General features: G+C 65.1%; 12 protein-coding genes across 25 annotated transcripts in view; 4 read left to right on the top strand and 8 right to left on the bottom strand.

Annotated features, from left to right (window-relative positions):
* TTC31 (tetratricopeptide repeat domain 31) overlaps window positions 1-1,305 on the top strand; it is a gene marked incomplete at its 5' end in the record, with an annotated part of 4,669 nt that extends 3,364 nt beyond the window's left edge. The window contains 5 exons of one of the 4 annotated variants that reach the window (XR_013958807.1): window positions 1-54; window positions 199-283; window positions 367-441; window positions 543-743; window positions 1,009-1,055. The exon at window positions 1-54 is cut by the window's left edge and continues 43 nt beyond it. Coding sequence is in view for 3 of the 4 variants with exons in the window: in XM_080638221.1 (XP_080494347.1) it covers window positions 1-54; window positions 199-743; window positions 1,009-1,116 (707 nt within the window). Of the gene's footprint in view, window positions 55-198; window positions 744-1,008 lie in introns of those variants that run through there. The other 3 variants (XM_080638222.1, XM_080638221.1, XM_080638223.1) reach the window with 3 other exon arrangements.
* Window positions 1,306-2,709: 1,404 nt separating this feature from the next.
* Window positions 2,710-6,122, bottom strand: LBX2 (ladybird homeobox 2; the record flags this gene model as incomplete). The annotated part of the gene is made up of 2 exons (XM_080616442.1): window positions 2,710-3,098; window positions 5,804-6,122. The coding sequence occupies 2 exons, from the start codon at window positions 6,120-6,122 to the stop codon at window positions 2,710-2,712; spliced, it is 708 nt and encodes a 235-aa protein (XP_080472568.1).
* Window positions 6,123-15,881: 9,759 nt separating this feature from the next.
* On the bottom strand, window positions 15,882-18,693 carry PCGF1 (polycomb group ring finger 1). Of its 3 annotated transcripts, XM_080624689.1 has the most exons (9): window positions 18,560-18,693; window positions 17,832-17,937; window positions 17,591-17,743; window positions 17,188-17,259; window positions 16,977-17,085; window positions 16,743-16,776; window positions 16,565-16,651; window positions 16,193-16,273; window positions 15,882-16,030 (listed from the first exon to the last, which is right to left on the bottom strand). In XM_080624689.1, exons 1-9 carry the CDS (start codon window positions 18,653-18,655, stop codon window positions 15,983-15,985), a joined length of 786 nt encoding a protein of 261 aa, XP_080480815.1. In that variant the 5' UTR covers window positions 18,656-18,693; the 3' UTR covers window positions 15,882-15,982. The 3 variants fall into 3 exon arrangements, 1 of the variants encoding a protein (XP_080480815.1); XR_013957522.1 differs by lacking the exon at window positions 15,882-16,030 and having other exon boundaries at window positions 16,214-16,273; window positions 17,188-17,333; window positions 18,560-18,667; XR_013957521.1 differs by lacking the exon at window positions 15,882-16,030 and having other exon boundaries at window positions 16,214-16,273; window positions 16,977-17,333; window positions 18,560-18,667.
* Window positions 18,694-25,848: 7,155 nt separating this feature from the next.
* On the top strand, window positions 25,849-29,437 carry TLX2 (T cell leukemia homeobox 2; the record flags this gene model as incomplete). The annotated part of the gene is made up of 3 exons (XM_080620409.1): window positions 25,849-26,230; window positions 28,502-28,739; window positions 29,221-29,437. The coding sequence occupies 3 exons, from the start codon at window positions 25,849-25,851 to the stop codon at window positions 29,435-29,437; spliced, it is 837 nt and encodes a 278-aa protein (XP_080476535.1).
* Window positions 29,438-32,648: 3,211 nt separating this feature from the next.
* LOC308227905 (interleukin-12 subunit beta-like) lies at window positions 32,649-34,810 on the bottom strand (the record flags this gene model as incomplete). The annotated part of the gene is made up of 6 exons (XM_080630838.1): window positions 32,649-32,810; window positions 33,174-33,322; window positions 33,411-33,592; window positions 33,672-33,808; window positions 34,073-34,281; window positions 34,702-34,810. The coding sequence occupies 6 exons, from the start codon at window positions 34,808-34,810 to the stop codon at window positions 32,649-32,651; spliced, it is 948 nt and encodes a 315-aa protein (XP_080486964.1).
* Window positions 34,811-37,642: 2,832 nt separating this feature from the next.
* DQX1 (DEAQ-box RNA dependent ATPase 1) lies at window positions 37,643-44,209 on the bottom strand. The gene is made up of 12 exons (XM_080624446.1): window positions 44,199-44,209; window positions 43,424-43,729; window positions 41,513-41,706; window positions 40,941-41,316; window positions 40,240-40,479; window positions 39,904-40,003; window positions 39,655-39,813; window positions 39,316-39,507; window positions 39,099-39,224; window positions 38,498-38,688; window positions 38,226-38,416; window positions 37,643-38,139 (listed from the first exon to the last, which is right to left on the bottom strand). Exons 2-12 carry the CDS (start codon window positions 43,706-43,708, stop codon window positions 37,947-37,949), a joined length of 2,247 nt encoding a protein of 748 aa, XP_080480572.1. The 5' UTR covers window positions 43,709-43,729; window positions 44,199-44,209; the 3' UTR covers window positions 37,643-37,946.
* Window positions 44,210-46,361: 2,152 nt separating this feature from the next.
* Window positions 46,362-94,931, top strand: LOC308227902 (dedicator of cytokinesis protein 2-like). The gene is made up of 53 exons (XM_080630825.1): window positions 46,362-46,454; window positions 48,092-48,175; window positions 48,253-48,293; window positions 48,485-48,540; window positions 48,633-48,729; window positions 48,797-48,945; window positions 49,225-49,360; window positions 49,439-49,593; window positions 49,855-49,936; window positions 50,822-50,957; window positions 51,352-51,427; window positions 51,561-51,640; window positions 51,901-52,026; window positions 52,867-52,991; window positions 53,706-53,804; window positions 54,121-54,193; window positions 54,457-54,560; window positions 56,604-56,793; window positions 57,519-57,616; window positions 57,714-57,803; window positions 58,352-58,452; window positions 58,640-58,774; window positions 61,536-61,647; window positions 63,957-64,027; window positions 64,308-64,414; window positions 65,567-65,694; window positions 66,300-66,356; window positions 66,981-67,202; window positions 85,392-85,490; window positions 85,761-85,855; window positions 86,216-86,294; window positions 86,390-86,490; window positions 86,690-86,748; window positions 87,152-87,300; window positions 87,495-87,580; window positions 87,979-88,135; window positions 88,391-88,431; window positions 88,564-88,654; window positions 88,725-88,844; window positions 89,493-89,582; window positions 89,660-89,764; window positions 90,357-90,498; window positions 90,989-91,070; window positions 91,168-91,252; window positions 91,437-91,523; window positions 92,496-92,672; window positions 92,755-92,838; window positions 92,923-93,060; window positions 93,263-93,357; window positions 93,678-93,816; window positions 94,065-94,158; window positions 94,545-94,675; window positions 94,758-94,931. The coding sequence occupies exons 1-53, from the start codon at window positions 46,412-46,414 to the stop codon at window positions 94,845-94,847; spliced, it is 5,589 nt and encodes a 1,862-aa protein (XP_080486951.1). The 5' UTR covers window positions 46,362-46,411; the 3' UTR covers window positions 94,848-94,931.
* On the bottom strand, window positions 68,543-75,334 carry LOC308222476 (uncharacterized protein; the record flags this gene model as incomplete). Its single annotated transcript, XM_080620545.1, has 3 exons — window positions 68,543-68,741; window positions 71,294-71,368; window positions 73,818-75,334. 3 exons carry the CDS (start codon window positions 75,332-75,334, stop codon window positions 68,543-68,545), a joined length of 1,791 nt encoding a protein of 596 aa, XP_080476671.1.
* Window positions 94,932-95,584: 653 nt separating the features above from the next.
* Window positions 95,585-97,333, bottom strand: LOC308218530 (BCL2/adenovirus E1B 19 kDa protein-interacting protein 3-like). Its single transcript, XM_080612713.1, has 5 exons — window positions 96,985-97,333; window positions 96,775-96,904; window positions 96,560-96,654; window positions 96,299-96,448; window positions 95,585-96,081 (listed from the first exon to the last, which is right to left on the bottom strand). The coding sequence occupies exons 1-5, from the start codon at window positions 97,179-97,181 to the stop codon at window positions 96,033-96,035; spliced, it is 621 nt and encodes a 206-aa protein (XP_080468839.1). The 5' UTR covers window positions 97,182-97,333; the 3' UTR covers window positions 95,585-96,032.
* Window positions 97,334-98,079: 746 nt separating this feature from the next.
* Window positions 98,080-107,648, bottom strand: AUP1 (AUP1 lipid droplet regulating VLDL assembly factor). Of its 3 annotated transcripts, XM_080612685.1 has the most exons (12): window positions 107,344-107,648; window positions 106,994-107,131; window positions 106,373-106,523; window positions 105,317-105,504; window positions 105,162-105,234; window positions 102,507-102,580; window positions 101,683-101,749; window positions 101,045-101,150; window positions 100,607-100,750; window positions 100,272-100,435; window positions 99,991-100,079; window positions 98,080-98,244 (listed from the first exon to the last, which is right to left on the bottom strand). In XM_080612685.1, exons 1-12 carry the CDS (start codon window positions 107,595-107,597, stop codon window positions 98,199-98,201), a joined length of 1,494 nt encoding a protein of 497 aa, XP_080468811.1. In that variant the 5' UTR covers window positions 107,598-107,648; the 3' UTR covers window positions 98,080-98,198. The 3 variants fall into 3 exon arrangements, with proteins under 3 accessions (XP_080468811.1, XP_080468812.1, XP_080468813.1); XM_080612686.1 differs by lacking the exon at window positions 101,683-101,749 and having other exon boundaries at window positions 102,512-102,580; XM_080612687.1 differs by lacking the exons at window positions 101,683-101,749; window positions 102,507-102,580.
* A 118-nt stretch (window positions 107,649-107,766) lies between these two features.
* On the top strand, window positions 107,767-113,898 carry HTRA2 (HtrA serine peptidase 2). 6 transcript variants are annotated; one of them, XM_080626804.1, is made up of 8 exons: window positions 107,767-108,176; window positions 109,164-109,368; window positions 109,438-109,632; window positions 109,890-109,922; window positions 110,352-110,460; window positions 110,958-111,027; window positions 113,272-113,367; window positions 113,589-113,898. In XM_080626804.1, exons 1-8 carry the CDS (start codon window positions 107,779-107,781, stop codon window positions 113,752-113,754), a joined length of 1,272 nt encoding a protein of 423 aa, XP_080482930.1. In that variant the 5' UTR covers window positions 107,767-107,778; the 3' UTR covers window positions 113,755-113,898. The 6 variants fall into 6 exon arrangements, 5 of the variants coding, with proteins under 5 accessions (XP_080482930.1, XP_080482928.1, XP_080482929.1 ...); XM_080626802.1 differs by having other exon boundaries at window positions 109,164-109,632; XM_080626803.1 differs by having other exon boundaries at window positions 109,164-109,632; window positions 113,501-113,746.
* A 1,779-nt stretch (window positions 113,899-115,677) lies between these two features.
* Window positions 115,678-125,582, bottom strand: LOXL3 (lysyl oxidase like 3; the record flags this gene model as incomplete). Of its 2 annotated transcripts, XM_080629264.1 has the most annotated exons (14): window positions 115,678-115,751; window positions 115,894-116,005; window positions 116,401-116,537; window positions 116,662-116,777; window positions 117,034-117,277; window positions 117,532-117,694; window positions 118,230-118,403; window positions 119,150-119,304; window positions 119,540-119,720; window positions 120,424-120,652; window positions 120,836-120,895; window positions 123,831-124,042; window positions 124,479-124,642; window positions 125,294-125,582. In XM_080629264.1, 14 exons carry the CDS (start codon window positions 125,580-125,582, stop codon window positions 115,678-115,680), a joined length of 2,310 nt encoding a protein of 769 aa, XP_080485390.1. The 2 variants fall into 2 exon arrangements, with proteins under 2 accessions (XP_080485390.1, XP_080485391.1); XM_080629265.1 differs by lacking the exon at window positions 120,836-120,895 and having other exon boundaries at window positions 120,433-120,652.
* Between the last annotated feature and the right edge of the window lie 4,713 nt (window positions 125,583-130,295).

The following is a 130,295-nucleotide window of genomic DNA, read 5'->3' as shown; positions in this document are numbered from 1 at the left end:
TGTCACCCCTGTCCCTGCTGGAGGCTGTGAAGCCGGCGCTGCCCCTCCAGTCTGGTAAGAGACCCTGGTTTGGTTTGAGGCGGGGGGGGGGGCAAAGGGCTGTGGTCTCGGGTCTGGGGGGTCTCAGGGGGCTATTGGGGCTGGGTTTGATTCATGGTGGGTGCTGTGGTGGTCCCTGAGCCCCTGCTGGTGTCACAGGGAGCAGCCAGGACAAGGGCATGGGCATGAGTGGCTTCACCACCATCGTGAGCTCCAGGATCCAGGCCCAGTGCCAGCCTCCCAGGTACAGCCAAGAATGGGGGGGCACAGCCCCGGGGCCTGGAACTGAGCCCAAAGTCCCCCCAGTGACCAGCGGTGCCTCGGCAGGGGCTGCTTCCCGCTCTGGGTGGGCAACGTTACCTCCCGCATCAGCAGGAGTGTGCTACAGCGCTGCTTCGGACAGTGAGCACAGCCCCGTGCGGGCCCCCTGTGCCTCCCCAGACCTCCTGTGTTTCCCTTGTGCACCCCCAGATCCTGTGTCCTTCTCTCTGTGTTCCCCCCAGACCTCTTTTCCCCCCTACCCCGACCCCTTGTGCACCCCTAGACCGGGGGTCCCCAATGCTTCCCCGTGGAGCTGGGGGTCCCTAACACGGCCCGCCAGGTTTGGGGAGATTCAGTCCATCCGGATGTTGCCTGAGCGCCGCTGCGCCTTCCTCAACTACACCTGCAAGGAGGCGGCTGAAGCAGCCTTTGAGGCCATGAAGGTGAGCAAGGGGGGGCCGCGACTCCCTCGAGGCTGTTGTGGGTCTGGGCATGGGCTTGGCCCTACCCTGGGGATGGTGCTGACACTTCGCCCCCTTTCTCTTTACACCCCCCTTTTCATCCCCCCCGTTTATCACCCCGTTTTCATACCTCTTCTTTTCATACCTCTCCTTTTCCTGCACCTCCTTTGTTCTCCCCCATTCCTATCCCCCCTTAATCTCTCCTTTTTTATCTTCCCCCCTTCATTCCCCCCCTGCTTCCCCCCAGGACTCCCCGGTGGAAGGCACCCTCCTGGCCTTGCAGCTCAAGCACCCATCTCACGCCACCCCCCGCCCGCGCTGGTACCCGCAGCCGTGCCCGGGGGCGCCCCTGTAACCGGGGGCACCCCCCAGCTCCCGGTGCCTCCTGCCCGCACCCAGCCTGTGCCTTCTCCCCTCGCGGGCAGCAGGACCGGCCCCCCCCGCCACCTCCCGGTACCGGGTGCACCGGGAGGGGGGGGCCGGTTCCCCCGCCCCCCCTCAGGGACTTGCCCCCTTTGGGGGTTTTAATAAACCCGAGCCCCAGCGTCGCGTCCGTCCCGGTACCGGCGCCCCGGGGGGGGGGCGCTGGGAGGGGATTTGATTACTATGCAAATGAGGCGCGGAGCGGCCGCAATTAATCACTCGTTAGAAGCAATGAAGAGCCGCGGCGGGAGGCGGCGGCGCCGTCAGCCGGAAAATTGGGAGCGGAGGGAAGCGAGGAGGGGAACGCGGAGGGGGGGGGGGCGCGGCATCAGGAGCCGCCCCAAGGCCCCGGTGATGGGCACCAACCCCTCCAGGGATCGGGGGGTCCACGGCCAGGGCTGGAGGTCAATGGGGAACTGGGGAGGGTGGCGGTTGGGGGGACCCATTGAGCTATTGTGGGAGCTGTGGGGTAACAGCCCGGAGGCCACGGGAAGGGTGAATGGGGGGGATTCGGTGTCTCAGTGCTGAGGGGGGACGCGAAGGTTCTTGGGCTGGTTTAGGCGGGGGACACGGTCGAGGGTGACAGCCATGGGGTGACAGGGACGTGTTGTGGGGTGATGCATGCACGGGGTGACATGGGAAAGGGAGGGGGAGCAGGATGGGACCCCCGGGGATCTCTCACCCCCCCTCTCCCCGCCTTCCCCCGTCCTTGTCAGCCCCGTCCCGGTCCTGTCACATCAAACGCGCTCCCCCGGGACGTTCCCAGGCGTTTCTAGAGGCGGAATCTCATTTCTTGCCTCCCCCCGCGGGCGGCTGCGGTTCGACAATGGCAAAACGGGGGGGGTATTGGGAGGGGGCTGTGGGGGCTCGGGGGTGTTTAGGAGGGATTGGGGGGGTCGCTGCCGCCGTCCATCCACGAGGCTCCTGGGGGGGCTGCGGGGCTGGAGCCAAGAAGCGTGTCCGGGACCTCCCCCCACTCGGGGGCCTCCCCCCCAACCCGTCCCCGCGGCCTCCGGGCTGCTCCCGCGCAGAGTGACGTCACCGCTCCGCTCGGTGACGTCACCGGGGTGGCATGGACGAGGAAGCAGTGTCCCGGTGACACCCCCCAACCCGAGGGGACCCCGGTACTGCCGGTAGCGGGGCCACGGGGATAGGCGCAACCGGGCCCGGGGGCACTCCGGTGGCCGGTGTGTGTCCGTCCCTTCACCCCGGTGACGGGCACCCCCCGGTGTCCGCCCGAGCCCCTCCGCGCTCCTTAATAACGTGTCGCCTTTATTCCGATTGTTTATACCGGGGTCGCGCCCCTCCCCCCCCCGAGCCTCCCTCCCACCGTTGCCCCCCGGGACAGAGACGTCAGAAAATCAAATTAAAAAGAGAATTAAATGGAAGCAAATGAAAAACGGACCCAAAATTGCACCAAGTCCCGCCGGGACCGGGGGCTCGCTCAGTCTCGGTGCCGGCCCGGGACCCCCCCGGTGTGTGCGTGTGACCCCCCGGGGTGTCTGTGACACCCCCCGGTGCCGCTTCAGTCCCCCACGTCGATCTCCTCCTCCGAGAGCTCCGCGGGCGGCGGCGCGGGGCCGATGCCCGGGGCGGGGGGCGGCGGCGGGTCCGGGATGGCGGCGAGGTGCCGGAGGGCGGCGGGGGGCAGCGCCTGCAGCGAGGCCACGTCCGCCCGCAGCTCCTCCAGGTCCCGCTTGAGCTTCGCGCGGCGGTTCTGGAACCAGGTGATGACCTGGGCCGTGCTGAGCGCCAGCCGCGCCGCCAGCCGGTCCCGGTCCACCGGGGACAGGTACTTCTGCCGCAGGAACCGCTGCTCCAGCTCCCGCAGCTGCTGCGCCGTGAACGCCGTCCGCGACTTGCGACGCTTCTTGCAGGGAGGGCGAGACCCCGGAACGGCCAAAGGCTCCCGACCTGCGGGGACAGCGGCACGGTACGGAACGGGAAGGGGAACGGGAACGGCTCCCGAGCTTCGGGTTCAGCGGGCAAGGAATAGAACGGGAACGGGTATAGCAGCGGGAAAGGCACGGCAGCGGTGTCGCAGGACCAGCCCGGGAACGGCACAGTACCGACGCCGTACGGCACGGCACGGCCCAGCGTGGCACCGGCACGGTACAGTACGGCACGGCCCGCCACCGGCAACCGTACCGGCTACAAGCACCCGCACTGGCGCGGCACAGGCACAGCACGGTACGGTACGGCACTGGTAACGGTACCGGCACCCGCATAGGCAACGGCATCGGCACCAGGACGGCACCAGCACGGTACGATACGGCACAGTACGGTAGTCTCAGCGCCGATCTTGTCCCTGCTGTGAAGCGCCGAACCCGGTAAAACCGGCTCCGCCGGGTCAAGCCGGCCCCAGCTCCGTCGTTCAAAACAAACCGATCCCGGGCCCGGTGCCGAGAGCCGAGAACCGTTCGTCCCGTCCCGCAGGAGCCCGTGTCCCCCAGGCTGTCCCGGGGCTCCAGCCAGGTTCCTCCCCGCCGCGGCTCGCCCCGACCCCGGCACCGGATCGGTCAGTGAGCGCGAGCTGCGGGGCCCGCACCGGCACCTGGGAAGAGCCAAGACCGGGAGCGGAGTCGTCAGCACGGATCGGCCAGTTCGGCGGTTTGCTGAAGCCCCGGGGTCGGTGGTTTTCGGCCGCCACTCCCGGCACGACCGAGCCGCAGCCCCGAGGCCCCGACCCGGGCGCTCTGCTGCCGGTGGAGCAGAGGAGAAATCTCCGGTAAGACGCGGATCCGGTGTTTATCCGCGGCATCGGTACCGGTTCCATACCGGCGGCAGGGTCCCGGTGCCTGTCGCGGTGCCGGTGCCGGCCCGTTATAGCCTCCCTGGTGCCGAGGGGACGATCCGCTGCTCGGTAAAGTGGCTCCCGAGGCGCCGGCCAGTCTCTGCTTTCCCCCTTACCGGCTCCAGCTCCCTCTGCCGCGGCGGGGCACCGGGGCTGCTCTGCCCGTGACCTGTCGGTGGTTCCGACTGTTACTGGAGACCTGGGATGTCTCGGCGGTGTCCGTGGGTCCGCCGGGGTGATGGGGTTTCGTGTGAGCGCTGATCGCTCCTGGTTTTGTCCGTCGCTGCGAGAAGGTATTGGACGTTTTTTCCGTTCATCCCGCAGCCCAGGCTCTGCCCGCTGGTAACGGGGGCATCGGAATGACGGGAACGTCGAGCTTTCTGTCTGTCCGCCCGTTGGTCCCGGTTCACTTCGCCGTTAGCGGCGGCCGGGAAGGCTCCTTTCGGGGCCGCGCTCGGCCCCGCCGTGTTCCTCTGTCCGGGCGGTAACGGGGATTTATCTCCGCTCCCAGAGCCCGGCGCTGCCCGTTTCTGTTCGTCTATCAGGCCGGTAACGGATTTTATTTCGTTCCCCGCGGCCATGTCCTTCTGTCCGGCCGATAACGGCTCTTTTCGTTCATTATCGCGGCCTCGCTGCCCGGCCGTGTCCGTCCGTCCGTTCGTAACGAGTTTTTTACCTTATTCCGCTGTCTCGTTTCTCTCCGTTTTTCCGTCCATGCTACGCCGTTTATTTGCGTTCATTAACGGCCGCTGACCCTTGTCCGTCTGTCCGGCGGGTTAACGTTGCTTTGGTTTTCGTTAATCCCGGGCCCCCGCTCTGCCCGTGTCCGGGTGCCCTCCGGGTGAGGCCGGATCGGTAATTCCCGCAGCCCGGCCGCGGCGGCGAATTTCATTTTCGTTCATTCCCGGAGCGCGGCTCTGTCCGTGTCCGTCGGTCCGGCCGCGGAACGTCACTTTCGTTAATAACGGAGCCCGGCTCGATCTGCCCATGTCCTCCCGTCCCGGTGAGGGTGTTTTTTCGCTAACGGCGGGAGCCCCTCTGGGCCTGTCCGTGTGTCCGCTCTTCTTAGCGAGTTTTCGTTAATCTCGATCTCCTGTGTCCGTCTGTCCTTCCCGGTGAGGGGGGTTTCGTTATCGGTGGGGCTGCGCTCCGCCTGCCCTTGTCCGTTTGCTCGCTCGAGGGAGGATTTGCAGCAGGATCCCTGGACCGTTCGCCCGGTGGGGCCGATTCTTTCCCTCTGGGTCTTCTTGTGCCCGGTGCCCCAAGGGAGCCGCCGACGGTGCCGAGCCGCCCGCGGTCGACGTCCGTGAGCGGGGATCGGCCGCCGGCACCCTCGGTAACGGGTTTCTGCGGACGGAGAGGCCCCGGAGCCCGCCGAGGGTCTGGGAAGTCGCCGCCGGTGCCGGTAACGGGGTTTTCGCTGACAAAGGGCCTGATCCGCAGCTCCTTTCCTGCACTCGGTCACGGTCACGGTCACGGCTCTGAGGGGCCAGAGGCCGCCGCTTTCGCGGTGAAGCCCGATCGCCACCGCGGGACCGATCCACCGGCCATTGCCGCTCCCAGAGCCGGGCCAGTGCCCGCGGCCCCCGGTAAAGCTGCCGGGCCGGATCCCGCGGGTCCATCCGCGATTCCGCGCTCCCGAACCGGGCCCTCGGCCGCGAGGTGCCCCGGGCGGGCTGAGGGCGAGCATCGGCCCCGTCTCGGGGTCTCTCGGCTGACAAAACTTCCCTGGCTTGGGGTGAGAAGGACCCCGGTTCCCCGGCACCTGCCCCGTCCCCACGTCCGCCCCCCCCCCCGGAGTCCCGATCTCCCCCGGTCCCGGTACCTTCCGCCGCCTGCAGCAGGCCCAGCTCCAGCCCCTGGAAGGTTTTGCTGGCGAGTTCCTCCAGCGCGCAGAGCGGCGAGGACGGGGCGATGCCGCCGCCGCGGGGCCCCGCCGCCTTCTCCGGGAGCTGGGCGGGGGTAGCGGCTGTCCCGGGGCCGGAGCCGGTGCCGGGGGGGCTCCCGCCGCGGGGTCGCCCCAGGATGTCCTCGATGCCGAAGGGGGTCAGCGGCTTGTTGGAGCTGGCGGGCGGCGGGAGCTGGTCCAGGGCGCTCCGCCGGCAACCGGGAGGAGAACCGGCTGCCTCCCGCGCCGAGGTCATGGCGCGTCCCCTCTCCCGACTCAGCACCGCGCCCGCCTCATCCCGCCACCGCCGTCCCGCAGCGGCCGCAGCCCGCCCCTTCGGCAGGGGCCCGGTAACGGCGGCGAGGAAGGCTCGATCTCCCGTTACCGGGAGCCGCTCTGCTTATCCCTCGCTCCCCTCCAACTCCCGGTATCGGGAGCAGGTCCGCGCCCCCCCCGCCCACCACCACTCCCGGTCCCGCAGCCTTAAAGAGCCGGGGCCGGGGCGGCAAATTGGGCACCGGGAGGAGGAGGAGCCACGGACGTGGGATGAGATCGGGGGGGCACCGCTCCCGGGATGCCGCGCCTCCCCCTTCCACATCCATTTCCCACTCAAACGGGGGGCTTGGGTGCGTTTTGCCCCCCCCCAATTAAACCCTCAGCGGGGCTTTTACCGTCAGCACTAAATTTATTAGCTCCCCTGCTCTAAAATGCACCATAAAAGCGCAGGGGCCGCCGCGTCTGGGAGTGATTAAAGTCGCTTAGGGTGGGTTTTGGGTTTCAGAGCGTGGCCAGGCCATAAATTCCCCCCCCTCCCCAATTCCCTACTGCCCCCAAATTCCCGGTACAAATAGCTCCGGGAGCCCGAGTGCTCATAAAAAAGGCTTGGGATGGCCGCACACGGAGGTGAGACGACACCGGGGTCGTGTTTTCCAGCGGGATGGGGACCGGGAGATGGCGAATCACTCCCCGAAGGGAGCAATTCCGCGTCCCCCCGTCCCCATCCCACCCCGTTCTCCCCAAGGGTCTGCTTCTGGGATGCTCCAGGCCTGCCAATGGGACACAGGGGTCAATGCGGTTAATGAGAGCAAATGAACCTGCGTGCAGTGGGGGGGGGATGTTGCTGGATTTGGGGGGAGCAGGTGCAGGGGGACCCCCAGGAGGGATTTGGGGTCTTCTCATCTTGCTGACAAAGCAAAACGCGATCCCCGGGGCGGGGAATATGAGTTCAGACAAATTCAAGCTTGAAATTTCCCAGCAGCCGGAGCAATTAAAAAGAAGCCGGGACGAGGAGGAGGTGGGTTGGGAAGGGGGGGGTGGAGCGGGAAGGGGGACTCTGGCAGCTTGGGATCCGATTTGGGAGAAGCGTTGCAGGCTGCTCCCGGCCTGCGGCGGCTGCGCCGCTGCATCGCATGCGGCTTTTGTCCTCACCGGAGGGCCGGGATGTGCCGCCATCTCCCGCTGCTTAACCGGGAATGGGGCATGTCCTGGGTCTGCAGAGGAGCTGCATCTCCCCAGTCCTGGCCCCCAATCCCCCTGCTCATCATCCTGCCCCATGGCCACCGCCACTTCCCCATCACCCTGCCCATACCCTGCCCTCACCTCCTGCCCATCACCGTGCCCATCACCCTGCCCTCAGGCCTGCTCCCGGCTCGTTGCCAGGCGGGGAAAGCGTCAGCTCCAGCTGACGGGAACACAGGATGGGAAAAGTCTTTTCACCCCACATCAGGACGCGGGTGGAAACCAGCCCGAGCCCGCTGGATTCCTGCAGGAACAGTGGAGCTTCCTGCGGGGCAGAGCCCGGTGCTGGCCGGGCGCCCGCTGCCCGAGGGCACGCAGATGGGCAGCGCTGCTGGTGCGGCACCAGGGCACCGTGATCCCGCTCCCAGAGCTCTGTACCGGGGCCGGGGCCGGCGGCTGCACCGGGGCTGAACCCATGTCGCCCGTTCCCGGCAGCTGGGCCAGGCCCTGCACCCCGAGCACCCAGCACATGGCCGTGAGAGGGTTTGGGTGAATGTGGGGACGCGTGTGCATGTGTGAGGAAGTGCGTGTGCACGAGGGGTGCGCGCATGCACGGGTGCGCATTCACAAGTGTGTGTGCGAGGTTCTGTGCCCGTGTGTCCCGGTGTGTACATGTACGAGGGCGTGTGCACCCGCGCCTGCTCCACAGCCCCTTCATACCCGTGTCTGGGGCTGCGCTGCCCCCTCCCCGGACACCCGTCCCTGCTGCAGTGGCACCCACAGGTCCCAGCACTGGGTGCCCCTGCTTATGGGAAACCAGGGCTGATGCTCAGGGCCCCCCCGCCGCAGCCGGTGCTGGTGCTGGTACTGGTTCTGGTGCCGGTACTGGTTCTGGTGCCATGATACCGCGATGGGGGGTGTCACGGAGCCCGGTGACACTCTCGGTTCCGGCGCCGCGCTCAGCCCCTCATCTCATCCATAATGTAAGGGCTCCAGGCGAGGCGATGCCGGTAACTCGATTAGGGACGCTCCCGGAGCCGCAGTTTGCACATGGAAATTGCTGGCAAATGAATTTTCCTTTAATAAGGGGGTGGCTGGTGCGGGATGAAGGCGGCGGAGCCGAGGCGAGCACCGGGAGCCGCCGCGTCACCGGGGACGGGACCTGGCCAATTATAGGCAATAAATCCTGACCCCGCTCACGGTGCCGGCGCCGCGGGTGGAACCGGGACTAACGGGATTACACCTACCCGGGGAGCGGGATTAATGTGCCGGGAGCCGCGGGATGCCGGGATCCCTATGGGGCTGCCGGCAAAGCACCAATTCAGTAACACAGCGTCTGTGCCGTGGAGGGGTGGGATTGGATGAGGATAGGGATGGGGATAGGGATGGGGATGGAATGGAGATGGGGATGGGGATGCGAATGGGGATGGGATGGAGATAGGAAGGGGATGGGGATGGGAACGGAATGGAGATGGGGATGGGGATGGGGATGGGATGGGGACAGGGACCAGTAACACTGGGGCCTCACTACACACGGGGCACACGTCTGTGTGCAGGTGGGGTCCCACTCGTGTGCACAACCGCTCCAGCAGCCACCCCGGACACGCGTGTGGGGGCACAGCCATGTTCAACCGTGCCGGAGGTGCTCCTGGAGCACCCACAGGCGTGTGCGGGCGCACACACACACACACGTGTCCCACGTGTCCGTGCTGCACTGGGGCAGCGCTGGGGGCTCAGGAGGTCCCACCGGCCCCGGCCCCATCTGCCGCCCCCCAGGACCAGCCTCCCCGGCCAGGGGCCTCCAGATGGGCAGGGGCCAAACTCCCGCCAAATGGCCGGGGGTGGGGGGGTGCAGTTGTTGCATTTCAAAGCCTCCGGCTGGAGCAAACGCCGCGGCCCCCCCGCGGGGCCGTCACCGAGCCCTGACCCCAGCACGGTCCCGGACCAGGGCACGGGGACACCTCAGACCCTGCCTCATGAGATGGGGACCCTCCCGGTGCTGTCGGGTGCTCGTGGCTATGGTGGCTGTGGGGGTCTCGTCGACGGCAGCAGATCGGGGCCGTGGGAGCCGTGTTCCGCCGTCGGGGTGAGCCGTGGTGCGGGGCCGGTGCCCGCTGCCGGGAGCTCCCTGGGCACCGGCGCCGTTCCTAGCCCCACGGCAGAGACAACCGGAACGGGGTGGCCGGAGAGTGCTGCCGGAGCCCTCTCCCGCTGTCACTGGGTGCACCGGGGGGTCTGTCCATGGACCTCAGTCAATGTCCCCCCATCGTCCCATGGCCGTGGGGCGCAGGTGCCGGCGCTGCGGTGTGTCCATGCCGACTCAACAGGGCCGGAGCGCGGGGGCTCGGCGGGAAGCAGCTGCTTTAAGCCCGGAGGGACCACTGGGAGCACCGGAGCGACGGGGGGGACACGCGACCCCAGTCCGGGGAACACAGAGAGGCCGGGATGCGTCCCCCACGGCACCATGGGGGGATGCCCCATGTGCACCCCACAGCCATCGCGATGCCCCACAGCCCTCCCAGTGCCCCATGGCCATTCCAATGACCCACAACCACTCTGGTGCCCCATGGCCCTCCCAGAGCCCCACGGCCCTTGTGTGTCCCACAGATGCCCAGTGTCCCACAGCCACCCCGATGCACCAGAGCCATCCTGGTGCCCCAAGGCCCTTGTGTCCTCCCCAGCCCCTGCCGTGCTGTGGCTCCTCCAGGGCTGTAGGGCTGCACTGGGCCGAGGGTCTCCGTCCTGGCACTTATCGGGCTGCAGCGGGTGGGACTCGGGGTCCATTGGGTGCAGTGACAGCCCTGGGGGGAGGCACCCCCCTCATGCCACCAGAGCGGGGGGACGTGTCCGTCGCGGCTGGCGCTGCTGTGCGGATCGATGCTGGCGGGGGTCAGCGCTGCCATTAACCCCGCTCCGCCCCGGGGTTAATTAAAAAGAAACGTGCAATGAAACGTGGCGGCGGCGGAGGTGGGAGGGGGGCACCGGGCACGGCGGGAGCTGTCACACGGGGGGACAGACGGTGGCACCCGGAGTGTCCCTGTTCCATGGGGCTCAGTGTGATGGGGACACCTTCCACTGGAGCAGGTTGTTCCAAGCCCCTGTGTCCAACCTGGCCTTGAACACTGCCAGGGATGGGGCAGCCACAGCTTCTCTGGGCACCCTGTGCCAGCGTGTGCACCGCCATCACTCCATGCATGTGGGTACGGTGCTCGGGGCCGTCCTGGCACGGCGGTGGCCGTGCGGTGGGAGGAAGAGCGCCGTCGCAGAGGAAGCCCCATCCTTCCTCCTCCTCCCGGCCCAGCCCGGCTCTATTCTTAGCCCCGGTCTGTGCCGCATCCTCCCCACCCGGCCGCGCTCCAGCACCGCGCCCAGGGGACCTCGGAGACAGAGAGAAGAGACCCCATGTTGGTGCCTCATCCCACCCTGCAGCCACCACCAGCCACCACCGTAACACCAGACCCGTGCCACACCACCTGACCCACAGACCCCATGGCACGGTATGGGGCAATATGGCACAGCATGGCACGGCATGGCACGGCACGGATCAGCGTGGCACGGCATGGCACGGCATGGTGGTGGGGACCCTCCTGGCCACCCTCACCCAGCCCCACCACTGCTTGGTGTCCCCCAGCCTGTCCCTGTCCCATGGTGAGGCTCAGGGGGGTCTCTGCCCCCCCCGGAATGGGGCTGTGTGGAGGGAGATGAAGCCCCTGGGTTGGTGGTGGGGTCGATGGCACTCACTTGGGAACAGGGACCCCGTGACGGCATCGCTCCCACCACGGTGACGCTGGGATCCCTCCTTCCCGTGCATCCCGGGACGTGTGCCCATGGGTCTGGGTAGCTGGGAATGGGGGGGGGGTTTGGGCACTGGGGACCCCCGGCGGGGCAGGGGCTGAGCCGGCCCCGCTGTGGCCGCAGTGGTGGGGGTAACCCCGGTGCAGCGGGGCTGGGGCAGGCACGGCAGGGTCAGCGCTGCACAGCCGCATTCCAGCTCCCGCAGCGATCCGGTTACCGGCCGCGGCCCCACGATTAATCTTCCCGGGTGCCCTTTGGAATTCGCCGCCCGGGGCCCCGCGGGGTGCAGGGATCCGGCGGGATGCGGGACAGCGGCCAGCCCTGCACGTGAATGGGATGATGGATGGGGACGGGTGAGATCTTCGTGGCACAGGCACCAGCACATGAACTGGAGATGGAGACGGGGATGGGAATGGGATGGGGATGGGATGAGGATGGGAATGAGGATAGGAAGGGATGGGATGAGATGGGGATGGGATGGGGTTGGAATAGGGATGGGGATGCGATGAGAATAGGGTGGGACGGGGATGGAGACGGGGGTGGGGATGGAGCCACCCCACGGTTCCCCCACCAGGCCCCCCCGGCCCCCCCGCTGCACCGGCAGATCCCGGAACCGGGCTGCATACCGGTGGCCCGGGCACGGTGCCGCGGGTCCGGTGCTGCTATGCTCGGGCCTCACGAACTATGAGCCGCCAGACGGGGACGCGGCGTTTCAATAACGCTCCCATTGAGTTAGTGACGGAGGGATGGGCAGAGGAACATCCATCGCCCTTCCCGCTGGGAATGGGGCTCCAGGGACACGCCGGCTCCCATCCCTGGCACAGCCCAGCACAGCCGCGGCCACACGGCGAATTGGTTGCACGTGAGCTGCGGGTGCACTCGGGTCCCAGCACACCCTGATTCCGGCACTGACGTGGGCACAATGGGAACGGCATCAATGTCAGCACGGCCGCAGCAGAGTCAGCCCCGGGTGTGCGCGGTGCAGCCGGGACCCTCGTGCTTGGGTTGAGCCCGGCGATGCCCTGGCAGGGCTGGAGGAGTCCGGCGTGGTCCCACTGCTCTGTCCCACCGGCTGGGTGCTGCCGGTGGGAGCGCTGGCTGGGAACGGCGACGCCGGCGGAGCGGCGGAGCGTGGGCCGGGATCTCGTCCTGCCGGGCCCGGAGCCGGCTCCGCCGGGAGCGAGCGCTTCCTGCGAGGAAGGTGGGACAAGGAGGGGAAGACAATAAACCCCAGGAAACGCTCGGAATAGCGAAGGTGGCCGATGTGCGGAGCCCGAGGCGGCGGGAGAGCAGCGGAAACGAAATGAGGACCGGGCAGGACACTGCGGAGTCCAGCACCGCTCTAGGGACCGGCCCCGGGATCCTTCTGACCCGGCAGGTCCTTGGTGATGGTCCGGCCGCTGCCTCTCACCGTGGCCGCGGGCGCCGCAGCCTCCAGGGCCGGTGATTTATGGCCGGGAAGCGGCGGCGCAGACGGGTCGAGCCATAAAACCAGGGCAGGAAATGGCCCGACTTCAAAGGCAGCAACAATAGGGGGGCTGGAGCACCCACCCCACGGCACCCACCCCATGGAACCCACCCCACGGAACCCATTCCACAGCACTGAACACACGGAGACCACCCCACGATGGAGGCTCTGAGAGCACCCAACTCTTGTAACCCGTGCTCCCCACATGTGCATTCCATGTGCACATCCCATACACATATCCCATGCACATCTCATGCACATCCCATGCACACATCCCATGCACATCTCATGCACATCCCATGCACACATTCCATGCACACACCCCGTCAACATCCTATGCCCATAGTCGGTGTCCATTCCCCTCCGCCGTAGTCCCAGCCGCGGTGCCGGCTGTTGCGCACGGGGGGGCGGTCTCCCGGTGGAGCATTCCCGGTGCCGAGCACACGCAGGAAGGCCGGGGGGGACGCGGGCGGCCGCAGCAGCACAGACAAAGGGCCGGAGGAAACGCCGGCAGCCAAGATAAACCGGGGAGGGTTGGCGGGAGCCCTCCCGCCCCGCTCCCACGGCACCGAAACCCCGCGCACCCGTCCTGCGGGCAGGGGCAGGGCTGGGTGCTGGTGCCGTGGCCAGGGCCGGGCGCCAGGGCTGTTCCATAGCCAGCCTGGACGCTCCCAGCTCTCCATGGGCACCGGTCCCTGGCATGGGGAGCGCTGAGGGGATGCGGGGTCACTGCGCTCGCTGTGTCCGGCGCGGCTTTCCAACTGGCCACGTCCCGCGGGATCAGACCCATCCGCAGGAAGGTTGCCCCATTCCCGCGCTGCCGGAGCCTCCCGGTGCCAGCGCCGGTGCCCACATCCGCGGGAAGGCGACAGGAAGCCGGTGCCGGTGGCGCAGGGCCCGGTGGGTGCCGGCGCTCGTCAGGCGCCGGCGGCGGTTGGAGACCGACAGCGGTGACAGGAACGAAATTGAGTCGGGATTTTCTCATTAGCCGCGTCCCGGCGCGCTCCGCACGGGGCGATGCCCCCGCCGCGATGTGACAGCTCCTTCCCGCAGGACCCCGTGTGCGGCTCCTCTGCCTCGGTGCACAGCGGAGGCTTGAGCCCGATGGGTGCCCCGGGATGCGCTGCGGCGGGGGGAGGCCCCTACCATCCGTACCCCACGGCTGTGGCAGGTCCCGCTGTGCCGCTCCGTTACGCGGTGGTGACGGGCAGCGGGGACCCCACAGCGGGGACCCCACAGTGGGACCCCCCCAGCCCCGGCGCGGCCCCGTCATCCCGGCAATGGGCTGTGAAGGGGGGGCAGGCGCCTGGCTGTCATTTGTCTCTGTCAGCAGCCGGCGGGAGCCGGTGCCACCGGAGTGTGGCGGGGATGGAGCAGCCAGGGGGACTCAGCACCGTCCTGCAGCTCCGTTCGCTCGTGGCAAAGCCGGTGCCAGCACCGTGCCCCGTGCACCATGAACCCTGCACTGCCACAGCCTCAGCCTGCACCGGGAACCGGGAGTGGGGGATGCGGCATCCCCAAGAGCATCCTGTACCCCTGTGTTCATCGTGCACCCTCTGAGACCATCCTGCACCCCCCGAGACCATCCTGCACCCCCCAAGAGCATCTGCACTCCCTGAGCTCCTCCTGCCCCTCGGGCTCCCCCTGTGAACCCGCTGCCCACGGCTGCCTGGCCCCCCCAGCTCCCCGGTTCCCCTTTGAACCCCCCCATCTCCTCCCGCTCCCCCGCACCCGGGAGCTGCCTCCGGCTCCCCCGAGCCCGCCTCGTCGGGGGCTCATTTGCCAACGTCAGCCCCGCAGTTGGTTTGAATTAGGGGCCGGCGCTGATAAGTGACGGGGCGCGGGGCTGGGGGGGGCGCGGGGGGCTCCCGGCCCCGCTCCCGCTTCCTGCTCCGCCGTCTGGAACCGGCTGCCAGAGCCGCTGCTGAAAGACATGGGGGGGACAGCCCCCTCGTGACCCCCGCATCCTGCCATCCCCCCTCCCTCCATCTCCCTCTCCATTCCTCCCTCCTTCCGTCCCTCCCTCCATCCATCCATTCCTCCCTCTGTCCAGCAGCCTGGGACCCCAGCCCGCACTTCTACCCCGCAACCCCACGGGCTCCGGTGGGTGCTGGGGGCACACGGGGTGCCGATGGGTGCCGCTGGGCCCCACACCTCAGGGCTGCCTGGTGGGACCCAGCACGGGGAGGCCCCCCCCGGCCATGGGGTGCTCATGGGGCTGGGGGGGGTCACAGCGTTCCCTGCTCCCCCCGGCCCGGGACCCCCGCCCGGCCCCGGGTCCCGCCGCAGGACGCAGGGTGCCGCTGACCCCGGGTTTCCGCACGTAGCTTCGCGGGGCTCCGAGCGCGGGGCGCGGTGAGGGATGGCCGACAGCTGGGGTAACCGGATCCGCCACCGGCGGCACCGGCGCGGGGGTCCCGGGGTCAGCCCCGCTGCGGGGCCGGGGGGCGGGCCATGGCTCGTGTGTTCCCAGGCGAGGGGACCCGGAGGGGCACGGCCCCTGCAACCGGGGCTGGGGGACACAGAGATGCTTCTCCCACCCCTACCCCCCGATCCCTGCTCCACCGGCACCGGCTCCGGGAGCGCGTGCGGGACCAGAGCTGGGGCGAGAGGAGCGGGACCCGCCCCGCACCGGGGGGCCGGGGGGGAACCCCCACATTGGCCCCCCCCGCGCCGGCAGCTGCCGCCCGCGGTGCCGCGGCCCAGCTGGTGCGGGGCTGCCCGCAATTAGCGGCTCATTGGGGACGCGCTGAGCAGCGGGGGGGGGCCAGGTCCCCCCCCAGCCCCGGGCCGGCGGTGCCAGCGCAGCGCAGTGCGCGCTGCGGGCGGAGGGCGAGGTGGTGACACGGGGAGGGCCGGGACATGCGACGGGACCGTGACGGGGAGGATGCACCCAGGCCCCGCAGGGGGTCTGGGGAGAGGGGAGCGGCTGCACCCCCCGAGCCCCCAGTGCAGGCCCCCGCCGCTGCATCTGCACCCCAGGACCCAACCCCAGCACCCCCCCAAATCCATGGGGTTCACTCAGTCCCTCCAATGCTGCACCCACTGCCTGCAGTAGACCCCCCAAACCCACTGATGGCCCACTGCACCCCACAGTACATCCCCTCCAGTAATGCATCTGCTCCCCAGGACCTCCCCAGCACCCCCATAGTGCACCCCATGGCTCAGCACCCCAAAAACAGCAGCTCCCAGAGGTTGGGGGGCTCAGCAGGGGTTCCTGTTGCCCCCCAATAGCAACCCTCTGTGTGTCCCCCCACTGGAGCAGGGACAAAGGGGAGATTTTCCACAGTTTTATTCCAAAAATAGACTCGAGTGAGGGCTGTTAAATTAGGGGGTGCTGTGGGGTGCGGGGGGGGTGCACAGGGGTGAGCAGCACAGGGCCGTGCCCCCAACCCCTACCTCCTCTTGTCCTTGATGCTGTAGTGCAGCAGGAGGGGTGCAGGCTGCAAGGCAAAAAGGGGAGTCAGGGGGGGGCCTGAGGTGGGGAGCCCCAAGGACCCCCATGGGACACGTCCCTGTCCCACCCCGCTGCTGCAGTGAGCTATGATCAGCACTGGTTCACTGAGCCCCCCCAGCCCCTTGGGGCTCCCCACTGCGGCTCCCACCTTGCCGAACCAGTGCGAGAGCCAGAGCTGCTTCATCGTCATGTGGTCGGGCAGCGCCGTGTTCTCAAACAGGATCTGCACCTACGGACAGGAAGGCTGGGGGGGGCCGGACCCCCAAACCGCGACCCCCACCCAGGGCCCAGAACACCCAACCTGGAGCCCAGGATACCCCACCCAAAGACCTGGGACCCCAATCTGCGGCCTGGGAGCCCCCCTCACACAAGGCCCATGTCCTCCAGTCTGGGATGTGGGACCCCCAACCCAGCGCTCGGGACTCTCAACCTGGAGTCCGAAACCTCAAAATCGGGACCCAAGGCCACCAACCCAGTGATCCCCACCGGGGTCATGGCCCCCCCAAGTGCCCGCACTCACGTGCTGCAGGGGCAGCCCCAGCCGGTGGCACAGGACCCTCCGCAGGTGCCGGATCTGTGCCCGCACCGAGCACCTCACGTACTTGTGCTGTGGGGCACGGTGGGGCTCAGTGGGGGGTGCTGAAGCTCCGGCCCTCCCCGACCCCTCGTGGGGGGGCAGCGCTGTGCCCCCAACTCACCTGCAGCACGGCCTTGCTCTTGTCCTTGCTGGAGCTGAAGACGAGGAGAAGAGGAGGGGGCTGCACGGTGTACCCAGTGGGGGGTACAGGGGGTACCCGGTGGGGGGGGCAGTGGGACCCCTTCAGGACCCCCACCCCACCATGGCCATGGCCACTGCCGTGCCCGGTGCTGCCCCACTGCTGCCCCCGCGCCCTCCAGTGCCGTGCCCGGTGCCCGCCTCGGTGCCCCCTCACCTCTGCTTCTCCAGGCAGAGTGAGACGTGCTCGTCGTACCGGAAGTAGTGCGCCCGTGAGTGGTCGAAGGTGCTATAGGGCAGCCCCATGGGGTCGCCCCCCACCGGGTCTGGGGGCAGAAATGGGAGGGCCCGGGGTCAGCCCGTGCCCGGTGTCTCCCCAGCTCCCCGTACCCCCGGTGCAGGGCTGGGACACCCGGTGCCCCCCGTACCCTCAGTGCAGGGCTGGGACACCCGGTCCAGCCCCCGGGACTGGTAGAACTCCCGGATCCTCTTCTCTTCACCTGTGGGAGAGGCGGGCGCTGCGCAGGGACCCCCCGGGGCTCCATCCCCACTCTCATCCCTGTCCCCATCACTGCTGTGGGGCAGGGCACCAGGTCCCACACTGTTTGCTGTGCCCTCATCCACCACAGCCCCCCACTCCGACCCTTCCAACCCAGCCCCATCCCTGTCACACCTACATTCCATTCCCACAGCACAATCCCCACTTCTCCCCATGCTCCCCACACAGCTCCAGGAGCCACCATGGCCGTGGCAGCAGCCGGTTGAAGCCCCTGACCCACAGACAGACCCCCCAGCCCCATCCCCTTGCCCCGTGCTCCCCTCCCCACGCACTCTCCTGCAGGCCGGGCACCAGCTTGTACACGATGTCCTGCATGACCCGGTCCAGCTTCAGGTTGAGCAGTGGCTGCGTCTCGTGGATCTTGGTGTTGCACATGGGGCAGTACTTGCTGGTCTGCAGGTACTTGACGATGCAGCTCTTGCAGACTGCATGGGGGGGCACGGGGGTCAGTGGGTCTCTGGGGGGTCAGTGGGGCACGGCGGGGGCCCTGTCCCGTGGGGGACCCTGACTCACACGTGTGCAGGCACTCGGTGATGGTCGTGGCGTCGATGAAGTACCCGGCGCAGAGGCAGCACACGATGTGCTCGTTCAGCTCCTTCATCTTCACCTTCACCTCCTCCTGCAGGGGCTGGCACTGTCACTCACCCCTGCCTGCCCCACAGAGCTTGTTCCTGCCCCACAGAGCCTGCCCCTGCCCCATGCTCAGTGGCAGCCCCCAGGGACGGCCCAGCAGGGCACACAGAGCCATGGCAGCTCTCCCTAGTGCAGACGGAGGGACCCCCGGCTGCGGGGAGCAGCCCCTGCGCCTGCCTGTTCTCAGCCTCTCCCCGTGCCCCAGCTCAGCCCTGGGCTCACCCCACGGCTCAGCCTCAGGACCCACAGTGGAGCTGCCACCGCGATGGGGTGGGGGGGCAGTGTTGGGGTGAACACCCGGGTGCAGCTCCCTGACCCACAGAGCCGAGCCCCACTGAGCCCCACGGAGCTCCTGCCCAGCCCCACAGCTCAGCCCCACTGGACCCCACGGTCCCGCCAAGGAGGGGCTTCAACCACATTGGCCCCGCCCCAGCCTCTGGCCCCGCCCCTCACCCGCCCCCCAGAGCGGCGCATGCGCAGTGTGCCCTCACGGCGTCTGCGCGACCCCGCAGCCCCCGATCGCTGTCTGCCCTTCGCTGCCGCTCGCGCATGCGCGGCGCTGTGTCCCCGCTCCCACCGCCCAGGTGCCCCCCGCCGCCGCCGCTCGCCTCGTTGCGGAGCGGGTCCATCTTGTAGACGGCTTGGAGCTGGTTCCGCAGCCGCATGGCGATCGCCATCGGGCCCCCCTGAGGAGGCGACGCCATCTTGAAGCGTCCCCTCCGCCCCCGCGAGCACTTCCGGGTTCTGCGCCGTGACAGCCACGCGCGCCGCGGGGCACGCCGGGAACTGCGTTCACATTAACACCCCCCCAGTGCTGGCCCCGGGGCACAGCGGGGGGGCAGCCTGCACCGGGGGCGGGCGGGGCACGAACCCCGCGCAGGCACCGGTAACCGAGACCCCGGTCCTGCTGCGGCGGAGGGGGGTGCGCGTGTTCGGTTCCAATAGGAGGGCGCGCTCTATTGACAGACAGCATCCTCCGCCAATCAGAGCCAAGCTGAGAGGCCGGGTATGCGCGGACCACCGCCAGGGGGCGACAAAGCACCGGGAGAGACGGGGGGGGGGGGCGCACCGGGAGGTCCCGGGGGGTTGCGGGGGTCCCGGGGGATGCCGGGGTACCCCCTGAGGCCCCGAGGCGCGGGAGCGCGGGGTTCCCGCACGGGGCTCACTGTGGCCGTGACCCCCCCTCCCTGTTCGTCCTCGGAGCCGTTCGGGGCCGCGGGAGCCCCCCCGCCACAGTGCGGGATCCCGGGGCTTCGGGCAGCTCCTGGACACCCTCCCCAGCGGGGCTGCGGGGGCACGAAGAGGTGCCAGGGTAACGGGGGTGCTCGGAGTGCGGGGTCCCCGACGGGGTGCTGGGGGTCCCGAGGGGTACCGGAATGTCGGGTCCTGGATGGGTATCAGGGTGGTGCTGGGATGCTGGATCCCGGCGGAGCCGGGAGTAACGGGATGCAGAGCACCGGGGTACCGGGGAGTGTAGGGTGCCGGGGACAGCGGCTAATATCGGGATGCTGCGTACCGGGGGTACCGACGGGTACCGGGATGCGGGTGCAGAGGGTGCCGGTTCCTGGGAGGTGCCGGGATGCGGGTCCCGGTGGGGCTCTGTGCGCGGGCTGCCGGGATCTGGAGCCGCGCTAATGGGGTGATGGGATCAGGGCTCTGGAGGGGAAGCGCGGCCCCGCTAATGCAAAGCAGAAGCCGCTCGGGGCTGTAATGGCTCGTTACCGTTAACGGTTATTGCTCCAATCCCAGCAGCAAGTGCCGCCTGGGGAGACGGCGGGGCGGCGGCGGGGGCGAGCGGCCGCCGGCACCCACCGGAGCGGGAGGGGGGGCTCTGCCTCCGGGGGGGACCCCGGGACCCGCCGGGCACGTCCCCGCGCGCCCCACTCCCACCGGCCGGGCTTTCGTCCCCACTCCCGGGGCTCCGGGACCCGGCCGCGCGCCCATCACCGAGCGTGTGGGGCCCGGGTGCCTCAGGAAACGGCGCCTGTGGGTGAACCGGCATCGGCACCGGTACCGCCGGCAGCCCCGGGGACACCGGGCAGCTGCTGCGTGTGTTCCCCACGGTTTTGGTGCTCCTGGTCCCGGTCCTGATCCCGGTTTCAGTCCCGGTTCAAGCACCTGTGTTCCAGCCCCATCACCTCAGCTCTTCCAGTCCAAGTCTGACCAGTGCATCCCCAGTCCAGCCGCCCGGTCCATGGCCCCGTGTGGTGCAGTCGGTACCGGGTGAGCCTCGGTGTCCCCCCTGGTGCCAGCAACCGTCCCGCCCCAGCACCCACAGCCCGGGGGGTCCCAGCGAGGGCAGAGCTCGGCCCCTCCCCGGTGCCGGGCCCCGCGGGCAGGGGCGGGCAGGACCGGCCCTCCCCGGTATGACCGGGGCAACCCGCCCGCCCCTCCGGTGCGGCCCCGCCGTGGGGTGAGGGCCGGGGCCGGTGACCCCGCGCCTGGGGCGGGCCCGGCCCTGCTTGTCCTGCCTGGAGCCGTTCCGGGGAGGAGCGGCGGGGTCACAGCCGGGCCAGCGGGCCCCGGGGATGGCGACAGCCTCCTTGCCGGCACCCGTACTAGTACCGAGCATCGGCACCCAGCACCGGGCATCCAGCACTGACACCCGGTACTAGGTATCCAGCACCCTGCATCAGTACCAAGTACCGGGTATCCAGCACCGGGCACCCAGCACTGGCACCAGGCACTGGTACTGAGTATCCAGCACCAGCACCACACCATTTTGACCACTGGGACCAGTAAAGCACTGCACTGAGCATCAGCACCACTCCATATTCATCACCAACACACACCTGCACTGAGCACCACCAGCACTGCACCGTGTTGTCCACTGATGCCAGCATCAGCACCGCACCGAGCACCAGCACCACGCTGTGCTGCCCACCAACACCATCTATCTCCTCACCCCCCCCGCACAGCCCCTGCGCACACCCCATTGCGCACCCTCGTACCCGCAGCCGCGGGTCCCCTCGCGCTGTCACCCGCAGGGACACCCCCAGGTGCCCCCCCCTCGTGCCCTCTCTGCTGCCAACACCAGCGGTGCCGGAGCCCTCCCCGGGGCCGCAGCCGGTGCCCCGAGGCCGTGCTTCCCCCCCATCCCCGGCCCTCGCCCGGCAGCGGCTCCATCTCCCCGTCAATAATTAATGCCAGGGCGGCCCCAGCTCCCACATTCGGCTCCATTTCCGCGCTCCGGGGCCTCCGCGGCTGTTGCCGGTAAACGCCAAACGGGGCCTTCCCGGCCAGAGCCTCACCGTGGCCCAGCGGGGCTGGGGCTGAGGCCGGGCCCACTCGGAACCGCAGTGGGTGCAGGGCAGCGGGCAGAGACCGGGGGGCAGCAGCGGGGACACAGAACCCCAGACACCAGCCCGGGGTCCCGGTGCCCCAGCGTGGTCACACTGCACTGTGGCGGAGCTGGGATCCCGTCCCCGAGACCCTGCATTGGGAGGTACTGGAGCTGGGATCCCGTCCTGGTGTTAGCAGGCTGCAGTCCCAGCCCCACACCAGCCCCCTATGGCAGGTCGCAGCTCCATGGGGGTGCAGGGCTGTGGGGCCATGGCAACTGCTGGTGCCGGTGAGGGCAGGCGCTGCGGTGCACCGGAGTTGGTTATGTACTGAACTCCTGCCTAATGCACCCGAGCGCATTTGCAGAATCCAATTACCTGCCCTTGGCCTTTGATAACGAGGTTCTGAGCGACGGCTCCTGTCAACGGCCCCGCGGCAACCGCGGCCACTGCCACCGGCACCCAACAGCACGGGCAGCCGTAGGCAGGACCCCCGGGGGAGGTGGGAAGGGGATAGGGTATGGGAACGCCTGGGCACGGAGGCTGGAGAACAGGAGAGGATCCCAAGGTGCCTGCCTGTGGATCCGGTGCATTGAGGCTGAAGCTGCCCATCGCTGCCTGCAGCCAAAGGGGATTCATGGCCATGGATGCCCCCTGCTCCCACAGCCCCCCCATCCCACGTTCCATCTCCCACCCTCGTGGCCATGCCATCACCCCATGGAAGGCCTTGGGTGTCATTGGAGCTACCCATGGCAGATGTCCCCCACCCATAGGGCTCCCCACAACCTCCCCACAGGGGCACCTCTGCCTGTACCCCCACAGCCGCCTGCACCCAGCCCAGCCGGGGCTGGCGATGAGTTTGTGCAGGGCTCACACACACAAGGCAGTGGCTGCCCGGACGCCCCCAGGGGCAGCAACTCGGGGCTGGTGTCACCTTGCAGCCACATGCGCGTCCCCATCACAGCCAGCTCCTCCCTGAGGACACCGCGCAACCGCTGATGGCCACCGGGCACCCGGCTGTGGCCCTGCTGGCCCATGGGCTGGCTGATGGGGCAGCATCTCACCATTCCAACCCATCTCAGCCCCATCCCAGCCCCAACCCAGCCCCATCCCAACCCATTCCAGCCCCATCCCAGCCCCATCGCAGTGGGTCCGGGTGCCGAACGAGCCCACCGGCTGGTGCCCACGTCACCCCACGCACCCGGCGGGTGCCGGCGCCCGCGGCAGGGGGCACCGGGAGCGTTTCATGCGGTTAAGAAGTGTCTGATTGAGGCAGGAGGCGCCAGCAGCTCCCCCGGGAGCCGCAAGCCAAGGACTGGAGGACCAAATGCAGGCCAAAGTAATCCAATCTGGGCCGGCTTCATCTAATTAGCCCAGAATTAACCCAGCAGCCGGAGAGGAGCTGACTGTCCCTACAGTTTGCCAGCGGGTTTCGGGGGAAGCGGGAGGAAGAAGGGGACGTCCAGCGCTAATGAGATTACGGGGGGGGTGGGGGGGTGGTGATGCGGGCGGGAGCGGGCCACTCGGCAGTCTCTTGCCGGTGGGAACGTGGGGCCCTGCCAGGCCCCGGCCGCTCGGTGCCACCCGGTGCCGCGCAGGGAGCCGTGCCGATGACTCCGTGACCAGCGGGGAAGGGGACACCAGCATGACCGCACGCGGGGACGGGAAGCTCCTCGGCTGCGGTGGCAGCTCCAAGGGGCCGGTGTTGAGGGAGTTACAGGGGTCCCGGCAGCTCCCTGGGCGGCTGCAGTGACAGGACCCCCACTGCGGACCCCGATGTACCTACCCGTGGCCACAGGCAGTGTTGCGGCCGCAGGCAGTGTTGTGGCCGACGCGTGGAGCTCTGCTCCCTCCTTTCGGCCTTGCCATGGGGTTGTGTCCCCTGTGTCCCCCCGGAGCCCCCCGGGTCCAGCCCCACAGGCAGGAGGGTGACACAAGACAGGGTCCTGGGGCTGAGGGACGAGGAGTGGGTTTATGCGGCTGCGCTGGGTGCTCCCAGTCCTCTCCCTTCTCCTCACTGGGGAGAGGTAGGGGCAGGGACCCGGCCTGACACCCGCTCTGGGGACGCCAGGGGCAGGGAGACTTGGGGGGCACGAGAAGGGAGGGAAGGAGGAGGGGAGACTGGGGTCCCTGGAAGGGGGGGACTCGCAGCACCCGCTCCCTCCCCTCGGTGTGTGCCCGGTGCCGGGGCCGCACCGTGGGGGGGGGTAGGGGTGAGCCCCCCGGCACAGCCGGTGTGCGCAGGCAGGAGCCGTCACCTGCCCCCAATCCATCTCCCGGGAGCGGCAGCATTCCAGCCCCCAGGCACGGCAACATCTGCCGCTGCTCCGGGTTTAATTAACCCGCTGCCGCCTCCTCCCGGCGCCCGCAGCCTGATCCCGCCCGGCCCCGGCGGGCGCTGGGGGCCTGGACCAGCACCAGCACCAACAGCAACAGCAAGACCACCAACACCAGCACCAACACTAACACCAGTTCCGGTGCCAGCCGTGCCTCAGGCCATTGTGAGTCCTTTCGTCGCCGCAGGCCGGGAGCCGGTGGCTCTCTCCAGCCGGGAATGCTGCAGTGGGAGCACGGGGCAGGTTTCTCCCGGCACCTGCCAAGCCAAGAGGAAGAAATGCCGGCAAGCTCCAGGGTCCCAGCCCCGGTCCCGGTGCCGTGGGCCTGGGTTCAGTTTCCCCATCCCTGATGAGGCTCACGGGACCCGCACGCGTGGCACGGGGCTCCCCTGGGGGCAGCAGGGAGCGAAATGCCCTGGCATGGAAAAAGACAGCTCTGAGTCTGGTACTGTGGGATGCCCGGTGATACCGCGGGATGCCCGGTGATACAGTGGGATGTGACCATGGCCAGCCCGGCACGGCACAAGGGTCGGGCAGACCAGCCTGGGCCTGGAGGAACGAACATGCATGTACATGTGTGCGCACATGGGTGCTGCATGTGCTGGCGCAGCTATGCTGTGCCCTGAGGGATGTGTGTGCATGCACTTGTACATCCTTGCAGTGCAGCTTGTCCGTGTGTAGCCATGCCATACACATGCATGTGCCAGAGCTGTGTCATGCACATGTGTGTGCCGGGGCCGTGCCCCTCTGCAGGCGGTGTTTGTGCCGGTGCCCCTGCAAGGCTGTGCCCGTGTCCCCGTGCCCCAGGGTCAGTCACCCCGCACTGCAGCGGGTCCGGCTCACACGGTGCCCCCGGTGCAGCAGCTGCAGCTCCCGGTGCCGCTGTGATTTAGAGGCGCAGGCCCCGGTAATGTCATTTGCCCCAGACCGGTGGCGCCAGGGTGACCGGGAGCCTGCCCCCCCCGCCGCCCGCTGACCCGGAGCCGTGACCCTCAGCCCAGGAACAGTTGGCTCCGACCCCTGGGGCCACCCCACAGGCCGGACCCACCGCTCGCGGCACGGCTGTTGCGATAGTCGCCGTTACCGGGATCTGCGGCCCGGGGCTGAGCCCGTGCAGAAGGCAGTCGGTGGGGCCGCGGCCGGGCCCGGTCCTGCATGCCAGGTACGAGCGTCTCGATGGGGCCGGTTCGGGCTCCGCGTTCGGGGAGAACGGAGGGTCAGGGGTACTGGGGTGCATCACCAGAGAACGGCGGGTGCATGGGACACAGGGTCGGTGCTACCGGGAACGGCGGGTCCCGGGGAAACGGGATCTATGGCGCGGGAAGGAAAGGACGGCACGGCCGGGGTCGGTGTCCCGGGAACGGTGGGCTCGTGGGAATCGGGGGCCGCGCTATCGGCAACGGCGGGTTGGGGGAAGAGGGGTTCCTACCGCCTGACTCCGTGCCCCGGGAGCGGCGGGTCGGGGGAACCAGAATCCGTGTTACCGGGAGCGCAGGACTCTACTACGGGGAAACGCGGGAGGGTCCGGGGCGTGGGAACGGCTGCTCGGGGCAAACCCGGGTCCATGCCCCGGGAGCGGCTGTGGGCGGGCTCGGTAGGATCGGGCTCGGTGCTCTCGGAGAGCGGCGGCTGCGGAGACAGGAGCCTGCGCGCCCCGGGAGCGGCGGGCGCGGTGCCGATCCCTGCGCTCCGAGATCCGGGATAACGGCTCCGTGCTCCCGGGAGGACGCGGGGGGCCGGGCTGGGCTCCCGACGCCGCCGAATCCTCCCGAGGGCACGGAGAGGCTCCGCGCTGCTCCAGGTGCCGCTGCGGCGGCCTCTCCTCCGGGCTCCGCGCCGCCCCCTTCGTTGTCCGGTAGCTGTTCCGGAGGCTGGGAAGCGGCCGGAGAGCGGAGGGGTCGGGCCCGTCCTGAGGAACCGGGCGGTTCGCCAGGCGCTCGGGGCCCGACGGTCCCGTCCCGTCCGTCGCGGGGCGGCGGCGGCGGAGCCGGTGCGCGAGCCCCGAGGGGCGGCGGGCGGGGCGGGGCCCCCCCGGGATGCGCGAGCCCCCGCCCCCCGGGGCCGCGGCTCCGTCAATCACGGGGCGCGGCCGCCAATCAGAGCGCGGGCGTTCGGGATTTTGGCAGGTCCAGATGGAGCGGGGCAGAAAAGCGCGCGCCACCGGGCCCCTGCCCCGCAACCGGCCCCTGCCCCGGGCCCGCTCCGGCCACCCCGCGCCCGCCGCCCCCCGCCGCCCCCCGGCCATGCCCTCGCCCCGCCGGCTCTGAGCGCGGCCGGGGCATGGAGGCGGCGGCGCTGGCGCGGGAGGGCGGCGGCCCGGGCCCCCCGCCCCACGAGCCCATCAGCTTCGGGATCGACCAGATCCTCGGTGGCCCCGAGCCCGCGGGGCCGGCCCGGGCGGCGGAGCCCGACTACGGGCTCTACGGCGGCAGTTACGGCCCCACCTGCTCGCTCGGCTCCTACAACCTCAACATGAGCATGAACGTGAGCGTCAACGTGACCCCCTCGCCCGCCGCGCCGCCCGCCGGGGTCATCCGAGTCCCGGCTCACCGGCCCGCACCCGCCCCGCCGCCCGCAGCTCCCCCGCCGGTGCCGGGGCTCTCGGGGCTCACCTTCCCCTGGATGGAGACTACGCGGCGCATCGCCAAGGACCGGCTCTCAGGTGAGCGCGGCGGGCGGCGATCGACGGCTCCCGACGGCTCTGGCGGCTCCGACGGCTGCCCGTGGCTCCGGCGGTTCAGTCGGCGCGGGGCGGGGACCGGCCGGGGCTCCCTTGTGCTCCGCGGTTCTCGCACCGAGGGGTCCTCGCCCCCCGCCCCTCCCCGCTCCACCGGGCGCCCCGTGGGAAGCGGCCACCGTTGGGGTCAACAGCGAGCGGCTCTCGGTGGCTCCTGGTGGACCAGTGAGGTCCCGCCGTGCTCCAGCCTCGGGCTCTGCTCCGTGTCCAGCCGCTTCCCCCGGCCCGGTGGCACCCGATGCCGACCCCGTCCTACTGCCGCGGGGAGGCTGGTGGGAGCCGGAGTGCGGGGGGGAGGCTCCTCGGGTGTGGGTACCCGCTGTGGCCAGCGGAGGGTTCCTGCGGGGAGACAGGATATGGTGCTGGTGCTGTGGGAGATGCTGGGCTGGTGAGCGCTGGTGAGGTGTTGGGGTGGTGGTGAGAGATCCTGGTATTGCTGATGGGGCCGAGCACCTGGGACAATGGTGCTGGTTGGTGCACCCCAGAGGAGAAGGTGAGGGGTTCAGTGGTTGGGATGCTGTGGTTGCAGTGCTGTTATTGGAATGCCTTGATTAGGGTGCTATGGTTGGGGTGCTGCAGCTGGGATGCCACGGCTGAGGTGCCAAGCTTGGTGTGCTGTAGTTGTCATGCTGTGGTTGGGATGCTGTGGATGTGGCAGCGTGGTTGTGTACTGAGGTTGGGTGCCCTGGTTGGGACACTGTGGTTATAGTGCTGTGACTGTGGTGCCATTTTTGGGGTGCCATGGTTGGGGTGCTGTGTTTGGGGTACTGTGGTTGAGCCGCTGTAGTTGGGGTGCTGTGTTTGGGGTACTGTGGTTGAGCCGCTGTAGTTGGGGTGCTGTGTTTGGGGTACTGTGGCTGGGGTTCTGTTGTTGGGGTGCCATGGTGGGGGTGCTGTGGTTATGGTGCTGTGGATGAGTGCTGGGGAGCCCTGGACTGGCTTCTCTGGCTCATCCTGGCTCCTTCCCAAGATGGCGGTGCTGCCACGTCCGCAGCGCACGGCTCCATGTGGGATGAGGCTGGGGCCGGGGGCTCTGGAGCTGTGCGGGGCGGGAGCCGGAGCCTGTGGGGGCCCAGCCCAGCCCCAGCAGAGCTGGCTCCCCCCCCGGCCCACCCGCCATGGCGGCAGTGACGAGGCGCCAGCCCCGGCTCCCGCCTTGGCGCCGTGGTGGGTGGACAAGGTGGCCCCTCCCGGCGGCCATCACTCGGCACCGGGGCCATGGGGTGGGCCATGAGCTGCTCCCAGCAAGGGGCCCGCAGCCCCTCTGGCTGCACGGCTGCACCAGTGGGCACTGTGGCTGCCCCTGCACCAGCACTGCTGCTTGGAGCATCTCAGGGTGTCCCTGGGCTGCGGTGAGCTCTGCCCCATGTCCCTGTGCCATGATCGGGACCCATGGTGACCCCATGGCCCGGCCATGTGCAGCCCTGCCTATACGGCACTGACACTGGCAAAGGCTTCGCCATGGGCTGCGGGAGCTGCGGGAGCTGGAGCTGCGCCATGCTCCCGCCTTCCTCCACGTTGCTTTGTTGTCCCTATGCTCCCCATGGCTCTGGTTGCAACCGGAGCTGGGATGCTGCACAATGGCCTTACCGACTCACATCATGGCTGTGCAGACACAGCTCCTTTCCCTTCCCTCGGTAGCCGGCAGCTGGCAGTGACCAGGATGGACACTGCCAGCACATGGCTGGAGACACCGGACACCTCCTCATGGCTTCTGGGGCCCTGACCCCTCACCAGCAGAGCCAGGGAGCTCTGGCAGCACCATGGAGTCTCCTCCAGGGCTGTGGCAGGGCTCAGCACCTGGGGAGGGTGGGTTTGTGCTGCCGGGAGCCCCACCAGCCCCTCACTGGCTGTAGAATCAGATCCCACCAGCCCCGGTGCCCTCCTGCCAGGCCGGGGCAGAGACCGGGCATGGTCGTGAGATGGGGACGGGTCCTCCCACCACATCTTGAGCTGCTCCAAGCGTCTCTGGGCCGGGGGAGCCGGTGCGGACAACGCGGGTTCTCGTCCTCCAACTCCCTGCCAGGCAGCACCGGTGGCTCCCCCCAGAGCTCCCCATCCCCATGGCCCCGAGCATCCCCCCGCGGCTGCCGGCTGCTCCCGCCGCTGCCCTGCCCGCGCCGGGGCCGCTCCCGCCCCTGCCCGCTGGGTGCAGCGCTGGGCAGGGGGCGCTGCCCTCACGCCGCTCTCCCGCAGCCGCGCTGGCCCCGTTCGCCGCCACTCGCCGCATCGGGCACCCGTACCAGAACCGGACGCCGCCCAAGCGCAAGAAGCCGCGCACGTCCTTCAGCCGCGGGCAGATCTGCGAGCTCGAGAAGCGCTTCCACCGCCAGAAGTACCTGGCCTCGGCCGAGCGCGCCACCCTGGCCAAGGCCCTGAAGATGACGGACGCTCAGGTCAAGACCTGGTTCCAGAACAGGCGCACCAAGTGGAGGTAACGGGGACGGCACCGGGGCGGCCGCTGCAGCCACCGGGAGCAGGGGACAAGTCTCTATCCCTGTTGCATCCTCTGGGCATGGCTGAGGCACGGCCCTGCCAAGGAAGAGATGGGGCTGTGACAGGTGGCTGTGGGGTATTGATGCACAGTGGTGCCAAGGAAGGGATGGGCTGCAGAGTAGAGGCTTTGGGGCATTGCCACGCTAGCGCGCAGTGGTGCTGGCATCAGGATGCACTGTGGTGGGAGGCTGTGTGGCATTTCCACACCAGCACACAGTGGTGCTGAGAGGGACAGGACTGCAGGGAAGAGGCCATGGGCATTGACACAATAGCACAGAGCAGTGCCGAGGGAAGCTGGGCTGTGGGAGCAGTGGTGGCAGTGGTTGCAGCACTGGTTGCAGCGGTGGCTGTGGCAGTGCTTGCAGCACTGGTTGCAGCAGTGGCTGTGGCAGTGCCGGATGTGCCGTGTGTGCTGGCAGGAGGCAGACGGCGGAGGAGCGCGAGGCAGAGCGCCAGCAGGCCAACCGCCTGATGCTGCACCTCCAGCAAGAGGCCTTCCAGAAGAGCCTGAGCCAGCCGCTGCCCCAGGACCCACTCTGCATGCACAACTCCTCCCTCTACGCCCTGCAGAACCTGCAGCCCTGGGCCGAGGACAACAAGGTGACGTCCGTCTCAGGGGTGGCCTCCGTGGTGTGAGGACCGGAGGTGGGAGCCAGGGGGACTGAGACTGTTGCCTCCAGCCTGCAGCATGGATGGGGCTGCTGCTTTTGGACCCCCAACCATCGGCAGCCCCATCCCCACCATGGCCCCCCCGTAACCACCCCACGGCTCCAGTTGGGGGAGGTGCTGCTGTGCTTTGACTCAAGGCTGTCTGGACCCCCGCTGTGGGACCCCCTGGAGAACCCAGGGCTGGGTCCCCCCCACTCTGCAAGCCCAGACCCCCCCACCAAATGCCCCTGTTCCTCTGGTGGTCCCACTCAGGACCTGCTGCCCACCCATCAGCAGCTCTCATGGTTGGACCAGATCCGGCTCCCCCCAGGGTAGCTGCAGTCCCCATCCCACACCGATTGGGACTCCCCCATTCCGAGTGCTGGGACTCCCTCTGTCCTTGCCAGCAGCCTTGGTGGGTCTGTAGCACCTGCACACCTTTGCCTTATCCCGGTTGGAATTTAGCATCTCTGGACGCTGAGCCTCGGCCCATGGCCCCCAGCAATGGGGCAGACTGATGGACCGGCCTGTGGCCCCCCAGGTGCTCCTGGTTCCCTGCACCCACCAGTTTACAGCCCTGGGCCTGGACGTGCCCCCACAGCACCCTGCAATGGACTCGGGGTGGCCAACCATCGCACCAGCCCCCACTTTGGACCTCCTTCACTCCCCCACACTACCCGATTGTGGGGAGCCAGGGGGTCTCCTGGGGAGTGAACCCCCCCCATTCCTCCACCAAATAGCCCCACCCTTCCCCGGGGACCCCCTGAATGTCCCCCACCTTTACCAGGGACCCTTCCCCTGCCCTGTTCCCCCCCCCAACTTTTCTCGGGACCCCAGCGCCCTCGGGGTCAGCTCCTGGTTGTTGATGGAGGGGAAGGGGGGGGGGGCTATAGCCATGACCTTGACCTTAAACTTGACCTTGACCCCCCCACCCCCACCGACCCCTCGCTGCTGTCCATGGTGCTTCAGCCGCTGCACGGGGCCGGTGGGAGCCCCGGCGGGGGCTGCGGCTGGGGGGCAGGTTCCTACCGCACCCCCCCCATTGCTACTGGGAGGAGGCGGTCAACCGGAGCCGGTTGTCCCGGGATTGGCTGCGGTTCTGTGACGCGGCCCCGTTTTACCGCGGGTGGAACCGTTTCGGCGCCGCCGCAGAATCGCCGGGATGAGCGCGGCCGAGGGCTGTCCCCGGTACCGGCGGGGGGGCGGCGGGGAGGCGGTGCTGCGCGCCCGTGCGGAGGCCGCCGGTTACCGGAGGCTGCTGCGAGCCCGCGCTGCCGAGGTGGAAGCGCTGCGCGGGGCCGTGGGAGCGCTGCACCGGCGGCTGGAGGGGCTGCGGGACCGGCGGAGTGGGGAGGTCGCCAAGTACCAGGTATGGGGGGAACAGGGGGTGTTGGGGCGCGGGACCTGGACACCGGAGGGCTAGGGAGGGGGGGCGGGATGGGGCTTGAGGGGGTACGAGTAGGGCAGAGGCCGGGATGGGGCTGGGGATTCGTATGGGGGGGGTGTCGGGTGGGGCTGGCAGCGGGGTGCAGAGATCGGGTGGGGGCCTGGGGTCGGGCCGGGGTCTATGGGTCTGTCCGGGACTGGGACCAGGGTCCGGGGTCCCGAGGGGTGGAGGGGCGGGCCTGGGGGTCGAATTGGGGTCTGTGGGTCCGGTGGGGGCCGGGACCGGGGGTCGTGTCGGGGTCCGGGTCGTGTCGGGGTGCGGGGTGTTCTCGGGCCGGGGGTCCCCGGCGCTGCTGATGGCTCCGGTGCAGGAGCGGGTGGCGGAGCTGGAGCGGGAGATCAGCGAGGCAGAGGCGGAGATGCTCCGGTGCCTGCGGGAGTATCCGGCACTGCTGCGGCTGCGGATGGCGCTGGAGGCGGAGATCGCCGCGTACCGGTACGCGGGGGGGAGGGATAGGGCGGTCGTGGGGGGAGCGGGGCTCAGCCCGGGCCTGTCTCTCTGCAGGGAGATGCTGGAGGGCGAAGAGCTGCGCCTGGGCGGGCTGGGGCCGCCGTGACCGGAGCTCGGGTCCCCGCCGGGCCCCCGCCCCTGGACTTCTGCACCTCGGGGTCCCCCGAGCCCCCACTCGCCCCTCGGGACCTCTTGGGACCCCCGGAGCCCCGTTCTCTTCCTCCCCCGTGCCGCGGGATCCCCGGGCTCCCGTCCCCTCGCCCTGGGCCCCCCAAGACCCAGCGGGGCCACACATTCACCAGCCTCTCCGGAGCAGCAGCGGGGCTGGGGGGTCCCGGCCGAGGTCAATAAAGCCCCGTGGCATTACCCGGAGCCGGTCCGTCTGTGAGGGGCCTGCACCCCGGGCGCCCCTTGCGCTGTTGCGGTCCAAGGGTGCTGTGGCCGGGTCCCATTGGGCTGCTTGGATGCAGAGTCTTGACCCCATCCTGCCTGGCTGCAGCCCCTCACCCTGGGCTGGGCACCCCATGGGGTGAGGGGGCCTGTGCCCCGGTGGGAGCTGAGGGCTCTCCAGTGCTGGTAGTGGATCCTGACACACCCCAGCATGGCCGCATCCTGCCCTGGGACCCTGCGCTGAGACCATCGCTAAGGCAGGGTCCTGCACCCCAGGACATGGGCATGGGGAGCTGCCTCCCAAACATGCTCCCTTGGTATAGGGCAGCACAGGCTGCCCCTGGGGCTGGGGACATGGCCCCAGCCCAGCCCCTAGAAAGGATCGGGAGGGGGAGGACAGATGAGGTATGGGGGAGTCCAGAGTGTCCATGTGCTCCAGTGGGACAAGGTTCTGGGGACCTTTTCTGGCCAGGGATGGGGATGGCCACTGACATGGGCTGGAACACGTGTGCTCACGTGTGTTACATGCCTGCTTTCAGCCGTGGATACTGATCCTATGGGCGAGCCCAGCACTGGTGGGAGCAGGGACCCTCCAGAAGTTGTGAGGCAGCAGGGGCCTGACACAGGCCTGTGGTCCCCATGGGGCAGGGGCCAGCCTGGGCCCCTTGAGCACAGAAGCCCTGCCTGGGCCATGGGGCCGAGGCACCTAGCACCCCAGACAGAGACCAACGGGGTTTGTGATGGGAAAGCCAAGGCCAGTCTTTAACAGAGGCAGAAACCCTCTTCCAAGAGGCCAGAAGTTGGTGTTGGGTGCTGGTTGCTGCCACCCTGGGGTGCCCACACGCCCCCGGGCACACGGAGGTGCAGTGGGGCAGGGGATGGGTGCAAGGGCTTGGGGTGCCCTCGGTGGGCTCAGAGCGCTCGCAGCCGGCGCTGCTGGGCTGCCCCGGTCCCGTGCCAGGGGCTCCAGGTGCTCCAGGAGGGGCTGGTGTAGGGGTCCCGGCAGCTGATGCGCACCCGCTGAGCGCTGTCCCGCAGCCACGTCTCCTCCTCGCCCTCCACGTATTTGTCTGCCTGCAAGGGGTCAGGATGTGGCCCCGGCGCCCCGACACCAGGGTGGGGGTCACGGGCACCTCCCCGGCCCCAGCGGTGCCACTGCCTCATGTGGGCAGCGCTGGAGGGAGCAGAGGGGACAGCCGGGGGTGACAATTGATCACCCCGAGGAGAGGAGCAGCGCAGTGGGGAGGGAGGCATTGCTGAGGCCCTGCAAGTCCCTGTTCCTAACGGCAAACCTGGGTGGAAGGAAGAGCCCAGGCTGCGGTGGGAATGGGCAGGGTGCGAACGGGTGGAATGGGAAGGGGGAAAGGTGGGCGCAGGATAGCGAGGACAGCGGGGAGCACAAGCAGGGACGCGCCGGCCAGGGCTCCCCGCGGTTACCTGGGTGCCGTTGGGGAGCTCGTACTGCAGCCGGTAGAGGAGGGCGAAGTAGGACCGGGGGAGCGGCCAGGAGGCCGGGGGCGTCCAGGCGAGGTGGAGATGCTCCCCGCGCCGCTGCACGGCCAGCTCCTGCGGCGGGTCGGGCCGCACTGCGGGCACAGCGGGGCTCAGCACCGGGCACAGACACCCCCGGGGCGCCCTCCGTGCCCCTCCGTGCCTCCCCGTGCCCCTACTCACCGATGTCGCGGATGAAGAAGTGGCTGGAGAAGCTGATGTAGGAGGTGTCCGAGAGACCCTCCAGCTGCAGCCGCAGCGGACGCAGCTCCTCGGCGAACGGGCAGAAGAAGGGGTCCACGAAGCTGGCGTTGAACCGGCCACGGCGGCGGGACGCGGGCACCCACTCCCCCAGGGAGCCATCGCTGCGGGGGAGCAGCGTGAGGGCGGGGGACAAAGGAGATGTGGGGACATGGGGCTGGTTGGGGTCCCTGGGACACGCACCTGAGGGTGAGGCGGCCGCGGAACACGGCGGAGCGGGGAGCGGCCCAGGAGCAACGGAAGGAGCCGCGGTAGGACTCAGCCTGGCAGGACACGTTCATCCCCTCCTCGCCTGGCGGGGCCGAGGGGAAGCTCGGGCGCTGCACAGGGTCGGGAGCGCTGCCAGTGCCCCACCCAGCACCCGCGATCCGTGAGCATCTCCTGGTGCCCAGCCTGACCCCGGCTCCCTGCATTCCCCAGCCCCATCGCCCCCATCGCCCTCATTGCCCCCATTGCCCCCATTGCCCTCATCGCCTCCATTACCCCCATTGCCCCCATCACCTCCATCGACCCCATCACCCCCATTGCCCCCATCAACGGCCATTGCCCCCCCCAGCCCGGCCGCACGCACGGGTGCCTCTGACCACCACGTAGGTGGAGTCCAGCAGGACATTCCCAGCCCAGCAGCTGTAGTTGCCTGCGGCAGGCAGGTCCAAGCCGAGGATCGTGAGGGTCCGACCCTCGGCCACCAGCTCTGCCATGGGCTCCGGCTCCCCGTTCTGTGTCCAGGTCACATTCTCCTCTGCGGTGCTGCACTTCACCACCACGTCCCCATTCAGCTTCCCCACCTGAACTGGAGAGGAGAGGCAGAGCCTGAGCTTCGAGGAGGGCTCTGGTAGGGGCAGCCACAATGGGGCTGGTTCCCCCTTGTCCTGATACACCGTGTCAGAGGTCCATCAAGGACCATCCTTCCCCGTGGTCCTCATTCTGCCCCATGACCCCACATCCATCCCCGCCCTGGGACATGCACCCTACATCCATCCCCCGGGCTCATAACCCCACTCCCACCCCCCAGACCTCCCATGCCCACCCTCTAACCCCCCACCACACCAGAAGAGCTGCTCCGACCCAGGCTCCTGTTCCCCCATATCAGAAGGATGTGGGATGCAGAATGTGGGTTCTCCCTGCTCACTCCAGCTGCTGTGTGGGTCCTGCACCCACCCCCCAGGTGTCTCCCTTCCGAGCCCCCCCGTTCCGTCAGGGCGGGACTCACACTTTGGGGGGAAGGTGTTCAGAGAGTCTGCAGGAGCAAGGCACAGCAGCAGCCCCACCAGCACCAGCATCTGCGGCGGGAAAGGAGGGAAGGGGAAGGGCAGCCCCATGCTGGGAGGGTGCAGCCGGACCCCAGGAACCGGCCGAGCTGGGGTGCAGGCAGCAGGACGCCGCGGCCCTGGGGAGCCACTGAGGGAACACCCCAACCCTTCCCACTGCAGCCCCACTGGGTGCCCCCAAGCAAGGGCTGCTTTGTCCCCCCAGGCAGCACCTTCCTTGGTGCCAAAAAACCCTGGGCTCCAGCGCCAGAACCTCCAGCACCTCCAGCATTACCGGTACCCCCGGTACCCCCCCCATCACCCCCAGCAGCCCCAGCACCCGGCGCTGTTCTCACCTCTCCCGCGGCGTGAGCTGCTCCGGCGTCTCAGCCTGGGCCGGGGGCACACGCGGCCGGTTTATAGGGAGCCGGGACCCCGCGGGGCTCCCCAAGGTGCTTCCAAACCGCAGCCCCGGTTCTCAGAAGAGGAGAAAGGAGGAAACCCGCTCCGGGTGGAGCCGCTCCTGGGCCGCTCAGCCCCCGGCCCCTCGCCGGGACTCGCCGCTGGCGCCTGCCAGGGCATCGCGGGGCGTGAGGATGGATCCGCACCGGCAGCCGCCAGGCGCAGGGCAGCGCTGGCACAGGGCTGGTGCCGGAGCCCCGGGGGACCCCAGCTCGCACAGGGAACCCCAGGAGCGAGGGTTTGCCCATCGCCCTGTGCCGCACGGAGCATCCACAGCCCAGCTACAGCAGGAGCAGGGCCTGGACTGTGGGGAAGGGACCACCGAGGTCCAGCAGCCCCTGTCCCAGGGGTCCGGTGCGGAGCAAGGCCCTGGCCGATGGGGCTGCGGTGGGTCCCCAAGGGGAGGAACCGGTCCCTGCAGGGACACGGGGTGTCTCACCCCTTCCCTCCCCTCCCAGGGCAGCTCTGGCCACTTATCCCATGGGATGCTGTTCCAGGACAGGGATGCGGGGACAGAGGAAGCCACAGCCCCCAGTCTCCTCTTTCCTGTCCCCACAAGCCTCCTGCCTGCTCCTCCGCACGGCTGAGGGATGGGGGGGATCTTCGTTCCCCCCGGCGGGGCACCGGGCACTGGCGTGGGGCGAGGGTACGGGACAGCCCCAGTGCGGGGCAGGCACCCCCGGGCAGGGAGGTGTGAGCGGCTCCCGCTGCTCCCGGCCACTCCGGTTCTCTGGTTCCTAGAAAGCGAAGGGGAAGCTCGGGCTCGGAGGAGGCTGCGGGGGAGGGTGACCTTCGAGGCACTGCGGCAGGGACAGGGCTACAGAGCCTCCAGGCCCCTTCCCTGGAACAGCAAAGCCCGATGTGTGGGCTGCGGGGAGGGAAGGAGGGAGACGGGGTGGGGGGGCTGGTGGGATGCAGCACCCATGGCAGTGGGGGTGGTCTGATCCTGGGGCAGGGCTGGAGCTCAGTACCCAGATCACAGCACCCATGACAGGGTCCCAGCCCTCAGGCAGGAGCTCAGCCCTTGGCTCTGGTGATGGGACCCAGGACGGGAATGGAATGCATGGAGCTCAGCCAGGCCAAGGGCAAGGTCCTGCTTCTGGGTCAGCACAACCCCCACATCAAATAGCCTGGGGGAGACTGGATGGAGCAGCCTGAAGGGAAGGACTTGGGTGAGGAGAAGCTCTCCATGACCCGACCTCAGTGTGTGCTTGAGCCCAGAACCCCCCCGTGTGCTGGGCTGCACCCCCAGAGCGTGAGCAGCAGCTCAGGGAGGGGATCCTGCCCCTCTGCTGTGCTCTGGGGAGACCCCCCCTGCAGTCCTGATCCAGCTCTGGGGCAGCAGCACAAGAGGGACGTGGAGCTGTTGGAGCGAGGCCAGAGGAGGCCACGGAGATGCTGCGAGGGCTGGAGCAGCTCTGCTCTGGAGCCAGGCTGAGAGAGCTGGGCTGGGGCAGCCTGGACAAGAGAAGGCTCCTGAAGGGGAGACCTTAGAGCAGCTCCAGCTCCTAAAGGGGCTGCAGGAAACCTGGAGAGGGGCTTGGGACAAGGGCCTGTAGGGACAGGCCAAGGGGAATGGCTTGAACCTGCCAGAGGGGAGACTGAGATGAGCTCTTAGGCAGAAGCTCTTCCCTGTGAGGGTGCTGAGGCGCTGGCCCAGGGTGCCCAGAGAAGCTGTGGCTGCCCCATCCCTGGCATTGTTCAAGGCCAGGTTGGACACAGGGGCTTGGAGCAAGCTGCTCCAGTGGAAGGGGTCCCTGCCTGTTGGGCAGGGGTTGGGAGTGGATGAGCTTTAATTTCCGTTCAACACAAGCCAGTCCAATTCTGTGATTCTGACTGCTGGAAAGCTGAAGGGGACCTTGGGTGGGATGTGGGCTCCTCACTGTGGCGGAGCACCCTCACCCAATCCCAGGGAGCAGGAGCTGGATGCTCACACTGGATGCACACATTGGGTGCAGTCACTGGGTGCTCACACCGGATGCAGTCACCAGGTGTGCACGCTGGATGCTCACACTGGATCCTCAGCACTGGATCCTCAGCACTGGATGCACATGCTGGATTCTCAGCACTGGATCCTCAGCACTGGATGCACACACTGGAAGCTCACACTGGATGCACACACTGGATGCACACACTGGCTGCGCTCACCGGATGCATGCACCGGGCGCACCTCCCACTCCCACCCGCCCGCGGCCGCAGCTTCCCCTCCGTTTCTGCAGAAGAGGCGCGCCCGCGGTGGGGAAGACCCGGGCCAAAGGCCAGGGCTGCCCTCGGCGCGTCAGCGGCCGCGGCGGAGGCGGCAGGAGCAGGGCGCGGGCCCCGCACGGTCAGAAAGCCCCGGGGCGGGCTGCGGGACCCTGCCCCGTGATGCCGGGATGGATACGAGGCCGGCAGCAAAGGTCGCAGAACTTTATACAGGAGAGACCCACGAGCGGCCCCTGGCGCTGCTCCCCCGGTACGGGGGGCACGGGACGGCCCCAGCCCCACGGCAGCCCCCGGAAAACGTGGGCTGATGGAGCCGAGGGTTCCCTGCACGACTCCTCGGCGCCGGCACTCCCCGGCCTGGGCTCTGTTCCGGGGCCGGTCCCGGTGCCCGCGGTGCTGCTGCTGCTGCGGCAGCCGCAGCCCGGCCCGTACCTCCCGGTGATGGATGGGGTCAGCACCGCGGCCCCCCCCGGGGCTCCCTGCTCCCCGGGGTCCCGGCCAAGCGCAGGCAGCCCCGACGCGGGGCTCCGGCGGCTGCGGCTCACTGCAGCACACACACCTCCTTGTCCTCATCCTCATCCTCATCCCCACCACCGGGCGCTGCTCCCAGCGGCGAGGGCACTGCCGGCGCGTCCTCCGCAGCCGCCATCTCCTCCCTCAGCGCCATGAGCAGGTCGCGGCTCTCACTGGGCGGGAGGTTGCTCAGGTAGTACTGGGGTGCCAGCGCCACCAGCCTGCGGGACAGGGACAAGGAGTGACCCGGGGGGGTCCCAGGGCTCTGCCGCACTCCGGGGCCAGCTCCTCATCCCCCGGTGCTCACATTTGGGGCTGGATCTCTGAGACCACGCGCAGGCAGTTGTCCTGCGAGATGGTGAACTCGTGGTAGAGCACCCACGGAGGGAGGCGCCGGGGGGGCTGCCGCAGCAGGTAGCAGCAGGAGGGGGGCAAGTGGGCCACGTGCTTGTGCGTCAGCATCACATAGTTGCCAGAGCCGTCAATGTCCCGGGCTACCTGCGGAGCACATGGGATGGGAGCGGGGATGGAATTACCCCCCACCTGTCCCACAGCCGGACCCGGCAGCCCCTGTCCCACCTTGAGGAAGTATCCGGAGATGAGGGCTCTCTGGATGTTGTGCACATTGGCGTTGGTGCCGAAAGCAGGGGGGGACACGGGCAGCTCGATGCGCTGCATCACCTCCAGCAGCTCCGCGCGCACGATGCTGGCCAGCCGCAGTGCAGCTGCGCTCACCGCGTGCTTGCGGCACCAGCCCTCGTCCGCCTCATCTGCAGGACAGCACCGTGGGGACAGTGAGGGCAGCACCACAGGGACAGCACCAATGGGGACAGTGAGGACAGCATCGTGGTGACAGCACCATTGGAAGAGGTTCAGCACCCTGGGGACGTGGCTGGGCAAGAAGAGACCCCAGCGGGTGGCCTGGCTGGGCTGGGCGGTCCTGGGCCATGAAACCGGACACTGCAGCTCCCACAGGCTACATCCCCTCAATGCAGAGGGGACAGTGACCAAGCAGACAGGAGGGCCCTAGGCTGGGACCCTCCTGCAGCTGGGGTGGGCACTGGAGGGGTCACGAATATGGCTGCAGGGTTTGGTCCCAAAAGGAGCAGGAGACTCAGGATACAAGAGTGAGCTGGGGACACAGAGGGGGGAGCTGAGGACACCCCGGTGCCGCACTCACGCTGCTGGAAGGCGTTGAAGACGTTTATGAGGGTGAAGTGGTCTCCATCTGGGTGCAGCAGGGCCCGGCGGTGCATGGCCACGGCCTCCTCCATGTGCGTGGCAGGCGGCAGGAAGCAGGGGGAGGCTGGGACGGAGCAGAGGGAATGTTACCATGGGTCCCCAGCACTGCCCCGGCCAGAGCTGGCCCTGGGGGTTGCAGCCCTCCCGCACGGTACCGGTGAGCATGGCGGCCAGGCTGACCATCTCCTCCACGCAGTCGAACTCGCAGGATGCGATGAGCGCCTTGGCCAGCTGAGGGTCCAGCGGGAATTCTGACATGATGATCCCCACCTCCGACAGGTTCCCGTCGTCGTCCAGGGCAGCCAAATAATCCAGGTCCTCCAGCGCTTGCATCAGTGATTCAGGGGCTGCGGTGGGGTCAGTGGCTGCAGCACCAGCCAGCCCCCCCATCCCCCTCCTGCACCCACAGGACCCTCCAGCCCCTCCCCAGGACAAGCCAGGCTGCAGGCAGGGTCGTGGCCACGGCTCTGGCCCCTGCCAGCCCCAGGCAGTACCTGGCCGGTCAAGGAAGTCGCACTGGCCCATGTCGGCGATGTCCAGGCGCTTGAGCAGCAGCACGAGGCGGCTGAGGCTGGTCTCGCTGACGTGGGGTGCAGGGCCGGGCGGCAGCCGCTGCTCGTAGAAGGCCTCTGAGTAGAGGCGCAGGCAGGTGCCTGGGGAGAGGGGCCGTGAGCCTGTGCCGGCAGCGCCGGAACCCCCGGAGGGATGGAGCTCCCCGGGTTTAGGCGCTGTTGAGGCCTCACCTGGGGGGCTGCCGACGGCTCGCTCCATGCGTGACTGTGCCTGGCTCTTGCTGATGGGCCGCAGGACCTGGGACTCTGCCCGGATGCGTGGGTTGTAGACCTGAAGCACAGGGGAGGTGAGAAGGGACCTGCACAGAGGAGCCTCCCCTGCTCCCCAGCCCCTCCATCCTGTTGGTGCAGCCGCCAAGGCCTGGGCCAGGTCCCATGCCCTGCACAGCATCCCCAGCCTGGGTCTGGACTGAGCAGATGACCCAGACCAATGCTTCCATGCTGTTCCCTCCCCAGAATCACCATGGTCTGTCCCCCCATCCCGCCCCATCCCATCCCGCTCCTCACGCTGCGCAGCTCCAGGCCGGTGTCGATGACGAAGCGGATGCCACCCATGGAGAAGGAGGCCTCGGCCAGCCCGTGGGTAACGACGACGCGGCGCTCGTGGCTGCCCTCCTCCAGCCCCTCATAGAGCCTCTGGGCAGCACGGCCCACGCCGGGGTGCAGCGGCAGCACCAGCAGCGGGCCCAGCCCTGGGTGCAGCGCGGCTGCCTCGCTCCGCAGGGCACTGCAGGCCTCGGTGATCTCCTGTGATAGGGACAGAGCTGAGCGGGGCCCTGCGCCTGCATGGACCCTTCACAGCAGAGGCCAGCTCCTGCAGCTTAACCCCAAGCAGCTCCTGCATCCCTGGGGCTCCCCACACAGAGCTGAGAGTGGTCATGGAATCCCAGCAGGATTTGGGCTGAAGGGACCTTAAAGCTCCTCCAGCTCCAACCCCTGCCACAGGCAGGGACCCCTTCCACTGGAGCAGCTTGCTCCAAGCCCCTGTGTCCAACCTGGCCTTGAACACTGCCAGGGATGGGGCAGCCACAGCTTCTCCATTCAATTCCTTCCCCGGTGTCCCACCTCCCTCAGAGTGAGGAACTTCTGCCTCTCACCTCACCCAACTCTCCCCTCTGGCAGGTTAAAGCCATTCCCCTTGTCCTGTCCCCACACCCTTCCCTGCCCCGTGTCACAGAGGCCCCCCTGCAAGCCATGGTGGCCCTGACCTGCTCGCTGGCCATGAAGAGCAGGATGTGGCCAGCCTCCTGCCGTCGGTGGATGTCCAGCACTGCCTGGCAGGCAGCGGTGATGCGGCCGCAAGCCGGCGGGTCCTGGTACAGCAGTGCCGGGGGGTCCCCACGTGCCGGCACCCGCACCACAGGGGGGTCCCCGCAGAAGGTGCGGAGCCGCTCCTCCATAGCCAGTGAGGTGACCACCACCACCTTGAGTGCGGGGCGCTGGCGCAGCACGTCCTTGAGCAGCCCCAGCAGCACATCCGTGGGCACCGTGCGCTCCTGCGCCTCGTCCAGCACCACCACCCCGTACTGCCGCAGCAGCGGGTCCGACGTCATCTCCCGCAGCAGCATCTCATCTGAGCAGTACCTGCCATGGACCACCCGTCAGTGACATCCGGCACACACCATGTTCCCCTTCCAGCAGGAGCCCCCCCCGCGGCCACCGGCCCCCCCGGCACTCCCAACCAGGCCAGGCTGGATTAAGGGATTACCCTGCAGCCGGCGCTCAGCAGGATTAGAGCATGGTGTAACCGGTGCCGTGGTGCAGGCCCCAGGGCCAGTACCTGAGGATGGTCTCGGTGGTGCAGCAGTCCTCATGGGGCACGCAGTAGCCCACCTCGTGGCCCAGGTTCAGGTCCATCTCGTCCGCCACGCGCAGGGAGAGGCTGAGGGCGGCCAGGCTGTGGGGCTGGGTGCAGGCCACCAGCCCATGGGCGAACTGCAGGGACAGGGCGTACTCCGTGCACCACTGCGGGATCTGCAGCGAGGAGGAAGCTGCTCAGGGACCGGGACAGTGTGGCCACGGCCCCGAGCACCAGGACGCTCCCTTCCCATCCTCATCATGGAGCAGCGCCCGCTGTGCTCGAGTCATTTAAATCACAGCCTGGTTTGGGTTGGGAGGGACCTTAAAGCTGCTCCAGCTCCAACCCCTGCTCGGGCAGGGACCCCTTCCACTGGAGCAGCTTGCTCCAAGCCCCTGTGTCCAACCTGGCCTTGAGCACTGCCAGGGATGGGGCAGCCACAGCTTCTCTAGGACACCTATTCCAATACCTCACCCGGGGCAGTCCCCAGGGATCTGGCTGTTGGGGCCATCCAGGCACACCCAACAGTCCAGGCAGGACTTTCCCCTCTCTGTTATTGTCACTTCTGCACCCCAACAACCTGCAAATGAGCCCCAGAACCTCCTCCCACCATGCCTGCAGCTTTCTGCCTCCTTACAGCACACAATGGCCCCAGCTCTTGCATTAAGGACACGGGACAACAGCTCTGCCTCCACCTCCCCAGGGAAAACAGGGCTGGGGGTGCGTGTGGCCAAAGCCAGAGCAGAGCCTCCAGGTCCTGCGTGGCAGGGCTTGAGAGGCACTTGGACAATGTCCTTCAGAGCGTGCTCTAACTTGTGGCCAGCAGCAGCCGGTTGGACAAGGGCACGGGTGCAGGTCCCACCATGCTCGGATATGGATGGCATGGATGGAGCTGGAGTGGAGCAATGTGCCTGTCCTGGGCAGTGTCAGTGGCCAGCTCCATGAGACCCAGACCCTGCAGCAGCTGCAGGTCTAGGGCAGGGGCTCGAGCATCCTCATATGGGACCAGAGGGACCACACAGTGCCCCAGGAAACCCCACGTGAGGGATGGGGCAGGAAGCGCCCAGAAGCAGCCACTGCCCAAGCACCCGCCAGGCAGTGCAGGGCTGTCCCGGCGCCATGTGGATGTCTCTTGGCCATGATAATGGGGAAGGGACTCAGCCTGTGCATCACCTCTTCCCATTTTGGGTGGGAACACCACGTTTGAGAGGTGCTGGGGCACCAATGTGTGGGATCAGCTGCTCTGCATGGATGGAGCCATGTCCCCTGGGCTGCTCAGGGCACGGTGGCACTGGAGGGATGTCCCAAAGGCAGCTCAGCCCCAGGACCAGCCCAGGCCAGGCCCTGCACAAAGGCTTCAGTCCTGAAATCTGGCACCCTGTGGTTGGCTGGTGCCACGGGATCACACCCACGGGAGGTGGTTTGGGCACAGGGCCCTGGAGCCAACACCCACAGCCCCGAGCCTGGTGGCTGCCACGCAGCACCCAGAGCGCACCCAGCCCCGCGGCTCCGGCAGCTCACAGCAAATCCCTCCCCTGGCCAAAGTCTGCCTGCCGCTGTCTCCGATGCTGCCCCAGGGCTGTCAACAGAACCAGCTCCCAGGAGCACCCCAGCCCTGCAGCCACATCCCGGTCCTGTGCCCTGCTCCTGGCTCGTGCCGAGGCTTTGCCTGGGGCCGCAGCGCCTGCCCTGGCACATCCTGGCACCGCCAGGCTCTGCAGCAGCCCCACACCGGGCTCACCGCAGGGCACGCTGCTGGGCACAGTGCCTGTGGGGCCTCGCACCCTCTGTGCCCCCAAGCCAGATGATGCCATGGGGGGAAGGAGCACCACGGGCAGAGCATCCCTGTGCTGGGGTCCCACCACGCAGGCACCACAACACGGCCCTGCTCACCTGGGTGCTCTTGCCGGTGCCGGGGGGCCCGGACACCAGGACGATGCCGCTGTTGCCTTCCAAGTGCTCCATGAAGCTGTACTTGGTGGTCCAGACGGGCAGGTCCCGGCGCTGCCGCAGCAGCTCGTAGTAGCGGGAGGAGAAGGGCAGCCCATCGTAGGGGTTCACCTCCAGGTCGCCACCGCAGCCCAGCGCCGGCTCCTCCTCCTCATCCTCCTCCTTCTCCAGCGCGGGGCCGGGGCCGTTCCGCCGGGGCGCGGACCCCGGGGCCCCGTTGCCGGCCATGGCGAGGACGCGGCGCCAAAGCTGCAGGGGTGGGGAGGTGGAGCGTGGCCGGGAAGGGCCGGGGCTGATCCCCCCTCGCCCACGTCCCTCGGAGGAGCCCGGTGCTGCCCACCGGCCCGTTACACCGGGGGGGGGAATTGCGGGGCAGAAGGGACCGGGCAGGGAAGCCGGCTGGGGTGTGCGGACCAGGGGAACGCAGGTGGGGAACCGCGACGGGCTATGTACGGGGACCGGGCAGGGGCGCGGAGCAGCGCGGACACCTCGGAGGCACGCGGACAGCCCGGAGCCGATCCCGTCAGACGGACAGAACGGCACGGGCCGGGCAGGGCCGGGGGGAAAGCAGTGAGAGACGGAGCGGACCGGACGGGGCACAGAGTACCGGGACCGGACGGGTCGGGGCCGGGTGCCCCCGGTCAGCCCTCCCGAGCCGCGGCTCCGGCTCCGGCTCCGGCTCCGGCTCCGGTTCGGGCCCGTCCCGGTCACCGCTCACCTGCGCGCGCCACCGCCACCTCAGGCCCAGCCTCGGGAGGCGGTCAGGTGACGGCGCCGCCGTCACGTGTCCCTGCCAGCGGAAGCCAATCAGCGCCCAGGGGCGGAGCCCAACTGCCGTTGGACGCGCGCTCCGGTGCGTGTGTGATCGGAGTGACCGGATGGACCCGATCCCGGCGCGATCTCTCTTGGAACCCGCACCGAGCCCTACCGCCAGGCGCGCTCCCCCGTCGCCGTTCCTCCGCCGCCGGCCTGGGGCGCGGTCCGGCCCTGGGTGCGGTGGTATCCTGGTGCCGCTCCGAGCATCCCGGTGCCGGGCATCCCAGTGCCGGTCCGAGCGTTCCGGTGCCGGTCCAGTTATCCCAGTTCCGGTGTTGGACATCCACCTGCCGGTCCGAGCGTCATGGTACTGGGGCTGTACATCCGGTGCCCGGGACCCACGCCCGGAGCGGGCGCTCTCCGCTCGCGGTGGCTCCCGGCATGCAGCGGCGGGGCCGGCAGGTGGAGCTGCCAGACCGGCAACGGCTCGGCCCGGGCACTGAGCTCCCGCCGGTGCGGGGGCAGCGGGCAGGGACCAGGCGGTTCCTTACGGGCCCCGGGACTTCGGCACCCGAAGCCGCTGGGAGGTGTCCGGGATCCCGGGCCGCCGGCGGGAAGGGATGCTCTGGGCCTGGCTGCAGTTACCGGTTACTGCTCTGCCCCGCTGTCCCTCGCACCGGCTCCAGCCGCAGCTCCCCAAGTGCAAGGTCCCTGGGTCAGGGCAGTCAGCAGCACAAACCTAGGCTGGGGGATGAAGGGATGGAGCAGCCCTGGGGAGGAGGACTTGGGGGTGTTGGGTGAGGAGGAGCTCCCCATGACCCGGCTTCAGTGAGTGCTTGAGCCCAGACCCCCACTGTGTGCTGGGCTGCACCCCCAGAGCGTGAGCAGCAGCGCAGGGAAGGGATCCTGCCCCTCTGCTGTGCTCTGGGGAGACCCCCCCCTGCAGTCCTGATCCAGCTCTGGGGCAGCAGCACAAGAGGGACGTGGAGCTGTTGGAGCGAGTCCAGAGGAGGCCATGGAGATGCTGCAAGGGCTGGAGCAGCTCTGCTCTGGAGCCAGGCAGAGAAGCAGGCTCGGGCTGGGGGGAGGTCAGCACAGGGAAGGAGCCTGGAGCTGCCTCAAGGCTCTGATGCAGGTGAGAGAGCAGCAGCCTGGCCAGGACAGGTCTTGGGGGCCGGGGCTCCTGTGGCCGTGCAGGGGGAGAGGGCCTGGCCAGCGCCGGTGTGGGGCAAGCATCCGATCCCCGTGGCCAGCGGGTGTGCAGCCGGCAGGAGGAAGGAAGTGGTTGATGCTGAACTGTTGCTTCACTCAGCATCCCGGTGCTGCCAAGAGCTCAGGGCTGGGCACCGGCACACAGAGCCCTGGGCGCTGCTGTGCACCCCGCCGGCACTTGCACTGTTGAGGCCGGTGCACCGACGGATGGGAGGGGGCATCCCCAGGTGGCGAGGCTGAGACCGTGTCCCAGCAGTGCTCATCCGGAGCAGTGTGGCTGGGGAGGGACTTCTGACTGGGGCCTGCAGGGCCAGGCCAAAGGGAATGGCTTTAACCTGCCAGAGGGGAGACTGAGCTGAGCTCTTAGGCAGAAGCTCTTCCCTGTGAGGGTGCTGAGGCGCTGGCCCAGGGTGCCCAGAGAAGCTGTGGCTGCCCCATCCCTGGCAGTGTTCAAGGCCAGGTTGGACACAGGGGCTTGGAGCAAGCTGCTCCAGTGGAAGGGGTCCCTGCCCATGGCAGCGGTTGGAGCTGGAGGAGCTTTAGGGTCCGTTCCAACACAGTCTGGGCTTCTGTGGTCTGAGCCCAGAGATCCCTGTGCTTCTTGACTGGAGCTGCTCTTGCTCCCTGCTCCAGCCCCGTGTCCTGCTCTGCCGGGCCCTGGCAGCGGTGCTCAGCTGCAGAGTCTCATGATGCAGCAGCATCACCCAGGGCCAGCAGCCCCATCGCACCCCGTGGTCAGCACCAGAGACCCATCAGAACCCAGGCCCTTGGGGGGTGCATGGCGGTGCCCTGAGGGCTCCATCCCCATCACTCAGCACGGTCTGGGTGGGCTCCGGAGCCCCCGCTCCGTGTGCTGAGGAACCGGAGGTTTGCACAAGCCGGTGAGCCCCACGTGACCCGGGAGCAGCGTGGCGGCAGGAGGAACCCACGGCCACCCCGTGCCTGGTCTCCACAGCCCCGGCCATGGCCCCGTGGCTGCCCACCAAGGAGGAGAAGTACGGCGTGGGTGAGTCACCGCATCGTGGTGTCCCAGCCTGGTTTGGGTTGAAGGGACCTTAAAGCTCCTCCAGCTCCAACCGCTGCCATGGGCAGGGACCCCTTCCACTGGAGCAGCTTGCTCCAAGCCCCTGTGTCCAACCTGGCCTTGAACACTGCCAGGGATGGGGCAGCCACAGCTTCTCTGGGCTCCCTGGAGGGGTGTGGGGCTGGGAGGTGCTGACAGTGACCCCGTGGCCCCGCTGGAGTGCGCTGAGACACGGTGGGTGATGGTGGTTGGGCGATAGTGACTGGTGTGGGGGTGCAGGCGGGGACCGTGTGCCCCTGATGCTGGGGCAAGAATGAACCCCGGAGCCAGTGGGGGGCTGTAGGGTCGGTGATGGGGACCCAGGACACGGGGCTGAGAAAGGCTGGTGATGGCAGCACTCATGTCCCTGGAGCAGGGCTGATGCTGAGTGGGATGGGGAGCTGTGGGGAGCTGTGGGGCTGGTGCTGGGTGGGATGGAAAGCTGTGGGGAGCTGTGGGAGGCTGTGGGGCTGAGCAAGGCTGGTGTTGGCTGGGATGGGGAGCTGTGGGGGGCTGTGGGGCTGAGCAGGGCTGGTGCTGGGTGGGATGGGGAGCTGTTGAGAGCTGTGGGGCTGAGTGGGGCTGGGCAGAGCTGTGGGGCAGGGGCTTGGCACAGGATCCCTGCAGAGCTTTGGGTTGGGCTCAGCCTGTTGGGGAGCAGAAGCCTCCACCCGAGGGATGCTCAGTGTGTTAAGGCAGTTGTTGGCACACGGATGAGCTGCTCTTGAAGCAGTGTCTGGGGGCCCCGGAGCCACCTCTAACTTACCCCAGTCCTGTGTGAGCACTCGCTCCCTTCCCCGCACTGGCCGTGCAGCCCTGTTCCTCTTCCCGTTTCTGGTCGGGGCCGTTCCCGTGCCCTGCCCATGCTCTGCGGCAGCACCGGAGTCAGGGCTGAGCCCGCGGGGTCCTGGGCAGTGCTGGGGCTGGGTCCCGCTTGTGCCTGGTGGAATCCTGCCCTAGCTGGGCCTGGGGGTGGGAAGGGGCTGGGCGCTGGGTGCTGGTCCCCGTGGGCAGGACAGAGGGGCGGGAGGTCCCGTGGCACCTCAGGACTCCCGGTGCTCCAGGCGTGCTGTGGCCAGCGCGAGGGATCCCGGCGGCTCTGGGGGTGTCTCAGGAGGAGCGGGCCTTGGCTGGGGCTGGGCACAGGCTGTGTCCCAGGGGGGTCCGGCACGGCCGCAGGGGACTGACCCCGCCGTGCTGCGGCCAAGCCCGCGCTGGCTCCGCCAGGCAGAGCTGTCGCTGTCTCCGCCGCCAGGAACAGCGGCAGCGCAAGCACAGCGCGGCGGGTGCAGCTCACGGAGCCTGCTCCAGCGCGGCCCCATTCACGCTCCTGCTTTCCCTGTGCTGCAGGGACCAGGGTCCCTCCCATCCTGCTCCGTGCCTGCCTGGGGGTCTCACCCCGTCTGTGTGGGGTTGGGACCTTGCTCCATGTCTGGGGGCTGAGCGATGCTCACTGGGCTGGTGCTACCTCCCGTGGTGGGGCTGCCCATGGGATGCCCCAACGGACACTGTGCACAGGGCCTGGGGTGAGGAGGGATCCGAGGTGGGGCCCCCCATGGCTGCCTTCCCCTCTCCTGCAGCCGTGTGGAACTTCCCCCGCACAAGCGAGCATCACCTTGCGCTGCACATCGGGGAGACAGTGCACATCCTGCAGGCCTCCGAGGGTAAGGGGCTCCCTAACCCTGCCCCTGCCCTGTGCACCCTGAGCCTCGCTGACACCATCCCCTTCTCTCCCTGGCAGGCTGGTACCGCGGGTACTCGCTCAGGAACAGGGCTGCCTGGGTAGGTGAGGGCTGCTGGGGAGATGCAGGCACGGTGGTGTTTGTGGTGTCCCTGCTGGGGACACGCACCGGGCACCCTGTGACGTGGCCAGGCTGGGACCCTCTGTGGGACCCCCGCTCCTGGTGCAGGGAGCACCCACCGCGGCCCATCTCCTAACACGGGGTGGTTGCTGACAGCTCTGGCTCCCCTAGGGCATCTTCCCGGCCTCGCTCATCCACCTGAAGGGTGCCGTGGTGGAGCGCAGGGGGTAGGTACCGGGCACGGGCACAGGCACGGCTGTGGGTGGTGGTGCCCATCTCTGGTGCCGCAGGGCTCCAGGCTCCCTGTGCCCCTCCCCAGGACGGAGGAGAACGTGGTCCCCACCGAGATGCCCATGGTGCAGGAGATCACCACCACGCTGCGGGAGTGGGCCACCATCTGGAAGCAGCTCTATGTGGTGAGCAGTGGGGGGATGTGGGGCCTGGGGACACCAGGGCACAGAGGTGACGTGGGTGCTGCCACAGGCAGGGCAAATGGAGCGGTACGGTCGTGTGAGGCAGATGATGTGTGAGCTGATGGAGCGGCGCTCACAGCTGCTCTCTGGGACGCTGCCCAAGGACGAGCTCCTGCAGCTCAAGAAGGAGGTGACCAGCAAGATCGACTACGGCAACAAGTGAGAGTGGGGACGGGGCAGAGGGGGACTGGGGGTCACCCCTCTGCTGCAGTGTCCCCACTGCCCTGTGGTGGTCAGTGAGCGTGCTGGTGGCTGTGTAAGGCACCGAGCCAGAGGCTAGTGCCTGGTGCTGCTGGTTCTTGTCCCCTTGCCATGGATCTGCTGCTCGTGGGGACCCATCACCCTCTGTCCTGCACCCTCATTCCCCATGCCCATGAGTGGGCAGGCAGGTCCCAGTGGGATGCACAGACCCATGTCTCCCCATCCCATCCCCTGCAGGATCCTCGCGCTGGATCTGGTGGTGCGGGATGAGGATGAAAACATCCTGGACCCCGACAGGACCAGTGTCATCAGCCTGTTCCAGGCGCACAGGAAGGCTGCGCAGACCGTCACGCAGCGCATCCAGGAGGAGATGGTGAGGTCCTGGCACGGTGCCCCGCGCAGGGCTGTGCCATGGGGCCGTGCCGGGCGCTAACAGCCCGGTGCCCCGCAGAGCCCGCAGCAGATCGTGCTGGGCTGCAGTGCCCGCCCGGCCGCGTCCCCCTGTCACAGCCTCTACCTCTGCGTGCGCAACTTCGTGTGCAGCATCGGGGAGGAGGCGCAGCTGCTGCTGGCGCTCTACGACCCGGCCCAGCAGCGCCTCGTCAGGTGGGACCCGGCCCCGGCACCCCGCGGGGTCCCCGGCCTGTGCCGGCCCCAGGTACCGCTGGAGCAGCCGGTCCCTGTGTGTGGTGGGAGCTGGCAGGGGACGGGCACTGCCTTGCTGAAGGGCTCCAGCCCCTGTCGTGGTGTTTGCTCATGGGCTGGTGCTGGCAGCCTCATCCAGCACAGGGACTCTGAGCCCCAGCTCTGCGGTCCTGGTGCCCGGTCCCCTCCATGGACTCCTCACTCCATCACTTTCCCTCGCAGTGAGAACTATGTGATCCGCTGGGCCAGCACCGGGGTGCCCCAGGACATTGAGCTGCTCAACAACCTCAGGGTCATCTTCACGGTGAGCGCACCCTCCCTGGTGCTGGTGCTGCTGCTGCCGGTGCTGGTGCTGCTGTTGCTGTTGCCAGTGCTGGTGTTGGTGCTGCTGGTGCTGCATTCCGCACCATGCACAGGTCCCTTGAGGCTCCACTGCAGCCCATGTCCCCTGTAAGCAGCCGCATTCGTGCTGCTCTCTCTATGCCGCTCATTTCTCCTGTTGTATCTGCACAGACCCCACTCCTGGCACCAGGATGAGGCATTCACCATGAGGCTGCCCTTGCAGCCCCCCGGCCCAGTGGCTGGTTTCTGGGTGTCCTCACCCCCATTCCCGCTCCGTCCCTCTCCGCAGCAGCTCCTGTGCAGTGGGAGGTGCTGAGGCAGCATTTTGCCTGCTGCGGCAGTAGGGCTGGGCTGAGCTGACCCTTGTGAGGGCCGGGAGGAGCCGTGGATACACGGATGAGCCAGGAAGGTCTTTGCTAAGAGCAGCATCAGCAGGTCCAGCTCCCCCGGCTCTGCCGCCTCTGCCTCTGCTCGCTGCTCTTGTCGTGACACCATGCGCTGCAGCGCGACCCTGCCCCATGCTCCAGCCCCATGGAAGGTTCTCGCACAGGGCAGCACCCACAGGACCTGTCCCCCACGGGAGCTGGAGCCTGTGGCCACCCCACCAAGCCCTGCCTATATCAGACCTGCTCCCTCCCAGGGCATTGCCTGGCTGGGGCGCCCCATGAGGCCGCTGGTCTCCACCAACCCATTGTCCCCATCCCTTGGGTTTGGGGTGATGCAGTGCGTGGGCACTGCACCCCCTGCTTCATGTCCTGGGTACCCCACAGTCACCCAGTGCCGGCCGAGGCACATCCCCATGCGGTGCTGCCCGTGCCAGGCTCACGCAGCCCCTTGTTCCCCCCAGGACCTGGGCAGTAAGGACCTGCAGCGGGAGAGGCTGCTCCTGGTGTGCCAGATCATCCGGGTGGGGCGCATGGACCTGCGGGAGAGCCACAGCCGCAAGCTCAGCACCGGCCTCCGCCGCCCCTTCGGCATCTCGGGTGAGGGCAGCGGCCGCAGCCAGGTCTGCTGGGGAGAGCCCCCCAGCGCTGCCCAACCCAGCACCCTCAGAACCCCCCTTGGCCACCCAGCTCCATGGGGCTCCCAAAGGGTGCTCAGGCATTGGAACAGGCTGCCCAGAGCAGGGCTGCAGTCACCGTCCCTGCGAGTGTTCACACACTGTGGAGATGAGGCCTCAATGCCAGGGGTTAGTGGTGGCCAGTGCTGGTTGGACTGGATGAGCTTAAAGCTCTTTTCCACCCTGGCTGGTTCTATGATTCCATGGCACAACTGCCCTGGGTGCTGCTCCTGGGAGGGTTTTGCACAGAGGACCCTGGTGCTGGGTCTGTGTCACCCATGGCAGCCACCCAGTGCCACCACCTCTGTGCACTGCAGTGATGGACATCACGGACATCATCAGGGGGAAGTGTGAGAGCGACGAGGACAAGCAGCACTTCATCCCCGTGCACTTGTGAGTCCCGGGGCAGGTTCAGGGGCTCCAGTGGGACTCAGGGTGCTCTGGGTGCTGGTGCCTGGCTGTGGGCAGCAGCGTGGGGGGCACCCGGAGGGGCCCTTCCCAGATCACTGCTCCCTGATGTCCACAGGGCCACTGCTGACAACGATTTTCTTCACAACATGATCAGGAAAGCGGTGGAGGGGAAGGACATCAACCACAAGGGACAAGGTAGAGCCCCCATGTCTCTCATGTCCCCAGTGTCCCCCATGCCACGCTGCCGGCACAGGGATGCTGACATGGCAGCAGGCATGGGTATGTGCTTTGGTGCTGGATGCATGTGGAGCCCCATGTAGGGATTGTCCCAGCCACTGGGGTTGGTCACTGGGAGCTGAGGCTGAGGCAGGACCTGGCAGGGCTGGTGACTGGGCCCGAATGGGGATGAGCCGGCCCAGGCCCTGGGGCTGATGTCCCACCTCTGGCCTGGGCAGGGTTCTGGCTGTCGCTGAAGGTGCTGTGGGGGGACATGAGCCACGTGCGGAAGCAGCACCCGCACCTCGTGGACCGCAGCACGGTGCTGGCGCGCAAGCTGGGTTACCCCGAGGTCATCATGCCAGGCAAGCAGCGGCGGCGGGGGACCGCGGGGGGGCTCTGGGGTCTCAGCCTGGGCTGTGGGGAGCCCCATTGCAGAGGGACCCGGCCGCACTGATGGAGCTGTGCCCCTGGAGCTGCTGGAGTTGCTGATAACCATTTGTAGCTTCTATTAGGAGCTAAAGGGAAAGGCAGCGATAATGATGTGGGGTTTGCACAGGGAATCAAATCCCTGTTAAATACTTGTGTCCTTCACTGCTCTGGGCTTCCAGCAGCTCCCTGGTACCCTCCTTTGCAACCCTTGATGTAAAGTTCCCAGCAAAGACATTCCCAGCCTCACACTGTAGTAAAGAAATGGGATGCAAGTGAGAGAAAGCCCCTTGCATTGTGCCTGGGGTTGGAGGGGTTTGGTTATGGGCAGGTGCCACAAGCTGCTTCCAGCCCACAAGAAATGCTGGGTGTGCAGAGCTGTTAATGAGAGCGTCTGCCTGGAGAAGGGAAACACAGGAGCCACATTTGGGTGCTGGGGAGGGACCTTCATCAGGGACTGTAGTAACAGGACCAAGGGTGATGGGTTCAAACTGAAATAGGGAAAGGTCAGGTTGGAGATAAGGCAGAAGCTCTTCCCTGTGAGGGTGCTGAGGCCCTGGCCCAGGGTGCCCAGAGAAGCTGTGGCTGCCCCATCCCTGGCAGTGTTCAAGGCCAGGTTGGACACAGGGGCTTGGAGCACCCTGCTCTAGTGAAATGTGTCCCTGCTCGTGGCAGGGGTTGGAGCTGGGTGAGCTTTAAGGTCCCTGCAGCCCACCCCGTGCTGTGATTCCTGTGTGATCCTGAGTTCCGCGTGGGTTTTGCTGTGGCTGCCCCAGGAGACGTCCGGAACGACATCTACCTGACACTGGTGCAGGGTGAGTTCGACAAGGGCAGCAAGAAGACGCAGAAGAACGTGGAGGTGACGGTGTGCGTGTGCGACGAGGAGGGACACGTGCTGCAGGTACAGGCTGGAGCACGAGGGCTGTGCCCATGGCTCTGCTTTGGGCGCGGGCAGTGGCTCTTAGTACATTGGTGCCAGTGCCGGTGCCAGCACGGACCAGCTGGAGCACCCCCTTTGGTTACTGGGGCAGCCTCTCTGGTTACTGGAGCCCCTGTAGCTGCCCTTGAGAATAAAGCTCCGTGAAAGTGCTGGAAAGGGATAGAGAGGAAATCCTCCTGTCCATGGGGAGAGCCAGAACCTGCGGCCACCCCGCAGCCCCTGGGGATAGGATGTCCCAGCTCTCCATCGATGGGAGAGGCAGGAGGGAGGGATCGGGGGGGTTCAGGAGGATGCGGGAGGCTCAGACCCTGTTCCCTGCCCCAGGGCTGTTCATTGCCTGTTCTTCCAGGCTGTTTCCTTCCATTTCAAACATAATTCCCAGCTGGCCCCTGCGGGACAGGTTGTGGGTTGCTGAGGGTCCCATGGGCAGCCCCACCTCCTTCTGCATCCCTGAAAATGCCCTTCCCAGGGCAGTGGAGGTGATGGGATGGGGATGGGGAAGCCTTTTGCTGCCTTCTGAACCTGGCTGGGATGGGACAGAGGAAGAATGCCTCTGTGCTGGCTGGGGGGGAGTGGTGAAGGGGCAGCAGTGCTGGGGGGCTCAGGCAGGACTCTGAGATGTGAGCAAAGGCTGAGGGGGACACCAAGGCCTGACCATGCTCTGCCCCCCTGCAGAACATGATCTACCCCGGTGCGGGGGTCAGGCCGACCAGCGAGTACCGCTCTGTGGTCTACTACCAGCAGCGGCATCAGCACTGGATGGAGACAGTGAAGGTTTGTCCTGGGGCCAGGGGCAGCAGGACCCGGCTGCTGCGGGGGGTCCCCATCACGGGTGATTTTCAGGGTCCCCAGCTCAGGAAGATGCTGCCAGTGTCCCGAGGACCCAGAGACCCCACGCTGGGTGCTGCATCCCTGGTGCTGCAGCACTGCAGCTGCTCCCCGTGGGCCTGTGGCCGTGCAGCACCAGCCCTGCACAGCACTGGGGGCTGTTCAGCACCACTGGCTCAACGGGGAGCGTGGGGTTTGGGTGTCAGTGAGGGACCTTGCCCAGCCGGGCAGCTCCTCACACAGGCTCCATCTACTCTCCCAGATTGCTGTTCCCATTGAGGATGTCCACAAGACCCACCTGAGATTCACCTTCCGGCACCGCTCCTCTAGTGACTGTGAGTGTACTCTTGGTTTGGGAATTCCTGCTCGAGCGAGGCCAGAGGAGGCCATGGAGCTGCTGTGAGAGCAGCTCCAGGGCCTGAAGGGGCTACAGGAAACCTGGAGAGGGGCTTGGGCCAAGGGCCTGTAGGGACAGGCCAAGGGGAATGGCTTTAACCTGCCAGGGGGGAGACTGAGATGAGCTCTCAGGCAGAAGCTTTTCCTTGCCCATGCAGTGCTTCTGCCCTTGAGCTCCTCCTCACCCCATTCTCTGTCTCAGCCAAGGACAAAAGTGAGCGGATCTTCTCCATGGCCTTCGTGAAGCTGGTACAAGCAGATGGCACCACACTGCACGATGGGGAGCACGACCTGGTCCTGTACAAGGTACGGGGACACAAACACAGACACACGGACACACACACAGATGGGGACACAGACCCCCACTGATGTGGGGATGCCTCAGGGGGCAGCTGCCTCCCTGAGGCTGTGTTCAGGTCCCTGCTGGAGCCGCCGTGCTGGTGACACATACCCAGCGTTCCCCAAAGGGTTCTCAGTCCTTCCCTGCCTCCCTCCTGTCCTTTCTGTCCTTGGTAACAGAGTGGATGTAGGTGATGTGGGAGGGAACATCCGCAGGCAGGTATCTGCTGCACATTGCCTGGCTTCACCAGTGGTGATCCCTGTGGAACTGCTTGGGTTTTCCTCTGGGAGAGCAGAGGGAGAATGTGGGGAAGGAAAACTTGCCATTCATTTGGAAAACACACTCCGATGCCAGAGTGTGAATGGCCTCACAAGCACTGCCCCCCCCGGCCTTGGTGTCCCTTGCTTGCCTTGGTGTTCCCCCATCCCAGACTGGGTCTGGGGAATGGGAGGTCTGAGCTGGTCCCCATGACAAGGCTGAACTCGGAACGTCCTCACCGTGCGTGGCACCACCTCAGCCCCTCACTGGCCGTGGGGCTCCATCCTCCCCAGGACGGGCCCTTCCCTCCCCAGACCCTCGCTTGCTCTGGTTTTAGCTCAGGTTTCTCTGCTGTTCCTGGCGATGTGACCAGTTTCCCAGGTTAGACCCATCTCCCTCCCTGAGCCCTGCGTCTTCCTGGGGTGAGCAGATCTGTCTCAGTGCTGCTGCGGCAGCTGAGCCCCAGCCAGCACCTCCAAGAGTTTGATGGAGAAATTCTTCCTCTTCATCACAGCGTTTCCCTCTTGGCATCTTCCTTGTAGCCCCTTCAGGAACTGGGAGCGGCTCCAAGGTCTCCTCAGAGCTTTCTTTCCCCCCGGCTCTCAGCCTGGCTCCAGAGCAGCTCAGCACGTGTGAAGCTGTTGTCCTGCCGCTCCTCCATGCTCTTTTCGGGCCAAGCCCCCCCAGTTCTTTAGGTGCTGCCCTGGCTGCAGACCCGGTCCCGTCCCCCCCGTCCCGCGCTGCCGCAGGAGCACCGGGCGCCGCCGGGACCTGCCGCTGCCGCCGGGGGCAGCCCCTGCGGCGCCGCCTCGGTGCTGTCCCTTGGGAGGGCTGTCGCTGCCCTCCCTGACCCGGCGCCTTCAGCAGCGTCCTCATCCCGGAGCGGGGGAAGCTCCTTCTTCCCCGCGCTGGCTGTTTCCGTGCCTTTAGCCCCTCGGAGCTCCCGATCTCGTTCCGATCCGTAACGCGCCGGCTTGAGCCGCCCTCGGGAGCCGTGCGGGGCTCCAGGAGCAGCCAGCAGCGAGCAGCTCCGTGCTCTCCATGAGACCGTCAGCAGGGAGCATTCCAGAGGGAGGGCTCCAGCAGGGGCGCGGGGATGCCCCGTTACCGAGCCGCAGGCGAGCAGCGCAGCTGCAGCCGGGTCCGGCCCTCGGGCCATCCACACGTCCACAGTGAGTCCTCCCGGGTGTTACCTCTTCTTAGTTCTTCAGTTGGAGAGCAGGGGCACAAAGAGGTTGTTCTGCCGCCATGGAGAGACCCTGGCTGGCGCTGGTGGCAGGAGCATCCCACACTGGGATGCTGCTGGCGATGCCATGGGACTGGCTGGTGTCCAGCTGCATGTCTGTCCCTGCGGCATGGCTCCGCCGTGGGCTTCATTCCCGGCCCCAGGCTCCTCCTTGTCACCAGCTGCCACTTCTTGTGCCCTCCTGGGATGCCACTGGCTGCGATGCAGCATCATTCTGGTCAGTGGTCCCAGCAGAGCATGGGCAGGGAACAGCTCTGTGGGATGCTCTGTTGGGGCTGATGTTGGGTGAGACCCTGCGCTGCCTGCACTGGGCTCTACCATCCCTTGGGATTGCTTCCACGTCCCATCCATGAGGATGCTGTCAGTGGGAGCCACCATCACCCATGTGTGCCTCTGCCAATCCCCTGCCCTGGTCTGCTCTGCATGGGGACATGACGTGGGGTCAGATCCCATCCCATGGGGCTCCTGTGGGGCTGCCCAGTGCGAGCCGTGCTCTGCCCTGCAGGGGGACAGCAGGAAGCTGGAGGATGCCAGCGCTTACCTGGCCCTGCCCTCGGTGCGGAGCCCATCTGAGCCCAGGCTCCTCTCCGGCTCCTCCTTCCGTGTGAGCAGCGGCGCGTCCGGCCTGACCGTGTCTGCCCGGGACAGCTTCCAGATCTCCACAGTCATCTGCTCCACCAAACTGACCCAGAACGGTGAGTCCTGAGTTCTGGGCTGCGCTTCTTGGAGGCCGGGAGCCACACCGGGATGCTCCAGTTGCATGTGGATGCTGGGAACGCCAGCAGAGCTGGAATGAAGAGCACTGAAGTACCAGCTGAAGTGGTTGGGGATGCACGGGCTCGCTGTGCTGCTCCAGCACTGCTCTGATGGGGTGTTGGGATGTGCTGTGCTGCAGCTCTGTGTCTCCATTGCTCCAGGCTGTAATTCAGAGGGTTCCTTATTTTTCTCTCCTCATTTGGGTGAGAGTTCTCTTTGGCTCTTTGGTCTCCTGAGCCCTCCTGCCTCAGCAGCACATTAGTTTTCCGAGGCAGAGGAAAGGGAACAAACAACATCAGGCTCCAAGTGTTCCAGGCGTGCTCCTGCCTCAGGGCTGCAGCAGCCGCTGTGGGAAGCTGCGGCTTCCTGGCTGGATGCCCCATCCCTGGCAGTGTTCAAGGCCAGGTTGGACACAGGGGTTTGGAGCAAGCTGCTTCAGTGGAAGGGGTCCCTGCCCGTGGCAGGGGTTGGAGCTGGATGAGCTTTAAACCCAACGCAAACCAGTCCATGATTCCCCCCGCATGGAGCAGCACCGCATCCCCTGGGATGGGGCCTTTCCCTGGGTCTCTGGCTGTCCTTGGCACTGAGGGTGGCACTGGGAGCTGGAGGCCGGCCCATGTCTGGAGCCGGTGAAGCTGTGCTGATGCTCCCGTTCCTCCTGCAGTCAATCTCCTGGGGCTGCTCAAGTGGCGCTCCAAGCCCAGCCTCCTCTCCGAGAACCTCCAGAAGCTGATGACTGTGGATGGAGGGGAGGTCATCAAGGTACAGCTGGGACCTTCCCCACTCCCCGTGCCGGGATCTGCCCTCCCGCCTCCTCCCCTCCCTGCTCCTGTGCTCACAGCCCTCCTGTCTCGCACAGTTCCTGCAGGACACGCTGGATGCCTTGTTCTCCATCATGATGGAGCACTCAGACACTGATGTCTATGACACGCTTGTCTTTGACGCCCTGGTGAGTGGGACCCACATCCCCACGTGGGGTGAGAGTGGCTCTGACCCACTGACTGTGCAGGACGGGCTCGGGTCAAACTGGGACGAGTTTGTCTCAGATCACTGACCTGACCAGTGCTCAGAGCTATGCACTGCCCCTGGCTCCACCACAGTGCCCTGGGCCCATAGAGCCCGGCTGACCCAGCGTGGGCAGGGCTGTGGCTCTCTTGGGCACTGTCCCTACAGCGGACAACCCCAGAAACAGCCAAAGGTGTTTCTGCTGCACCAAGACAAGAGTGACCCGAGAGATGGGAGCAAGGGAGGGTCGGGGTCAGAGCAGCTGCTGGAGGACACAATGCATGGGTTGGTGATGGTCTGAGCTCTGCCCCAGCTGCCCATGAAGTGTCCTGTGGCCGCTGGGCTCAGGCTCACTTTGGGCTTTCCACCTCAGAGCTCTGCCCATGCTGGCAGCAGAGGGCGGGCAGGGGCTGTGGTGCCCCCAGCAGCCCCTGTGTGGGGCCATGTCCTAGCACCCTGCTGCTCACCCCGAGCCGTACCCCCTGCCCCCAGGTCTTCATCGTGGGGCTGGTGGCTGACAGGAAGTTCCAGCACTTCAACACCATCCTGGAGGCCTACATCCGCCAGCACTTCAGTGCCACACTCGCATACAAGTGGGTACCCGGCGGCCGGGGCATGGGGATGGGACAGCAGGGACAGGGAGGGATGGGGATGGGACAGTGGAAACGGGGAGGGATGGGGATGGAGAGTGGGGAGTGCCGGTGGGAGCTGAGCCACGGCTCAGTGGCCATTCCAAAGGCTGCTTGGCTGAGCCCTGGCCACACGTGTCCCGTCCCACAGGAAGCTGCTGTCGGTGCTGACGCAGTACGTGGAGCGGGTGAGCCGGGGCGAGCCCTGTGACCTGCTCCTGCGCACCTTCAAGGCCTTGGAGTATGTCTTCAAGTTCATCGTCCGCTCCCGGCACCTCTTTGCCCAGTAAGTGCTGGTGCCGCTTCTCCTGGTGCTGGTGCCCTGTGTGCCTGAGCATCATCCCCTGGCGATGGCGCCTGCAGGGGAGGACAGGAGGGGTCCCAGGGGTCCCTGTAACACGAGAGCATCCCTGGTGCCTGCTCCAGGCATGGGGGGGAGCCTGTGCAGCAACTGCCTTGTCCTGGCTCAGCGCAAGCTCTGCAGGAGGTTGTGAGAGGGGCTTGGGACAAGGGCCTGTAGGGACAGGCCAAGGGGAATGGCTTTAACCTGCCCGAGGGGAGACTGAGCTGAGCTCTTAGGCAGAAGCTCTTCCCTGTGAGGGTGCTGAGGCGCTGGCCCAGGGTGCCCAGAGAAGCTGTGGCTGCCCCATCCCTGGCAGTGTTCAAGGCCAGGTTGGACACAGGGGCTTGGAGCAAGCTGCTCCAGTGGAAGGGGTCCCTGCCCGTGGCAGGGGTTGGAGCTGGAGGAGCTTTAAGGTCCCTTCCAACACAAACTGGTCTGTGGTTCTGTTATAAGCAGTATAAGGTGCTGGGAGCCTTAATGGCTCCTTGTTGCTGCTGAGGACAAGGTCACAGCTCCATGCTGGGGACCTCTAGAGCTCTCACAGGACCTGGTTTCACTTGTTCCCCGTGGGGAGGGGGTTCCTGTTCCAGTACGTGATGGCACAACAGGGCTGTGCCAGGCAGGCGGGGGTGAGCCAGGCCCTGTGCTGGGCTCAAGCGCGACTGCCCCATCACCAGAAGCCGCCAGTCACGTTCCTCTTTCATTCCCAATATGCGGCACCGAAAGCCGAAGTGTCCCCAGGGAGCAGTGGGAGGCGCGGTCTCTGCCCGTGGTCAGTGGGAGCAGGGGGCTGCTCCTGCCCTGGGTCCTGAGCACTGCGCAGAGGTGTTGGGATGTGCTGTGGTCCCACCCGCGCTCTGTGCCTTGCTCATGGGGAGGAGCTGAGGAGGGTCCCGGCAGCCTCAGGCCCCTCAGAGCCCCCTTTGCCCCTGCTCTGTCTCCTCCATTGCACTGGCAGGGGCGTGTGGCTCCTGCTGCCAGGTCTGACCGAGCCCCCCCCATCACCGTCCCGCCCCATGCAGCCCTTCCGAGGGGGTCTGTCAGGGCCCGGCGGCTGCTCCAGGGCTCTTGGGATGCTCCAGCATCCGATGGAGGGATCTTCCTCCTCGTCACACACAGGAAATCCCCAGCTTGTAGAGCTGCTGGCACAGAAAGTGAATTAGATGGAGCACCCAACCCTGTGAGTTAGTGCTGGCACAAAGCGCTCCCTGCAGACAGTCAGTGCTTTGATTCATCTTCCCTTTATCTTGGCGATCTCAACCGCAATAACAAGAGCTCCTCAGATCTTCTAAATGCTTTAAATGCTGCTACAATTTGCACACATCTGCGATTGAAAGGAATTAGCTGTAATTACAGTAAGCTGCTGCAGATGCTGCATCTCTGTTTCTGGGTGAGCCGCTGGCAACTCAAGCAGGATGATGAGGGTGATGGGAGGGAGCTCAGTTGGGTCAGGAGGTTCATAGCCCGAGCCTCGTGGGCAGCTCCATGGTCACTGCCTGGGGAAGGGGCTCTCTGCTTCAGGCAGGAGGTTTGGGAGCAGGAGATGCTGCACTGCACCTCCAGGGACCAGCACCAGGGCAGGTGGGGATTGGTGGAGCTCCCGTGCCCATCCCCACATAAGGACCTGTCCTGTGCGCCCCATGGTAACTCCGAGCCCCCCCGTGGCTGGGGTAGGGCCCTGGGGCTTGGTGACACGCAGTGACACCATCCCCATTCACTGCTTCCTCCCTGCCAGTTCCTGCGGCCACTTCTGCTTCTGCTGCAGGCGGGGGGGTTTCCTCGAGGTGCTGTTGTCACCCCGGAGTTTGCCCCACACACGGGGGTACCCGCGGCCACATCCCCCCCTCACCACCCCGGTCACCGCTCACAGCCCCTTGCTCAGCCCCTGTTCCTGGAGCCAAATCCCCCCACGGCTCCAACACGGACCCGCTCATGCCCTCTCCTGTCCCTGTCCCCGCCAGTGCCCTGCAAGCGCTACCCCTTTGCCCCTGTTCCCCAGCCACCCGCTTGTGCAGCCCAGTGTCCCCAATGGCCTCCTCCATGGGGATCTCACTGGGGTCCCCAATAGCTCCCGCCGTGGTCTGGACTGCAGTGGAGTGTCCTTGGGTGCCACATTGACCCTTCCCTGGCAGAGCAGGTAAATGAGAGGAGGCCACGGAGCTGCTGCGAGGGCTGGAGCAGCTCTGCTCTGAGCCAGGCTGAGAGAGCTGGGCTGGGGCAGCCTGGACAAGAGAAGGCTCCTGAAGGGGAGATCTTAGAGCCCAGTGTCTGGGGGGGACTGGCCCAAGGGCTGGGCCCATTTTCCTGATGGAATCCTCCAGCTCACAGCACCCCATGGCCTCCTCTGGCCTCACTCTGGCAGCTCCACATCCCTCTTGTGCTGCTACCCCAGAGCTGGAGCTCTGGCACTTCAGGGCTGTGAACAAGTCTAGTTAAAACCCAAAGAGTCCACATGTGAGTGCGTGTGAGGGGGGTACCTGCGGCAGCAGCCTTTGGTACAGGTCACCGTGCACGTGTCAAGTGCTGGTGCCCAGCAGTGGCTGTGCTGGGTCCTGCTGCTGGACACAGCTGTGGGAACAGTCACCAAGGGGTGTGGTGAATGGGGATCAAAGGTGGTGCTGAGCAGAGCATTGCCTGTCGAGGTGCTCACCCCCGTCACCACGGTCACCACAAGCCTGTCCCCGTGTGCCTCTGGCTGTTGCAGGCTCTATGAGGGGAAGGAGGCTGTCGAGTTCCAGTGCTCGCTGCAGAAGTTCTTCCTGTGCCTGAACCAGCTGATGCAGTCCCCCCTGGAGGGCCCCATGCTGCTTTCCCAGGTACGGGGTGCTGGGGGACTCAGTGCTGGTGCATGGTGGGGTGGATGGTGCTGCAGCCACAGTGACACCAGCTGTTCCCGTGCCAGGTGACACCGGCCATGCAGAGTCCCATGTGCAGGGTGCTGATGGGAGCTGCTGCCCGTGCAGGGTCCTGCCCTCCCCAGGGTCACCGCTTGTGCCTCCCCAGCTGGAGACCCCCCCTGAGGGCCCAGACCTCAAACCCGCACTGTGCTGGTGCCTGGGGCTGTGCTGGCTTCGTCACAGCTCGGTGCTGCTGCTGAGCGCCTGGCAGAAGGGTCCTGGCAAGGCTCCCAGTGCTCATCCCTGCTCTGGAGCTGGCCCAGACCCATCCCTGCCCCTGGGGCCCGGCTCCAAGGGGTTCAGGAGGAGCAGGAGCAGTGCCTTGGGCACTACAGGGCCCCTGGGCACGGCCATGTCCTTTACCAGCACCTGGTGTCAAGGTCCCCCTTGTGCCCATGTGATGGTGCTGGGGCTGGAGCTGAGCAGAAAACACAATGGATCCATGTGTGCATGATGTCAATCAGGGAGAGGAGGCAGGAGCTGGGGCTGGGACTGGTTGGTGTTGCTTTGGTGCTGTGCCAGGGTGAAGACGGTGCCCGGGATGGAGAGAGGCGCATGGGGATCACATCACACCCGGTGGCCTTGGACAGGCAACAGCTCCTGTGTTGCGTTGTTTCATGGCAGGCTCAGTTAACCCCTTATAACCTGAACCAAGCAGTCTGAAGAGCACACAGCAGACACCCTGCTGGGGAGGAGCAGGACGGTCTCTCCTTACCCCCTCTCCTGTCCGAACAGCATCTTGTCCTTTTTTCCATCTCAGTGCTGCTGCTCTAGAGACTCTGCTATGTAAACCACTGCAGCTTCCATCCGTGGCTCCCACAGCTCCTAGCACCGTGATTGGGGCTGCAGGGAACAGTTCCTGCAAACACAGCCCGAGTGGAGCCATGGTGCAGACAGGGGAGGTTGGGAGGAAGCATCCCTACAGTGGCTCCGGTGGGTAGGGGTAGCTGTAGTGGTAATGGCACATTACAGGCAGGGGCATGCATGTGCAGCCGGATCCACCAGCCACGTGCCAAAGGGCTGCAGAGGAGGCTGAGGACACTTGGGAGAGGGGAAACCTGTGTCTGGGACCCAGCTGTGCTGCGAACCAACCGAGGTGCGGAGAGACACGGAGATGCTCTGGGGCTGGAGCACCTTTGGTCTGGAGACAGGCTGGGACCTGGGCTTGTTCTGCTGGAACCCAGCTGATCGTGCCTGGCACTGGTCAGGGAATGCTCAAAGGTGGGAATTACCAGGAAGGGGATCAAGAAGACACCAGCAGCAAATGTCCTTTGCTGCAGTGTAAGTCCCTGTGTGCATCTGCACTGGGTGTCCGTGCTTTGGAACATGCAGTGGAGCTGGAAAAGCCCCAGTGGAGGGCGACCGAGTGCATGGGGCAGCTTTCGGTGGGGTCCCAACAAGGGCAGGGCTGAGCAGAGCTGGGACATGGAGCTGAGGAGTCCCTCTGCTTGGAGAGGGCAGGAGGCGGAAATGGCTGCTCAAAGGGCTGATCCTCGGGGGAAAACCCAGCCAGGATGGCTCAAACATGAACAGTCTCTGCCTCGGGAGGCAGCTCAGGGGCCTATGGGCGTGCTCCTTCAGGAGGGGATCAGGTGGATCTGCAGGCAGTGAAGCTCCTGCCATGATGCTGAAGTGCAGGAGTGTGTGTGACCTTCCTGCTGCACCTGGAGGATGGAGGGTCCCTAGCTCCAGGCTGAGGTCTGGGAAGGCTGGAAGGACCAGGGAACCTGGAGACGAGCAGGACTTGGTGCATCATTTGTGCTGCTCAGTCACATCATGGATGTAATGATGGTGGTTTTAGCGCAGAGCAGTTCCTGGTTGGTGTGTTTGCTGTTCCTAACCCAGGAAAACCCACCGCAGTGCTGGGGGTTACAGCAGCGTGGCTGGGCCCTGCACACCCCGTATCACACCATATTGCACTGCAGGAGTTCGTGTCCTGCTGTCACAGCAGGGGCTGGAGCCGGTTGTTCTGGCTGCTGTGGCAGAGGCGGTGACTGGGTTTAATGATTTCGGGTGCTGGTGGCTCAGCAGCAGGAAGCTGCTCCCCGTGGGATGCCCATTCCCTGGGGATGACGCCCAGGCTGCTGCTTTAACCAGAGGGGCTGGACAGGGATGGTTCTGGCGCAGCAGCCGCAGCCTGAGGGCGGCCGGGGGGGCCGGGGTCACCCCCCTGCGCTCAGTGTCCGGGTGAGCGCGGCAGTGCCGGCAGCGCCGCTGTGTCTCTGCAGGGAGCAGCCCTGAAGTACCTGCCCTCCATCCTCGAGGACGTGTGTGGGATCCTCGACTCCTTCGTGCTGGGGTAGGGTCCTCATCACCCCCGTCACCCCCAACCCACCGCAGCCGCCCCTGCCCCATCCCCGTGTGGTGACCCCGCACCCTGGGGGCTGCCGGCAGGGACACAGGCTGGTGCCCTTTAGTGCAAACCCTCTGCCCGTGCTGAGCTCGGGCTGCTCTGTGAGGTGGGAGAGCTCAGTCCGTGGAACAGCCCCGTCCCAGCCGCAGCACGGGGACAGCCGGTCCCGGCCCCGGGCGCTCGCGAATGCCGCCTGCAGCCGCGGGTCCCACACGCTCCTCTGCAGGGCGCTGCTGCGGGACTTCATTGGGAACCTGCCACCGCAGCGGCTGCTGAGGCAGAAGCTGCAGTCCCTGAGCGACATCGTCCACAGCAAAGCCTTCCAGTCCTATGGTGAGAGGGGAACCGGGGGGGCCGGGGCTGAGCCCCTGGGAAGGCCATGGAATGGGATGGAATGGGGACGAGTCCCTGCTGCAGTGACCCTCCTCTACCTGTGGTGCCCAGGTGGCTCTGCCGGGAGGGGCACAATGCCCAGCCCCTCACCGGGTGCAGCCAGGGCTATGGAGTGAACCATGGAGCTGGAGCAGCTCTGCTCTGGAGCCAGGCTGAGAGAGCTGGGCTGGGGCAGCCTGGAGAAGAGAAGACTCCTTAAGGGGAGCCCTCAGAGCAGCTCCAGTGCCTAAAGGGGCTGCAGGAAACCTGGAGAGGGGCTTGGGACAAGGGCCTGTAGGGACAGGCCAAGGGGAATGGCTTGAACCTGCCAGAGGGGAGACTGAGATGAGCTCTTAGGCAGAAGCTCTTCCCTGTGAAGGTGCTGAGGCGCTGGCCCAGGGTGCCCAGAGAAGCTGTGGCTGCCCCATCCCTGGCAGTGTTCAAGGCCAGGTTGGACACAGGGGCTTGGAGCAAGCTGCTCCAGTGGAAGGGGTCCCTGCCCGTGACAGGAGTTGGAACTGGGTGAGCTTTAAGCTCCTTTCAATACAAACCAGGCTGGGGTTCTGTGATAAACAGCATAAGGTGCTGGGAGCCTTAATGGCTCCTTGTTGCTGCTGAGGACAAGGTCACAGTCCCAGGTGCCTCCAGAGTACAGGGTAGGATGCAGTGGGATGAGCAGGTTTTTCATGGATTCAGCAGCAGAAGCCCTGGTTTGCCCAGCTGGTGCCCAGCTTAGTCCCCCAGCTTAAAGGGTCTCCCAGCTGAAGGAGTCTCCTGTCCAATCTGAAGCACCTTTAGCAGTGCACGGAAGCAGAAGCAAATCCACTGTGGAGCTGAAGCAAACCAGATTCAGATGAGGCTTGTTTGGCTGAGTTGACTTGCCTTCAGCTGTGCAAAGAGGCAGTGGATTCCCTCCCTGGAGCCTTTTCACTAGGACTCAATATTGCTCCAAAACCCACTCCATGGAGGGAGAAGGTGATGGCTCCGTGCAGGGGAGTTGCAGCCCAGCGCAGACATTGTGCTGGTCCCGTCCATCCTGTTGGTTCCTGCCCAGTGTTCCTGGTGCTCCTGGTGCTGGCAGCCACCATCCCAGCACCTTTGTGTCGCCCACAGATTGCCGGGAGCTGCTGCTGCAGGCGGCAGTGCCGCTGCTACAGGACCTGGTGGAGAAGGGGGAGGAGGAGGAGGCCTGCATCGAGCTGCTCAGCAGCATCCTGGAGGTGCTGTACCAGGCCCAGAAGGTAAATCCCATCCCCTCGGCTCCTCCTTTCCCTCTCCAGTCATCACCTTGCAGTGACCTGAAAAACCCCTTTGAGAAGGGTTAAGTGTGAGCTACTGGCCATAATATGGTTGGGGCTCATGTTGGCCACCCAAAGTCAAAGGGAGCTGTTGGTGGCCACTGTCCCACTGGGAACCTGCCCACAATGGGGGGAAAACCCATCTGATTTCCACCTCAGCTGCTCTCCAGCGAATTCCCAAGAAATGGGGGAAGTGCAGAAGGTTCCTCCAAGCCCAGGGCCAGAGGATCAGGGGCTGCAGCACCAACTGTGCCTCTCACTGTCCCTGCCCTGCACTAGCAGGAGGACGGTGAGGGCAGGGAGAAGGTCCCTGGGCACCGCTGTGTTCCAGAGTCAGCAGTGATGGACATAAACATGCTCCATGAGCCCTGCAGCAGGGAGCAGACCATGCCCCAGAGCCCCTGCCCAGTGCCAAAGGGGCAAATCCCTGGGCATGGTGCTGCTGTGGATGCCCGACTGCCCAGATGTGACTCATCCTCGATGCCTCCCATGGGCCAGGACTGTCTGTGCTGGCACCAGCCCCACATCCCGGGATCTGTTCATTGCAGAGAGCAGAGGAGCTGGAGGCACAACCCGGCACAGGCAAGGAGCGGCACCAGGAGCTGGTGAGTGCTGTGCCGGGCTCTGGTGCTTGACACATGGTGTGAGGGGTCAGGAAGGGTTGATCTGCATCCCACTACTGTGACAAACCCACACGGTCACCCAGAGCCAGAGCTGCTGCAGTGATGCTGCATTGATGCTGCGGTGTGGGACCAGCAGGGCTGGGGCCCACAGGGCTCTGAGCTTACTGGGATCCTCCAGCACTCCCTGTCCTGCCCTGAGGGGGGTCTGGACCCAGACCTTCACCCAGGCCCCATGGACTTAGTGCTGTGCTGTGCACCAGCGCATGCCTGGGCTGGAGCACACCTGGCTGCTCGGGGCACATGGACGTGGCTATGGTGATGGAGCAGGTCTGGCAGAACAGGGCCAGGGATGAAGGCTGCTTTTGTTAGAGCACAGGAAGGATAAGGCAGCACTGGGGGATGCTGGGTTACATCACTGCAGTGCCAGGCTGATGTACCAAGGTGCCAGGGGTGTCCATACCTCAGTAGCCATCCCCCTTGCCCCATGTTGTCTGGGTGCTCCCTCCATCCCAGGCCTATCTACAGCTAGCCTGCTGTTCCCCGGGGGCAGCAGTAACTGCCCGGTGCTGGTAACACGTGGCCGGTGCCCCAAGCCCCGGCTCCCAGCCCCGGGATCGCAGGAGCCGTGTGCCGGTGGCACGGTCCCCATCAGCCCTGTGCCGCCGCCGCTGCCCGTCTGCTCCCTCCCGGCCCCGCGGCCTCAGCGCGGCTCTGACGCCCATTCCCTCGCAGGTGCAGGTGAAGCAGCACGTCCGGCTGGTCCTGGAGCGCCTCCTGCACCCCGTCACCCGCAGGGTGATCGTCCTGGACCGGGAGAACTCCCTGCGGGTGAGTGCCGCGCCCTGGGGCTGCTGCCTGCGCGGGATGGGGCAGCTGCGGAGGGTGCCTGTGCCCAGCGCTGCAGCCCCGGGTCCCGCTGCCTGCGGGGATGTGCCGGGCTTGGACGCGGCAGGATGCGGGAGGGAAGGGGAGCAGCGCCGGGAGCAGCTCTGGAGCAGGGAGGGCATTGGCAGGAGCAGGCAGTGCCCGAGGGGCTGGGAGCCCCTTTTGGGAAGCAGAGGAGGGCTTCGGGCTGTGCTGTATAGGGAACAGGCGACTGGACCCGGTGAACAGTCACAGGTTCATGGGCCAAGATCACATGGAAGGGAGGAGCGGGGACAGCTCATGGCGGGGTGGGCAGGTCAGAGCTCTGCTCGGCCCCGGCTTCCAGCACTGATCCAGCACGAAAGGAGGGGACCGGAGTTGTGGCCAGGGTGGCTCCACGGGCACCGATGGGACGTGGGGCAGAGCCAGCGCGCTCTTGAGCGCCCGGCGAGCTGCTCCGGGACACAAGGAACCGGGTCCTGTGTTCCGGGAGCCTGGAGAGAGCGATGGGGCTGAGCAGCAGCGGGGAAGCGCCGTGCCGTGGGGAAGAGCTTTGCCGTCGAGAAGCGCGGTGCCGTGGAGAAGCTCCGTGCCGTGGGGCAGTGCTGTGCCGTGGGGCAGTGCTGTGCCGTGGGGCAGTGCTTTGCCGTGGGGAAGCGCCTTGCTGTGCTATGCTGTGCTGTGTCGTGGGTCGGGAGGTGTTGGGCATCCGAAGTAGCACCTCAGCCCTTTGGCTTGAGCCTCGCCGGGCTAAGGCTGCACTTTGCCATCCTGCTTCATCAGACCCGACTGGCGGAGGTGCGGCAGCGGGATGGAAGCTCTGCCCCCACAGCCCACCCTCCCTGCGGGGGGTTGGGAACAGGTCTCACAGGGACCATTGTCCTGGTGCAGCCTCGGTGCTTGTTACCGCGGGCTGATAGGGGGCTGGCACCGGGAGCACTGCAGCTGTTGGTGGCACTTGGGGAGCCCCGAGCCTTGGGCTGGGTGAGCGCTGCAGGGGAAGAGCCCCGAGCCCCATCCTCAGCCTCAGCCCCATCCTCATCCTTACCCGGAACAGAAGCGCACAGTGGAGAGGATGTAACAAAAATAGTGTCCCCGTGGGATTTATTGAGTCCTCATCACACAGCGGCCCCGGCCCCTTGCCCTGGTGCCACACCAAGTCACGCACCCAGTTTACGGACCTGGTTGGTTCCACAGGGGCTTCATTGCTCTGAACCAAGGGTTAGAAATAGAAAAGCTGGTGGTACCAAACCCTGCTGGGGCAGGGGGGGACAGGGCAGGCCTCAGGGCTGAGCCGTGGCCGCTCACAGGAACCAGAAGCATTTCCGCCGGGGTTTCTTGGGGTCCATCTTCATGGGCGGCCTCAGCCCTGGTGATGGCTCCTGGTGCGGCTGCACCACGGTGCCCACCACAGCCTCCGAGGAGCCAGGGGCCACGTCCCCGTCCATATGGCTCAGCACGCGCTGGAAGCGGCCCTCCTGCTGCCGGAAATCGTGCTCCACGCTGCAGGAATGGGGGGGGCAGTGTCAGTGTCCCTGCATGGACCTCTCCATGAGTCTGTGCCCCACTGCCACCTCCCTCCCTGCATTCCCCCCATGCTCAGCTGCATGCACATTGCCAGGACATGTCCCGGGGAGCCCCACTGCGCTCCCAGGGTTGCTGGGATGCATGGGTTTGGGAGGTGCAGGACCCATCCTGCTGCAGCGCTGCTGGCCTGTGGCTGTTGGGAATGGCTGAACCCATGTGAAGGGGCCTTGCACAGGAGCAGCCACTGGCGGGAGCCTGGGGAGCAGAGTGCCCCTTGGGGAGTTTTTATCATGGAACCATGGAATGGTTACAGTTGGAAGGGACCTTAAAGCTGCTCCAGCTCCAACCCCTGCCACGGGCAGGGACCCCTTCCACTGGAGCAGCTTGCTCCAAGCCCCTGTGTCCAACCTGGCCTTGAGCACTGCCAGGGATGGGGCAGCCACAGCTTCTCTGGGTATTTAGGGTGAAGGAGCTCTGGCGAGGAGATGGAACAGGGACCAGCACAGCCAAGCTCAAGAGAAAGGCAAAGGCAGTGCCAGGCTCTGAGGATGGATGAAGAAGGTGCAGGAGGGCAGCTGAGGGTGGCCTATCCCGAAAGCCCCCCTGCACCAGGTCAGGAGCTGTTTATCTGTCCCTCTGGCAGGAGGGACCCCTGGATGCTCTGGCACAGCAGGTGCCAGACGCCCAGGATCAGGCCCCAGTGTGCAGCAGGACGGCTGCTTGGGATGGGTGACAGGCAGAAGCTGCCTGCAGGACATGGCAGCAGGATGTCCCCTCGCAGGGGCACATGGTGACCCCGGGAACCCTACCCCTGAACCCCCCCGTGTGCTGGGCTGCACCCCCAGAGCGTGAGCAGCAGCTCAGGGAGGGGATCCTGCCCCTCTGCTGTGCTCTGCGGAGACCCCCCCTGCAGCCCTGATCCAGCTCTGGGGCATGCGAGCGCTGTGCTGCTGCCCATCAGTCCGTGCACTGGGGATGCAAGGAACGGGGTGCCCTGGGTCTGTCCGGACAGGGGAAGCTGGGGCTGTGCCCCCACTGCAGCCCTGAGGCTTCCTGAGAGTGCTGGAGCCTCCCGGCATTCCCGCAGCCTTGCTGGCTGTGCCGTGCTGCTTCCCCATGGACCGCTGGGATCTCTTGCCAGCACACCCCACGGGATCAGGGGGTGCTGCGGGATGTGATGGCTCCACACGTGGCACCGCACATGGGGAGCGCCTGTCACCTCCTGTCACCTGCCCCGAGGGACAGCAGCTGCTCCCGGCTGCTCCCAGCGGAAAGGACGAGCTGTGGCTCAGTCCCATGGGGAGGGGGCAGTGCGGGGGACCCCAGCTCCCCAGCACACAGTGGAGGGCTCAGGGCTGCGATGGGGGTGATGGGCTTGTGCATGCTCCTGGGATGGGATATGGGCAGGTAGGGCTGTACCCCCCCGTGGGCCGCCGCTGGGTGCTGCCCCGGCTCCTGGCACCCAATGCCCAGGATTGCTGTGCCTCCACGGCCCGTGTCCCACCACAGCCTCCCCTCACTCACAGCAGCGCAACCCAGAGCAGCCCCAGCGGGGACTGGGCATTACAAGGGTCCACCTCCGGGGATGTGACGCGTCCCTGCATGGCCCCGCTGTGTGCCGGCCGGGCATCAGGGCCCATTAGTACCCATAGCCCCACGAGCTGCACCGGGGAACCTTGTGGTGTAAATAAGAGGAGAACTGAGGCAGCACAGGAGGGTGCGCAGGGGCTGTGCCCTCACCCGTTCCCCATTGGTGGAATGTCCCTTTTCCAGTGGAGGAGAAGGCTCCCGTGGCCTGACCTAGAGCTGGTGCTGGGAGGCAGAGCCAAGGCCCCAGCGAGCAGCAGGAACCCCCTGTGTGACCAACAACCAACTGCAGCAACTCCCCTGCCAGCTGCTGCCTGGCAGCTCCCACCCTGGAAACCGCCCCATCTCCCGGGAGCGGAAGCTGCAGAGACAAAGGGACCAGGCTCAGAGCAAGCACAAGCAGGGCCCTGCTCTGAAGGCACTGGCTGCAGCTGTGGGGTGCCCGCACCCACATGGACACAGCCGTGGGGTGCCCGCACCCACACCGCACCCAGCAGCTCCACAGACAGCGAGCCCCGTGCTGGCCACAGTGCCACGGGGACAGATGCTCCCTACGTGCTCCCACACCTTTTCCTTTTGAGCTCCCTGCAACGGCCTTTGCCAGGGTCAGGACCTGGCTCAGGAGGTCTCCGGTGACCCCAGGCAGCCGGGTTTGTGTCCTAAGGTGCTGGAGGTGTTTCCGGCTCAAGGGAGGGGGAACAGACGGAAAGCTGTGCCTGCGTTAGTGCCATGTGCCCCAGGGATGGCTTAGATGTGGACAGAGTGAGACCCTGCAGCCCCTCGCGACCACAGGGACAGAAGATGGGCACAGGCAGGTCCCCTCCGTCCCTCCCCAGCAGCCTCGCCCCGTAGCTCTGTCCCGGAGCCCCAGCAGGAGCCTGCGGGAAGCAGGAGAGCAGGGATCCCCCGGGAACGGGCAGGGAGCCGGGGCGGTCTCGTACCTGTAGATGATGCAGGCGCAGTCTCGGCAGGTCCCGCAGTTGGCGATGTCTTGTCCTGTCCGGTACGAGTGACGCCTGCAGCAGAGCAGAGGCGCTGTGAGCCTGGAGAGCTGCCCTGCAGCAGCCAGAAGCCGGGACTGGCACCCCTGATCCCAGCTCCCCTCCCCCCTGATTCCAGCTCCTCTCCCCCCTGATTCCAGCTCCTCTCCCCCCTGATCCCAGCTCCTCTCCTCCCTGATCCCGGCTCCCCTCCTCCTGGATCTCAGCTCCTCTCTCCTCCCTGATCCCAGCTCCTCTCCTCCCTGATGCCGGCTCTCCTCCTCCTGGATCCCAGCTGCTCTCCTGTGATGCTGGTTAGTGCCAGGCCAAACGTGGTGGTGCCTCAGCAGACATGAGCAGGGCGGAAGCCCCGACTCCTTCATGCTGTGTCCATTTCCTTTCATCGCCATCCCAGAGCTGTGCTTTGTGCCACAGCCCACCCCAGGTCACTGTGTGTGTCCCCACACATGGCACTAGGGCAGGAGTGGGGGCACTGGCAGCAGAGCAGTGCTCTGACAGATGGGCAGAGGCTCATCCGAGCCCACGCCACACTTGGGCTTTATATCTTTTTGATGCTTTTGAACTGGAAAAGCATTCAGGGAAGGACACAGGACTCAGATGAAGCCAAAGCTCTCTCCTGTGATGCCCAACTGCTCTGGAGCCAGGCTGAGACAGCTGGGCTGGTTCAGCCTGGACAAGAGAAGGCTCCTGAAGGGGAGACCTGAGAGCAGCTCCAGTGCCTAAAGGGGCTACAAGAAACCTGGAGGGGGGCTTGGGACAAGGGCCTGTAGGGACAGGGCAATGGGAACGGCTTTAACCTGCCCGAGGGGAGACTGAGATGAGCTCTTAGGCAGAAGCTCTTCCCTGTGAGGGTGCTGAGGCGCTGGCCCAGGGTGCCCAGAGAAGCTGTGGCTGCCCCATCCCTGGCAGTGTTCAAGGCCAGGTTGGACACAGGGGCTTGGAGCAAGCTGCTCCAGTGGAAGGGGTCCCTGCCCGTGGCAGGGGTTGGAGCTGGAGGAGCTTTAAGCTCCCTTCAACCCAAACCAGTCTGAGAGTCTGTAATTCTATGATAAGGGTGCTATGAAATGCTTTTGGTCACCTTTGCAGGCTCCATCTCCCCTCCTGGCAGAGCAGGCTGCAGCTTTTGGGGGGACAGCTGAGAAACACCCCCTGTCCCACATTGTAGTCACATTTTCCTGTTTCAGTCTTCCTCCTATTCCTTGACCTTGATCATGATTGTTCTCAGCCCTCAGAAACTAGGTCTTAATGCACCAAATTATGTGTTACATTGGGGATTTCCCTGTTAGCACATAAATTAGATCATGATACTTTATATATATATACATGGTGCATAAATATATGTGTGTGTAGGGATATCCAATGTACAGCCTGCACCTTGCCCAAGAGAACAGCGAATCACAGGGTAGGGGTCCAGTGTGGGATGCTGCTGGCGGTAGGTGCCAGCAACCTGCTCTAGTGGAAGGTGTCCCTGCCCATGGCAGGGGCGTGGAGCTGGAGGAACTTTAATGCCCCTTCCAACCTACACACTGCTCTTTCCTGCTGTCCCTATGAGGAGCAGAGGGCAGGAGCTGCTCGGGCACTGGGCACTGGTTTTCACCCCAGGGCAGCCAAATGCCAGGGCAGGGATCGGGGATCTCCATCCCCTTGGACTAAACCACAGCCTGCCCCGGCTGCACCTACCTCCCCTGGTCCCATCCCATCAGCTCTGCTCTGGGGGGGTGGCATGAGGGCAGCTCTGCCTGAGCTCCAGTTACAGCCAGCCCAGGCTTGATCCAGTTCCGTGAGCAGATCCTTGTGCTGCCCCGCTGGGATCCAGCTGTCTCAGAACAGGGGGAATAAGCTTCAGAGGGCTTTACTGGCCGGGGCCAGGTCTGCATGGGGTGAGCGGCTCCTGGCATCTCCTGGAGGGTTGGTGGCCCTTGTGGGAGATGAGTTTGGAGGGTCTCAGCTCTGGGCCATCACAGACTTATCTCTAACACCATGGAGCAGGTCCTGTGCAGGGCAGGGTGGGGGTGAGGGTGGGAGGCACCTTCCCAGGGCACAGACTCATCACCAGCCGATAAAACTGTGACATAGATAACTCAAGGATGGGTGAAGGCAAGTTGAGGAACAGAGAGGTTGCTCCTAGGGCATCTGCCATGGCCGGGCTGAGCCTGCAGGTGGGATGTGACATCCTGGTTCCCATTCCCAGTGACTGATGGGCACATCAGCTGCTCCAGAGCTGGGCAGGGACACAGCTTCCATTGTCCTCATGGCTGCATCCCTCACCCTATCCCTGGCATGGGCAGAACAAGCCAGAGACATTGTACCAAGACATGGTGCCACCTGCACAGGGATGGCAGCTCTGAGTTAACACATGTGGGAGGTGGCAGCACCCAGTGCTGTGGCAGGACCCCCCTTTTCCTGTTCCGAGCCCTGCAGGGACATCAGCCCCCCAGGCCCCACTCCAGCTCTGTGAGCTCACCCGTCCCGCTGCGCCTCCTTCTTCTCCAGGTCCTGGATGACGTCCAGCAGCACGCGGATGGTCTGTTGGCTGGTCTCCAGCACCCCTTCCAGGGACTGCAGCTGGGACTGCAGGTCCCCGCGCTCCCCGGGCCCCGCTCCCTGAGCTGTCCGCGCCTCCTCGTCCCCCGCGGAGGACCTCTTGGTCACCACCACGAGCTGCAGAAGGTCCTGGACGTGGCGCAGCGTCTCTGACTGCTGCGGGGTGAGGCAGGCCTGGGGCAGCTCCGGTGCCCGCCCGGGCGGCTGCATCCCCAGCGGCGCCCCGTGTCCCTGCGGTGCTGCGGAGCGGTGCTCAGGCTCGCTGCGGGGGCCGCGGGGCTCCGGCCGGACCAGTGCCGCGGCGGCAGAGCGGGGCCAGCCCTGCGCTGGTGACAGGGGGTCTGCAGAGGAGCAGCAGGGCCCTCTCCAGGGCGAGCGGCAGAGCTGGTGCTGGAGGGTCGGGGGAGTGCCCTGAGCTGGCTGTTGGAGGCCGGGGATGCCGGTGGCGGGGATGGTCGACGGGGGGCACGGCTGGGACTGGGAGTGCCCGAGGGGCTGGGGTTGCCCATGGGGCAGGGGCTGAGGGTGCTCAAGGGGCTGGGGGTCCCCGGTGGGCAGGGGCTGTGTGTGTCCAAGGGACAGTGACTGGGGTTGCCCATGGGGCAAGGGCTGAGGGTGCTGGATTGACAGGGCCTGGGGGTGCCCGAAGGGCTGAGGCTGCCCACGGGGCAGGAGCTGGGGGTGTCCGTGGGACTGGGGTTGCCCGAGGGTCTGGAGGTGCCTCCTGGGCAGGCTCCACTCTGAGTCGCTCCGGCCAAGTGCCCGCGGCTCGGCGGGCCGGGGCTGGCCGCAGGGCACAGATGCAGGGCGCGGGGTGGTCCCACGGCTCCCCCCGGCGCTCCGGCGGGGCCGGACACAGGCAGTGGGCAGTGGGCAGGCCTCAGGGGCACAGCGGACAGTGGAACACCCGTCCGTGCCCGGGACAGGGGCACCAGAATAGGGAAGGCTGCGGGGCTCCTGAGGGGTGGGCACGGACCCCCCTGGGCACCGGCCGCCCGCCGGCAGCACCGCGGCCCCGGCCACGTCGCAGATGCTCTTGCTCCGCGGCTGGGAGGTCGCCAAGGGCTTGTGGAGGCCGGGGGAGGTCTGAATGGCCGTGCTCATGCACGCCCTGTGCGGCATGGGCAGCGTCAGCGAACCCGGCTGGGCAAGGGCCCGGCTCGGCGAGGCACGGAGAGGGGCGGCCGCCGGCTCAGGGGCGTCCCTGGGGGGCGACGAGGCACGAGGGGTGTTGGGGCTGGGTGCTGCCGCGGGCTCCACGCTGCCCTCCACCAGGTCCTTGAAGCGAACCTGCTGCGTGCGGTTGCGGCGGCGCTTGAGGCGGCTCTCGATGTCGGGCGAGTCGCGGTTGAGCAGCACCGAGCGCACGGTCATGGCTTTGTCCTGGCTGCCCTCGCCCGCGGGCGCCGGGCTGGGCACAGGCTCCCGGCTGACCATGGCTCTGGGCCCCGGGTCCAGCGGCTGCAGCCGGGGACGGGGGCAGCCTCATCCTGCGCCGGCGCGCTGAGGGGATGCTGCGCGGGAGGTGGGCATCGTGGCCCCCGCCCGGCCCTACGGTCCCCGACCCCCGGCCCCGGCAGCACCGTCCTCGGCTGAGCCCTCCCGCTGCCAGCACCCCATGTTCCCGCTGTGCTCGCACCGCTCAGTGCCGAGCTGCCCGCGCCGTCGGGTGCTGAACGTCCCTGCCCGTGGCTCCGGACCTGCGAGGACACAGAGAGGTGCGTGAGCCCCTGTTCCAGCGCCGCAGCCCCCCGAGCACCGGAGCGTCCCCCGCTGCACCGCGCTGCCCGCGGAGCCGCTGGCCCTGCCCGCTCCCTGCCAGCCCCGTCACCAAACGCGAAGAGACAAGCTTTGATCTCCAGCGCTGCCTCTTCAGCACAAAGAGAAGCAAAAAAGAGAAACCCCTTTAGCATAAACACGTTCCAAGTTCACAGCTCAAATCAAGCAGAAGCGGCTGTTAAAAATAGCTCTGCTCCGTGGGGCTGGTGCCTCGTGTGCTGGCAGCAGGAGGGCAGCGTGGGGCAGGCACGGAGGCAACGTGTGGGACGGACGGACACAGGGCACCCGCCGGGCACGCGGCACCAGGGTGTGGAGCACCCAACCTGTGTGGGACACGGGTGGTGTGGGCACAGCACTCAGCCTGAGTGGGGCAGGACCACACTGGGCACAGCAGACCCGTCAAGCTTGGGGCATGGTTGCACTGGGCATTGGGAACCCACCGTGCATGGGGACATGTCCCTGGCCATAACCCCACCAGCACCAAGCCCCTATTCCCGCCTTGCTCTGCCCCTGCCCACCCAGTCCCTGGCTGCTGCACCGGCTTCTCACACTGCCTGAGGACATGTGCCATGGGGCACACAGCAGAAGCCATGCCTGGGATGTCCTGGGTGCGGAGGAGGCTAAGGAATGGCTCATTTCAGGAAGCAGCACCAGGAGTGGTGCCAGCCTCAGTGGACAGTGGTGCTGCTTCTCTCGGCCATTCAGCCTCCCAGCATTCCAGAAACTCCAGAAGCACAAATGAGGAGTGGAGCAATGTGGGCTCTCTATGGCATAGACTCACCCCTTGTGAGACTCACCATGTCCCACATCCCGCATCCTGCAACCCCTGCCCCGGCCCACTGCTTGGCACACAATGGGGGAGGCTCGCTGGCTCTGCAGCCCCCCTCTGATGGACACATGGGACCAGCGCCGCCCCCCCCCCCCCCCCCCCGGGCTCCCCTCGCCTCTTGCCTTGCTCCTGCTGTTCCAGAGTGAGCAGTGACCTGGAGTCACCCCGGTACCGCCTCAGCTTCCTCCGTGCCGAGCAGCCCCGGCTCCCGCAGCCTCAGCCCCGCACTAGTCGGGATGCTGCTCCATGCACCATGCTCCCTCCCGAGCCTGGAGCCGTGCCCAGACCGGGAATGTTTGTGAGGCCGGACGCGCCGGAGACACGGGAGGGACGGGGCAGCTCGTTAGTATGGGCAGCAACGGGCGCAGGAGGGAGCTGGCGCAGGGATGGAGCCAAAACCGCCCTCCCTGCGCCCCGCAAGCCTGGAGGAGCCGTGCCGTGCCCGTGGTGCCCGGCCATGGATTGGGGCCGTACCAGCACCGGTGCTGCGCAGGGCTGCGGGATGAGCTGCGCCCAGGGCCCTGCCACAGCCGCGGAGTCACATCACCGGGTTCATGCAACAGCCACGGTCGGTGCCTGCAGCTCGGTGCTCCCACCCTAGTCTCACATCAGCATTCCCGCCTGCAGCGGGGCAACGCACCGAGTGGCAGAGGGTCCAGCCGGCACATTTCCAAACTGGATGAGCCTCCTGAGCATGGATCGGGACCAGCACAACCAGGCTGAGCACTCCCAGAGGGCTGCGAGCATGTGGCCAGCCTGCTCCAGAGGCTTCCCAACAAGAGCAACAGGCACAGGGCACAGGGAGTCAGGAACCTGCTCTGAAGGCTTCCCAACAAGAGCCCTGACATGCACAGGACAGAGGGAGCCAGGAACCTGCTCCAAAAGCTGAGCATGGGCGCTCCCAGCAGGGTCCAGGTGCAGCCCCGGAGCCCGCAGCAGGGACCTCAGTGACAGCAGAGCCACATGAGGCTGTGCCATTGCCCACACAGCAAACAGGACGCTGTCAGTCACCCCCTGCCTCCCAAACCGCATCGCCAGGGAGAGCGGGGATGATCCACAAGGACAAGGAGAGAGTCTATAAGTTATCCATGCACCTAACTCCATTTGGGAACAGCTCCAAGGATGTCAAACACCAAGAGCCAGGACTCTCCTTCTTGTCCCTGTGTGCGCTTTACAGTACACTGGGATTTGGCACTGCGTCCAGGCACTATTTGCCATGTGCTGGCATCTTTGAGCTCTGGTAAGCTTGGCCATAGGACGGCATCAGGACTCGTTATCCCAGCCAGTAGCTCCAGTACCTGATGGGCCACCCCATGCTGTAGCTGGGTCTGAGGAAACCACTCTGCCAATGAATCTGCCTGGAAGCACAGCTCCAGGGACATTCGGATGCACAGAGAGGCATGGGAAGCTCAGGGAACCAGCCCCCAGCCACACCAGCACATTCCAGCTGCCATCTTCAAGAACATTTACTGGGAAATGGCACTCTGCACCCCCGGGAAAACTCAGTACTGAGAACATGTGGGGTACCCGCAGCTGAGAGAAGGGCAAGAGAGGAAAAGGGCGAACACAGAGGAGCATGGAACGGCACTGGGCTGTGGGAGGGCAGCCAGAGGAGCCTCACAGAGTGCTGCTGGGGCAGCCTGGGAGGGATTTGTTCCCTTCTGTGCACAGTGGATCCTCCACCTCAGCAGGTTTTTAAGGTCTGAGTGGTTTTCTCCTGTCAGTTCCTATGCGAATGACGAGCGCGTGAACACGGTGTGACAGCAGGTCACATCAGATGATGTCGAGATAAAACCAGGCGACACTGCTGCCATGCAGGAGGTGACACGAGCATTCAGCGTTCAGCTCCTGGGTTAAGATGGGTGCTCAATGCACTTGGGAACAATGTCTCCTCCACTGAGTAAGCCCCGGAGCCATCAGGAGCCACTTCCCATGGTTCCCATGACTCAGCCATGGCCACCACCAATCTCCAGTCCTCAGACAGCCCTTGCTGCCTGCAGACCCAAACTCTCCTCAGAGCAATGGGGATTTTTGAGATGTTCTGAACCACGCATCAGCCATCCCCAGCCCAGAGCCTTCAGATCCATGAGCCTCCTGCACCACTTCAGATCCCAAACCTGGTCCTGCATCACCAGCCTGGGCTATGCCAGCGCATTGGCAGCTCCTACCCACAGCCTCCCCTTGGGAAGCCAACAGCCGGTGCTGGCTGAAGGTGATTTTTGAAGGGCAGGCACCAGATCTGCTGGGGTTTTGTGCTGAGACTCATCTCGAGAGGGCTGCAGGGTTGGCCTCAGAGGAAGAGCCCTGCTCCTCCTCCTCCTCTGGAGCACTTCCTCCTGACTCGATGGATGTTGGTGTCCTGTGGCCCAGACCAGCCAGGGCTGCTGGGCAGGTCCCAGGCAAGATCCAAGGGCAGGGCCATAGGCACCCACGGAGGGTCCGGCTGCCCCTCACCATGAACAACCCACCCGTCCCTGCCCAGCTTTGGTCCCTTCTCCGCCTCCTGGCAGTGGCAGTGGCAGAGGGAGAAGCAGGGCAGACAGATAAATCTTCCCCTCAGGACGCAGGAAGCCGAGAGATGAGATTTATGAGAGGAAGCCAGATTCTCCTGGAGCTGAGAAGAGCTGATTGCCCATCACCACTGCGGGTGCAGAGGCTTTCCTGGGATGGAACCTTTGCTCTTCCTCATCTCTGGCAAGGAGAGAGCTACCGCTAACGATGGGGAGGGGAGGCACTGCAGGGCGAGGCGTTTGTTCTCAGCAGAGGCCAGGGCAGGAGCCAGGGTCACCACCCCGCACTCAGCAGCAGAGCTTAATCCCGCCTTGGCTCCAGAGCACTCGGTGCGATTGAACTCGGGTTGCAGCAACTGTGGGACTCGAGGACTCGGAGCCCCTCGTCGGGCAGGTCACAAGCCCCAAATCCAGCTCCTCGCTGAGGAAGCTGCTCCATGAAGCCAGCTCATGCGCTGCCCTCGTGGTTCTCTTGGAGGCTCTTCCAGAGCTTGGCTGCTCACAGAGCATCACAGACCCTCCCAGTGTCCTGCAGGCACTGAGTCACGGCCCTTTATATCTGACTGTGCTCATGGCAATAACAGGGCCTGCGCTTGAGCAGCTCAGCCCCTGTGCTGAACACATCCCTTCTCTGGCTGCCCCTGGCAGTGCTCACCCCATCCAGCCCTGTCGTGGCCCCAGGGCCAGCTCCCGGTGTCCCCTGGTCCTTGCTCCACTCCTGCTCCACTCGAGCTCCTCCCTCCCAGCAGTGCCCAAGGCAAGGGAGGTGTTGGCTCTGCTCAGATAGCCCGGGGCTCCCTGGGAAGCACTGGGCAGATGGTGACAGGCACAGGGCCCTGCACCTCAGCACTCAGCACCATTGCCCAGGGTCACAGACACGCAGGTCTCCCTGCATCCGCTGGCATGAGCCAGGACTCACTTGTTCCTCTATTTAGGTCACAAGCTGAAGGGCTCTGTGAGGAAATCAGTCACTTGCCCAGGGCCATGGGCCCAGGAGCAGGCTCTGGGAGCTGGGACCCCCGTCACCCACCCCTGCATCAGTAGCACCCTGCAGGCACCTCTCCAGGGCTGCTGCATCCTGGGTAGTGCCCTGTGGAGGGATCCATAAAGGAATAACAGCATCCTCCTCTGGGCACACAGAGGTCATCAGCTCTGCTCCCTTTCAACTGCAGTGATGCTGGTGCTGTCAGATGGAGACTTCACATGGTCGGTCAGGAGAGACAGTGAAGTGCACAAAGCTTTCAGAAGCCAAATGATTCCTCTGTCTTCCATGGATGCTAATACAGCTGTGATGGCAGCAATGTCTGCTCTCACTGCTACCCGCTTGCATTCCCACCTCTCCCTGCCAGGCAGAGGAGCACCAGCACCACTGCTTTAAGTGGGACATGATGAGCTGGGGTGACCTACCCCTGGGAACGTGGGCAGGCCATGGCAGGGAGCCCTGAGAGCTGGTACCCAGGAGGAGACTGTTGCCTTTGAGTCCCAGGGCTCCAGCTCGCTGAGTGCCCCTTGCAGTCTGCAGCAGCTGCTGTGGTCCAGCAATCACAGAAGAGACCACGGCAGGAGGGTGGAAACACCCTCATGGGCTGTGTCCTTCCAGAGAACGTGGTGTGGGCTCTATTAACGTTCCTCATTGTCCTGGAGACAATTGTGCTGCAGGATGAGGGAAATGCCTGGCCCGGAGACCCAGCCCGGAGGGCAGCTGGTGCCCAGCACCGGAGCACGTGGGCTCTGCCAGCACCTCCAGCACGGGCTGTTCCTGCAGCAACTGCAGGATGAGGGAAATAGGACGCAGCCCAAACACTTCTGGCTGCAGGAGACACAGCTCATGGAATCATAGAGTAGAATCACAGAGTGGTTTGGGTTGAAGGAACCTTGAAGCTCCCCCAGTTTCAACCCCCTACCATGGGCAGAGGCACTTTCCACTAGAGCAGCTTGCTCCAAGCCCTGTCCAGCCTGGCCATCACAAGAGCAGCTCCATGCTCTCCTGGGAAGGCACATCCCATCTCTCAGGGGGTGGTGCTCGGGCCCCCATCTGAGCGAGAGAAGCAGCTGCTGGGACAGGAACATGACAGAGCAGGACTCCGTGTGCTCCTGCGCGTGCCAGGAATCACATCGGGAACCACAAGCTGTCCACAAAGCACATCTACGGAACAAGCTGGAACGGCTTCGGCACCCGACAGCTCCCAGAGGCAGCTGCACCATCACAGTCAACCCTGTGTGCACCAGTTTTGACTGCAGGGGCTCAGCCCTGGGTGCAGGCAGGGGCACCCTGTCCCTCCATCAGCCTGGTCCCTGCCACGGGGCAGCCCCTGTCCCCCTGCTGGCCTTGTCCTGCCTTGGGGAGCCCAGCCGCGGTGCTGGCCCAGGCGCAGGAGCCGCTGCAGCTGCAGCCTCCCGGCACAGAGCAGGAGAACGTCCTCTCGGAATACAAATTCCTGCCTTTAAGTGGATGTTCAATGCAGACGCCCCCCCTTTGTCTCCGTGTGCTTCAGACAACGCCGCTACCAGGGGAGTTTAGGAATTAGCGAGTGCTTTTCCTCATCCTGTGCCTCGGTTTCCCCACCCAAACAGCCAGGAGGACACAGACCATCTCCATAGAGACGCAGGACAGACCCTGTCCAAGAGAACTGCTTAGCATGGAAGCAAGCATCCTTACTACAGACGGGAACAGACCCACTAATTATTTGTGGCCTCTGGATGCTACCATACTATTAAATAATTACAATAATTATAATTCATAGAGAAGACAACCTCAGACTAAAGGAGCTTCTGTGGTTAAATCCACACTGAGTGCACAGCAGGGACCGAACCTTTCCCATGGAGAGGAAACACTGGGAATGGATGGTGGGTGCCAGCCTGAGCCCGGCTCTGCCCGGGGGTCACCTCCCCGGCCCCTCTCCTCGGGCAGCACTGGCAGGGAGGGACATGGCTGGGGGTCTGCAGCATCCCGTGTCCCCTGGGAGGTGCCGGGTGTGGAGACCACCAGGAGCTGCAAGCTGAGGAGTACCCAAGGCCGGCAGCTGGGCTGAGACCTGTCCCCATGCAGGCACATGCTGCAAAGCTGGGTCCCTGCAAAGCCGGGTCCCAGTGGTTACTCATGCGTGTCCACCTCATGCTCCAAACAAATGAGCTCCATGAAGACCTTCTCCAGGCTCCTCTACAAGATGCCACAGCTCTAACTGGGTTTTCTGTGCACACCCATGGGGACAAGAAGGACTGGAGCAGCCCCGAGAGCTTCACTTTCCTATCTCACGGGGAGCAAACAAGGCTGTGCCTGGCTCCACTGCCGAAGCCCCACCGGCAGCCACCGAGGCCTTGACCGCAGAACACGGTGCTGGGAGCTGCTGCGAGCAACGTGGGCTGAATCCCTCCAGCGCGAGCAGCCGGCGTCAGCGCGGCGTGTGGTACCCAAAGTGACATCCCTGGGATCGTGCGTGTGCGTGTGTCACCCATACACAGCCCTGGCTAATGGATGTGTCTCCTAACAAGGGGGAGCCGAGCACCAGCAGAGCGAGATCCCAGATCTGCCGCACGGAGCTGCTGGGCGAGCGGAGCTGCCACAGCCGAGCAGCAGCGCAGGGACGCGACCCCGGGTGTCCTCACCCCTCTGACACGCGGATCTCAACGCAGATTTACCTCCCTCAGCTGCACCCCACGCCGCTGCCACCAGCACGCTGCGACCCCCCGGACCCCAGCCATGTTGGCCCGCGTCTCGTGGGGTGCGGGGTGCCCCGCACGGGGTGCCCGGTGCCACCGGCGCCCCGCACTGCCCCGGGCAGCTCCTGCTCGGGCAGAGGACGGGGGAACCCGGGAGTGCTGCGACCCCGGTTGCACGGGGCGGCCGATGCCGCTCGGGGCAGGGCACAGCGCACCGGCGAGGGGGGGAAACGGAGCACGGCGGCTTCACCCTTTTCACTCCCCGCCCGGCTCCTATCTCCGGCCGCACCGGGCACCGCGCACTCCCGGGCCGCTGCCCGCACCGCCGCGGGGTCCCGGTGTCGGGGCTCCCCGCACTGATCCGCGGTTCCTGGCCCCGGGATCTCTCCCCCCCGGTCCCCGCACCTCGCGGGGTCGCGGTCCCGGCCCCGGTGCCGCCTCCGCGGCGCTCCCGGCACACCGAGTGGGGCCGCAGGGCCGATGCCTGCCGATGTCCGCAGAGCCCGGCCCGGTCCGGCCCGGCCCGCTCCGCTCCGCCGCGCCCCGTCGCCGTGCCCCGCGTCCCAGCCCGCCCCGTACCTGGTGCTCGGCGGTGGCGGCGCTGGTCGGGCAGCGGCGGGTGCCGGGCACGGCGGGGCGGGGCGGAGCCGCGCGGGATCGCCGGTACCGGGGCGGAGCCGCCGGGGGCGGAGTGAGGCGGGGCCGGGGGCGGGCCCGGCGGGACGCGGGGGCCGGGATGCCCGGGCGGGGCGGAGTGGCCGGGAGCGCGGTACCGGCATCCTTGTACGCGCACCGGGCAGAGGAGGCTGCACATCCGCACCCGAGGGCAGAGAAGGGACTGGGACCCGGAGGGTGCGGGCGCCGTGGCCGGTGCGGTGCTCGGGGCCGGGCACACGGCGGGGCAGAGCCCCGATTCCCCCTCCATCACCGGTGCAGGCAGCGTGCCCGTAGGCACAGGGACTCCCCGGCGGCGGGTCCGGAGCTGGGGAGCCCCGGGTGGGAGAGGAGCATCCCCCGGGGGACCACAGACCCTCTTCCCCAGCTGGGAGCCGGTCCTGCCGGTGGCCCTATCGGTGTCCCGGGGCTGCACCCCTGGCTCTACACGAGAAATGGACCTCAGAACCTCTGTGAGGGCTCAGGCTGCTCCTGCAGTGGCTGCACAGCCGGGCTCTGTCAGTGGGAAGCAGCCCCAGCTCCCATCATGAGGTCCTCCCAAGACCAGGGCTCCGTGGCATCACACACATGGATGCTTAGGGACCATAGATGGGTTTGTGGCAGCACTTTGCCGGTGCTTAGCTTGCAGTGAGGACATCTCCCGCTCCCGAGCGAGTCCTGGAGCAGGCCAGGATTGAGGAGGAGGAGGGAGCGATTCACCTCCAGCTTCGAGGGCAAGTTATACCTTGCCTCTTGTACAGAGGCTTGGGTGCCTCTGCAGGATCCCTGTCGTGACTGCGCAGGTGCCCTGCGTGGAAGTGCTGCTGGTGCTGCTGAGAGCGTTCAGCAGGGAGCCTCAGGTCTGTGCCTGTGCCTCCACCCTCATGCTCAAGGACTGGAACCTGCTGGGGTTTTATCCACTTGCTTCTTACAAGATAGCTCCCCGCATATGTCCAGGGCTGGGGTACGGTGCTCCCCCGCTCACCCCTGCCCTGTGCTGCAGCCCTTCCCTGGGAGCAACCTGGCCCCATTGCCTATGGGATGCCAGCGCCCTGGCCCTGGCAGGGTGGTGGTGCTGGCAGCGGCAGCTTTGCCATGCTCTGACCCTGCTGCGGGGCTGGATCAGGGCTGCTGCATGCCCGAGGGTGCTTAGACTCCTACAATGCCACTTGAGGGCTCGAAGCTGCTTTGCACGCACACACACAACGGTGACCCGGGGCTCTGACATCGTTGGCTTTCGGGCTTCAGTTGCTGCTCAGTGCCCTGGGGAGTTCCCTGTAGCTTTGTCCCAGGAGCAAATCTATCGCAGACTCATCCATGTTAGAGGCAGCGTGAAGAAAACATTGCTGTAATGAGCTAACGGGTGAGGAGCCGCAGTGGGAGCAGCACCGGCCCCTCTGGTTCATGAGAGCAGCTGAGCACAGTGCGAGGGTCGGGCACAGGCCCTCTCATCTTGCATTCAGAAATCCTGCTCAGCCGGTGCTGCTGCTCCTCTCGACAGAACCGTGAGCACCCAGAGCAGGAGTGGAGTTAATGGCTCAATTTGGGACCCTTTGCCAGAGGCACTCCAGACACATCAGCCTCCAGAGTGGAGCTACTTGCCTTTCAAAAGGCTCTTCATCCACACAGAGCCTTAAATTGCTTAAACGTTAGAGACTATCCACAGCCAATGTGCAGTTGGGGACCCTGTCCCCACCAGCAGCACGGCGCTGTCCCAGCCCTGAAGCAGGCTGTGAGTGGCTGGCAGAGGAAGGGCTGGCTGCAGGAGATGGGGCTCAGTGCGGCAGGAGAGATGTGGAGACCCAGGGAGGAGGGGACCATGAGGCACCCCCGGGGCAGCCAGGGGTCTGGGGTACCTACCAGCTGGAGGAATATGGGCAGGCATTCGGAACCCCCCCAGTGCACCCCACAGTGCCAGCCGTGGTATCCCATCCCCAGTGCACCTCATGGTGCCAGGCATGGGATCCCATCCCTAGTGCACCCCACAGCGCCAGCCAGGGAACCCCATCCCCAGCACACCCGATGAGACCTCAGCAGTGTCTGACCAGCTTCTGTTCCACAGAGTCACTATGTGGCCTGCATGGCCGCCATCCTGAGCCAGATGGACATGGAGCATTACAAATCTTACATCAAGGCGTTCCCTTCCCGGGCTGAACTGATGGTGAGTGCTGCCCCATGCAGCGACCCGGGCCCTCCATCACCAGCAACCCCTGCCTCTCCACCCTGTGTCTTGGCTGGGGTGTCCCACTGGTTCCAGTGCCTGTACCTGGGCACCCAGCACTGGTGCCACCCGACCCTGAGCCCTCATTCCTGCTCCATGGAGGTGAAGCTGGTGGGTGGTGAGGCTGCTCCCAGCCCCAGCATCCAGCACAGCATCACCTGGGGAGGGTATCGTGGTCGAGCCCAGCTCCTGACATCTCCTTCCCACCAGGATTTCCTCATGGAGACCTTCATCCTCTTCAAGGACCTGATTGGCAAGACAGTGTACCCGTCCGACTGGATGGTGATGAACATGGTGCAGAACCGGTGCGGATCCCTGGGCTGGCAGTGCCCCACGGGGGGATGTTGGACCTGGGGTGCCTCTGGGGCACGGGGCACCCAGACACCCGAGCACAGAGCCTAAGGCTCGCTCAGCCCCCTCCAAACCCCTCCAGCACCCTGGTCCAGTTCAGGGCAGCTCCAGACGCCTCGTGCTCTGCCCTGGGACAGTCTAGCCCTACCTGCAGCCCCATCGGTGGGCTTGCGGGCTCCCGGGGAGTGGGGAGCTGTTGCTGGACACCTCATGGCATCCGTGGGGATGCCACTGGGCAGGACCAGTGCAGTGGCAGCATTGGACCCTGCCTGTGGCACTGGGATGGGCAGAGCCACTGACCCCATCACCCACAGGGAGTTCCTGCGCACCATCAACCAGTTTGCCTCCACCTTGACAGAGATGTTCCTGAGCAATGACAGCTTCGAGCTACAGGTGAGGGCGCTGCTCCAGCCCAGGGCAAGGGGACCCGGCGTGTCCCCAGCTTTGCCCCGGCCCCTTGTGTCACCTCTGCTCTGTCCCCACTGCAGCTTTGGAACAACTACTTCCACTTGGCCGTGGCTTTCCTGACCCAGGACTTGCTGCAGCTCGAGAACTTCTCCCAGGCCAAGCGCAGCAGCATCCTGGCCAAGTGAGTAGCCCTCAGCTCTTCCAGCTGCCCCTGCCCTGCAGCAGCACCGTGGGGCTGGGCTCTGCAGCTCCACTTCAGGGGGCTGCCATGCTGTGGGGCTGGGGTTTGGGGTGAGCTGGTTGGGCTGTCCTTGGATCACATCCTGCTCTGGGTGCTGCGCCAGGCTGCAGCGCTGTGCTGACCAAAGCTGTCCTGGCAGGTACGGGGACATGAGAGCCACCATCGGAGCGTCCATTCGGGACATGTGGTACAACCTCGGTGAGCACAGCGTGATCATGGGGGCTTGGCAAGGGCCTGCAGGCTGGTGGTCACCAGCATTGGCCCTGGAATGGTGCTGGAGGGTGGGATGCTCCCAGCGGGAGGCATTGGGACTGCAGGCATTAGCAGGGTGTGCGAGCCGGCAGGGATGAGGCTTGTCAGGCATGAGCCTGGAGGATGCTCTGGGATGGGCAGGGTGGGATGCGTGAGCCTGGAGGATGCTTTGGAATGGGCAGGGTGGGATGTGTGAGCCTGTGGGATGTGCCATCTGCAGCCATGCAAAGCTGTGGTGTGTGAGCCCGCAGCACTGTGACCAGCTGTGAGCCCTCACTCCCTGCAGGCAGCCTCCACCCTTTGGGCTGGTGTCTGTCCACAGCATGGCCTTCACATTCCCCATTCCCAGGCCCACGCAAGATTGAGTTCATCCCAGGCATGGTGGGCCCTATCCTGGAGATGACGCTGGTGCCGGAGCCAGAGCTGCGCAAGGCCACCATCCCCATCTTCTTTGACATGATGCTCTGCGAGTACCAGCTCACCCACAGCTTTGCCCAGGTGGGTGCCTGGTGCTGGACCCTGCTCCTCACAGGGCAAGGGAACAGGGTCCCCTCAGTGCGGGGAGTCCTTGGGGAAGGGGCTGCAGCGGCTGAGCCCGGGGCTGTTGGGAGCCTCCTTCCCCAGTGCTGCAGCCCCATGGCCCCAGCCCTGCCCATGCCAGCTCCCGGCGCTGCTCACGTACATCTCTGCAGTTCGAGGACGAGATCCTGCGGCAGTTGGACACTGAGGTGGAGGGTGGCCGCGGGGATGAGCAATACAAGCAGCTCTTTGAGAGCATGTGAGTGTGCGGGGACATCCCCACAGCCCCCCTGAGCCGCTGCTGTCCTCCTGCCTCACACTGCCTCAGCCAGCCTGCTCCTCACTGTGCTCAGAGCTGGGGCAGGACCTGAGCAGAGGAAAACTCCTGCCCTGGCAACATCATGTGCCCCTTGCACATCACTGCTGCCCCAGCAATGCCCCTGCCCCAGCAGTGCCCCTGCCCTGCCCAGGCCTTGCTCCTGCCCCGTGATGCCCATCACAGACCCCTGTGCCGGGCAGATGGAGCTCTCAGCTCTCGCCCCCATGAGCACAGTTTGCTCTCTGTTCCTGCTGCCCCTCCTGCCTCCCCCTCCCCTCAGCACAGGGAGCGCGGCTGGGGCTGAGCACAGTGACCCTGTCACCTCCTGCCCTCCCCAGCCTGCTGAGCTGCTGCCGGGAACACCCCGAGCTGGCCGAGCCCGGGCAGAGCTTTGTGGCGCTGGTGACGGGGCTCCTGGAGCGGCTCCTCGACTACCGGGCCGTGAGGAATGACGAAAACAAAACCTACAGCATGAGCTGCACCGTTAACCTGCTGGTGAGCACCTGCCCTGTGCCTCCGCCCCGGGGCTCAGCACCATGTCCTCCCCGGCCCCTGGCACAGCAGGGATGGGGTGTGCCCGGTGCCAAACCCGGTGCCCACGGGAGGTACCTGCTGGGAGGCACCTTGTGGGTTTGAGCCGATGGGGCCGGTCCCAGCGGCACCGTGACCCAGCACAGCACATGGCGGGTGGGCAGCGGTGGCACCGGCCGCTCCCGGGGCCGCTCCAATGGCCTCGTCTGCTCTTCCCAGAACTTCTACAAGGAGATCGGCCGCCAGGCCATGTACATCAGGTGAGCGCGGCCGGGGAGAAGGGCCTGGAGCTGCCCCTGCTCTGCCCCAGGACACGGGTGGGGACGGAGGAGCTGCCGCGGGGCGGGTGCAGGGGCTCTGGGGCCGGAGCCCACCCGCGGTCCTGCTCGCAGGTACCTGTACAAGCTGAGGGACCTGCACATCAGCTACGAGAACTACACGGAGGGCGCCTACACGCTGCTGCTGCACGCACGGCTGCTCAAGGTGGGCACCGGGGCCGTGGGGCAGCGGGGCCGCCGGGGCTCGGCGTGACGGGCTCCGCTGCCCCCTGCAGTGGTCGGACGAGGCGAGCACGGCGCCGGTGCAGGGCGCGCACGGGCCCGCGCTGGGCACTCAGCGCCAGCTCAAGGAAGCGCTTTACAACCAGATCATTCGCTACTTCGACCAGGGCAAGGTGAGCGCGGCCGTGCCGCGGCTGCCTCCTCCTGCTGCCCCACGGGCTTCCCTGCCCACCGCTGCCTCCCGCTGCCAGCCTCCAGCCCCATCCCGGCCCAGCCTTGCTCCCCACCGCTGTGCTGGGGCTGGAGCTGCCCTGCAGCGAGGCTGGGATGGGTGGTTCACTCACAGCCACCCAACTGCTGAGGCTGTGCTTCCTCCTGTGCACCCATCCCACCCCATCCTGTTCCTTTCCACCCGGTCCCACCCCTTCCCACCCCGTACCACCCCACCGCATCCTATCCCACCCCATCCTGTCCTGTCCCGTTCCACCCCATTCTCTTCCATCCTGTCTCATCTCATTATTCCCATCCTGTCCCATCCCAGCCAATCCTACCTCATTCCATCCCAACCTGTCTCATCCCTTCCCAGTCTCAGCCCCCAGCCCTCATACTGCCTGGTGCCAGCAGCTGGGACAGCCCAGGAGAGGAATTTCTCGTGCTGGGGTCTCAGGGGCTGGAGATGGTGGGAAGCCAAGTCCTGCTGCAGCCACCCACACCCAGCTGGACCAGCAGCCCCCCCCGTCCTCGCTGCAGATGGGGCCGGTCTCCTCTGGAAACCCTGGTGCCTCCCTGCCCCAGCTCATCCCCAGTTCCATCTCCTGCAGATGTGGGAAGAGGCCATTCACATCTGCAAGGAGCTGGCAGAGCAGTATGAGAGCGAGGTCTTTGACTACGAGCTCCTGAGTGACATCCTGGTGGGTGACACCTGCTGAGAGCAGGGGGGCCGCAGCGCCGGTCCCATCCCATCCCCATTCCCACCCCTCTCCTGCAGCAGCGGGAAGCTGGGTTCTATGAGAAGATCCTGAAGGTGCTGCGGCCCAGCCCCGATTACTTCGCTGTGGGCTACTACGGGCAGGGCTTCCCCCCGTTCCTGCGGGTGAGTGTCCTGGTGCCGCGGCCACAGGAGCTGGGGTCCCGGCCCTGCCCCTTCTCATGGGCTCATCTCAGTCTCCCCTCTGGCAGGTTCAAGCCATTCCCCTTGTCCTGTCCCTGCAGGCCCTTGTCCAAAGCCCCTCTCCATGTTTCCTGCAGCCCCTCTGGAGGCCATCTCGGTGGCCTTCTCTGGACTCATTCCAACAGCTCCACTCTTTGAATGAGTCCCATCCAGCCAATTCCTTATCTACCGAGTGGTTGTTGTGGTTTAAGCCCAGCCGTAAATCACAACCATGCAGAACCACCATCTGTCAAATCCATGCTTCTCCAGCTTAGAGACAAGGGTGCTGTGCAGGACAGGGACACATGTCTTGCGCAAGGCCAGGCTGATGGTGTCAGTTGCTCTTCCCTTATCCCCCAGCACTGTAACCCTAGCACAGAAGGGCATCAGATTTATCAGGCACGCTTTGCCTTTAGTGAAGCTCTGTTGGCTTCACCCATCACCTCCACATGCCTCAATTCCCTTTTGCCCCAGCTGCTGGGCTTGGGGCAATGTTTCTCTCAGGAGGGACAAGTTGTCTCCTCCCCTCCTGCAGAACAAGGTCTTCATCTACCGGGGCAAGGAGTATGAGCGCCGGGAGGACTTCGAGCTGCAGCTGCTGAGCCCCTTCCCCAGTGCCGAGAGGCTCAAGAGCACGAGTCCCCCCGGGCAGGACATCACTGGCTCCCCGGGACAGTGTATCCTCTGAGCAGGGATGGGCAGGCAGGGATCCTCTGAGCAGGGATGGGCAGGCAGGGATCCTCTGAGCAGGGATGGGCAGGCAGGGATCCTCTGAGCAGGGATGGGCAGGCAGGGATCCTCTGAGCAGGGTTGGGCAGGCAGGGATCCTCTGAGCAGGGATGGGCAGGCAGGGATCCTCTGAGCAGGGATGGGCAGGCAGGGATCCTCTGAGCAGGGATGGGCAGGCAGGGATCCTCTGAGCAGGGATGGGCAGGCAGGGATCCTCCGAGCAGGGATGGGCAGGCAGAGATCCTCTGAGCAGGGATGGGCAGGCAGGGATCCTCTGAGCAGGGATGGGCAGGCAGGGATCCTCCGAGCAGGGATGGGCAGGCAGGGATCCTCCAAGCACTGGCAGGGCGGGAGGGCTGGCTCCTGGGCCGTTGCCCCCACATGGGTCCCTTACACCGTGTCCCTGCAGTGGTGCTGGTGGCTCCTTCACTCCCGCAGACATCCAGTGTTTCACTGTGCAGCCAGCGGAGGAAGCCAGGGGCCGGTTCAAGGACCGGAGCATCCCGGAGCAGATCACCAAGTGAGTGTCCCGGCACAGAGAGGCTGCTGCTGCCCTGCTCCGCATGGGAAGGGGCAAACAGGGACCTTTCCCACCCTCTGCCCTTCCCGCCCTCCAGTTTCTACAGAGCCAACCACGTCCAGAGGTTCTGCTACTCGCGGCCCTTCAAGAAAGGCCCAAAGGACCCAGACAATGAATTTGCAGTGAGTGCCAGGGGCCCTGTGAGGAGCTGAGTGTCCAGAGGAGGGGGAGTGCAAGCAAGACAGGGGGGCTCCCAGACCTGGGATGGGGACGGTGGTGGTTCCATGCCCATGGGATGGGGAGGTGGGAGCCCCCTGCCCCATGGGGTGTCCCAGGGTGCTGGGCTGACCCCCTCGCTTCCCACAGAACATGTGGATCGAGCGGACGACCTTCCTGACAGCCTATCCCCTGCCCGGCATCCTCCGGTGGTTCGTGGTGACCTCCACCACCACGGTGAGGGGGTTCGGGGGCAGCAGGACCCTCCTGGGACATCCCTCCCCCTGACAGCAGCACACAGACCCGGGGGGGGGCTGTCCCCCCTTCCCCTTCCTGGCTCTCCAAGCTCAAGCAGCTCGAACCCGGGTGCAGGAGCGGGTCCTGCCCCTGCCCCAGCAGCCCCTGCTCTCAGTGCAAACCAGATCTAGTCCCCCCAGCACTCAAACCCCAAAACCCTCTGCTCGCTCCTGTGGCCCTGTGGTGCTTTGGGTGCACGGCCCGGGTCAGTGTGAGCGGCAGAGTGGGTGCAAGCACAGAGCCCGCCTGCCACCACTGCCAGGCACCGGGCATGATCCCCTTTGGCATCGCCTTGACCCCCCTGCCCCAGGGCTGGGCTGGCACCGGTGCCGCAGGGAGCGCTGCCCCAGGCCGTGTACCCAGGGTCACTGCTGACCGTGGGCATGGAGACTCCCCCGCACACCCCGACTGGTGCCGGTAGCACGGACCCGGTGCCAGGGCCTGGTCTGGGCGCTCACCCACCGGGTGCCCATCTCCTCCGTGAGGAGCAGGAGACCACGTGTGGGAGCAGCAGCGGCGCTGGAGGGGTTCCAGCAGCTCCGTGTGTGGGTTTCACACCTCCCTCAGATGGAGGTACCAGAGCCCAGTGGCTCAGGTGCTGTGGGAGGACACGGGAATGCCCTGGCTGGGTCGTCAGTGCCGTGCCGAGCACAGGGGCTGCATGAGAGCTGCCACGTCCGCCTCCTGGCCTGCAGGACTGGCCCTGCTGCAGCCTCTGCTCCATGCTGGGACCAGCACCTCCAGTGCCTCCTCCTGATCCCCTGGCTCAGCTGCAGGAGCTGGTGCCAGGGGCCAAGGGTGTTGTGGCATGAGAGGAGCAGCCCCGGTGCTGGGGAGGGCCCTCGCTGCCACCCTGCCCAGGCTGGGCAGGTCCCAGGGCCAGTGGCTGTGACCTCCCCTCCGCCGGCACAGACCATCATCTCCCCCCTGGAAAATGCCATCGAGACCATGATGAAAACCAATGAGAAGATCATGAGCGAGATCAGCCGGCACCAGCAGGACCCCGGCTCGCCCATCAACCCGCTCTCCATGCTGCTCAGCGGCATTGTGGACCCTGCTGTCATGGGGGGCTTCGCCAAGTACGAGATGGTGAGGACATGGGGACTGCGCTGTCCCCTGCCTGCGTGGGGCTGAGCCTGCCCCTCGGCAGTGCTGAACCAGCTCCTTGCAGGCCTTTTTCCAGGAGTCCTACCTGCGGGAGCACCCCGAGGACGAGCAGAACATCGAGAAGCTGAAGGACCTGATCGCCTGGCAGGTACAGACCTCAGCACCCACCAGCCCCAGTGCTCCAGCCCAGGGGCTCCACAGTCCCGGTGGACCTGCTCCTGTCCTCCCGCAGGTGCCGCTGCTGGCGGAGGGGATCCGGCTCCACGGGCAGAAGGTGACAGAGGACCTGCGGCCGTTCCACGAGCGCATGGAGCAGTGCTTCGGGCAGCTGCGGGCCAAGGTGGAGAGCCAGTACGGGCTGCGGGAGATGGTGAGTGCTGCGCACAGCACCCGCGATGACACCACACAGGCCAGGTCAGATCTGGGGCCGCAGGGACCAACCCGTGGGGCTGAAGCTGCAGCAGGGCAAGGGGCTCTGTGCATGGGGGACCCTGGGGGGGGACAGCACTGCCGTGGGGGGCAGGTGCAGGGGGCTCCGCGCTCTCCTCCCTCCCTGCTCCCTGTGCTCTCAGGTTTGCTTCGAGGACCAGCGCCCCAGACGCCCCCGGTCCATGGCCTGGGGCCCCGATTGGGACCGGCTGAGCCACTATAGAGACAGGCAAGTGCTGTGGTGGGAGCACTGGCCCCGAGCCCCCCTGCCCTCACCCCTCCCTGCTGCCTCTGAGCTGTCCTCAGCCCCTCTGCCCAGACCAGTGCCCTGCTTCAGGCACATCCTGGGGCTCCATCCTGCCACCATGTGTGGGGTGTGGAGCAGAGGCACCCCATATGCAGCCCCCAGGCTCCCCTGGCACCTGAGCCATCTATGCTGGCCTGTCCCTACCAAGCACCCACTGTGGAGACGGTGCTGGGTCTGTCTGGCCCATGCCATAGCCCTGCTCCCCATCCCCTGCTGCCTGCCTGCCCCTCACCAACCCCAATGCTCCCCAGCACGGAGACCCCCCCAACCCCAAAACCTGCCGAGAGTGAGGAGCGCAGGGCTGAGCGCAGGGAAAACCGCTCCAGCACCTTCTTTGGGCACCGGCGGCAGGACCTGTGCCAGTCTATCTCGGAGCTGCCGGAGCCCAAGGTGATGCTCAGCCCAGCCCCAGCACCTCCCCTCCTCCCGGGGTCCGCTCCTGCTGCGCAGGCCTCCCGCAGCACCAGGGATCCCAGCACGGATGGGACTCAAGGTGCCGGTGGCAGGAGCAGCGGAAGGGGGGGCACAGAGCAGGAGCTCGCGGCTGCAGGCAGGGTGCTGGGGAGCACCAGCCCCACCAGAGGATCCTGCGATGCCGCCCGTGCCCCCCCCGGTGCTGAACCTCCTTCTGCACCCAGGACGAGAAGCGGAGACTCTCCCACATGAGCGAGAGCAGCTCCGCCGGAAAGCAGCCGGGGCCAAGCCGTGCCGGTGCCCAGCTGAGCCCCACAGGTACCGCCCCAGTCCCATAGCCAGGCTCAGGGCTGTGCCCCAGCCCTAGCAGGGCGGGTACGAGCATCCCCCGCACAGGCATCCTCAGCGCCTCGCCCAGCCTTGCAGGACGCTGCAAGCCGGGAGCACTGGGGGTACCAAGAGCACGGGCAGATCCCATGCGGCTCCAGTGCCTCCCACCCAATGCTTCCCGTGGAGCACTAACTGCCGATAGCAGACCCTGTGCGGATGGGTCTTGGTGCTGAGCTGAGCTCGCACAGCTCCCTTTTCCCGGCTGGGGTCGCGCCCCACCGCACCGCAGACACGGGAGAGCTGGCCCCGGCCGCCTCGGGTACCCACACGGGCCCCGCAGGCTCCCCGCTGGGTGACTCCAACCCCCCCCGCAGGGCCATCCCCGTCCCCCACCGGCTTCGGGGGCCGGGTGAAGAGCGCCAGCAAAGCGCCGCCGCTGCCGCGCAAGATCAGCTCCGCCGTGTACGAGACCTTCCTGGAGCTCAGCGATGCCGCCGGAGCGAAGGTACCCCCGGCCCGGCCCCCGGTAACGGCCCCAGCGCCCGGTAACGGCCCCAGCGCCCGGTAACGGCGCCTCCCGCTGCCAGGTGACCCCATCACCCCCGGCGGACGGAAACAAAGGCCCGAAGTCGCCGCCGCTGCCGCCCCCCAAGTTCAAGCGCCTCTCACAGCTCTGAGCCCGTGCCCACAGCAGCCCCATCTGCCAAGGGATGGAAAACCTTGCCGTGGCCCTGCTCCATCGCTGCCCGCTGGATGAACAGCCCTGCTTCATCTCCACCTCATCCCTGCCTGCTGTGCCAACAGCCCTGCTTCATCCCTGCCCGCTGGATCCCTGCTTGCATCCTGCACAGCCCAGGAACCCCCTGCATGCCCCAGCACAGGGCACGGCCACCCTGCGTCTTGCCATGGCTGGCTCCTGACACCCTTCAGGTGTCCCCAGGGCTGGGACCTCCCTGTCCCCAGATTCTTCCCCACCCAGTGCTCCAAAGGCCACAGGCCAGGCTCCTGCTGAGCCCAAGTGGCCACACACCCACCCGTACCAGGCCATGTCCCAGCTGAGCTCTGAGCCACACAGCCCCTCAGCATCGTGACCATGCTACACTGGAAAGGATCTTCCCCCCTCCACCCTCAACTGCCTGTGGACCATGGCATGCACAGGGCAACAAGCACCCTGCCAGCATGGACCCAGCTCTTTCCTCCCACTCACAACACCAGGGGCAGCTCCTGTCCCTTGTTCCTCATCTTCCCACCCCATCCCACAGCACCAGAACCAAGCCTCTGGCCCAGCCAGGTCTGTGTGCAGCCTGGGCAGCACCAGCTATCCTGCCACATCTGGCTTTGCAGTCCCTGGCCACCAGCATTGGGCTCCCCTCTCCCTCAGTCATGGCTAATAAAGCACTACTGCACCAGCCTTACATGCTATAGCAGGGCTGAAAACTATGAGCCCAGCACTCATCCCTGCACGCATACAGGCCAAGCAGGGGCCCTGCCACAGCCAGGCACCTCCCCCGGCAGGGACCTCCTGCAGCCTGAGCCCATGGGAATGCTACAATGCCCTGAGGAGCTTGCCTGCTCTCCTGGTGCTGGGCTGTGTGGGTCTGGCGCTGCCCGTGACTCAGGGCTCTTTATTCGCACGCTGTGTTGCAGCTCAGGAGTCATATTTACAGTCTGTGTTAAAAAGGAGGAACATGGACCCGTAACCAAGGGATGGGGGGGCAGGGGCTGCCTGCCCGGGAGCTGCCATCGGTGGGCTTGTCTACGTGGGAGAGTGGGATCAGTGCCACAGCCAGGAAGCCTGGGAGCAGTTGGGCTGTGCTGATGCCTGGGCTCCCCCCACACGGAGCCTCACCAGTCCCAGCTCTTCACAGTGGGTTGGCTGAGGAGGCTGCCAGTCGCTTCCCGATGTAGATCCTGGGTTGGAAAGAGAGGCTGTAAGTGATCCCGCAGAGATGCTCAGAGCAGCACCCAAGGATGAGCACTCCACACCCAGGAGTGTTTCCCTGGCCCAGCTCCATGAGGGCAGCCTTCTGGGCCAGGCCAGCCAGGGGCTCCCAGGCTACAGACACCCATCAGTGCAGGGCTCTCCCTGCATGCACCCAAGCCCAGGTCAGGCCCATCAGAAACTCACCCGAGCCCCAGCGTCAGCACATGGCTGAGCAGCAGTGAGGGGATGAAGAGCAGCAGCAGCTCTGAACTGAACAGTTTCTTCTTTCTCCCCACTGCTCCTCCCTGCAGGCTCCACAGCGCTGGCTGCGGGGAGCACACAAAGGCAAACTCCCTGGGAAAAGCGCACAGTTAACGGGGAAGGGAGGAGGGCAGAACACCGCGGGAGGGCACAGGGTGCAGGACAGGGGACAGCAGGATGTGCTGGCAGGGGACGTGGCCTTACTTTGGAGAAAGATGCTGAGGGTGGCAAGCACAGGCCCAGTTGAGGGATGCTGGCAGGCAGTGTTCCCTCCGCTCGGCTTCATCTGGCACGTCCCGCTAGGAAGAGGCACAGGACAGGTAAGACCAGGGGCACAGTCGGCACAACACAGCACAGGGCATGGCGCAGCACAGGGCACAGCATGGCACAGGGTGCAGAGCATGGTATAGCTCTCTTACCTGCCGGAGGTGCAGGCAGCCCGGCTGGGGCTGGCTGCAGGGAGGCCGCAGGTCGCTGTCCCCAGGCCGCTCGCTGGCCGGACCGGCTCCATCCTCATCCCAGACTGGGGAGCCCATCAGGAGCAGGGCACTACAAAGCAACCCCCGGTCACCAGCCCCGTGCCACCCAAAGGCCCGCGGCTCACCCATTGCCGGGACCCTGGGACTCACCCGTCACCGCTCTCGATCTCCAGCTGGGCCTCCAGCAGCATCCGCTCCACATTGGCATGGCAGGAGGAGAGCCGCGAGGGCTCTGACTCAGGGCTCCCGGGGCCGCAGCGCAGCTCCACCCAGGAGCCTGCAGGGGCCGTCAGCCCTGTACCGACCCCAGGCCCATCCGCACCCCGCTCTGACCCCCAACTCTGCATCCACCATCACCGCCCAGGGACCACGGGAGCACCAAGCCCTGCCTCTGACCTGTGCATCCGCGTCTGCCCAGGGCTGCCCCTCGCCGTGCCCCGCTTCCCCCGGACCATCAGGCACCTACCTGGGATCCCCACCGAGCCCCGCCAACCTCCCCGGTGCACATCAGCCCCCCGGGACTCCCATGGAACCAGCCCACCCATCACACACCAGCCTGCCAGCAAGCCCCAGGCTCCCCATCGACCCGGACCCCGGTGCACACCAGCCCTCCTGGGACCCTCGTTAACCTAAATCCCCCCATGTGCGTGTCGGCCCACCCAGGACCCCCGGCCCCCCATTGATCCAGATCTCCCAGGTCCGGCCGGGACCCCCAGGACCTGCATTCACCCATCCCTCCGGTGCCTGCCGGGACTCTGCCTGACCCAGTACGCCCGGCATCCACCGGGACCCCCGCCTCCCGCACTGACCCGCCCAGGACCCCTGGCTCCCGCATTGACCCGCTCCCCTGCTCCCGCCCCCTGCCCGCACGGACCGTCATCACCGGTGCACGCCATGGCCCCGCAGCGCTCGGCCGCCGCGGCTCTGCCCGTCACGTGACGCCCCCGAGCCCCCATGTAAATAAAACCACCGGCACCGGCAGCTCGCGCCTTAAAAGGGCACCGGCTCCGTGCGCTAGTGCCCGCGGGGTCGGTACCGAGGCGGTAGCGCCGGCGGAGGTCGGTTCCCCGCAGGGTTCGGCGGCAGCACCGCCCCGCGGCCGCCGGCTGCAGCTCGTCGGGGACGGGACCCGCCGGGCCGCCGCGTTGCCCCTTTAAGCGGCGCCTACGTGCGGCGAGCGAGCGGGCGGCGGCCGCGACGCGTGCGGGCCCGCACGGAGCCGGGCTGGCCCCACCCCCTGCCCTGTAATCCCGCCCCCTGCCCGGTGGCCCCGCCCCCCGCGCCCGCAGAGCCGAGCCGCGCCAGACGCTGCCGCCGTTTATTGCCGCCGCCGCCAGGGGGCGCGCCGAGCCGCGCAGGGCCGGTCAGGGCCCGCCGAGCCGCGCCGCGCCGCTCCGCTCCGCGAACCGCCTGCGGGAGACACCGGCGTCAGCGGCACCGCCCGGGGAAGGCGGAGAGCCCCGATGGGGCGAGCCCGCAGGGCAGGACCGGGCCGCTGGGCTGACATCCCCCAACCGGGGCCAAAGCCAGGCCGGGCCCTCCCCATACCCGGGGCTCCCCAAACCGGGCCGTGCCCATCTGAAACTCGCCCAGAGCCCAAGAAACCGTGGCCATCCCGGTCCGCGGTTCCAACCAGGCCCGTGGCAGAACCAGCGCACTACTGGGGACAAGCAAACAGGTCACTGGATGGAGGCATGCAGAACGCTCCCGCTGGAGCCAGGACAGGGAGAGCAGAAGGAGCAGTGACATTGCAGGACACCCCCTCCTGCACCCAACCCTGAGCTGACAGACACCAGCTTCTGCGGAGCACGAACAGAGCACAGCCCCACCGGGAACAACTGCCTTGCGCTTGGAATGCCGGGGAGAGCAGCACTTGGGAGCCCTGAGCTGAGCCTGAACCACTGAGTGATGGGGGGGCTCTGTCACCAGGAACTCCAGACATACACACCCCCGCCCTGAGGCTGGGACAGCACATAGGGCCCTTCAGAGTACAGACATGGAGGAGCACAAGTGCCTTCCCAAACCCCTTCCTCTCTCAGGAGCAGAGATCACTATTCCATAGCCAGCACGCAGGACAGCCTCAGGAAAGCATCATGCAGAGCAGCAAGAAGTCAGGTTGGGTATCAAGTGGAAACGATTCCCATCCTCTTTTCTTTGCTGCTGAACAGATCGTGACCAGTGGATCCAGCCCTCAACATCTCCATGCTCCCATCAGGCCTGGGGGACAGCTCTGAGTTCAGCCTACCACTGTCTGTGGCACAGGATTATTGCGAGATGGAACTCCTCCGAACTGCTATCATCTTTCAGAAAAACAAAACTGTTTGAACCAAGTCCCTGGTGACCAAGAGCTACCCAGAGCCACCTGGGACCAGCCCTCTAGAAGTGGGCGCTGAAGATTTGTCTCACTTCAGTTTCCAGACACGGGAATTTCCTTCTCTCAGTCACAGAAGCAGCTGATCTCAGAGGTCTACGGGATCCCTGAGCCTCTGCAACCTTCTCCTGACTCTCCTGAAGCACCAGAGTGGTTCTCCCCTTCCCATAGACCCTACTGAGCTCTGCATACTCCATAGTTGTAGAGTGCTCACTTCGGCTCCTGCAGGGACAGGTGCTGCTCCACAGGGGACCCAGCCAAACTGCCTGAAACTCCTGCATCTCCTCTACACCAGACCCGGCACCAGAACTGGACATTGGTTCCAGGATCTGCCTCATTAAAACCTCACACAGGGGTCAGACTCGCTCCCTGGTCCCTGCACTTCTCCACTTACACTGAGGAACCTGAACTGTACCCTCCTTGCTGCCAAACAGCCAACTCCTGTGTGAAATGAGTGCCCACAGTATCAATATTCACTGCAGGCCCACAATGGCTTTATCAATCAAAGCCCTTGCGCCAAAGAACAACTGAGGGTTTTTGCTATGCCTGCTCCTCAGCAGCTTCTGGCAAACAGCTTCAGTCACACCTATCCCCCAAACACAGAAGCCCAGGAACAGTGCAGGAGCACTTCCCAGGAATGACAAGGGGATGCAGACAAAGCTCTGCCCAGGCCCCTGTTCCTAGGCCAGAGCACAGGGGGACACGAGGTGTCTCCCTTGCCTGGAGGTACCCGGGTGCTGCTGGGGGGCGTGGGGGGTCTGCCAGGGCCGGAGTGGGGCTCTCACCTCCTGGCGTAGTCATAGAGTGCTCGCTTCCGCTCCTGCAGGGACAGGTGCCGCTCCACAGGGGACTTGGCAAACTGCTTTGCAGCTGCCTGAAACACAAAGCACAGGAGTCATCAGAACACAGCCAGATCCCAGAGCTCCCCAGTGGCTCCGCAATACCAGGTCAGCCTCCACTTTAGGAAGCTCCATTCCCTGACCCCATGGCTAGTGCAGGACACAGACCATCATGCTCTGGCTATGAGCCATCACACCAGAGGAGACAACATAACCACCAAAAGTACCTTGGAAGAAGGCTCAGCTGCGGAGCCCTGGATGCCAGAAGCAGCTGGAGCCTGGGAGGTAGCTGGGGCAGGCAGGTCAGTACCAGCCTCCTTACTGTCAGGAAAGAAGGATACTCTCCCCTCCAGCAAGTTGGCAATGGTGGTGTCCACACAGTTGGTTTGGGCTGTAGGAACAAAGAAGATCTGTTAGAGAGGGAGCTGCCATACTGGGACACTCACACCCTTGCTGCCCTTGTGCTCTACAGCGCAGCAGGGACAAGGTTTCTGCTCTCAGGTATCGCACAGACAGCATGGAAGGTGATGCTGTGTCCCTGCTAATAGCAGGCATGGCTTACCCAGGTCTATCCTGATGACCTCCAGAGGCACGTGAGGCAGCACCTCCTTGACCTGCTGCGCCATCGCCGCGATGCGTCCATCCTCAGGAGCTGCAGCCAGGCTGGACGGCACCCGGCGCCGCGCTGCTAGCGCCTGGCTCGAGGCTGCAACAACAGGGTGGCCTCTGAGCTGCTACAGCTCCACTTGCTCTAGTATGAGCTGCCATGGTAAGCAAGCTGGACGTCCTGCACACAACCACCAAGTCTGCGTGCAGGAGCAGCGGTGCTCGCCCTGGCAGCGAACTCCAACCTCAGCCCAGAGCACACCCACAGCCCCTGCTCCCCAACACGCCTCCTCCTCTCCCTCCACGCATGAGGAACCAAGAGCAGCCCAAGGCCTCTCTGAAGGCAGAGCCCAAGTGGCAGTTCCCTAGCGAGGACACGACCCAGGACACCCACCTGGGGCAAAGGGGAGCAGCGATGTGTGTCTCAGCCTCTTCATGTGCTCGGTTCTGTCTGCTGCAGTGAGCCGTGTGGATACCACACCTAGCTCCATGGCCAAGAGCTGCAGAGATGCAGAGAAGAGGCACATGTACGTGACACACAACACGTATGACCCAGGCATTCCCAGCTTGCAGGAGAGTGCAACACATGTACAGGCCTGAGTGGAGCCATGGCGAGGGCAAGAGGACTGGGAACTGACTTCTCCAGAGCCTGCATGAAGTGCATAAAGGATCAGGAGCTGGCATTATCATCCTGCCAAAATAGGCTGACAGGGAGATACGAGATCGTTGGTACAGGACCTATGAGGCACCCAGCACATAAGGGAAAGGTGAAGAACCAACTCCTTTGTTTGACTTGTGGGATTATGGAAAGGGAGTGAAACATTTGAACTCGATGGACAGAGCCTTGGGAACGGAAAGGAAAGAAGGGGGCAGCAAACAGACCATGGAAAAACCAAGTCATTGGCAATAAACTGGGGCCAGAGCTCCCATCACCCAAATGCACCCATCCAGGATCACCCTCTGCAGCTCTGCGCCCACCCTCTCCTGTGGGTACAGCCTGAGCTGCAGCCATCGGGCACTGCTCCATCCTACCTCCTGCACCCGCAGCGCAAAGTCCTCGCTCGGCTCCTCCACGCGCCGGGGTACAGACGGCAGCCACCTAACGGGGACAACAGCACCAGGCTGGCTGTGGGGGGGGAGCAGCCCCCCGGGACCAGCCCTGCAGCCCCACCGCAGCTCACCCCAAGCCTCTCCCCACAAGGCGAGTGTAAAACCTCCCAGCAAGCTGAGTGTGAAACCTCAACATAAGCTGCAGAGTTAAGGGAAAAGCAGGGTTTGGAAAACAAAGCTGCTCATTGAATCTCTATTAGCACTCAAAGGTAACATGCCAAGTACGTCATAATGAAGTTCCCAGAAAGGACTCGGATGAGGAGCCACTGACACTTACATGCAAGTAGAAAACAGGTCAGCAAGACTTCTGAATGTTACTGCAACCCCCTTTCTGCTGCCTATGAACCCTTATCACACCAAAGCTCTCAGCCTTTGGTTCACCAGGGCCCCAGAGAGATATCCAAACCCTCTCTGCAATCCACACGAGACTGCAGGGAATCACTCATGGGACCTGAGGAACCCTGGGGTGAGTTACAGCAGAGCAGCCAGCTTCAAAATTATACCCAGCAAATTTGACATAAAAGCCCTGGGAGACTCCTCTCCTTCCCCAACTCAATGCAGGAATCAGGCCCACTCTGCTTCAGAAGCTGGGCCAGCAAGTGAACCTGGCATGGATCAAGTAACACTGAGCAAAGCCATGCTGAGACCACAACAAGGGGCACATCAGCAGCACCGGAAGATCTCTCACTACCACAAGCTCTGTCCACCCACTGTCCTGCCCCAAATGAAAGAGAGAGAGATAGTACCTTACTTGATATACTGTGAAGGGGACAAAGAAGGTCCAGAGCAGCTCTGCAATCCATGAAGAGTCAGCCACACTCTGCGGAAGAGAGCACAATGAGGCTGCATCCACAAAACAGGAGCTGGGCAGGGCTCCATCTGGATGCTGGTGGGTCTCTGCTCCCACGGAACAAGTGATGGGACAAGAGGCAATGGCTTCAAGCTGTATCAGGGGAGATTTAGATGGAGATTAGGAACAATTCCTTCCCGAAAGGATCATCCAGCACTGGAACAGGTTGCCCAGGGCAGTGGTGGAGTCACCAGCACTGGAGGGATTCAAATGATGTGTAGACAAGGCCCTTGAGGACATGGTTCAGTGGTGGACATGGCAGTCCTGGGGTAATGGCTGGACTAAGCATAAAGGTATTTTCCAACCAAAGAGTTCTATGAATCCAAGACGGGCCCCAGGCCTGGTTTATTCCACAACCTGGCGAGAGGTGCTGTAAGGAAGAAAGCCCAGAAACCACAAGCACTGCAAATGACTTTATAAAGAAGTCTCATCTCCTAGATGGGCAGATCTCAGAAACCTACAGCCAAATCCTCGCAGTGATAACAACAGCCAGACTTGAGCTCCGCTGCCTTCTTGTCATGGCTGAACCCTGGGCGGCAGCTCAGCACCAGCAGCTGGGCGGGATGGGAGGAGGATGGAAGGAATGTGAACCCCAGGGGTTCAGATCAGAACAGCCCAACAAGTAAAGTATAACACAAAACTACCACTACTAATAAGGGGAATAACAAGGGGAGAGAATATAAAGCTAAGGGAAGGGGAAGGTAAGAATAAACACAAGTGATGCCCAACCCAATTGCTCAGCACTGGCCGATTGATTCCCAGCAACAACTAAACCACCTGTGTGTTACCAGCAGTGTTCCAGCCTGAAGCCCAAGCCCAGCACTGCATCAGGTACCAGGAAGAAGGAAGCTGTCACAGCTGAACCCAGGCCACGTGTGCCACAGAACAACGCCTCCTCCAAGGCTCCAGGTGACCGAAGCTGGGAAAACTCTTCCTGAACTCTAAGCTCAGTGTCACACAAGCACCTAAGAAAGCTTTCTGCAAGGCACTGACTGAGCCATTGAAAGTGCTGCACCTCCAGTCCAGTCTTCACAAGTTTCTGATTATAATTGCATAAGGAATTCACCAGGATGAATTAGGGCAGAAAGTCCTGCTCAACCTCTGGAGGCAGCAATCCCAGCCAAGCTATAACCAGTATCTATCTTCAAACATCTGCAGCCATGTGCACGCTGTTCTCCCCAACATTCATGAAAGAAGGGATGCAAAGACAACCTGTAACATCTCACAGAATTACCTGGAGGAGCCAAAGCCACAGCAAAGATAAGATGTTCCCTATCAGCAGTCCAGAACAGAACTCTCCCACTCCTCTTGATTAGTCACGCAAAAATGTAGGGTCCTCACTGTTAGAAAACTGCATCTTAACCAACCACTGAACTTGAGCAGAAGCAGCATTTAGCCTGAGCATGTGCAGAGCCTGCTGCTGTTTGCTGTCACACGCAACTAACAACTCTCCACTCCTGCACCCCTTCTCCGGCATGCAGGCAGCCACCCACAGCACTCCCTCTGCTGAGCTGATCATGCTGAGTGCCTCTGAGTTGCTATCTGGATCCTGCCTCATGCTTGTGGCCTCCTTGAACTCGCTCTTCTACTGCCCCACTTTCTTGGCTGCAGGGCTGCCAAAGTTCTGCAGAGCGTGTTCCCAGCTCTCACCATCACACCCAGCACCCCTGTGCACCACAGAGCACTCACATCACAGGTCCCAGCCGTGCACCCGCTGCTGCTGGTGGCTCCCTGGATCAGTGATGCAACTTCCTCCTCATCCACTAACCTGAATCTCAGCAGCAGAGGTCTCAGTGCTGTCCCCTGCAGCCAGTGGAGGCACTAAATGACACTGGTAAAGAACTAATCCACATCAGAGCCTCTCCTGAAAAATCCTTGCAATACCTCTAAATCCATCCACTGTGCCTTATCCACTGTCTATCTACTGCCTTAAACAGATGGACAACAGAGAACCAACTGTCAGACAAATGTAAAATGCATCTTTCAATAAAGTAGATTCATAAACCATATAAAGAACTCAGAAATGCAACAAGATCTCCCTCTGTAAGCAAACTAAGTTTACTGCAGCCTGTTCATCAGCACCAGCATTAGCAGCATGAACTTTGCCACTTCTCTTAAGCTGATGTTGCATCATGTTCATGTCTGCACTTGAGAGTTCAAGAACGTACCCAGAGAGCCTGGCCAACCTTTGGCACATCAGCCACTCTCCAATGTGACTGGAGCTACTCTGTCAGAAACTTTACTAGCAGGAAGCTCACAAAGAGGAGATGCGACACAGGGATGCTGTGGTCACAGAACCTAGATAGCATACTGCTGGGCAGCCGAACCACTAAAGCATCTCACAAATCTGACAGTGTGACTACTAGAGTATTGATTTGGTGCAAGTTTCCTGGGAAAGGCACCGGGAAAAGAATGTTAGCACTGAGGAGTCAGTCCCTGGGTAAGAGGGCACGAGGCCAGGCTGCATCTCCCCCAGGCTTCAAAGCAGGATTAACAGCACCATCACAAAGCCCAGACTTGCACAGCCCCCCTGCCCTGTGCCCCCACTCACCACAGTGACCAAAGGCCTCAGCACTTGCAGGGCGACAGGCTGCACCACGTCCGACACTGAGAACGGCCAGGAGCTGGAAAGGAGGAATTCCACAGGGAATGATCCCAAAGCCAAACCCAAGCGCTTCTGTGTCACAGCAGCAGCTGCTCCGGTACCTGAAGTGGAGCAGCCCGGCCCGCCCGTTGGTGGCTGCCTCCTCCGGGAACAGCAGCAGCGGGGGGTTCCCTCTGTGGGATGAATATGCCTTCAAGGAATCCACCAGCTCTGATCGGCTCCCGCTCACTCCCAGCTCCATGAACCCTCGTGACCAGCAGATGAAACCAGGGGCACTGTTCAGGGCAGGCTGCAAGGGGAAACAAGAGTCAGAAAGAACCCTGGCCTGTCCTGTCCTCCTCCCAAGTGCTACTTCCCACCGGACAATGGGAAACAAAGCTTCTGCTTATCAGCAGAGATGCCTCTTGGGGCAAAGGAGAAGCCTGCTGGCTAAAGGCACTATAGCAGAGAACACGTTGCTGCCCGGCCCCAAGTCCTCAGGTGTTTGATTCCTGATTTACAGTTCAGGCTGTACCTTGTCTGCCAGAGAAACAAACTCCCTGCCCTGGGCAACAACCGTGTTTCCCAGTGCTCTCTCTAGAGGCTCCTAACACACTTGGCAAAGGACACACTACTCCCAAGAGTTACTCTTCTTCAGGTAAGGAGCAAATCCGCTGCTGTTCAGGATATAGGACCAACCAACTCGCTCCCAGGCATGTTTAGAGCCAGCTGACTCAGGAATTCCACACTTAGGGGATTTCACAAGAGCAGAGGGAGTTACATGACCAGCAGCCCAGCAGAACCCCAGCACCACCACCCCACCGCACAGCAACACTCACAGCCAGTGAGGGGGACACCCAGTGCTGGGGGAATAGCCTCACATCCAGCCCTGCACCTGACAGCGCCTACCTGAAAGAGATGCAGCTGCTGGGATCTGCCAGTCTCTTTCAATAAAATCAATACCCATTCTAACACTTCCTGCTCCTCCTCACCCTGCTCCAGGTTTTATGCAATGCCCAACAGCGTGACACTGAACCACAAAGAACTCCAGGCTTGTGGATTGATAAATGAGAACCAAAGGAGACCAGGGCAACACCTGGTTCTGAGAGAGCTCTCTGTGCCCTTCTCCTAGAGAAGGAACCCTCCGGACCCCAGGGAGGCTCCCGCCAGCCCCTCACCGTGTTGCAGGAGGTGAGGAGGTTGATGACGTTGTGGTCGAACTGCGTGACGTGGTTGGCGATGTAGACCCTGACGCCGGCATCGCGCAGCCGGGGGTCGCTCTGCTGCACGCACAGCCCTAGCACCGAGCACATCACCCGCACGATGAACCTGGGGGGAAGCAGCTTCCTCGCATCCTGGGGCCTGAGCCATCACTGGCTGCACATCCAGCAAACAGAGGAGACCTGGGAATCCATGTGACTGGACAAAGGACACTGGTACAAAGGGGGCATGAGGGAACAGATGTCTGGGACGGGAACTGCTGGGGTAAGAGTGGGGGCTGCAGGCTGCCTGCAGAGCTGCTGCTGCAGCATCGAATAGGGGGCAGCAACCACCACAGGATCCCCACTGATCCAAGTGCTCTGGATCAACCCTTAGGCACTCAAGAGGCAATTGCCTGCTCCGGTCTTGGCAGAGAAGGTGCCTTCACGGGTCTGAGAGCACAGAGTCGCAAAAGCTCCCTGAGAACCCCTGCACGAGCCAAGCCCCGCGGCTCAGGACCCCTCCTCCGGGGCGAGGGCAGCCCCCAGCCCTCCAGCAGCGCCCGACCCCCGCCCGGGCTCCCGCAGAGCCGCACGCACCGCCGCAGGACGCTGTCGGGTAGGGCGCAGCTGACCAGGAAGACGTGCACGCCGATGAAGAGGCGAAGAACGAGCAGGCAGAGCCCCACGGGCGCGTAGAGCAGCAAGGCCAGGAGCAGGAACCCATCGCTCGGAAACCTGCGGGGCCAAAGAGCAGCGGAGCGGCCTGAGCGCGGCGGGACCGGGCCGCGCTGCGCCACCCGCCCCATCCCGATCACCCCCACGGAGCTCCCATAGGACACACGCTCCGCAGCGGGCCCCGGGGCCCCCAAAGGAACACGCCACCTTCCCACGCGGGCCTCTCCCCGCCGAGCCCCCGCGAGGCAGCGAGGGGCCGCCGCGGCTCTCACCGGTGCGAGTCGAAGAGCCGCTCGGGGCCCGGCGCCGAGGGAGGCTCCATCCCCGCCGCACCCGGTACCTCAGAAGCTCCCCACACCCGCCGCCATCTTCCCCCACGGCAGCCCGCCTGCCCGCGCGGGGCAGCTTGGGAGCGGCGGCGCCTTCCCGGCGTGCACCGCGCCGCACAACGGTGTCTCTCTCTGTCACCGAGCCCCTTCGGCGCGGGGGGAGCAGCCGGTAGACCCGGTGATCCCGGTGAGTCCATTAATCCTGGTGAGCTGCTCTCTACCTTCCCTCACCAGGGCCTCGCTGCGGCTCGTGGCGCGGAGGGACTACAGCTCCCAGCAGGCCCTGCGGCGGGACTGCAGCTTCCGTCATGCTTCCGCATCGGGACTACACGTCCCGGCGTGCCCCGCGGCAGGGCTGCACGTGATCCCTGCAGCAGCATGGCGGCGCTGGCGCGGTGGGCGCGGGCCCGACTGCGGCCGGGCGCGGAGCGGTGGTACCGGGCGCTGTGCGCGGCCACCGCCGCCCCCCCACTCCCGCCGCCTCCTTCCCCCTCACCTCCGCCTCCTTCCCCCTCACCTCCGCCTCCTTCCCCCTCACCTCCGCCTCCCCACTCCTCCGCTGGGGGCCGGGCGCTGGCGGCGGCGCTGGGCGCCGGGACGGCGGCGTTACTGCTGCTGTGGGCCCGGCAGGGCGACGGGCACCGGCCCGGTCTGCCCGCGCTGCGAGCCGCCGTGCCCGCGCCGCCGCCTGCCTCGCCCCGCGCCGCCTTCAACTTCATCGCTGACGTGGTGGAGAAGACGGCGCCCGCGCTGGTCTATGTGGAGATCGTGGGCAGGTACCGGCCCGTTCCCGCGCAGCCGGGTCCCCGGCGGTGGGGTCCCTCTTGGCCCTGTCCCGATCCTGTCCCTTCGGGGAGGCTCCGGCCCGTCCTCCCCGTGCCCCGCCGGCACAGCCCCGCTCCCGGTTCCCCGCACGGAGCAGCCCCTACCCCAGCCTCGCCCGCGGCCGCCCTGCCTGGTGTCCCGGGCAGCCGGAACCGGGCATGGCGCGGATAGGATCCCACAAGTGGCCCAGGAGGGACTTCTCCGTCCCCTCTGCCCGCTGCCTGCACAGGCAGCCTCAGCACGTGTCCTCTGCTGCAGGGACACGGTGCCCCTGAGCTGCTGCCCTCTAGTCCTGCAGGACCGTGTGAGCAAAGCTGCCTCTCGGCAGCGGCTCCAGGCTGTCCCATGGCACAGGATCCCTGTCCCAGGAGCATGACTTTGCTTTTCATACAGTCACAGACGGGTTTAGGTTGAAGAGACCCCGCTCACCACCAGGCTAAGGTCACCCACAGAGGTCAGGGTGATTGTTGTCTCCCATGGGGACCAGAGCCTGCAGTTGTGAGCCTTCCTCTGACTACCTACAGAAGATGTATTCATCACCTCCCAGGTGGTTGTTTCCTGCTTCAGGGCAAAGTTCTGTGTGTTCAGGCTACTTCTTTGTGCGGATCACAACCCCTCCTACCTACCTCTGCTGCCCTTTCCCAAAGAGTCCACAACAGCTCCACTCGTGTCAGCTTCCCACCATGCCTCCCAGCGGGATCGCACCTTTCCAGTTGTGCGTGGACTTCTCATTCTTCCTGCTTGCTCCCCAGTTGCGTGCCTGGTTGTTCAGCCTCTCCACATGGGGAATGAAGGAGTTGCTCTCATCATGCTGTCGCCCAGACATCCTCACTATCCCCCACTGCCTCCCAGCCTGGCCGCTGTCTGCCCTCCCCAGAGTCCGCACCAGTCCTCTCGGGGTCCCTGCCAACCCTCCCTGAGCTGTGCCCAACTTGCAGGCATCCCTTTTCGGGCCGCGAGGTGCCCATCTCCAATGGCTCTGGCTTCCTGGTGTCTCCGGACGGGCTCATCGTGACCAATGCACATGTGGTGGCGAACCGGCGGCGTGTGCGGGTGAAGCTGGCGAGCGGGGAGCAGTATGATGCCGTGGTGCAGGACGTGGACCAGGTCGCAGACATCGCTACCATCAAGATCAAGCCAAAGGTGCGCATCCTGCTTCTGGAGATGCTCCCTCTGTCCCTCCCACCCGCTCACCGCCCTCCTCTCTTGCAGCACCCGCTGCCCACGCTGCCCCTTGGGCGCTCCTCCGAGGTGCGGCAGGGAGAGTTCGTGGTGGCCATGGGCAGCCCCTTCGCCCTGCAGAACACCATCACCTCGGGCATCGTCAGCTCTGCGCAGCGGGGCAGCCGGGAGCTGGGCCTCGCCGCCTCCGACATGGAATACATCCAGACGGACGCTGCCATCGATGTAAGGGGAGCTCGGCGGGTTGGCACCTCATCCCGCTGCCCTCCTGGGGGAGGGGGGAGCTGGGGAAGGGGTGTGGGTGCCATGAGGTCAGAGGAGGCTGGAAGCACTGGCAGATGGAGGGATTCTGGCCAGTCACCCAGGCACTGGCTGCATTCCTCAGCCTGACCCTGCTCTCTGGATGCTGCCTCCCTGCCTTGGGTCCTGCTGCGTGAGGACATTGCTTTACGGCCTCTTTACTGCTCTCTTCTCTGCTGCAGTTTGGGAACTCCGGGGGCCCCCTTGTCAACTTGGTAAGTTCCTGGGGCAGCTGTGTCTGGGGCAGCGGTGCTGGGTGCCTTCAGTCTGCCTCAGTGGGTGCACGTGTGGGTGCTGCAGCTGCTGGGAGAGGGGGACTGTGCATGCAGCAGGCTCCTTGTGAGGAGGAGCCGGGGCTCAGCCCTGTGCAGTGCCTGTTTGAGGGAGGCTGAGTCCATGGGACTTCATGGCACAGCCGAGCCCTGCCTGGTGCATGCGGCTTGGTTGTTGCTGGCAGGGCTCAGGGAAGGGCTGTGCTGGCTGCAGCTGCAGGACTGGTCCCTGCTCAGCTTGGCAGGGCCAGGCAGGCTGCAGAAGCAGCAGGCAGGGAGGGGATGGGCACACATCCAGCACTCCAGGCTTGCACAGTGGTTGCCCCCTCCATGAGGATGCAGTGGGATAGCACAGTGCCTGCTCCCCTGCAGGACGGCGAAGTGATTGGGGTGAACACCATGAAGGTGACATCAGGCATCTCCTTCGCCATCCCCTCTGACCGGCTGCGGAAGTTCCTGCAAAAGGAGGAGCACCGCAAAAGTGAGTGGGGAGCCTCACGCTCGGGTCCTGGGGGAGGGAAGAGGGAAGCTCTGGCACCACTGGGCTCCAGGCACCACTTCTGAGCAGGGCAACAGAGCATTGCAGGTAAGAAGATTCTCCCACCTGGCATGAAACTCCCTCTGCCCCTTCCATTGCCTTGTGTGTGCTGATGAAAACGCAGGCGCTGGATTGAGCTGTATTGGAAAGGACAGGCAGTTATGTCAGTGGTGTAGAACGTTGCCTGGCTTTACTGCTCTGGGTGCTGTCTGACATGCTGACGCTGTGGAGGGGTATTCTCAGTCCAAAAAGCCGACAGCTCAAAGCAGCACAGTTGCAATAATGTAAAACTCCACCTGGTGAATGCAGCTTAGATGAGGTGTTGGTTGAGCATCAGAATGACCCCACACCTGCTGTCTGCTGTGGGGTGTGTGGGCTCTGTGACAGCCCAGCGCTGCTCCCAGTGTACGTGGGTCATTTCATGTCATTTCCTTTGACAGGCTCTTGGTTTGGCAGCACAGAGACAAAGCGCCGCTACATCGGGGTGATGATGCTGACTCTTACACCCAAGTACGTGTTCTAAGGCTGCTCTTGTGGGGCATGGTGACTATGTGATGGGATCTTCCAAACTGGGAGTGCCTGGTGTGGGGAGGGCCGAAGCATCCACCCTGAGATCTCTGCGCTCGTGTTGTGTGTAGGCTCCAGGCTGTGTCAGGGGTCAATGAGAAGCTTGCAGGTTTCTACACGTGTGGCAGAAGCTTTAACGCTCTCCAGAGTAGTTGTTATTCAGAGGAGTTGGATCAGGGCCCTTTGCAACACAGCAGGGAGGTGAAACCACCAGAAACGCTGTGTAATAGACACACGAGGGGCAGAGGAACGTTGTGATCAGAGAGCTGGGCAAGCGGTACCCTCGGTGAGGGGGGGTCTGCTGGGGCTTGAGGTGCAAAAGCACTTCTGTAACATGGGGCTTCCAGAGTGAGCCCTGACCATTGTGTCTGCAGGAGAGGCAGCTGGGGGAGCAGGAGGAAGGCAGGAGAGCAGCTCTGTGAGCACACACAACATGACTGCTGCTGCTGTGGTGGGAGGCTCCTGGGTGCTGCCTCTGGAGGGAGTGCATCGTGGTGTTGACCAGTACAGCCCTGGCACGTGGGAAGAGGATGACTTCTTGTGGGTCTGAGACACTTCACACTCCTGGCTGTGGCTTGGGAAGGGCCCTCTGTTACTGCTGCATCTCAAGGAGTGCTCTGGACAGCAGAGGGCTGCAGACAGCCAGCCTGCTTGGGCAGAGGGAAGGCTCACCCCTTGCTTCAGTGGGTGCCCAAGACATGCCTGTGGCCAAACACCCTGAGAGGTGCCCTGCAGGCGGTGGGAGCTGAGCCCTGCTGAGGACAGTGCTGCCTGGAGCTCTGCTCAGGGCTGTGGGACAGGAGGGAGCTGCTGCAGCAGCATTCACCTGAATGCTGGCGGCAGCACCAGGGGTGCGTCAGGAGCACGTGTTAGGAGGTCTCCTGGGAGCAGCTCCCCCTCCCAAGGACAGAGTTGCCCGCTCTGGTTCCTTGGCTTCTGCAGCCAGCTCTCAAGAGACCTTTACCTGACATCTGGGGCTTAGCATATGCCTTGGCTTGGTGGTTGTAGCGTGCTGGGCAGGAGCACCTCTGAGGGCCGTGCTCTGCCCTTCCCAAAGCTCGGGTGGCTGCGGTGTGTTGGTTGGGTTGTGAAGGGCTGCCTGCACCTCTGGGCACCACGAGCAGGGGCTGGGGTCCTGCCTGCCACAGCAGCGGAGGAGAGGATCGTTGTGAGGCGCAGGCAGTGGGTGGCTGGGGAAAGCTCCGCGTTGCTGGATGCTCGGCCGGTGCCCAGCAGATGGTGCTGGTCCTCAGCAAAGCCTCTGGGATGTGGGAGCCCAACTCCTGCGGCCCCACCGGAGCTGGGCGCACAGGGACTGTTCTCAGAGAGCTGCCCAAGGGCACGTGGAGCTCCTGAGGTGGGAGCAGAATGACTCGGTCACGGAGCAGAACACGTGGCGTGGTGGTTCCGTCAGTGCCTGGGTCCGGGACAAGAGCAAGGGGCGCAAGCCGGGACACATGGGGCTATGTCTGAACGCAAGGAGCCACTTTGTTACGGTGGGGACAGTGGCAGAAGCCTGGCACAGGCGCCCAGAGAGGTCAGAGCATCAGCAACGCTGCAGATACTTAAAGCCTCCCTGGACACAGTCCTGAGCAGCTGCTCTGCTGAGCAGGGCCTGGGGTAGGTGATCTCCAGAGGTTCATTTCCCACCCCAGCCATGCTGTGATCCTCTGACATCGGAAAGGGGGGGCAGCTTGCACAGCACAGTGTGAGGAACTGTGAGAGGTGCAGAATTTAACCACCGCTGTGGGGTAGGAGGAACCAGGGGTGTTCAGTCTGTAGGCTCTGGAGGAGAGGAGCAGGTTTACCTCTGCTTGACACCTCTGGCAACAGGAGGGGCTCCGCTTTTGTTCTTGTTCTGCCCTCAAAAGCAGAGCAGTGAAACTGCAGCGACGGAATGCATCTGACACCAGGGAGGGCACCTGACCTGGGGCTGCTTAGACAGGGATGTGTGTATGACCCAGCTGGCGGCTGGTCTGGTAGCTCCGTCCCTCCGGGCACAGTCAGCACTTTGTCCTCTGGTTTTTGGCAGGACGATGGTGTTTGGGTGCTCCCGGGGGTTGCAGCTGCGTGCTTGTGCTTGGCAGTGTCAGGGGGGCAGGAGGAGAGGTCCTGTGTAGCTGGGGGTGGGTGAGAGCCCTGCTCTGCCACCCAGCTCCTTTCCTGATGCTGGCTTTCCCCCTGCAGCATCCTGGCTGAGCTGAAGCTGCGTGACCCCAGCTTCCCTGATGTCTCCTATGGAGTGCTAATCCACAAGGTTATCATCGGCTCTCCAGCCCATCAGTAAGCGCCCTGTGCCTTGGGGGGTGGGATGTATTTAGCTGTGGTTTGCTTCAGGGCAGCAGGGCTTGGGCCTTGATGTGCAGCAGAAACCAGCTGGTGGCCCTTGCCCAGGCTTGGTGTCCCACTGACTCAGGTACCTGTGGTCCAAGCCTCCTCGTGGTGCTCGGTGCTCCTTGCTCCTGGAAAGTGCCTGCTTCACCCATCGTGTGCTTGTGCCACAGGGCCGGGGTGAAGGCGGGTGACGTGGTGCTGGAGATCAACGGGCAGGCGTCGCGCCGTGCCGAGGACGTGTATGAGGCGGTGCGGACACAGCAGAGCCTGACCCTGCTGCTGCGGCGCGGCCACGACACGCTGCTGCTGAGCGTCATCCCCGAGGCCACTGAGTAGCGGAGCTGCTGCACGGGGCAGGACTTGCAGGACAGCCGTGTCCATGAGGCGGGCACGGACACACGGAGATCTTGTGGGGACTGGAGGGTGCCCGGCCCAGTGCCAGGATGGACTCATGGAGCAGCCCTTCCCTCTGTACTCAAATAAAGCACTTTTATAGGGTCTTCTGCCCACAGCATTGCCTGTGGGAGGCTGGGCTATATAGGATCCTGCCCTTCCTGTCTCATGGAATCCTGGAATGGTTTGGGTGGAAGGGACCTTAAAGCTCCTCCAGCTCCAACCCCTGCCACGGGCAGGGACCCCTTCCACTGGAGCAGCTTGCTCCAAGCCCCTGTGTCCAACCTGGCCTTGAGCACTGCCAGGGATGGGGCAGCCACAGCTTCTCTGGGCACCCTGGGCCAGCGCCTCAGCACCCTCACAGGGAAGAGCTTCTGCCTAAGAGCTCATCTCAGTTTCCCCTCTGGCAGGTTGAAGCCATGGTGAGAGGGGGTTTTGGTGCTGGACCCTGCAGTGCCTGGGCAGTGCCTCGCTGGCTGGAGTGCAGGAGGGCTGAAGCTGGGAGCCTGTCCCTGTCTGTCCCTCCCGCAGCCCTGTGCGGCAGCTCCAGTCCCCCCTGTGCTCTGCGGCTGGAGGCTCAGAGCCCTTCTGGGAAGGAGCAGCTCCGGGTGTTCCTCGCGTTCCTGGAAGGGCCCCTGTCCCGCTCCCGCCTGGAGGAGCCGCGTCCAGCCCGGCTATGGCGGGAGAAATGCGCGTGTGGAGCCAGGAGCAGCCCGGGACGGGGCTCCCTCGCCCCAGCCTGGTATTTTCAGATGAAAGCAGCACAGTTCCTTGGGGGTGCTGCGGCGAGGGCGGCGCCGAGGCCCCGCTGCTGCCCTGAGAGCGGGCTGGGGAGCAGGCAGCAGCGCAGAGCGGGCGGGGCACAGGAACGTGCTCCCCGTCGAGCTCTCGCCGCTGCGCGCAGGGGAAGTGGAGCCGCCGCGTTCCTGGCAGCGCGGCCAAGGCAGCACCGACCGCAGCTTCCCGCTGCCTGGAGGCAGCGCCGGCTGCATTCCTCATGGATCACAGCCCCCGGCGGGACTTCTGCTCACGAACATTTGGACTGCATATGGGGCGGAACCAGCACTTCACCACGTCCCTGTGATGCCAGAGTGGCTCCGGCTGCTCCCTCCAGTGCCGTGGGGCTGCTTCAGGCTGGGGCAGCTGAAGTTAAGGTTCTGCTAGCCCCCTCCTCACCCACACAGGCTTCTTCCAGCAGGCCTGGTACCATCTCTGTATCCCAGCAGCTGCCAGTACCGGTGCTGATGTGGGGCTGCTCCTTGCCCAGCCAGCGCTGTGTGGGCAGGGGGATCCTTGCTCCATGTGGGTACTGGCAGCTCCCATGCTCTGTGCTGGGGTGGGCCGTGCCAGCCAGCCCTGTGCCGTGCTGAGCCTCCCGGTCCTGCCAGGCTCCTCATTCCCCTGAGAAGAGCCAGCAGCCACTGGGAACAACTGACAACTTTATAGAGAAAATAAAGTCACAGCTAAGAGGAGTGTGGGAGCCGCTGCGGCCGTGGGGCAGGGGCAGCCACACCAGGAGGGGCTCCTGGGGCCGTGCAGGGCTGCAGGTCCCTGCTGGGTCCTGGGGAGGAACCGGGGCCGATGGGGAGCAGGGAGGTGCAGCTGCAGTGACCGGGAGCTGGGGGGGGGCACGGTGGGGCTCGGGATCTCTGTGCCCATGCGCCGCGGCCCAACGGACATGGGCACAGTCTCTGGGCAGTGGTTGGGTGGTGGCTGCGGTGCTGGTGGGTCCCGGCAGCCTCACAGAGCCCAGTGGCTGCGGTGCCGGGCTGAGGCCCTGGAGGCCCAAGCAGCATCTCCCCCCTGCGCAGGGTGAGGGCAGGAGATGCCCCCCCGGGATCCCCCCGGCGTCTCCCGGGCTGGGCCCTACGAGATCTGGTTGTTGAGCTGCCCTGGGTACTGCTCGAAGCGCTTGTTGGCCTCCTCACTGAGCGCGTCACCTGCGGGAGGGGGTAGGAGCTGTCAGCTCCCACGGCAGCCCCACAGCCTCCCCACAGCCTCCTCGCTGCCATGGGGCCTCCCTGCCTGGTCCCCCCTGCCTTCATGTGCCCTGGCCCCCCCGTGCTGCATGCGGGCCGTTACCGATGTGGCAGCTGTGCACCCAGATGCGGTGCCCGTCGTACTTGCAGTTGCATTTCATGGCATTGTTGGTGAAGTCACTCTCTGCCACTTCAAAGCTGGGGTTGATCACGACCTGTGGGGCACCAACGGTGAGGGTGGCAGCCCCATGCCCCACAGCGGGCAGTGCTGCAGCCCCACACCTTGTCAGCTCGGCCTTCCCAGCCTCGGCAGAGCTGCTGCCTGCGGCACAGCCCCAGCACCCCGGTCCCGGCAGGGTTTGCCCCCTGCTGCGGTGGGATGTGCTGTGGGGGCTCTGTCACGGGGCACCACGTGCCCATGAGGGCTGCTCAGAGCAGGAGCGTGCAGGCTGGAGCGTGCCCGAGCAGCTCCCACACATCCTGCGTCTCCACACACACAGACAGGCAGTGCCCCCCCAGCGCACACCCCCCAGCCCCAGCGGGCTCCAACCGCTCCGGGAGCGGGGTGGCCGCGGCTCGAGCAGAGCTGGGGCTCAGGGCAGCTCAGCACCTGCAGGATGTAGTTGCCCGGTTTGACATCCGTGATGTCGATCCACTGGCAGTCGATGTCGTGCCGGTACAGGTCCCAGCAGCCCACCGTGATGCCCTGCTCCCCAAAGTTGGCACACTCGTATCGCTTGGCCACACCTGCAGGGAGAAGAGAACACGGCTTGTCCTCCCGCATTGCCAGCACAGCCCTAGCGTGCACAACGGCCGGGGACAGGGGACACAGGCACAGATGGTGCCACAAGGGCCCATCCATGGCACCCACCTTCCTCACACTCGGTGTCCTCGAGGCAGAAGCTGGCTTTGTGCCCCTCCGCCACCTTGGTGCCGTTAGGGGTGAGGATGTCGTAGTGGGTGAAGATGTCCATGCTGTGATAGTGCCTGCAAGAGGGAGCCCACAGCGCCATGGCTGCACCAGCACTGCCCTGGGAGGGGACATGGCTGTCCCCAGGGAGGTGGCCCAGGCAAGCGGGGTCTCAGCTGCAGGACACAGCCCCCAGCCCAAGCACCGCACATGGAGGGACAGCCCCGAGCCAAAGCGGGCAAAACTGGAGCCTGGGCAGCAGCAGGGGCTTCAGCGGGTGTCACCCTCACCCCCCCGCAGCACCGGCACCCTCTGCCCGCGCCGCGCACCCACCGGTGGCACTCGTGCCAGACCCAGGAGTGCCGCCCGGCCTTGGGGCGGAAGTCGGCGCGGCCGTTGTTGTGGATCTGGGAGGAGAAGCGGAGCAGGCGGCGGTGCCCATAGGGCCAGTTGGCGAGGCGGGCAGAGCTGGAGAGGCAGCTCTCCTCGGCGGCGCAGTACAGCATGTGCAGCGGCCGGTCCTCGATGTACGCCGTCTCCTGCACCAGCGGCGCGTGCAGCAGCAGGTCAGAGGCGGCTGCGGGCAGGTGATGCTCAGGGCTGGGGTGGGCGCCCAGAGCAGGCAGGGCTGGACGGGCCAGGGGTGGGGAATGTGCACCCTCCCCATCAGCTGCAGCCCCCCTCAGCACCTGCAAACCCCATTGCCCCCAGCCCCGCGGCTCACAGACCCTTCATCTGCAGCTCTGGGCCCCGCTGCACCATCGCTCACAGGCCCCATTGCCCACCCCACCACCCCAGACCTCGCTGCCCGCAGCCCCCACAGCCCCTCACTCTCAGAGCAGATGACACCGGCAGCGAAGCGCGTGCCCGTGTTCCTGCAGTTGAGGCTGGAGCCGTGGTGCTGGCAGTGGCTCAGGGACATCTCGTGGCCGGTGCACTTCACCCCGCTCAGCACCATCTCCGTCACGTTGCTGGCGTCCCAGTACCAGGTCTCCTGGGGAGGGGTGAGACTGGGTGGCAGGGCTGGTGCCGTGGGTGCCCTGGCTCACCCATGCCCGGGCTGCGGCCAGCACCCACCATGGCACAGCCCTGCCCATGTCCCTAGCCTGCTCATGCAGGTCCCATCCCCTGGCATGGAGCATCTACATCCCTTTGCCCTCAAACATCCCCACCAGGAAGCACTGGTGCCTGTGCTCACCAGGGCGTCACTGGGGCCTTCCCGCCGGCACCTACCGTCACCGCATGCAGGGAATAGCCCAGGCCGAGCTGGCGACAGGCCACCATCGCCTCCTTGGTGGTCCAGCCCTCGCTGCACACCATGCCCCACTTACTGCCTCGCTTCACCTCCACGCGGCCCTCAAACGGCGTCCTGCCGCCGGAGAGGCGGATCTGCAGGGAAGCCCTGGGGCAGTGAGCAGGGACCCGAGCCCATCCCAGCACAGCCCGGCCCATCCTGGTCCCTGTGCCCATCCCGGCGGATCGGTGGTGCTGGCGCACGCTGCCCTGGTCAAGCTGGCGCTGGCACCTACTTGTAAGCCATGGTTAGCGAATCCCAGGCCCAGCTGGCGACAGGCCACCATCGCCTCCAGCGTACCCCAGCCTTCACTGCAGACCAGCCCCCAGCGCAGCTGATCCCCGGTGCCAGCCCCCACAGCCACCTCCACCCGCCCCTCGAAGCGGCTTCGGCCCCCGCTCAGCCGAATCTGTGGAGAAAGGCAGTGGCAGCATCACCATCATCATCACAAGTGGTGCTCCTGCTGCTCTGCTGCATCCAGCAGGACAGCCCAGCCCAGCGGCTGCAGCTGCAGCACCCTCAAGGGCTTTAGGCACATGGGGGGTGGCAGCCACAGCTGAGAGGACCCGGGCACAGATTTGGTCAGCCCAGAACTCCCCAAAACTGTCAGATTTGGGGCCAAGAACTTGGCTGTGAGTTTGGGAAGCGCCTCACGGCAGCAGGGAAATGGCTCATTTTGGAATGGCATTCGCATTCCAGAACGGCAGAGGTGAGGGAGTTAAATGATGAAAAAGCGCAAGCGGATGAAAGGAGCGGCCGGGCACCCGGAGCTCAGGGCCCCGTCTACTCATTTCATCACCACCTGAAAAAATCTCTCCTGGTTCTCCCACAGTGATTTTTCCTGGTGGTTCTGCTGGGTTGGAGCTGGCACAGGGAGAGCAGCAGGAACAGCAGGAGCAGCAGACCCACACCACCCCACACACCCCATAGGGCATCCTGACCCCCCCTTAGCCTCCCTTCCACCCCTCTCCTCACAGGGGTACCTTGGAACTCCCACCTCTGAGCCCCCCGGGGCAGCCCTTGCCTCAGACCAGGGGTAATGTGAGGGGTGCCATGGGGTCCAGAGGACGGATGAGCCACCCTGCATTGGGTCCCCCAGCACCAATATCAAGTGCCCCCGGGCCCCGCAAGCACTGGCAGCCCCGTGGTGCGCACCAGGGTCTCGTAGCCCATGTAGGGGACATTGCAGCGGACAGCCACATCCTCCGTGTGCTTGCAGTCCTCCTGCGTGATGTTCTTGAAGGGGCAGCTCCAGAGGGACTTCTCGGTGCCCAGACACTGCACCTCATTCATGTGGATGGGCCCCGTCCCTGCCGGGGGGACAGCAGGGCTCAGGGACAGCGACACAGGCACAGCTGCGGCCATCCAGCACCATGGAGAGGCTGCGGTCTCCTGGGGATGCTGCGCATGCGGCCGGCAGCCAGGGACTCCCTGGACAAGCTCGGCCATGGCCTGCCCCAGTCCCGCAGAGCCTTGTGCCCGGACACGTGCCTCACCCACAGGCCCATGAGAGCAGTGCCCGGCCTCTGCAGCCCAGCACCTCACCTTGGCCCATGCGCGCCCCGGTGAGGGCCTCCTTGGCGCTGCCGAAGCCCAGCTCGCGGCACACCACGCTGGCTGACAGCAGGTTCCAGCGGTCGTCACAGATTGTGCCCCACTCACTGCTCTTGAGCACCTCGACGCGGCCCTCCCCGACCTTCGCGCCCCCCTTCAGCCGGACCCGTGGCTGCAGGGGATGGGGGCAAGGGATGGAACCATCACATCATTGAATCATGGAATCAACCAGGGTGGGAAAGAGCTTCAGGATCATCAAGTCCCACTGTTCCCCAGCCCTGCCAAGGCCACCCCTAACCCATGGCACTGAGGCCTCGTCTGCACGGGGTGTGAACACTTGCAGGGACGGTGCCTGCAGCCCTGCCCTGGGCAGCCTGTTCCAATGCCTGAGCACCCTCTGGGGCAGGAATTGTTCCTCAGCTCCATCTAAACCTGCCCTGGTGCAGCTTGAGGCCGGTTCCTCTTGTCCCATCCCTTGTTCCTTGGGAGCAGAGCCCAGCCCCTCCTGGCTCCATCCTCCTGTCAGGCAGTTGTAGGGAGCCATCAGGTCCCCCCTGAGCCTTCTCTTCTCCAGACTGAACCCCCCAGGTCCCTCAGCCCTTCCCCATCACACTGGGCTCCAGGCCCTGCACCAGCTCCGGTGCTCTTCCCTGGACCCAGGGGACAGCATGGCTGGCGCAGTGCTGAATGGCACAGTGTGGCACAGCACTGCGCAGCACAGAGCTTGCTGGCCATGACCCTGTGATGTGCAGGGACATGACACTGTCCCCATATCCTGCTCCACGGGTCGGTCCCCGCGGAACCCGCACACCCACTGCCCTGCAGTGGAGCAGTGCCAAGCCGGGGGTGGCTGTGGGTGCCTGTCCCCTCGCCACGGGGCTCACCTGGCCCTGCTGCTGCTGCCGCTGCTTCTTCTTGTGGGCGCTGCCGGTGGCGAACTGCGGCCCGGGCACGCAGCTGACGACGGCGGGACTGCCCGCGCCGCAGGCGGCCGACGCGTTGCCGCGGTAGAACTCGAAGGCGCACATGGAGAGGTGCACCTCGGTCCCCGTGCACGACACCGAGTGCAGCCGGTAGTTGAGCTGCTGCCGCTCTGTGAACAGCCTGCAGAGAGAGGGCAGCCCTGAGGCGGGACCGGCGCGGACAAACTGCGGCGGAGCTGTCCCCGGCCCTGGCGCTGTCCCCCTGTGCCCGCACTGCGCCCGCCCCACATCCCCAGAGACACGCTTGGCTCTGGTGGAACTGAGCGGGGCTCCTGGCACTCAGGCTCCCACTGGAGCCATTTACCTCTTCTTGGACCCTACGTCCTCCCTGCGCTTTTGTTTAGGCTGAGATTTGGAGGCCAGCCTGGAAAACAGAACACAACCGTCACGGAGCCCGCAGCCCCGGGTTGTCACCTCCACAGGGACACAGGCAGCACACAGAGTTCCTGGCTTTCATTGAAACTGGGTCTGTTGCCCCCAGGGAGACTCATGCGCGTCCCCTTTGTGTCACACATGGGTGCAGCAGCATCATCTGCTGCCAGCAATGAGATACAACTGCCCTTCACAGCAGTGATGCCGTTTCCTGCCCACATCCCACCAGGAAGCTGTGCAGGATGCTGCAACATCCCGTGCTGCTTTGTGACACAGCAGATCAAACACCAGCAGCAGCGATCTGATCTGTGGGGTACAAGTGAGATGGCCCACGTCCTTGTGCAGACCCCAGCCACTGTCACTGCACCATGCTCCAGGGGAGCAGCACGTGCAGAAGCACAGCACCAAGCAAGCAGCATGAACACCAGAGCTCTGCCCAGTGCAGGGCATGGCAGGACTTGCTGCAGACATGCAAGGACCCTCTGCCAGCGAAGGAGCTTCCCTACAGGGAGAGGAGGCTGCCCAGGGCACCACAAGCTGTCCCTACACACTCAAATGCTTTGCTTCACTCAGGGAGGAAGAAGCTGAGCAGGGCCAAACCCTGACACTGTGAGGAGTAAAGAGCAGACCCCAAACCAGGGCAGGGGCAGATACCAGCAGGACATGGTAAACCCAAGGCTGGCAACTGACCCCGCTAGCCGGTTTGTGTCAGCGAGCCCCAGGACACTGCATGAGGCTGCCAGGAGACCGGACTCAGGAGCTGGCTGGAGGACATCATCCCCCACGGACACCCATGGGACCACAGTGTGATCCTGCGCCCGGCTCTGGCTCCCAGTACAAGACACCAGCCCTGCAGTGCAGGTGCTGGGGACAGCCCCGAGACAGTCGCGGCTGGTGGGGAGCCAGGGGCTGCTCCAGCCTGGGCTGAGATGGCCTCAGGAGCTCCAGCAACAGCTGGGAGCCGGGAGCAAGGGGCTGTGATGGAGCCAGAGCCCAGCTCTTCCGGCCAGAAGAGCGAAGAGCATGAAAAAGGAAAGAGGGGCAACCTGAGGTTCAGGACCAGTGGAAGGAACGTTTTTACCCTGTGAGGCCACAAGGCTGTGGGATCTCCATCCCCAGAGGTTTTCAAGAGCCATCTGCATGAAGCCCTGGGCTGACCCACAGCCAGCCCTGCTCTACGAAGGGGCTTGGACCAGGACTCCCTGAGGTCCCTTCCAGGCTCAATTAGCGGGTGACCCCACACATGACTGCAGCCGAGATCAGTCAGCCCTGGCGAACCAGAGTGTGATGTTGAGGAGACAGCTCCTGCTCCAGGCAGAGGAAGGGAGAAGACTCCAGCTCCATGGACTTGGCAAAGCATTTTACCCAGTGCTGCAGGGAAAATACCCGCTCACTGTGAAAGGGGCTGTCAGCACCAAACCACAGAACCCCAGCCTGGCTTGGTGTTGGAAGGGACCTTAAAGCTTTTCCAGTTGCAACCCCTGCCCTGGGCAGGGACACCTTCCATAGAGCAGCTTGCTCCAAGCCCCTGTGTCCAACCTGGCCTTGAGCACTGCCAGGGATGGGGCAGCCACAGCTTCTCTGGGCACCCTGGGCCAGCGCCTCAGCACCCTCACAGGGAAGAGCTTCTGCCTAAGAGCTCATCTCAGTCTCCCCTCTGGCAGGTTAAAGCCATTCCCCTTGGCCTGTCCCTACAGGCCCTTGGCCAAAGCCCCTCTCCAGGTTTCTTGATGGAGGGAAAAGGGCAGCCAGACTATCCCTTGGGGCTGGTAGAAAGCCAGGAAGAGGGAATGGGCAGAGGTGCAAGAGATCCCAAGCAGACGCAGCACTCAGGACAAGAGCTGCCACACGGGTGCCAGCACTGTGAGCACTGTGGTGCCCATCACCCCGGTGCCCAGCACTTGCTCAGCAGTGCTGCCACCCCCCCGCAAGGAATGGAGGAGGTGCAGCTGTTCCAGCTTCCCCACTGCTGCTTTCTGCAGAAAGCAGCCCATTTCTACAGCCCTCCCCATCCACCAGGAACCTCAGCTCCTCTCCGAGGCCTCCTGCACAGGACCCCGCAGTCCTCTGCACCTCCAGGGACCCTGCCCAAGGATCCCGACCCTGTGCCAGGGCTCCTGCCTGGTGCATGGGGTGGGTGCTGCTGAGCCTGGGGCACAGCCAGCCTGGGAGGCAGATTGTCCCTCCTGGGGGCTGGGGACCGCAGCACGCACGGGCAGAGGTCCCACCATGTCCTGCCTGCCCAGCACGGCCCGAGCCCTCGGGCTGCTCCATCCGGATCCCTTTGTGCCAGGATCCATCCCGACAGCAGGGACCCACGTGGCCAGGCAGCCCAGCTCTGCCAAGGGCTCGGCAGACGGGTGCCCCAGCCGTTACCTCCTGCCTGGCCTCGGGCTCCGGCCCTTTGTCACGGCTGCGCGCTTCACCCACCTGCAGGAGCAACACCGGAGCTGCCCGGTCAGTGCACCACAATGGGCACCACAACGGCACCACAACTGGCACCACGCTGAACACCACCACAATGGGCACCACGCTGGACACCATGTTTGGCACCACAACGGGCACCAGAATGGGCACTGCAGTGGGCTCCCCAGTGGGCACTGTGTCCTTGCCCATGTCCCTGTAGCTCTTGCTCAGGCCATGGTGCTTCTGGAGCATCCCTGCCCGGCTTGGCTGCAAACCTCCCCTCTGGACAGGGACCCCCCCACTCCACACTGGAGGAACCATAGAGGTGCAGCACTGCCAGGGTGCAGACGCTGCCCTCTTGGAGCAGCCTCTGCTGCAGTGCATGGGCAGATGGGCAGCCATGGCCCCCAGCTCGGTTAGCGAGTGCCTCTATGGCCAGCTGGCCCCTGCTGTACCCCAGCATTGCCCCATGTCCCTGGCACTGTCCCCAGCCCCGCGGGCTCCTTGTTGGCCTCACTCACTTGTAGAAGTTCCTGTTGACCTTCTTCTCGGCCGGGAAGCCCAGCATGCCGCAGATGACGCGGCTGTTTTGGCTGCCCCAGCCCTCATCGCAGATCTGGGCCCAGCCGTCCTTGTAGCGCACCTCCACGATGCCTTCTGTCACCGGGAGCTGCCGCCGGGCACCGACCACCACCGCCCGCAGCCGGACCTCCTCCACGTGGCTCTGCTCCGTCTGCAGGGCACAGGTCAGCACCGCACCCATCGCCCCAGCCCCTGCCCAGGGTGCACCCGCAGGAGATGGGGTCCCTGGCCCCAGGTGGGGAATGGAGACGGCCAGGTCCTGCATCCCTGCAGGGCACATCCGATGGCCTTGGATGGCCACGCTCCTGCTCCCGTACTGTGCAGGCCATGTCCCACATCTCCCTGGGTGCACCTCCTGGGAGCACCCTCTCATCTCAGGATCCTGCATCCACCCCACACCCAGACACCCACCCAGAGAGAGCCGGGAACCAGGGCACAGCCAGTGGGACATGGCCCCAGCTCCTCTTGCCTGGCGGGAGACCAGGCGTCCCCTGCCCAGAGCTGTGCCACGTCCCCACACCCAGGCTGCATCCTGAGCAGAGCCTTGCCTGCTGGCTCTGAGGGGTTCTGGCCCGCAGCTTCCTCACCTCGATGACATTGGAGTCCTTGAAGCCTGGGATGCGCTCATCCTTGCAGATGACACCCGCGTCTTCCTCATGGCTGCAGTCGCTGTTACCCCAGCCCCGGTGTTTGCAGTCCTCAATGCTCTTCTCACCTCCGGCACAATTCACATTGTCCAGCCAGATCCGCCCTGCCAGGCACCAGGGCTGAGGTGAGGGGGGCCAGGCCCATGCAGCATCCCCCGGGAGCAGGGAGGGTGCCCATGGAGCACGGCCAAGGGGTACAGCAGAGCATGGCTGCTGGGCTGGGACCATCGCTCCCTCAGCACAAAGCTGAGGCTGGTGAAATGCCCAAAATAAAGCCCTGAGAGGGGGACCTGCAGATGGGGAGGTTCCACTTCCCCATGGGGCTGCTCTGCAGTCATGAAGCCCCCATGGCGCACCCCCGGCCTCTGCACTGTGTCTTGCCTGCAGCAGAAACAGCTGCACCTCTGCACCACACAGACCTGGACCTGCACCCCCTGCACCCCCCAGCACCATGTGCAGCCCTGCAGCTCTGGTGCATGCCTGCAACTGCACTGTGCCCTGAGTACATGCACAGCAGCTCATACGCAGCTCCCCATCCCACTTTGTGTGTACATACATCTACACGTGCACTCACACATGCACTCACGCATGCATTCACACACTCCTGGGCACTCAGCGCTCACAGGACCTGCCTGCCCTTCCCCACCAACAGCCCATGTGAGCCCTGTGGCACACACACAGCCCTGTGGCAGCGGGCTCATGTGCAGCCCCAGCCCATGCAGCACAGGGAACCATGCCCACCACCCCCCTCTTACCGACTCCTTTGCCATACTTGGCGCTGTGGGCCCAGCCGGTGGCAGCCACGAAGCCAAGGTGCCGGCACAGCACGTGTGCATTGGCCAGTGTGAAGTCATCATCGCAGATGGTGCCCCACTCATCGTTGTAGAAGAGCTCCACGCGGCCCTCGTTGTGCTTGCGTGGGTACCCAGCCAGGCGCACCCTTAGCGTGGGGCCGGGCGGGTGTGTGGGGCCGGCGCTGCTCACCCACAGCCACATGCTCAGCACGAGCAGCTCCGGCGGTGCCCAGGCGCGGCAGCTCCCCATGGCACCCGGGCTCTGCAGGGGCAGGAGGGGTCGGGGTGTGTGGGATGCACGAGCTGTGCTGCATCACCTGCTGCCCTCATCCCACTTGTGGTGGTTGTAGCCCCCAGCTGCTCACAGCAGCCCCCAGCCCTCTCTCACCAGTGCCTCCCTGCACCCCAGAGCTGCCATCGCCCAGGCTCTGCCATCCCAGCACCCTGCACTCCTCTCGAACGGCTTCTACCAGAATCCCACCACGCTGCCGGGTCACATCTCCTGTGCCAAAGGGCCCTGGAGCAGGACCAGCGCCTGGGAAAGCCCAGCTGGAGCAGCCGGGAGCTGCATCCACCCCATGCGGTGCAGCGCTGCCAGCCCATGCTGCTGCCCACTGCGAGGAGCCGCAGCCAGAGCTTTCCCCGTTCTGCTCTGGGCAGCATTCTCCAATCCTCCAGTAACGTGTGTGGCTCCCGGAATACCTGAGGGAGATGTGGTATTCCCGCACCATTCCAGTGGCAAACAGTAGTGAAAACATTTCTCTGTGAACCTCCTTCAGTTCCCAGTTCGAGTGCGCTATTCCCGTTTATTCATCGGGGACCACTTTAACCCTGCGGATGCTGCTGCTGCAGCATTTCTGCACGGGCAGTGTGAGCCCTGCTCCAGGCTGGGCTCTGGGCCTGATGGCAAAGCTCGAATGCTCACCCAGCACAGGGACCCGCCTGCCTCGCACCACTACAGCCTCACATCACCCTTCCAGATGTCCCTTCTACAGGTGGGAAAGTGACCCCAGACATGGGAGCCCCCAGGACAAGATCAGCAGAAATACACCTCCGTGCCCTACGTCCCCAATCAAGAGCAGATCCTGCATCGTGCACTCACAGCCTGTGCTTGTCATTAGACAGTGTTAGAGAGGAGGAAACCTGGCTCACCCACAAGCAGGGGGAGTCCAGGCTCCAGTGTTCAGCCACAGGATTAGAGAGGAAGAAAACTGATGACAAACCCCACACACGCTCCCAGCTGGGGCTGCGCTGCAGGGACCCTTTGCACTGACCCTCTGCAGTGCACTCCCCTGCAAGCTTCCGTCCCCACTCGCAGCTCGCTGGGACAGCCGGGATGTACTGGGGCATCCCCAGGACTGTGGCTGCTCTTGGTGCTGCTGTAGGAGCCTCTTTCCCTGGACTAAGGCTTGTTTCCCTGTTGCCTCTTTGTTCCTGGCTCCTCGGCACCCATGGTAACAGAAAGTCCCTGCAGTGGCTTTGGGAAAGGGTCCTTGTGGAGCAGAGGGGCTGGGAAGTCCCCCTCAGACTCCACAAGCAGGAATCAGCCCCATTCCTGCTCTGTTCACTTTTCCAGATGATGGAGGCCAGGTCACCTGGCCTGCAAAGCACACACTGCTTTGGACATGCCACCAAGAGCAGTGAGTCCCTTGGTGCCCGCAGGGATGCTCAGAGAGAAAGGATGAGTCGTAACAAGGACCAACAACACAGTCCAGGCCAAAGGAAGACATTGTGGTGGAAGAATACAGCCCCTCAGGGCAGCCACATCAGCCCAGGTCTGGGTCTCTCCCCTGTCACAACCTGGGGCATGGGGACACCACAGTGGGGCCAGCAGCAGGCAGGGACATGCCTTGTCTCTGGGGCTCCCTGCACCTCAGCTGCCCGCACTGGCACTGTGAGAACGTAACAGCGGGAAGCAGCTTTGTGGGCAGGCAGCAGGGAAATGCTGTGCTGAACCTTTTAATCAGCCTGGTACGGCAGGAGGAGGAGGAGGGAGCGCAAAGGCCCACCCCAGCCCTGCCAGCAGCTCAGGAAACGGGTCTGTGGGCTTGCCAGGGGCAGGAATGCTCCATCCACATCTCTGCTCTGTCTGGAAAGCAGCAAAGGGATGAGTTTCCCATGTCACAGAAGTGCTAAAACACTTCTTATTCCACCCCATGGTCACCAAGGGGAGGTCCCGCTGCCCATGTGAGGCATTATAAACCCACAGAGCTCTACCACTGCATAACACACAAATTTGAGCCCTCCCAGTGCTGACTGAGACCGAGGAAGCCACAAGCACAGGACTGAAGCTTCTCCAGCACTTGCACTGAACGAGGTGATCTCTGCAGATATGCAGCGCAGGCCGGCTCCAGGCTGGGTTCAGCGGGTCCATGCAGCAGCACAACTGGTGCCAGCCTCCGCAGGTCTGCAGAGATGGCCCATGTCAGGAAGCAGGTTTGACCTTTTCTGAGATCACAGGTTTGGTTAATTGGAGTAACTGTGTTGATTCCAGGCTGAGACTGGAATGTGCACGATTCACCTTGCACCACCCTTTAATAAATAATTAGCACTCAACAGAACCAGTGCACCTCTGCTAAGTGGATTAAACCTGGTCACCTGCTGGAACTGAAATGTGGTTTCAGCAGGGAAGTCACCCCTCAGTGAGCTTTCTGGGGAGGATCACATGCTTTCCAAAGCAAAACCATGTCTGGAGGAGGAAAAGGTCCTCTCCTGGTTCAGTCTGCAAAGGCAGAAATGGGCAGGATCGTGCAGAACTGTGATGAAGACAGACCTGAACAGCCTGGGAAGATGGCATCATGTAGTCTACAGCCTTGACTGCAAGGAAGACTTAAGCTTGTGCATTTAGGAACAAAACACGTAGGACCAGAGACCACAACATGGCTTTGCACAGCAAAGCACCAAGTCCCCACGGAGCCTCAGCTCAGCAACCTCAGTCTATGTTTAAATGCCACCGTGGATTTCTCTTCCTCAAAGACCTTCAGTTGCTCCAGAACCTGCCCAAACTTCTTCATCCATCCCTGCACTAACCCCAGCTTGCTGCCACCCTCAGCACCCCGCTCCTGGTCACGGCTTTCCTCTGCTAAGGCTCCAGCGTCCCTCATCCCGACTGCCCTTCTTCCCCTGCCCTCGCAGCTCAGCTTGTCCTCACCTCCTGGCACTCATTTCCCAGTGAAATGCCTGCTGGGGGCACCAGCACTCCCCATATTCACGCCAGGCGGCTGCCGAGCGAGCAGTGTGCACTCCCAGGGGCACGGCACAAGCCCTTTCCCTGTTCCTGTACCAGCTCCGAACGTGCTCGGCAGCCACGTCCCGGGCGGCTCGGGCTGACAGGGCTCTCCTTGTCCACATCACTTTTTCCAGCGCATTGCTCTGCCCCCGGCTTCCTGCTTCGCTGCCGCGACTGCTCCGGGATGGGGGACGGGGATGTCCCAGCCCCGCGGGGCCGTCCCGGGGAGCTGCAGCACTGCAGATGGGGATGATCCGTGCGCAGCGAATCCGGGTTTCAGGCTGGGGTCCCTTCACTCCAGCTGCAGGGACAGTACCGGGGGACCACAGTCCTGCCGCCTGCCACAGAGTCTGTGCCGGGGCTTGGGCTCTGTGGCTGGGGGTCCCTCCAAGCTGCAGGGGCTGATCAACCAGCACCAGAGACCCAAGGAGGGGGTTCCCATCTCCTCCGCACCTCTGGCAAGGAGAAAGGCGCACCCCTTTGCCAGCCTCCACGGGCTACTATTTCTGCAGAGCACAAGGGCAGCAGCTCGCAGCCCATCGCCACGTGGGACAGCTGATGGGCTGGTGCTTTGAGAGGAGCAGGAATCTGCAGGAACCACATGCACCCCTGGAGAGGGCCAAAGGCAGAGGTGCAGCCAGCCTGCGCATGGACAGACAGCACATGTGGATGGGGCCGGGGGCCAGGAATTGCCTGCGACAGGGACGGGATATTCAAGCATGTACCCCGGCTACTGCCGCCGCAGTTCTTGGGCAGGAGCTGGACACGGTCCTGCCCCAGCGCCGGCCGTCCCACTGCCAGCTCCAGCCCAGTCTCCTCTGGGAGCAGGGCCGCTGCCGGGCTGCGCCGCGCCAAACGTGGCTGCCCTGGCACGCAAGCACCGGCGCTGCAAGTGGAAAGGGCTCAGGAGGACGGGCTGGCCTGGAGCGGACACTGGGTGTGGGAGCGGGAGAGCAGCTCGGGTCCTCCCCACTGCCCAGGAAACCTCAGGAATGTCCCGGCCGGGTGTGCGCAGGGCCCCAAACCACCTCCTGGCTGCGGAGCCGCTGGTGCTGGAGCACGAGAGCTCTGCTCCTCCGACTGCATCTCGCACGGGGGCTGCCGTTCCCAGACAAAGAGACCTCAGGAAGAGGCAGCTCCTGATGACCGGGGCCCTGGCAAGTAAGCGTGTTGGATCCGTGTGTGTTAGGGCAGCCAAACACAGGGCATCCCTGTGTGCAGGGACAATATCCCAGGCTGCGGCAGCAGGAAGGCCCAGGCTATGGCTGATCCCACAGGAATGTGCTCTCTCAGCCCCAGCCCTGGACACATGGGGACATGGAGCAGCCCCGAAACTGATAACTGGGAGGACTCAGAAGAGCAGCACAAGCAAGCAAAGACCTGGGAAACCCGCCAGCACAAGGAGGAAGAAGCTCCCTCTGTTTATCCTTCCTTGGGAAGGGTAAGGGGTGACATGCTCACACTCTGCTGAGGCATCCCAGGACATCCCTGAGAGCATGGGGTCATGTCCCTAGCACTTAGGGCAGGCAAAGGTCCAGTGGGTCCCATGGCTTCAGGCACTGGGCTCCATCCCTCCCTTTCTCCCTAGGGCCTTCGATGCAGAGCCCAGCACTGGCCCTTGCATAATCCCAGCTGCCGGGACAGGCCTGGTTCACTCTTCCTGCTTCCCAGAAGCACTGGGATGCTGGGAGCGTGTGTGCATGACTTGAGGGAGCCCCCACAATCCCTGCCTCC

The sequence above is a fragment of the Psittacula echo genome, assembly GCF_963264785.1.
Source record: "Psittacula echo genome assembly, chromosome: 1".
NCBI lineage: Eukaryota > Metazoa > Chordata > Aves > Psittaciformes > Psittacidae > Psittacula > Psittacula echo.
This window is presented reverse-complemented; position numbering and strand designations above follow the sequence as displayed.

Coding starts and splice junctions, on each gene's coding strand:
- PCGF1 (XM_080624689.1), bottom strand. CDS start 18,655: ATGGCGTCGCCTCCTCAGGGGGGCCCGATGGCGATCGCCATGCGGCTG. Junction 17,938..18,559: donor TGGACCCGCTCCGCAACGAG/GCGAGCGGCGGC, acceptor CAGCCCCTGCAG/GAGGAGGTGAAGGTGAAGAT. Junction 17,086..17,187: donor GTCCCAGCCCTGCACTGAGG/GTACGGGGGGCA, acceptor TTCTGCCCCCAG/ACCCGGTGGGGGGCGACCCC.
- DQX1 (XM_080624446.1), bottom strand. CDS start 43,708: ATGGCCGGCAACGGGGCCCCGGGGTCCGCGCCCCGGCGGAACGGCCCC. Junction 41,707..43,423: donor GCACCGGCAAGAGCACCCAG/GTGAGCAGGGCC, acceptor TCCTCGCTGCAG/ATCCCGCAGTGGTGCACGGA. Junction 38,417..38,497: donor TCTCCGGATACTTCCTCAAG/GTGGGACAGGGG, acceptor TGTGCTCCGCAG/GTAGCCCGGGACATTGACGG.
- LOC308227902 (XM_080630825.1), top strand. CDS start 46,412: ATGGCCCCGTGGCTGCCCACCAAGGAGGAGAAGTACGGCGTGG. Junction 54,561..56,603: donor ACGACCTGGTCCTGTACAAG/GTACGGGGACAC, acceptor TCTGCCCTGCAG/GGGGACAGCAGGAAGCTGGA. Junction 56,794..57,518: donor CACCAAACTGACCCAGAACG/GTGAGTCCTGAG, acceptor TTCCTCCTGCAG/TCAATCTCCTGGGGCTGCTC.
- LOC308218530 (XM_080612713.1), bottom strand. CDS start 97,181: ATGCAGAGTTGGGGGTCAGAGCGGGGTGCGGATGGGCCTGGGGTCGGT. Junction 96,655..96,774: donor GCTGCCTGCACCTCCGGCAG/GTAAGAGAGCTA, acceptor GCCTCTTCCTAG/CGGGACGTGCCAGATGAAGC. Junction 96,082..96,298: donor GTGCTGACGCTGGGGCTCGG/GTGAGTTTCTGA, acceptor TTTCCAACCCAG/GATCTACATCGGGAAGCGAC.
- HTRA2 (XM_080626802.1), top strand. CDS start 107,779: ATGGCGGCGCTGGCGCGGTGGGCGCGGGCCCGACTGCGGCCGGGCGCG. Junction 109,633..109,889: donor AGACGGACGCTGCCATCGAT/GTAAGGGGAGCT, acceptor TCTCTGCTGCAG/TTTGGGAACTCCGGGGGCCC. Junction 113,368..113,588: donor ATCGGCTCTCCAGCCCATCA/GTAAGCGCCCTG, acceptor CTTGTGCCACAG/GGCCGGGGTGAAGGCGGGTG.
- AUP1 (XM_080612685.1), bottom strand. CDS start 107,597: ATGGACTCACCGGGATCACCGGGTCTACCGGCTGCTCCCCCCGCGCCG. Junction 101,750..102,506: donor TTCACAGTATATCAAGTAAG/GTACTATCTCTC, acceptor TGTCCCCGTTAG/GTGGCTGCCGTCTGTACCCC. Junction 101,151..101,682: donor TTGCGCTGCGGGTGCAGGAG/GTAGGATGGAGC, acceptor GCATCTCTGCAG/CTCTTGGCCATGGAGCTAGG.